This window comes from Natator depressus, chromosome 9 (assembly GCF_965152275.1).
Source record: "Natator depressus isolate rNatDep1 chromosome 9, rNatDep2.hap1, whole genome shotgun sequence".
In the NCBI taxonomy this organism is placed as follows: domain Eukaryota; kingdom Metazoa; phylum Chordata; order Testudines; family Cheloniidae; genus Natator; species Natator depressus.
The window spans coordinates 75,877,620-75,997,474 of record NC_134242.1 but is presented as its reverse complement, the minus strand read 5'-3'; the positions used below and the strand labels follow the sequence as shown (position 1 = coordinate 75,997,474).

General features: G+C 49.8%; 5 protein-coding genes across 8 annotated transcripts; 3 read left to right on the top strand and 2 right to left on the bottom strand.

The window, feature by feature from the left end:
* Positions 1 to 9,029: 9,029 nt before the first annotated feature.
* Positions 9,030 to 15,487, top strand: LOC141993584 (protein Wnt-11b-like). Its single transcript, XM_074963135.1, has 5 exons — positions 9,030 to 9,112; positions 10,376 to 10,611; positions 12,559 to 12,836; positions 13,782 to 14,074; positions 15,313 to 15,487. The coding sequence occupies exons 1-5, from the start codon at positions 9,030 to 9,032 to the stop codon at positions 15,485 to 15,487; spliced, it is 1,065 nt and encodes a 354-aa protein (XP_074819236.1).
* A 16,289-nt stretch (positions 15,488 to 31,776) lies between these two features.
* On the top strand, positions 31,777 to 45,064 carry IGBP1 (immunoglobulin binding protein 1). Of its 4 annotated transcripts, none has more exons than XM_074964488.1 (6): positions 31,777 to 31,992; positions 33,380 to 33,691; positions 36,861 to 37,056; positions 38,498 to 38,580; positions 41,929 to 42,037; positions 44,624 to 45,064. In XM_074964488.1, the coding sequence occupies exons 1-6, from the start codon at positions 31,802 to 31,804 to the stop codon at positions 44,786 to 44,788; spliced, it is 1,056 nt and encodes a 351-aa protein (XP_074820589.1). In that variant the 5' UTR covers positions 31,777 to 31,801; the 3' UTR covers positions 44,789 to 45,064. The 4 variants fall into 4 exon arrangements, with proteins under 4 accessions (XP_074820589.1, XP_074820587.1, XP_074820591.1 ...); XM_074964486.1 differs by having other exon boundaries at positions 44,621 to 45,064; XM_074964490.1 differs by having other exon boundaries at positions 41,929 to 42,041; positions 44,624 to 45,062.
* Positions 45,065 to 50,098: 5,034 nt separating this feature from the next.
* On the top strand, positions 50,099 to 61,909 carry LOC141993583 (diacylglycerol O-acyltransferase 2-like). Its single transcript, XM_074963134.1, has 8 exons — positions 50,099 to 50,215; positions 52,234 to 52,362; positions 54,823 to 54,930; positions 56,474 to 56,544; positions 57,789 to 57,993; positions 59,246 to 59,420; positions 59,941 to 60,143; positions 61,332 to 61,909. Exons 1-8 carry the CDS (start codon positions 50,176 to 50,178, stop codon positions 61,484 to 61,486), a joined length of 1,086 nt encoding a protein of 361 aa, XP_074819235.1. The 5' UTR covers positions 50,099 to 50,175; the 3' UTR covers positions 61,487 to 61,909.
* A 4,338-nt stretch (positions 61,910 to 66,247) lies between these two features.
* On the bottom strand, positions 66,248 to 82,369 carry P2RY4 (pyrimidinergic receptor P2Y4). The gene is made up of 2 exons (XM_074963133.1): positions 82,235 to 82,369; positions 66,248 to 69,216 (listed from the first exon to the last, which is right to left on the bottom strand). Exon 2 carries the CDS (start codon positions 69,198 to 69,200, stop codon positions 68,103 to 68,105), a length of 1,098 nt encoding a protein of 365 aa, XP_074819234.1. The 5' UTR covers positions 69,201 to 69,216; positions 82,235 to 82,369; the 3' UTR covers positions 66,248 to 68,102.
* Positions 82,370 to 86,491: 4,122 nt separating this feature from the next.
* Positions 86,492 to 110,916, bottom strand: LOC141993581 (phosphatidylinositol 3,4,5-trisphosphate 5-phosphatase 2-like). Its single transcript, XM_074963132.1, has 26 exons — positions 110,751 to 110,916; positions 106,279 to 106,342; positions 104,933 to 105,071; positions 104,473 to 104,626; positions 103,852 to 103,992; positions 102,485 to 102,572; positions 101,203 to 101,289; positions 99,558 to 99,665; positions 98,899 to 99,013; positions 98,337 to 98,443; positions 96,846 to 96,948; positions 96,106 to 96,302; positions 94,994 to 95,111; positions 94,531 to 94,627; positions 93,856 to 93,994; positions 93,481 to 93,580; positions 92,592 to 92,680; positions 91,907 to 91,988; positions 91,682 to 91,771; positions 91,114 to 91,230; positions 90,287 to 90,375; positions 89,684 to 89,771; positions 88,800 to 88,955; positions 88,396 to 88,471; positions 87,500 to 88,064; positions 86,492 to 86,612 (listed from the first exon to the last, which is right to left on the bottom strand). Exons 1-26 carry the CDS (start codon positions 110,885 to 110,887, stop codon positions 86,601 to 86,603), a joined length of 3,258 nt encoding a protein of 1,085 aa, XP_074819233.1. The 5' UTR covers positions 110,888 to 110,916; the 3' UTR covers positions 86,492 to 86,600.
* Positions 110,917 to 119,855: the final 8,939 nt, after the last annotated feature.

Below are 119,855 nucleotides of genomic sequence, written 5' to 3'. Positions count from 1 at the left end.
CCAAATATAACAGATCAATACAACAACAACCAGATGCTGGATTTTCCCAATTTAATGACTCACCTAAGATGTGCTTGCGAAGGGTACTGACCCAGTCTTATCCCGGACGAGCCCCCAAAAATGTAACCCTTCTGCCAGGCCAAGTTGATAGCAGCAAGGGCCGGGTTCAGTACACAGGGGTTCCCTCTCATCAAAGCAAATACAAAACTGGCTCGAGCCCCCACCCAGTGACCTGGGAAAATCTTACACATCCCCTGGGCGCCTCGAAGAGGCAATACTTCCCCTCTCGCAAGCACGGAGTCTCGGTGTAGTAGAGAATCTTTAATAACATGAGGTAAACGACATCAGCATTAAATTGGGAAAACACCACAACTAGTGTTCATTAACCAAACCATGAGCAAAGACCCACCCCAGAAAATTGGGCCACATCCTTTCCCTCGGGTTCTTGAGTCCCAGAACCCAAATGTCTCTTGAGTCCAGCAATCCTCAAATCACCCAAAATCCAAAAAGTCCAGCCCCAGAGTTCAAAAGTTCATCTGCAGAGTGTTACTCCCCAGTCTGGCTAAAATGTGCCTGTGTGTGGGGGAAAGAGGTAAGGGGTACCTTACGTGTCCTGAAGCTGACTGCCCCACAGGGCTCTGCTCTGCTACGCTGTCTCACGAACGGCTCCGCTCCACCACGACCGGCTCCACTCTGCACAGCTCGCCGTCTCACGAACAGCTCTGCTCAGCTTGCCGTCTCACGAACGGCTCCGCTCCACCACGACCGGCTCCGCTCGGCACAGCTCGCAGTCTCACGAACAGCTCGGCTCAGCTCGCCGTCTCACGAACACATCGCTGTCTCACGAACGGCTCCGCTCCACCACGACCGGCTCCCTCTGCACAGCTCGCCGTCTCACGAACAGCTCTGCTCAGCTCGCCGTCTCACGAACGGCTCCGCTCCACCACGACCGGCTCCGCTCGGCACAGCTCGCCATCTCACGAACAGCTCGGCTCAGCTCGCCGTCTCACGATCACACCGCTGTCTCACGAACGGCTCCACTCTGCACAGCTCGCTGTCCCACGAACAGCTCTGCTCAGCTCGCCATCTCGCGAACACACCGCTGTCCCACGAACAGCTCTGCTCAGCTAGCCATCTCGCAAACGGCTCCGCTCTGCACAGCTCGCCGTCTCACGAACAGCACCACTGCACTCTAGATCTTCCGGCTCCCCACTACTTGACACAGTGCTCAGTGATTTCAGCTCTCAGTGATTTCAGCTCATAGTAGTGGGGACCTTAGTGCTGGTGCACCATAAGGCCAAAGTGAATGCAGCACAGTACCTGTAGCAAGACTCTTAATAGACCCAAAATTAGCTCTGACATTCCACAGTGGAGAGAGACAGAGGTGCAATTGGTGCTTCAGGCCCTCACAAAGGGGCCCACACCACCAGGTACTAATACCTGTCTCAAGTCTCTCTCCCTTCACAGAGTTTTGGAACCCATGTCCCTTGCCTAGCGAGTGCTACTCAGTTGATGGTGAGTCCCTCCATCATAACAAAAGGCCAAGTACAGTTCCAAGCACAGTTCCCATAATCAGGGTAATAACAATTTACTCTTCCCGCCCCAATAACAAAGACACTGGGGATCCCACAACAGCCAAAGTGACCATTTGGGCAGTTATGGCCTCATTCTAGGCGGGGTGGGTGTGCCTATGCAAATTGAGATCAGCCCCTGAAGTTCTTTTCCACTACTTGCCACACCTCACCACCAGATGTCAGGGTGGAGCCCATCCTGACTCTGCTTACATGTGTACTACCCAATGTGTCATGGAATTAAGGGACCAGTTTCTCTCCCATAGCTCCCAGAAGAGGCTGAAGTTCATGGACCAGATTTGTGTTGGGCGTAAGCACATTGAATTCAAAGTAGTTATAGAAGCAACTGGTCCAAGGTGGAGAAAAAGATTTCACACACAATGACAACACTCAAGTCCGTAGATAACACAGGGCAATGCCCAACTGCAGCCCAAACATTAAGTGGAGAAAATGACAGCAGCACACATCGTTAAATAGAAGGGGTGCCCTGAGGAGACTTTGGATTGATAAGAAGTAACTGAGCTGGGTGGAGGATGCTGAGGCTATTACAAACTAATGTAAAGAGAATTGTTTCCTGAACCTACAGTGCATGTGTTGTTCTTTATGATGATTATACCACCAGCTCCCAGCCAGAAATTACGCCAAAGCTGCCTCAGGGCTCTGGATTTCTGTGGGAGTTGACTCCCTCTGGCTAATCTCCTGGGACTCCCCTGAGTTTCTCCTGCTGTGCAGCACCTAGCCAGCTCTTCTTTCCTCGGCAGTCTCCTTCTGCTGCCCCATGCTTTCCACGGTGAGAAGAAGCAGATCTCACCCAAGCACGCCTCCATGCATTTCATCTGAAACCAGCCAGTGAATTTCATCACAGATTAGATGATGCACATTTCATGGCTTGCAAGAGGCAAGAGGAGTTGCCACCCTTCTGAGAGAGACATACAAGATAATTAACAATGTAGAAGAGGCTGAAGTGCCTGGAATGTGTCCAGGGCAATAAGGAAACCCGGTGCTATGGTATTACCAGGCTCTCTGAACTCCACTTGGGTCTGTCTGGATTAGGAAATGCACAGGGATACCTTCCAGGGCCTTCCATCAGGGCTTCCTTCACAGGTGAACTTTTCTGCATTGCTGAAAAGGTTTCACTCCCTCTAACAAGGAAATGTGGCCAGCAGACCACACACAGCCATTGGCAACATAGCCAATGTCTTAATCTTTCATAAGAAAGAGCAATCAATGGATGGATGGATGGTCCCTTCCCATTATGCTGTATCTTGATCCAAACAGCTAGGAGATGGAGGAAGAAGAGAGGATGCACTGATGTATGTGCTGGAGCTCCATCTAGGTCAGTCGCAGGCAAGCAGAGACAATACCAGTCTGAGAATCAAAGCCATAATAGCTGATTTGTCTCTTTATCTTTCCCATTCTGTTTCTTCTCCCTTCTGGCCATCATCTGAAGCAAAGCAGGGCAGTGAAGAGGGCAAGAAACCTTTCCTGCTGTAGCTGATGTCACTTGATGTCACTGTTGTGTCTGAGGCTAGTTTTGTAGGGTTCCATGATGACCACACACTAGAAAGGAGTCAGGCAAGGCAAGAAGGGAAGGCAGGAGACGGTGGCCACTGCTACTTTGTTTGCTCAGATGCTTCGCTGAAAAACATATGGATTTAAAAAATAAATAGGCATCTTAGCCCCAGTTCTGGTAAGAGTCTGATCTTTAACGTGGAATTTAGAGCTCCAGGAATACGGGACAGGCCAAATCCTCCAGCCAGACTGCATGGCACTTCTTTCTCTCCGAAATATGCAGCACAAACCTACTTTCACCAGCAGGAAATCTTCCCCATTCAGAGATGCTCAGGGAGGATTTTCCAAGTCCCTTCTGCACAGGAAAAGAAAAGGCCGTTCTCCCCGATACAGAGCACTCAACCCTCTGTTTCAACCTCAGAACCCAAAGCAAGATACTGGCAATGTTCTGTCAGAGAACACATGGTAAATGAAAACTGGTTCTGTCTTGTGCCCTGATCTGAGGTGCAGAGATGGACCAGACTCCTCCTCCTCCTGGAACACAGTGAAGCAGAAATCCATATGCAGGAGGGTATCTACTGGCCTCCATGTGAAGGGGTCCTTGCAGAGGCATCCCAGCTGTGCCTTTGTTGGGCAGCTGTGTGAAGCAGTTTTCCTCCATTTGACTCTCCCACTCCCCTCCTGGGTCCCTTCTCCCTCCCCTCTGCTGAAAAGTCATTCCACAATTTACCAGGGTTTGCTGAAAGCCACGTGGTTCAAAACCTAATCATCGGGGAGAGCCCAGGAGCAGAAAAGCTAATGAGATGGAAATCAACTGATTCCAGCAATAATATAGTATCAGCTAGATATTCTCTTTTTCTCTTAATTTAAGCCTCTTTTATCTCCCTTTGGGATTTGGGAGTGACCTCATCCCCTCCCCAGTAGGTACCTTCCTCATGGACCATTACTCAGACACAAAGCACTAAATGCCTTTTCATCACAGGGAATTAACTGGGGAAGGTCAGCAATCCAAGCTCTATCATCATTTTGTTTCACATGATGGCAAGTCAAAAGGAGGTCAGGGGGAAGATATAAACTACCCATCTAATTATGGCCAGTAAAGAGAAGATCCCTTCCATTTAAAGCGGTGATCGCAAAACAAGGGAGAGAGTGGAAAAGCCCAAGGCAGAGGTCTTAATTGGGAATATTTCCAAAAGATATTAGCATTTGACTTCACAAGGCTGCTGGCTCCATCACAGCCCATCTGTTCCAGTGGGAATCCTTCCCCTCAGCCCTGCTTTGCACCAAGGCATCAAACGAATCTACGGTGGATAAGAGCCCAAGTTAACTCTGCAGTGAAGGCATTCCTTCCTTTATATTTTCCCCACCTCTTTTTGTCTTGCTAAATTCCCTGAGTTTTATATGCATGGTTTTACTCAGTTGTGTACATTTCTCAGCAGGGCCTCACTCACTGTAGCAGTGGAATTCAAGGTGCTGCTTCTGATCCAGGAAGCCTGCTGTGGTTTGGGACCTGCTCTGATCCCCTGCACCAGTGCTGTGGCTGAGATAGTTGAGGTGCTTTAGCTATAATTTTCCCAGCGTGCACTCTGGGGTACTACTAGAGGCAGGAGGGTATTTTATGTGGTGTGCCACATTCTGGAATTCAGTCCATCAGAGCTGGAGCTTCATTGTGCAGTCAATGGTCAAGCATTTGCCTGGCTGGATAATTGCTGGTTCTTTTTATGGATGGTATGGGCCAGTGCAGAAGGAAAGGGGTTTATTGTGCTGTGAGACTAACTGCAGCATCATGCTGAGTTAGGTCATGCTGTGGGCAGATGTTTTGGTGATAGGCATAGAGGAAGTTCAATCAATCAATCAGTTTTAGGGCTGTGTATTGTGTATAGTGTGTCTGTTCTCAGTGCTTGTGTATATATCTTGTGCCAGTGTTATGGATTCCAAAATGATGGTGGAAGCTGCTTTGCAGCCCCTTTCCTTCACACAGCTTCTGGAAAGGTGCTTTAACGGGATTACATTGGGAATGTTTTTGTTGGCAGCATGCTGAGAGCTCTCCCCAAGCCGGTCTGACGCATCCCTGGTAGGTGTCCCCAAGAGGCTCTCCTAATCACACTAAATTTCAGCAGATTGATCCTCATACAGTTATGAAACAATTAGCAGCTCCTAATATCCTAAGCAAGTCAAACAGGTAGAGCAAAGGATTTGTCTCTAGGAAAAGAAAGTGGAAGGAGGTAACACTGAGAAGTCAATGGCCAGTAGCAGGACTTTCCCACATTCAATCAGATTCCGAGGAATCCCTATGCTGAGTTTCAGGAGGGGACTCACTGGGGAGCCCAAACTCCTAGCCCCAGATCCAAAAGAGGGGATCTTTGGGCTTCTCTCATTTACCTTCTGCCCCCTTTAAGGTGGGGATTTAGCTTGCTTTTATTAGTAACACAGGCCAGAGCTGGTGCTTTTGGCTGTAATTTGGCCCCACATGTCTCTGCCTTTCCCAGGGGGCTGGATTCCCCCTGCTGGTGAGGCTCAGTGAGATGGTCTCTATGTTTTTGATTGACTCATATATTTGGATAGTCCTGCTGTTTAAACGGGGGTGGGAATTGCCACTGAGCTACACTGTAGGTAACCTGGAGACTGGGGTCACAGCAGAGGGAAAGGGGTGCCCAGGTCTCTAGTCCTCACTAGATCCAAGGGGGGGGGAATGTATAAATACAATGTATTTTTAAAACATCTTTCAAACACGGCAGAAGTTGGACTCCAAGATCTGCCCCCAGAAATAATGATCCATTCAAGGTATGGCACTGATAATTGCCAACCGGTTGTATCGTTGAGCTATTTCCTCCTATTTAATATGCAAAGAAATGTCCAGGAGTTTGATGTGTTGCCCACTGTCCCCGCCCTTGTATTTTTGTCCATGATAAAAAGATGGTGAAGGGGAAATTTTCCATCCTCTACATGTCCCATATACAGGCCAGAACATGGCCCCATTGACAGAGATACTCTGAGTTTCTATGCTGCAGCCAATGCATACATGCTGTAATCCTAAATTGCTTAACTCTGAAATCTCCTTTCAGGAAGAATGCAAAACATTTACCAGGCAATCTAATGGGACATCGACACCTGTTGCTTTTAGCTCCATTTAAAGTCTTTGTACCACAAGGTCATGAGCATATGAATCCATAGTAGTAATGCTCTAATGCATCATTGAGCTATCTTACAATACCTGGCCCACAATGGACACCTGTGACAAGGTGTGGGTCAGAGGAAGTGGGGGCAGGAGAGAAGGAGAGGGCAGAAGGGCTGAAAACACAAAGCAAGTATTTGTGTAGGGTTGCAGGATCATTTTATCTTACAGAGCAAAGGCCAAGAAGAGCAATCCTTGACTTCGTGTCCTATTGCCACTGGCTCTGATGTTCACACCAACCGTTAAACCATGACATAATGCTGTTTCCATCATTTCTAAACTTATTCCAGAGCCACAATGATGTCAGCCCTGGAATAAAACACTCAGAGGCAACAGTGGCCACTGGATTATTAAGAACAAACGCACTGGAACACAGGGCTGGGGGCTAGGAACTGCCAGAGTTCAGTTCCCGTTCACAGTGTGGCCGTGGCCAAATCCCTCAAGGAGACACCATCAACTTGAAATTCAATCAGTTAAAAAAAAATTTACAAGTAGTTTCAACCCTGCCTGAGCTAATTTGTAAAGCCATCTCCTGGTTCTCCTCCTTCAAATCCCTCAAGGCTTGACCTAGTGAAATGCACCCATTAATCATGGCTAGATTGAGGGACAGGTGGAGAGAGTAGATATTCTTTATTTATGAGCAAATACATATTTAATTTATTCAGAACCATCAAGATGTGCACATAGTAATCTCGAGTTCTTGTTATTGTCACCCTCACCTTTCCTTCTCTTCTACAGCTTGCATCTTGGTGAGACTGTAAACAGTAACTTCCGGATAAGGACTTCTCCTTGTGTGTGTGTCCCCCCTATCCATGCACAAACAATAAATATTAACAACTCAGCTCCTACATCGGCTGCTGAACCTCCCTGCCAATCTCAGAGGTTTTACTGCCACACTGTCCTATTTTTGTAACCCATTTGTCTTAGCAAAGTCCCACTCAAACTAGAGAAGGAAGGCCCAGATCCCAACTCCCATTGGTTTCAACTATTTAAATGGATTCAGATGATTTCAAGGACCCCTGAGGATCTGGCCCTAATTGACTGCACAGTGGAAGGTGGAAAACTGAAGATTCACAAAGTGCTGTCAAGTCAATTAACGCAAAAATTCGGCTTCCCCTCCCCCCCTCCCAAAAATCTCTCACCTCTAGGAGGTGTAATTTAGAACTACCCTAGGTAAAGCAAATCACCCAGAATGTGAATACAATGTAAATCGGCAGCAGCAATTTAACCTGGTTCCTCTCCCTCTTCCTATTTGCAACAGGATCGGATGATGTTTAAAAAAAAAGTGAATTGTACAGAGTTTAAACATAGAAGTAACGTACAGATTATCAAGGGGTGCGAAATTCAGTTTAGGATCAGATGGCATAAGGAACACATAATCTGCAATCTCCACGATTGGGGGTAAAAGGTTGACGGGTCAAAGTACAGACATTGAGATATGAGGGTATGTTGTTCATATAATGGCTATGTTCAGGTGTGGAGTATAATGAGTGGATAGGATGATGAGGATGGATCTACCTTCATTTGGTGAGATTTAACGTTCAGTGAGTTTATGGGTTACTAATACTTAATCGTCTCCCCTTCCAGGCAGCTCAGTAATCCTAAATATTTGTAAACTGTTTGCAAATGCAAGGCGCTATGGAAGTGCTAAGCAGAAGCTGGCAGTGGATTCGCTGGCTGGCTCTCCTACAAGAAGAGGCCGCCACGCTCCGGCTGTTCGCACCCCTTGGTCAATCCCATGGGTGGTTTGTAAGACAGGAGGGCTGGGAGTTTGAAGCAGCGGTGTAACGCTACTGGCCTTTGCTCTAATCTGCGGGAGGGGACCGGGCAGTGCAGTGGGGCTCCCCTTGGTTTTGGGGACGAACCCCTCGTGAGCTCCTAGCGGGACAGCGCCCCCAGTTGATTGCCTTGATTCACAGCAATTCACATGCAGATAAACCGGAGCCGCCCAGTTCTCATTTCAAAGCGCCTCTTCAAAGGGGTAGCCAGCCCCTCGCTACTCCCCGGGGAAGTGGAGATTGACACAGTCTCAACACCTCTGAGAACTGCCTGAAATATTTGTCTGACGCTATTTAAATGCGCGGGAGTGTTAATGTAACCAGGGCCTGGCCAGAGAGAGACCCCTCTGCGAGATCAGCCCCGTGCACTGCCGTGAGATCCCGGGCCAGCCGGCAGGAGAGCAGCCCCCAAGGGGCAGCGTTGGGGAAGGCTGGCCCTGGGCACAGCCAGGGGGCCCCATCCCCTGATCGGCCAGGAAAGGGCAGTGGCCGCGAGTCAGTCCCCAAGCTCTGCGCCCCAACCAGTCCCGCCCCCACAACCGGGCTCTGCGGCCTCCCCAACCCCACCCAGGCCGGGCCCTGTGCCCCTCCAACCCCGCACTCCCCGTCCGGGCTCTGCGCCCCCCCCCCAGTCCAACCCTGCCGGGCTTTGCACCCCCCGGTTCTCTCCTGGGCATTGCCGCTGCCCCCTCTTCTCCTTGACTCTGGGTAGCTACGGGCAGCCCCGGGACACCTGGCCGGGCCCTGGGGCGGGGGCTCGGCGGCCTTTCCGGGGGAGGGGCGGGTTGTGTGGCTTTGACACGAAGCTGCGAACGGCCCCGCGTGTCCGGCCGGGAGCGGAGCCGCCGTGTGAATGGCACCCGAAACTCCCATTGTCCGTCCCCCCGGGGGGTGCCGCGCCCGGGCGCTTTAAGAGCCGGGGGCTGCCGGCCGCCCCCTAGCCCTGCTCCTGGCCTCGCCTCGCTCCTCTCCTGAGCGCTGCCCGCTCCTGCGATGGGCTCGAGCTTCCCCGCCCCGCTGCGGCTCACCCTGGCGCTGCTCTGGCAGCTGGGACTCTCCGCGGCGATCCAGTGGCTGTGAGTAGCAACTCAGGGCAGAGGGGTGGGGGCGCGGGGCCGCAGCCCATGGCAACCACCCCTCCCGCGGCAGCTGAGAGATGCCCTGCCCAGGGCTCCCCAGCTCAGCTGGAAAATCCCTGTTCCCTAAACTGTTGCCTGGGCTAACCCACCTGGGGACAGGGCAGGCTTGGCCACCCTCCAGGGGAGCGGAGAAGCTGAGCCGGCGGGGAGCTGGCTCCCTTTCTCTGTCCTCTGCCATTTGGCAGTCCAACTCCTCTGCCTTTCCCCCTGGGACAGGGACACTTTCTGTGCGCCATTGTTCCCCTACTGGATTTTAAACTCAACACAGCCATCCCTTCGGAGCCCTTTCCCCTTCTGGCCAACTAGCCACTGCTTGCCTTGGGGCTAGCATGGAAGGATTTTCAGTCTTGCTTTTTAAGTGGCATCTCAAATCAGTCTGACATTTGCCTCTCAGGATACAAGTGTTAGCTGGTCTTTATACCTGCTTAGTTCCACTGAGTTCACACATAGCAATAATGGGCCACATGCAGCCCTGGGTGGGTGGGAGCCTCCATTTGCTCCAGTTTGGCCCTTTGTATGTATGAATAAATAGAAGATACACACGTATGTGGCGGTTATAGCCCAATTTGCAGAAGTTTTCGGCACCAACACTATTTTAAATCAATGGAAGCTGTGGCTGCTCATCCCTCCGAAAATCAGGCCCCATGTGTCAATGTAACAAACGTGTGAGCTAGAGACATACATTTTAAACCCCACACGCTGTTCACACTTATTCCCTACACAGTAGAAGAGAATGCCTCTAAGGGTGGAGTGCCACCAGGACAACTCACAGCACTGACAGCAGCAGGATGGACCAGCTTCCCAAGTGCACTGCCCTACAATGTACCTCAGTCTGGTGCCTCTAGGCCAAGAGGGGAGTTTAGCTGTCAGGTCTATTCAGTGTAGGTGCCTCTGCTGAGGATGCCAACAAAGGGATGCAATTAGTACCAGCTATGTTTGTTTTAACAATGTTGATTCCAGGCCTGAGACCCACCACCTCTTTTCATGCGGGGGACCACTGAACAGCTGTCACTGATTTGGACCGTAACCAGATTCCTGATCTAGAGGTGAAAGGCCCGGTATCTAGTTACCAATACTCAACACATGGCTCATCTCTCCTCCTCTCTGCCCCAGTAACATCCCTGGTCACAACAAGAGTGGGCTGGCCTCGATTCTCTACCCCTGTCTCACTCATTTATGGTAATTCCTCTTTCATGACAGAGGGCTGATGGTGAATGGCAGCAGGGTAGCCTGGAATGAGACCCAGCACTGTAAGATATTGGATGGGCTAGTCCCAGACCAATTGCAGCTGTGCCGAAGAAACCTGGAGCTCATGCACAGCATTGTACATGCAGCCAAAGAGACCAAGGGAGTCTGCCAGAAAATGTTCTCGGATATGAGGTGGAACTGCTCTTCCATTGAGTATGCACCCAGTTTCACCCCTGACCTCATGAAAGGTAAAGGAAGCTCTGCTATATCATCTGGCATTTCTATACTCTGCTTGCCTAGGCACTGTAGTTTTTCATTCTCCTGCAGTCCTTTCGCATGCAAAATTCCCATTGTAGTCAATGGGCCATATTCTGTTGTCAGATACTCTGGAGTAACCATATTGAAGTCACTAGAGATATACAGAATTTACAGCGGTGTAACTGAGATCAGAGTCTGGCCTGGAGCGTGCAGAGACTGCAGGATGCAGTCTCAAAGCTAGCTCTCAGTCTGTGTGACTAACATTAACTTCCACATCAAAAAAAGAGCAATTGCTGGAGACCCCCAAACTAGAAGGGGAGAGTTAATCCCAGGGGAAAGTGAAGAACAGAACAAAACAGGGTGAAAAAAGATGGCACTAAGAATAGAATCAGAATGAGATGCAGATGGGAGGGGGGCACAAAGGAAGTATATTTTCTTTTATACCTGGTTTTGTCCACTTGCTATTGACTCAGAGCAGGAATTTTGCATTCTTGCTCCTGTGAAAGGAATTACTGGCTAGAGCAGGGGTGGGCAAACTTTTTGGCCCGAGGGCCACATCGGGATTGCAAAACTATATGGAGGGCCGGGTAGGGAAGGCTGTGCCTCCCCAAACAGCCTGGCCCCTGCCCCCTATCCGCCCCTTCCCACTTCCTGCCCTCTGACTGTCCCCTGTCAAAACCCCTGACCCATCCAACCTCCCTCCCCTCCCTGCTCCTTGTCCCCTGACTGCCTGCTCCCAGAACCCCCCACCCCTAACCGCCCCCCCGGGACCCCACCCCCTATCCAACTGCCCCGACCCCTATCCACACCCCCACCCCTGACAGTCCCCCTGGGACTCCCACACCTATCCACACCCCCGCCCCTAACCCCCCCCCCCCGGGACCTCACCCCCTATCCAACCCCCACTGCTCCCTGTCCCGTGACTGCTCCCCAGGACCCCCTGCCCCTTATCCAACGCCCCTGCTCTCCGCCCTCTTACCGTGCCGCTCAGAGAGCAGGAGCTTGCAGCCCCATGGCCCAGCTGGAGCCAGCCACGCCGCCCAGAGTGCTGGTGGCATGGCAACCTCAGACTGCGGGGGAGGGGGGACAGCAAGGGAGGGGCTGGGTACTAGCCTCCCAGGCCAGGAGCTCAAGGGCTGGGCAGGATGGTCCTGCAGGCCGGAGGTGGCCCGCGAGCCATAGTTTGCCCACGTCTGGGTTGGGGGTGGGGGGAGTAAGCTGTTTGGAAGGAACTGATAGGGCCCTGTCTCCCTAATGCAATAGGGCTCTGGCCCTAATGGGGGAGGGTGCTGCTATAATAGAAATAATACATCTGTCAGAGGAGATGTACTTGAGCGGTTAAAGTTCGTCACTGAGTAAACCATCCTGGATTCTGTTTCTGGAGCTTCTGCTGTTTTGCTGTGTGACTTTACAAGTTGCTCTCACTCTCTATACTTCATTTTCCCTTTCAGTGAAATGGGGAGAATAATGTTGACCTACACCACAGTTTTGTGACGAGTTTGTGAGATTTCACTCGAGAGAGTGTGCGCTTGCATGCATGCTCTGAGATCCTTGGGTGAAAAGAGCTGTAGAAAACCAAGGTACTAATTGTAAACAGCACTGCTCTCTCGAAGGACCCATGTAATGAGGCTGAAGAGAGCGAGCCACTGCTCACTCTGGAGCCCAAATCAGCGTTGCCTGGAGCATCAGCCAAAAGGAAACGCTTCCCTCACGCTCCCTCTCCCCGGGTCCTGAATTCTGATTGCTGTTGTAGTGCCGCTATCACTGTGCTGAGACCCTTGTGAAACGTACAGTTAGCATCAAATGAATGAGAGGTGGGATGATTCTGAAGAGTATGTGGTGATTTTCTCCGTATGAAGAAAGCTCTGTGGCACTAGGAATCATGTTGGTGTTTCTGGGATTCAGGACTCTCTGGGATTCTTCCTTTTTCTTCACAGGGACCAGGGAATCTGCGTTTGTCTATGCATTGGCTGCTGCTGCTGTCAGTCATTCCATCGCCCAGGCCTGTGCCTCAGGGGAACTACCTATCTGTTCCTGTGGATCTGTCCCATCTGAGGTGCCTGGGCCTGGCTTCAGGTGGGGTGGCTGTGGGGACAACCTCCGCTATGGCCTCCAGATGGGTTCTGCCTTTGCTGATGGTCCCATGAAGTCCAGCAAGGCAGGAGGACAAGCCACCAGGCTTATGAATCTACATAACAATGCAGTGGGCCGACAGGTGGGTATGGTCACTGGCCACAAAAATTGGCAAGACAGCCACAACCAGGGCACCTCTTTTAAGAAATAACTGGTTATATTGGCTGAGTTGTGGAGGAGGGCTGCAGCCTCTTGCCAGATTGTTGGGAGACCACACATGAATAAATTGGAGAGGCAATCGATGGGTTAAAGTAACTTTATAATGACCCATTCACACAAACACCTGCCTTACAGAAACAGGGCCGAGTCCCTGTCTTGCTAACCTCCAGGGAGATACTTGCTGGCTATTTATATCTTCCCAGTGGTACATTGAGATCCATCCTGGCTTTGAACCTGCTTTACCCCAGGACCTAACCTGCTATAATAAGAACTGCATGTTCTTCTGTAGGTCTCTGCAGACCTCCACTCCTGGTAGCTAATGGACCTGTGGTGACCAAACATAACCCAACCAAGGGCCTTGCTGACAATTTGCCATGAGCCCACAGGTGGCAATTAATGTGCAAAAATGGAGCAAATAGCAGCTACCCCTCCTGCTTAATACTATGGAGGGATGGCATGCAGAGACTACAGGTCTCCATACATAGCCAGGCTACTTGGAGCAAGATGGGAAACTGCCCACAGCACACCCCTGAATTAATGAGGGGAAACTTCAGGCCCCATTGCAAACTTGTGGATGGCACTGGTCCCAAGACTACCCTCTTATTACAGGGACAGAAAAGCATAGTAATTGAACCCTTGTATTCCCTGTTAGTCTTGATGCAGGATTTCATGTTTGGCAATGCAGGAAAGCATCCCCCATAGGTACTAAGTGAGATAAGGCCTCCTGGGTGCCAATGACTGTCCATGCTTTCTCATATCCTGAAGCCTCCTGTACATGCTCTTCGGAGATCTTCTTGGGATGTATGGGCTGTGGCGGGGAAGGATGAATCCCAGCTTTGGGTTCCTTACTGATTTTATTTCTTTCCAGGTATTGATTGACTCCTTGGAGACCAAGTGTAAATGCCATGGTGTTTCTGGCTCCTGCTCAGTTAAGACCTGTTGGAAGGGGCTGCAAGGTTTGAGTGAAATAGCCGCTGACCTCAAATCCAAGTACCTGGCAGCCACCAAGGTGACCCACCGGCACATGGGGACCAGAAAGCAGCTGGTGCCCAAAGAACTGGACATCAGGCCAGTGAGAGAGGCTGAGCTGGTTTATCTAGTCAGTTCTCCAGACTACTGCACAAAGAATCCCAAACTGGGGTCTCTGGGGACTCAGGACAGGTAAGGACCAGCTACAGATGCTGTAGCTTCCCTGTGTTATAACTCTCCCTCTGATATAAGGGGCTCTCATTCTACCTCTGTAGTCCAACCTAGAAACACTCTCTCTAAATCCCTTCTTGTTTGAATGATGTAATCTCTGCTATAACACGCACAACATGTCCCATTGCCAGCTTGACTGTGAGTGCATAGGGAGGCTGTAATTGCAAGAGGCTCTGAAATCTCCCTGCATCAGTTTTAATAAACTCCCTAGCCCCTCTCTTGTCACGCACACCCTACCACAGGCAAACCTTGTAACCATGTAACTCGCTGCCGACTTGAAGACCGTTTGAGGGAGGGGAGAGGATGCAAAAAGTGGAGAGAAGCCCCTTCTCATATGGTATGGTCTTACAAGGGGCCTCCCGTGGTCTAGATTGGGCCCCATCCATCTTATTATTCTATCTGTTCCACTAGAGCTGATACTAAACCTTGAGTGTTTTGTCGGGAGGAAGAGTTTGCCAGTTAGTTAGATGACAGACCCAGCAAGTGTGGGGATTCCCATGAAACCCTAGTAGCTTGTTTATCTCCCCTGGGTACAGGATGGTAGGTGCCCCCATATTCAGGATTCAGCTGTAAAGGCAATGGAAAGTCCAGTAGATTCAACTAGTCCATTCCACAGCCCAGCCCTGTTGCCTGGCATATGAACCTGCTATTCCAGTGGTTCTCAAAACTTTTGTACTGGTGACCCCTTTCACATAGCAAACCTCTGAGTGTGACCCTCCCTTATAAATTAAAAACACTTTTTTGTATATTTAACACCATTATAATTCTGGAGGCAAAGTGGGGTTTAGGGTGGAGGCTGACAGCTTGCAACCCCCCATGTAATAACCTTGCAACCCTCCCCCCCCCCCCCCGAGGGGTCCCAACCCCCATTTTGAGAACCCCTGTGCAATTCAGTGGATGGAGTCAGAAGCATTTACCCACCCCACCCTGATGAGTCATGAGGAGAATGGTCCTCCAGTCTAAACTCTTCCATAGTCCTTCCTGCATCAAACTGCTCATCATTCCAGTGTCCCTCAGGGAGAAACAGCCGCTCCCAAACTATTCTCTGGTGCCCATGTATGTCTTTCCCTGGAGGCTGAGCAAGTTGTTTCCTAGATTGACCCATCTCAACTCCTATGCCATAACTAGCACCTCAACCCAGCTGTGCCATCACATCCCTAAATCCCCTCAACGCCCTCATCTTTCTTCCACTTTGGCAGGCAATGCAACAAGACCTCTGTGGGCAGTGACAGCTGTAACCTGATGTGCTGCGGGCGTGGCTACAATGCTTACACTGAGAGTGTGGTGGAGAGGTGCCAGTGCAAGTACTATTGGTGCTGCTATGTGATGTGCAAGAAGTGCCAGCGGACAGTGGAGAGATACGTGTGCAAGTAATGCAGGAGGCCCTGGAGCAGCCCATGCACTGAGAAAGCACTAAATAACCTATGCTCCGAGACACTCCAGAGCATGTCTGGATATTTAATTAATCACAGGGGAAGTTGTAAGCTTTGGCTAGAAAGGGGGTCATAGTGGAAATCCTCATATTGGCATTACCCAGGAAAACACACATTTTTGGGGAAAAGGCCAGGCTTGATGTCTTTAGCCTCACCCCTTCCAGAGCAAGACAAACAGCTGCCTCCTGGGGCTGATCTAGTTTGTTCCAATTCTCAACCTCCAGCTGGGGACAAATAATTTATTACCCTGAATGCATGGATCTCTTTCTCCTCTGAGTTGCCAGCAGCCGTGTCTCTTTGTGGGAAGCTTTTGAAGGGGGCCTGAAAGCCAGGAGAGATGGATGGAAATGGGTGTGGGGAGAGACCAGAGTGAATGCAGGGGAAGAAAGAAGTGCTGCTCCTGAATAAACATGCTGAGGAAATCGTGGGCATACACTTTTGGGGTGGCCACCAGATGCTCCAATTTCAAGGCACGTACATGTTCATTGTCTTCTGCAGCATCACACTTTCTCTCTAACATTAGGATCAGGCTTGGGTGTAGGCTCGTCTCTGACCAATTAATTGCTCCTGGAGAAAGATCTCTGCCACCCTCTCCACTATCAGTGAGATCCATTCCTCTGTCCTTTCATACCAATGAAAGAAAGAGAGAGAGAGACATTCTAATATCATGGTGATGGGCATGCTACAAAAACTGAGACAAAAGAAAGGTCCATAGGGGATGTAGGTGGAAATAGCGGGATGGAAAGCGCTATTGAACTTCAGCATGAACCAGTGGGGTCTTGGTAAGGACCAGGCCTGATGCTTCTGCCCCCGAGCTCACACCTGTGACGTGGAGAAGCCAGTAAATTGGGTGGCACGTTCTCATTCTCATATCCTTTTCTCCCCTCCTCCCTTGCTCCTCCACACCAAGGGTGGCAGCCTGTCTGCCTGCCCCTGTCTCTGACAGTGCTGACAGTGAGTACTGAGTACATTGGTTCCATGGCCCCTTTGTAGGGTTTGGAGATGAGACTGAATCTTTTGATTTCTGCTTATTTATTTGGTGCTCTAATAAATTTGTTAGTCTCTAAGGTGCTACAAGTACTCCTGTTCTTTTTGTGGATACAGATTAACACGGCTGCTACTCTGAAACCTTTTAAATAAATATGTTCGTGTCTCTGCCAATGATGGCCCTAAGCCTCGCGTTACCCAGGAAGGCTCCCCACTCTGCACGCTCCCCCCGCCCCAGAACTCAGCTGGCCACAGAAGGGATGAGGCGATGCTGTGTCCCCTCTTTGCCTGGTAAAGGGACTGCAAAGCAGACATTCTGCATCCTTTCAGGAGATGAAATGGCAGAGGTGGCTTCATAGTTTAAAGGGAAAGTATGTTTATTTCCATTTGAAGATGCTTTTTTCCCCTCCTTCTGTATCCCCTCTGGTACTGATTCCATACTGCATTGGGCTGTTGTAGCCAGACACAAGCAGCTATGGAGCATTTTTCTGGGTTGCTGCAGATCTAATCTCCCAGCAAAGCACCTACTTTTCTGGGATTTATTCCTAGTAGCAGAGAGCTTGAGTCTGGGGCAATGATCCCTGAGTTGTTTCTGATCTTTATAAATCATGGTTCAAACTGACCTCTGTGAGAGCTGGCAGCTGGAGGAGAGGTCAAAAGTGAGAGTGACTTTCGAATGGACTGACTTTCTCTCTCCTCCCCCTGTTGTCTGTGGGTCGCACTCCAGCTAGTGCTGGCCCCGACAGCCTCAGTTCTTTCAGAACACACATCAAAGCCAAGATGAAAGCAGAGAGACACCAGCTGCAGCTTTCACAGATTCCTCTTCCTCTGACTGTAAGGGGAAGGATTTTTCTTTTTTCTAAAAGGCAATATGCTCGGGACATCTGTAGGGTGGGGCATGCTTGTAAACTTGATCAAAATTCTAGGGCAAAGCTCTTGTGGCCCTGGGGATTCTGTGGCAGCTGCTGATACTTCTTTTTTTTTTTTTTTTGAAATTGTGGGTTTTTTAATTGAATTAAATATGGAAATGAATATTTCTATCGCTTTGCTTCACTCTCTCGTGTCATGGAATCTGTTCGAACACTTTATTGTACCCAGCCTCTAAAAGTTAATGTGCTGCAGGTTTTGTATTGATAATGAAAAGCTGCATCTCACCAGTTCTCAGCAGAGATCTGGAGGCAGTTTGAGATAAGCAGATGTGCTGGAAGTTAAAATGATCAGAGGTGAAATAGCTAACTGTTTACAATGAAATGCATATAATTAGATTTCAACTTAACAACTATTGTTTCAGACAATCTGTAGCCTCAGGCAGATATCTCTGCATCAGCTATGCATAGGCCCTATGTAGATAGTTTTCTTCACAGCTGCGAAGGTTAGAACGTTAACTTTCTATTTTTAAATAAAAGCTCAAATCTGGAGCTCATGCTTGTGGAGTGTTTGTTCTCACAAAAATTTATTCACAAAGAGAAGGGAGCTTCCAGCCCTGCTGGTTAGAGCGGGCTTCCCATTGTGACTGAGGTGCTGGGCTTTTTGAGCCTGAAACCGGCCAGTATAGCCAGACGTACCCTCCTTTATTCCAGTGAGTTAATGCTGGTGCTTAATTAGTAACTTAAATGCCTCCACCATAACAATTTCATTGCTGAATAACTACCCAATCCAACCAGCAGAAGACATTGCCATGCCAGGCATACCATGAGCTGGAAATGCCAGTGAATAGTGTTAATGAAATCTGTGGATACTAAACATTATGGAAGTGGGAGGAGCTATAAACCCCACTGAGCATGGCAAAATGATTTAGTGATGCCAGAAATGTGGGCAGGAAATCACAGAAGGAGAAAGCACACTAGATGTAAATCTCCAGTGGTCTGAGAAAAAACAGACTGTTTTGTGCTAAATATGGAAAGGCACCATTTCTGGAGCAGTTAGCGGATAGTCCCCCTCTGTCTGGCACTGGTGTGGTTGGCACCTGGGAGGCATTATTCAGGTGTGGGCCCCTCACCACCAGACACATTAGCAAACTGGGGAAAGCTCCAAGCAGTGCAACAATAATAATTGGGGGTTGCAGGGACTGATTAATAATTAGTGATTGAAAAGATTAAAACTCTCATGTGGGGGGAACATGATACATGTGTAATGGAAGGAAGGGTGCAAACACTAGGGACTTATTTAGGGTGGTACAAGGGGATATAAGTAGGTGTCATGGGCTGAAGTTGAGAGGGACAGTGTGAGAATGTGGGGGTGGGGGACAAACCCAGTGTCCAGTCCCCCAGCTCCAATGACTCTTTCATTATTTAGCCATAGTGGAACAGTTTCAGCAAGAGAGGTTGAGGGAGCCCTGCATCACAATATCCCATGGTTCCCCTGAGAGGCATGGGAGACCCCGGTTCAAAAATCTTTTCTCTGCTGCTGGCAGAGAGGTAGGCTTGTCTCTTACAGCTGAAGTGAGTGCTCTAACCACTGGCCTAAAAGTTATGAAGTGGGCACTGGCACTCCCACCACCTCCTTTGGCCAGATTTTGATTAGGACCTGATCTGGTAGACAGCCTCTGAGCACACCTGCTGGATTGGGTCTGATTTAGGCAAATGAATGCCTCTCTTCCCCCAGTTCATGAATCACTGGGGGTCAGGCAAGAAATAGATCTCCGGATGCCTAGAATGAGACGGCAGTGTGGATCCCAACAGGACAGAAACTTCGGTGCCTACAGGGTTAAAGCTGGAGTTTTGTAGACAGCTAAGTAGTACCTTTGTGGATTGGGGTCAGAGTGTTGAAAGAAAAAAAATCTCCATCTCTGTTCTCCTTTATCCCATCACTTTCAGGGTGGACAACAGCACCATGACACCATGCTAAGATATTGCAACAAGAGGGATTGTCCCTGGGGATCTTCAGCTGAACGATGGTGATGAGTCAACACAGATGAGTAAGATAGAGAAGGGGTGCTGGGTCTTAGCCTGGAAGAACCTCTCTTGTTCCAAAAGTAGGTGGAAGGGGCAGCTAGGGAAATGGCCTTGGGGAGGCTACCAGAAGACAAATACCCATCTTTGGGGCTAGGCATGAGTTGAGGAACGCCACCTTTAGCAAGGCAGGAATCCATTCCTGATCTGAGTCCCCCGTCATAATTACAGGACTAGCTAAACCTCTGTCCCCTTTGTGGCTGTGTCAGAGTGTACTCACTTCAGGGGTACAGAACACCCCCTTCAGGTGCTGGGCCTCATGGCTTTACCTTTCCAGGGGTGGAATTCTGCAATTTTCCCACTTTTTGACTGGGCTGTAGGCTATCCTGTGTATCCCCTGTGCTAACCCAACAGGTGTGGCTGGGTTCAGCACCTGCAGTTCTTCCCTTTAGGAGTCTGACCAGTGGTGAACAGAGTGACCAAACAGCCTTCTTAAACCAAAAGTGTTTTATTTTAGCAATAGGACAAAGTATTTAGAGAAAAATGTAACCACAGTCAAGCACATGGCAACAACTTGCTCCTGGCCACAGTAAGAGTGGGCTATTTAGTGCCCTGGATGGAGACCTGTCATGCAAGGAGCAAGGGCTTGGTGAATAATTATGCCATGAAAATGGCTTATGTTAGTAAGGAAACAACCAACAGCTGGGACCCCACCAGAAATAATATCCACTGAGATGTTGGCTCATCTGACTGCTCTAGTGGACAAGACAGCTGGAGACTGCAGCCATGCTATCTGCAATCCCAGATACATTTTAAAAATGTGAAGGATAAACAAACAAATCATTATTAATTGAAGCTGGTGCATTTCTAATCACTGTGGCCTTCCTTTCTCCCCTGTCCCTCTACACTGGACCACTTGTTTTTTTTTCTTTTTTGCTTTTGTGGCTGGTTTTCTAGGCACTGGGTCCAGTTTGGATTCATTCATGTTTAGTATGTGTAGCGTCCCAGAGACTATTTCTGAGGTGGGCTTTTTTAAATCAGCTTTTTGCTGTGGAAGAGATGGGAAGTGGTCTTATCTGTAGATCCTTAAATAATTGCTCATTTCTCATTTGCATTCCTCAGCAAAGTGTCTGCAAGACCAGTTCGAGGATGGGATAAAGAGGGAGGAGCCAGCAGAATACACCCCCACAATCTGTAGCCTCACGGGAAGTCACTTTCCAGAGCTTATTGAATGTTGGCTAGGTTTACAACTTTCACTTGCTGCTCAGTTCACTGGGAGTTGAGTCCTGTCTGCTGCACTAAACTAGATTACAGGGTCTTGGCTTGGGGAGGGTTGTAAGGGGCTGGAAGGAAAAGAAACCTCCTTTTCCAACCAAAGGCAGCTAGTCAGCTGCCACTGTAGCCTCAGGTCTGTGTGTCACCTCTCTTCCCCAGTAGGGGAACAGATAAAGGATCTGGGTAGTAGTGGGTCCCTGGCCCTCACCCCTCCACTGATGGTAGTTCCACAGCGATAGAGAAGGTAGGTTTGTGTGTGGTGGGGTGTGTTGAGGACTCGAACCCAAAACGAACCAGGTCAAAACTCCCGTGCTGTCTGGGGTTCAAGTCCTCAACAGGTGGAATTCTCTTTTTACCAGACATCTTTAAGCAGCCCCTAATTTGCATGAAATAGAGCAGATTGTAGCTTCTATTTGTTTATTCCTGCAGCTGGAGGCTTATCAGAGTGTGAGCAAGAGCTTGGTGAATGATTACATATATGTGCAGGAGAACCATTTTTGCTTCTGCATACTACGGTCATTATTTAATATGAAGGGGCAGCCTGCAAAGACATGTCCCACTAGGCAATGCTCAGTCACTATCTAAGCAGTTAGGCTGCATGCTCATACCTGTAGTCATAACTGGCTGTGCCTATGTTGAATATAAAGGCAGATACAGGCCATATCCAGCCTACAGCCCATACTTTGGCCACCCCTGCTGTAAGTGGCTCTGTAAATCTAATCAAGAGTCCTGAAAAAGAGCTCGATGTAGCTTGAAAGCTTGTATCTCTCACCAACACAAGTTGGTCCAATAAAAGATATTACCTCACCCACCTTGTCATTGAAAATCTAACTCATTTTAGACCTATGAGGGCAGCAGGTGAAAACAGGACCCATCACTCACAGTAGGGGAAGTGCCTGGGCTCCTGACAATTCAACAGCACAGGTAGGAGCCTGCCCATACTGCTGGGTGGACCTGCTTGCTCACTCTAGACAAGGCCTGGGGCATAGTCTCAGCTTCCCATTATTTCCTTTCATCTCTCTCTAGTATCCATTTGGCTAATGTTGATAATGCTCCTCTAGGCCTGCTTGACCCCACCCCAGATAATCTACACTGAAACTGCTCACACACAATGCAAAGGGGAGGGGTGCTGAGGTGGTGTTCTATGCCTGACCATCAGCAGGTTTGTAATTAGCTAGAGAGCACCACTTCAAAGAGGGAGTAGCAGATCTGGTGAGCAGTTCCTGAGCCTGATAAGAGAAAAGGCACTTCATGGGATTTCCTTTAGTTCTGGGCAAGGGATTTATTCTTGTAGGAGCTGGCAAGTTCCAGTTAGCAGACAAAGTAAGGCCATCAGATAGGAAAGATGGAAATGGCCTTTGTCTTCTCTTCCCTGTTTCTAAATGGAGCAGGGCCCCTTACCCTCCTCCCGAAGGGGTCAGCTCCGCAGTGTGGGGGGCCTCCAGCTTCCTTCAACCCCCCATATATTATTGTTGTCCTGGGGAATCATAAAAGATTAGGGTTGGAAGAGACCTCAGGAGGTCATCTAGTCCAACCCCCTGCTCAAAGCAGGACCAACCCCAATTAAATCATCCCAGCCAGGGCTTTGTCAAGCCAGGCCTTAAAAAATCTCTCCACCTCCCTAAGTAGCCCATTCCAGTGCTTCACCACCCTCCTAGTGAAATAGTTTTTCCTAATATCCAACTGTGAAATAACTCAGTTGTTACATACCAACAATTGCATCTTTAGGGCAGGTTCTGTCATGCTGCTTAGTTCAGACTCTGTACTAATTTTTAAACAAGACTTGCCCATGGTGACATCAACTACATAAACACCTTCTGGAGGGTCTGTGGATTCACTGACAAGGGGTCGGTTTGCTCATACCATGCAGACACACATACATTTGGGAGTGGGAAGAGTTGTTTCACAGGGCTGGAAATCCTGCTAAATTGAGAACAGCTGAAGCTTCCTCACTGGGGGAAGGGGGAAAAGAAGAGTTCTGCCCTTCCAGGTGGAAGAAATTAAGAGCTCGACTCTTGTTAATACCAAACATATGCCTCCCTGGTTTAGCTGATCCAGTACAATAAAATGACAGGGTCCTCATTACTGAGCTAACCTTAGTACTCAGAACTCTAACAGGCTGGAGGACCTGTTTAAGACAGGAAAACAGATGACCCTATGAGAAAGGAAAGAGCAGCTCCCTGTCTCCATCTCCCCATCCCAAGCCAAAGGGAGACAAACAAATGACTGGCTTATGCTCTACAAGAAGTTGACTCCTGCTTGCTTTCTCCTCTGGTAGTTATCCTGCTGAGGCTCCACTGCAGCTGGTTTGAAGTCTGAGTCTCTGTTTATGAACTGACTGGTGGGAGTTGTTTCACAATTCATAGCTTCTGTCTGTTGAGTTCACACCATGGGCTCATCTTATTCCATCCCATAAACTCCCTGTGGACCACTGTCCCATCCCTCTCTATTTCAAGAGTTCCCTGCAACTCCCTACCACCTTCTCCCTCATCCCTGGTGCTCTCTGTGCACCCCCATATTAGGGTCCTGTATTCTCTCGCTGCGTGCCACGGGATCTGAGGATTTATTTATTTTGGCCTCACTCAACCCTCCTGTTAGGCAGCCTTTGGATATGCAAGGATCACTGACCTGATTGCTGAAAAACAGCCATCTGTGGAGCATGGTATTTAACAGCATCAGTACACAGGTGTTTAGGACAGGACGTGAAGTAGAATCCTTTATCTGAGTGAAAATGCAGGAGGCATTTAGGGAGCTAGAATTCATGCCCATTGAAATTTGTCCAGGAGCCTGGGTTCAGCATGATGACTTCTCAGAAAATGCTATGAGTAATCAGGGGCTTGGTTTGATGTCCTCTGAAAACTGGCACCTTCAACAGCAGCATGATGCTCCCAGCTCCAGGATTGGGTTGTGGTAGAGAAATAAAACTGGCAAGAGATTGGGTCTGTGCTGATCAGGGCCTGGCTCATGTGTTATTGCCAGGAAACTGGATCATACTAGTCACGTTCTCTGTGAGGCTTGGGGCAAACTACCATGTGTAGATCTCTCTGATTCTGCTAACATATCGTGGGCACCTAGCAGTCTGGGAAGGAAGAGCCTGTGTCTACACTAGACTTTTTTCCTAACATTTCCCACTGGTGCTGCCAGCAGTTAGCTTCAGCAGTGGGAGGCCAGCTCCTGCTATTCTAATCACTATGCAGTCTAATCCAGCTCAGAGCAAGTCTAGATGACACAATGGTTAAACTGCTGGAGGAGCCAGTCTACCCCACAAGTCCTTCTGTTGCTGTCACCTGGAGATCTGCATGTCCTAGAAGAGGATTACATTGTTGAAATCCCAGTGACGGAGTGGTTCAATGGGAGGTACTCTCCCCTCTTAACTAATCAATGTGCTGTACAGCTAGAGGTACTGTCTTTCTGATGAGAGAAACTGGTTGTAATGTCACATTACATTGTCTTCTTAATCCCCCCCCCCCCCCGCTTCCGTTGGATAGAGGATTCTCCTCCTCTTCCTCTCCTAGTCTGCTGTGTGGTGTCCCACTCAAGAGATGGCTGCATTTATACAGCGGGTAAAATGATTAAATAGAGAGTGTATAATTGATTAGTAAAGAGGTTTGGGATCCATTTGGATGACAGGCAACAGAAATTTAAAACAAAATATTACTTTTAAGAAAATCTACACCTTTCTAGGGCTGAATCCAGTCTGACCTGGATTGTCTGTGTCTGATTTAGATCATGAGCTACTTATTATTTATTATTAATAATCCAGTACAGAAAAAAAACTTCTTTAAAAAAAACTCTGCAGCAGCACTAGCTCTAATACAGTAGCAGCATCAATGTAAATTGGCCTTAGCATTTTGCAATAGGTGCTTCTGGCTCCTTCAAGGGAGGGGAGAGGCCAAAACCTGAACCCACACCTCACCAAGAGTTACTTTAATCTCTGGGATGAGACACGGTATGTGGGGGAGTTGCACCTCACTGAGAGACCAATCTCAAGGGCTGCTGTGGTCTTGGTTGGCTTTTCCCACCAAAACAATGAGCAGCAGCAGCCGTTCTGTCAGGCATCTCCTGCTCTTTCAGTCTTGCAATGAATTAGCTCCCTCTAGCGAAGTGTAACAGGCAAAGCATGTCAATGGACCATGTGTCTGTGTCCAGCATGTGCATCTAGTATAGCCAATATGTGATATTTCAGTTTTATAAAGCTTTTCTTGGAAAAGATTCCCTGCTCTTCTCCCATCACACAATAGGACTATGGGTACAGCATCCAGATTTTCATTTGCACTGTAATTTCCTTAATGGGGAAAAGTGAGACTAATAATGGTCTAACAAATACACCTCCAGAGAGCTGTGGGAAGAGAATCAGAGCAAAAATCATGGGAAAAAGTAAGAAAATTAGCTTTGGAAAAGCTAGGTTTTCTCTACATTAAAAGTAACATTGGTTTAAAATGAGTGCCCTGCTACTTTGCCCATTTTGCTAACAAGGGAAGATGCATAGCAAAGCTTATAAATAAAATTGTCCATAATAGATCATTTTCATGTATCCACCAAAAGCTTGGGGTAGATACACAGCCCGCATATAAGGCACTAACATCAAACAAACAAGCTTCCTAACAGTTACATGCACAGAGCCCCCCTGGGGGACCATGAGAGCGGGAGTCATAACCAAGCTGGCAGGAACAGACTTCTCTCAGAGTTTTGCCCATGGAAACTTCCTGAAATTCACAGTTCATTTACCTGAACATATAGAGGATGAGACTGTGCCCTGTACACAGACAAATGGTATATTCCTGAGGAAAAAATGTTCTTTGATAATGGTCAAGGTTTAGAAATGCTGCTCCAGACATGTACAAAGGTACAATTTATTTTAAAAAATAACCACCAAAACGTTAAAACTATGGCAATAACCCATAAGGTGAAGTATACATTGAAACTATAGAAATCAGTATATTGGTGCTTAGATACAAGTGATAGGCAGCAACCAAAATCCTAATAGACACTTTCATCTTGCCTACACTTGGATTTTTGAGCCTGTAATCTCCAACGGGTACAGCTCCACTTGTGATAGCACTGCTGGAAGCTGCAGCATCACCCAGGCCTGGACACTTTTATCACTGAGTCATCTAACTCTGATGATTTGCTCCAAACAGAAGTGTGATCATATGAACATAGGAACTGCCAGACTGGATCAGACCTGTAGTCCATCTAATCAAGTATTCTGTCACTGGCCTATACCGGATTCTTCAGAGAATGGCATAAGAACCCTGCAGTGGGTATATGTGGAATGATCTGCACCCCACATAGGTTTCATCCTGATTTCTAATAGTTTGAGATTGATGTAAAACCAAAACCACAATGCTTAATAACCATTCAAAATTGTAATGAATAATTATTCTGGATATTCTTTATATCTATTGTGGTAAACCCAGGACAAACAGCTACAAAAGGGGGGTAGTAATTAGTCCCAGGGGTTTAAAAGGCCCTTCCCTATCCACTGAGGAGAGAGAACCACAGGGCAATAAGGTTCAGCTGGAAAAGGGGTTGCTAGGGAACCAATTAGGTTCAGCTGACTCCAACTACTAGGGACCTTTTTAAACCCTCCCCTGGGTGGTAGGAGAGAGAGAGTGAGAGGAGCAGGGAAGTTGCCAGTAGGCTGTTTGTAGCAAGACACTAGACCTTCCCAGTAGGGAGGCTGCACTCGCTCCCCAGAAAGGAAGGAAAATAAGCACAAGGGACTGACTGAGGAGAGGAGTAGCAGGACCTTGTGCCACCTATAAGGATTTGCCCCAAACCTAAAAAGGACTGAGCATACTGAGGTGAACAAGGTATTTTGCCACACTATATAAATTCCCAATCCCTTTTGGAATCTTGTCAAGATTTTAGCCTCCATCTCTTCCACTGGCAATGAGTGCTATGGCTTAAACAAATCATGCATGAACAAGAATTTCTTTTTAACAGTTTTGAATTTCCTACTTTTTAATTTCACTTACTGTCTTGTTCTTAGATTATAAAACAAGGAGAATTGAAGCTCTCAATCTACCTTCCCTATAACACTGATACTTCTATCATATACCCTCTTATTTGTCTCCTTTGTAAGGTAAATAATCCTAGTCTTTTCAATCACTCCTCTCATGAGTTTTTCCATATCTTTGATCATTCTCATTGCTCTTCTCTGACCCCTGCCTCTAGTTCTGCAATATCCTTTTTGAGATGGAGTGACTAGTACCATACACAGAATTGCAGGTGAGGCTGCACCATTGATTTATATATTCCACTTCAGTGAACCGTAAGGTATCACTGGGGATTTCCAGGACCTTGAATATTCGCTCTTGCAGAGAAAAGAAAAGAAAAAAGGGAAGGGAAGGGGTAGGTTCTTTCACCTCAAAAGGACTTCTAGGAAACTAAGGCCCTTCCTTCCTGAACGAGGCATGTCAACCAAAACCAACACTGAAAACAAAAAAAGAAAGGGAATAAACAGCCTCTCTCTGATCCTAAACAACCCTCGGGGGTTTTCCGTGTATTTACGCGGTTCACTGCTTTCTTGCACTTCAGAGTATAATTAGAAAAGTAACAAAACAAAATCTCTTTCTGAGATCCTTTACCCTTCCATGGCATAATCTAAAACTTTCCCCTCCAGTATGCAGTCAGTACCATACTAAAATCTTAAATAACCAAAGGAAAACCCCTGCAAACAACTTTTTTTGGAAGCTGGCCCCAAAGGTATTTCTAGTTAAAATAAGGTCCCTTTTTCTTTAGAGTAGATATTTTGACCAAAACCCTCATAGAAATGCAAAAGGAAAAAGAAGAGGGAACACTCAACCCACCCATTTCTCTGATGTTCCTCATCTTGGACTCTAGAAAGCAGTGGTGAGCTGGAGCCAGTTCGCACCGGTTCGTGAGAACCGGTTGTTAAATTTAGAAGCCCTTTTAGAACCGGTTGTTCCACGAGGGCTTCTAAATTTAACTGGCCAAAAGTGGTGCCTTAGGCACCGACTCCATGGGTGCTCCAGCCCTGGAGCACCAAAGGGGAAAATTTGGTGGGTGCACCCACCAGCAGCTCCCCAGCCCCAGCTCACCTCCGCTCGGCCTCTGCCTCCTCCCCTGAACGCGCCGTCCCGCTCTGCTTCTCTGCCCCCTAGGCTTCCCGCGAATCAGCTGTTTGCGTGGGAAGCTGGGGCAGGCTGAGAAAGAAGCAGCGGCTTCCTGCTCGGGCCGGGGGGGCGCGAGGATGGCCGCCCGCACCACAGCAGGTAACCCGGGGCGGGGGGCATGCAGTGAAACCGCTCCCCGCCCCAGCTCACCTCCTCCACCCTCAGCCTGAGCGGGAAGCTGCGGCCTGCTTCTCAGCCCTCCCCAGCTTCCCACCAAACAGCTGATTCGCGGGAAGCCGGGGGGGAGGGGAGGTGGAGAAGCAGAGCGGGGCGGTGCATTCAGGGGAGGAGGCGGAGCGGAGGTGAGCTGGGGCCGGGTGCGGGGTGGGGAGCTGCCGGTGGGTGCTCTGCACCCACCAATTTTCCCCGTGGGTGCTCCAGCCCCGGAGCACCCAGGGAGTCGGCGCCTAAGGCGCCACTTTTGATGTGATCAGTGGGGGGAGCGGCCACTCCACCTGCTCCCCCCCAGCTACGCTCCCCCGCCCCTAGGAGCCAGAGGGACCTGCCGGATGCTTCCTGGGAACTGCCCTAGGTAAGCACCGCCGGGACTCCCCATCTCACCCCCCGGCAGGTGCCTCTGGCTCTTAGGGGTGGGGTGGGCACCCACTACGGTGGCGCACGAGACCCTCCTGCCCAGTTCTGGGGGCAGTCAGGGGACAGGGGAGGGGGGTGGATGGCCCAGGGATCCTGGGGGGCGTCAAGGAACGCAGGGGGGTTGGATGGGGCAGGAGTCCCAGGGGGCGGGGGTGGGCAACGACCCCCTCGTGGGGTGAGGAGGGAACCCGTTGTTAAGATTTTGGCAGCTCATCACTGCTAGAAAGACAACGCACAAAGTGTTTGTCTGCATTCACTAAATTACCCTGACTTCATAGTCTTTTTTTCAAGAGCACAATAACCCTCTCTGAGACCATATAGCCTCCACTCAAGGAGACAATTGCAACCCCATGCAGTATCTTTGGGGACCACTGTATTAAATATATGAAGACAAAAAGTGGGGGCGAGGGCTTTTGGTACAAAAAGGCTGACTTAAACTGACACAGAATTTTCTTTCTGATCCAGCAAAATTTTTGTCTAAGGGAGCTCCATGCCTGCTGAAGGCTTGGAAAGGCTTTGGCACCATAAGTAGAGCCCTACATGGATACCAAATTTATATCTACAGGTGCAGATACCTAAGGAGCTGCAGGGCTCTACCAGGAACGGCAAAAGCAGCCACACGTCCAGCCACTGCTTGCAGGAGCCAGCGCCCCATGCGGGCAGCTCCTCTGGTGTGGCTGTACTGCCTATAGCCTTGCCCATGGAGTGGGCACGAGGCTCAGTGACTTGCATGTTCCCGGTCTAGCATGACTAGGGAGAGCTGCGACTGAGCCTGGTGCCTGCCCCAGTGGGTGAGGATGGTACAGCCATGCCAGAGGAGCTGCCCGCGTAAGGCGCTGGCTCGTGCGAGCAGTGGCCAGAGATGTGGCTGCTTTCACTGCTGCTGGTCCTGGTAGAGCCCTGCAACTCCTTGGATATCTGCTTTATATCTGCATCCACGGATATACATTTGGTATCCGCACAGGGCTCTACCCATAAGACTGATGGGTGAATCCTGGTATGTTTAGTGTGTGTTTAAACTTGTTTATTGTTTTTATACATTTTTTCTGTAATGCTTTTACCTTAAGAATAAAGGTACTGCTGAGAAAGCTGTGTGGTCACTTGTAACTGGTGGCAACATACTGGTCATTGTCCTTGAAGAAAAAAGCACAGCCCAGGTGCTGGCCATTAGGCAGACTGACTTGCAGGGAACATCACAGTGTAAGGCAGGGGGCTGTGTAACCTTAAAACCTCCCACTCAGAAGGGAGTGGAACAAGGGTCTCTACCCAGAGACAAGTGAGGGCAAGGGTCCTGAAACCTAAGTGGCTACTCCTGGAGTTTCCATATATACATTTGTAGTTTACCCTGGACTGACACTGACTAATGCACAGAAACCATTTAGCTTCTCAGCAGTGTCCTTACCTTCTTTAATAGTCCTCTTTAATAGTCCAGTGGTCCCACCAATTCTTTCTCAGGCCTTGTCTACACTACATAATTTTGTCGACAAAAGTCAGTCAAAACAGTGGAGGTGTACACACTGAAATGCTCCTCCTGCCTATGTAACTCCCTTGCTAACATAATAAATAACCAACATAATAAAACCACCTCGATGAGAGGCATAGTGCTTATGTTGATGTAATTAAGGTGACAGTGTCTGCGTAGACATTGCGTTTCTTATATTGGCTGTTGGCTGTCATTCTTGTAAATTTCATGGCTGGGAGTGGGAAGGCGAGAAGTCCTGCACCACTGCTCCCAGACAGGAACATGGAGATGAGAAGCCCCAGGGAGCAGCTGGGCTCCCGGTGGGGAGCTGTGCAGAGCTGAGAGTTCTGGGTCTGTTTCCCACACTGCCCCTCTTCAGTCGATGGAAGCACTCCTGGTGAGAATGTGTTCCATTGACAGAAAGAGGGGAGCGTGGACATCAGCCACCGCAGTAATTAATGCTGTGGCTATAAATCGACCTAACATAGGTCGATTTAAGATTGTAGTGTAGACATAGCCTCAGGCTTCCTGATTCTGATATAAGGTTTCAAAACAAATGAGATTCTTTAGCTATTTGCTCTTCAAACTCCATTTTTACCTTTCTAACTTCTCTACTGCTTATTGCCTGCAGTAATTTATGCTCCTGTTTCTTGGCCTCATGAGGGACTGACTTACAGATTCTGAAGGATTTTTGTTTGGCTCAAATAGCCTCTCAAACACTGGCCTTTTAGCTATACTGGTTTCCTCCATGCTTCCTAGTTCCTTTTTTATCCAGCAGTATACATAACTTCTGAGACTCCATTATTGTTTTTTCTTAATAGCATCCCAGCTACCTCTAAGGATTTTATCTCACTTTTAGCTTTAGGGTGTTTTTGACTAACCTCATTTTATTGAAAATTTCTTTTCTAAAGATAATCTGTGGATTGTGGAAAACGATCTCATGTGTCAATATGAGATGTGTTACAGGCATGGTAGTGCTCCAAAGTCTTTAGCATGTCAGATTTTTCTAGTGTGAAGATGGTCATGGAGTTTTAATAAAAGCTAAATTAAGGAAGGACAGTCTTTTTGCTGCTGTTCCTATAAGGAATTTATAGGTAAGGTAAGGTAAAGTACAGTTTTTCCTGGAGGCTTTGTAGGACCATAGAGTCAGGCAGCGTTTGCTCGACCACTATACAATTAACAATAATACATTCTAGTGGAGTTGATCACGGCTGACACACGTTTCCTATGAATTGACAGGGTTGTTTTAGATATTTGTTGCAGTCCATGGAGGGGTGTTAGTGACAGGTCTGGTAAGTCAGATGTCAGCGTGTGCTGACGCAGCTGGCTCAGAACCAATTTCACTTTTACAGACAATCCTGTACCTGTCTCTAGAGCACGCGGTGCCCAGGCCTCCAAGTGCACCAGCCATTAACGAGTTCACGCACATACAGATACCAAGACTGAGGCACAGCGTCGGCCAGGAGAATCGACATGTCTGTGGCACACCCCAGCCCGGGCACAGCTGGCCAGGGAACCCAGGCGTCCTGCCACGCTGGGTGTAAATCACGCTGTCTGCAGGGCTGGGCCCGAGGCACCCTCGCCGGCAACACCTGGAGCCCAGGCTCAGCGCGTGCCGTTCGGCCTCTGCACGGTGCCAGGCCGCTGCTGGTGCCAGAGGCAGGAACAGCCCAGGAACATCAACGGGGGGTGCCCCGAGCTCCCCGCCCAAGAGGAGACTCTCCCGGGTCTGCCCCAGGCCCCGCCGCCTCCGCGCAACACGCTTCTTTCGTCAACCAAGATGGCGTTGGCAACCAACGGGCGCTAAACTTGAGGGTTGCCTCTACTAATATGGCGGCCGGGCGCTGCTGTGCTACTCCCGGCCCCGGAAGTAGTTGCGCGTAGGCACCGCGTCCCTTCCCAAGATGGCGGCGGGGACAGCAGAGACGCCGCCGCGGCTCTCCGAACTGCTGGAGTCAGGCTGGCAGCTCCTGGACGAGGTGGAGGCCAGTACTGAGCCCTCCTCGGGGGCCCCGGCGCTCCAGGACAAGGTCCGGCGGGGGCTCGACCTCCTGCAGCAGGCAGCCCGCGGCGTAGCGCAGCTCGACCTGTTCAGGTGCGCGGCCGAGCTGCTCCTCCGGGGGGCGGAGGCTTCTGGCCGCGCCCCCTTTCCCCGGGCTCTGCTGCCCCCGCCCCCCTTTCCCCGGGCGCCCGGCCCCGGGCTCTGCGGGCCGGCCAACTAATCGGGCCACCTCGGTCCGCGCGCTCAGGGGACGAGCCTGCTGCACGTGGCTTGGGCTGGCCGGGCGGTCGGTCTCGGGGCCTGCTGTCGGTGCTGGGAGCGCAGGTGTAGACAGGCTGCGGGTATTTAAAGCCCCCCATCATCAAACCCTTCCCAGATCTTAAAATGTCCCCAGTAGGCAGCAGCTCCCTTACACCGGGGATCCGGCTGTGGTTAGGAACCTGAACTGGTTTCTTCAGCAGAGGGAAGGGTTAGTAAAATATCGCTAATATAGGCAAGAGTATGGAGAGTTAACAGCAGAGCTTTGGTTAGGATCTGGGATTCCCAATGTTTGGATCACTGAATCCTGCTTCTCCTGTAAATACAGTTTCCAAGCAGCGGGTATGAATGAAAATCCCAGAAATAGTGTTTGTGGTAGGTGAGAAAGATCCCCCCTGCCGCCACCTCTGTGGCACAGTTTGGTGGTTACGTTTTACAGAAGGTGAAGAAGCATTTCAAAGAGTGTCAGAACAGATAGGCTTTGTGCAGAATTGTAATATGTGTATATTTGCTCAACTTCAAGAAGTGCAATATTTTTAAAAAATGGACAACATTCTTGATAGAGAAGCAAAAAGCTACATACTAGTTTTATACTATTTTAGTTTTCAGAGTCCCTCCCAGTGGAGAAACTACCATGTAATGTAGCCACACCTTGCAGATGAGGGGCATTGGCTTTCATTGCCCATCAGTTCTGCACCTTGGTCTGTCAGAGGGATTGCTTTATAGTGGCATGAAGTGTTCCATCACCTAAGTTCTATTTCCTTGCTGGTTCTGTTAACAAGAGATCAAGTTAGAGAATTAAAACTGGTCCCTATTAATCAATGGGCCGGTCTACAGCTATTTTAGGAGTGCATAACAATCCATAGAATATGGTGATGCAGAAAGACCCAAACCAATTGCTAAAGAGCATTGTATGTTGTGAGTATTACAGCTCTATCTGGGGCCTTGTCTAGGCTAAGATAAAAGCTATGGTGATATAAAATATTAGCTAACACATTTTAAAAACCCATCTTTTTTCCTAGTTTAGAGTAGGCTTCAGAGCTTGCGCTTCAGAGCTTGCACTCCAGGAGCTGTCTTCCTCTGAGAAAATGTGTTCCATCCATCCCTTCCTTTTGGTCCTCCCCACCATTGCAGAAATGTGAAGATTACAGCTCTTCCTATACATGCCATAGGCGTCAACCCAATAGGGCAGAGGTACAGGAAGATCTTATTTCTCTTTCAGCCAAAATGAAGACCTGGAGGAGATTGCATCTGCTGACCTGAAGTATCTGCTGTTACCTGCTTTGTTGGGAGCCCTCACCCTGAAACAGGTCAATCTCAGCAAGCGGCTGGAGCATGTGCAGATTGCTCGTGCCCACTTCATGGACTTCTTGACGCTCTGCAAGAACTACCAGATTGGCAAGTTCCACCTTCCACCAACACCAGAGAGTCCTAATGAAAATGAGTCTACGGAGAGTCTTTCGGGGGCTGGCCCATCTGGCAGACAGGCCAGCCTGGTGGCCATGGCATCTAATAGACAAGCAAAAATTGAAAGGTAGGTCTGTCTTTTTTTTCTGATTAAAGCAGTAGCAGATACAAAATAAGGGGTGGAAAAGTAGAATATTTCACAGTACAATATGTACAGTATGATATTATAGAAATGAATATAAAATGACAAAGAGAATAGTTTGAATTGTAAATAAAGTGAAAAAACAGTTTTTCATCATCCATTTATTAAATACATGCATTCTAGTTTTCAAGGTATTCACCATAGGTATCATTTAATACTATTAATTTCTCCCTGGGCAGGAGAGCCCTTGATTTAGTACAACATTCATTAATAGGCATGTTGATTACAACTTCTATTCAGTAGTTGTAATCACTCGGGTAACTGAGACCCCATCTTGCACAGAGAGGGACTATTTGTGTAGTATTTACCAGATTGGAGCCTAAAGTTGTAAATGAGAGGAAGAAAAATATTACCAGAGCCACTATTTCAGGGGTGGCCAAACTTACTGACCCGCTGAGCTGCATATGACAATCTTCAGAAGTTCAAGAGCTGGGGCACCCCTGCTAGAGCTTGGGTTTTTGGTCCTGCTTCTGCTGAAGCCCTGAGCCCCGGCAGGTGCACCCCGTGGGGCTGAAGCCCCAAGACCTCCATCCCCGCTGGGCAGAAGCTCCTATCCCATGTCAAGGCAGAGATCCCAAGCTCTTCTCACCCCACCCCCTGGTCTGGTAGGTGGAGAATGGTTGTGGGGGGTTTGGAAAAGAGCCACATGTGGCTCACGAGCCATGGTTTGGCCACCCCTCCTCTATTTCAACCTAAGAATGTTAGGTGGTAGAATGTTATTGTATTGGAGTAGCGCCCAAAGGCCCCTGTTGGGTGCTGTTGGGCACTGTACAAATACAAACACATGGTCCCAGCCCCAAAGTGTTCATATTCTAAGAGAAATGGATTTGGGATGGTAAAATAGTATCATTTCACCGATCCAATGGTCTCCAAAGCCTTTTTATTGTGATAGGAAAAACACCATACACTTATCAAAGTCCTCAGTACTGCTACCTCTTCTTCAGCATAAGCTTTAGTACAACAATTTAAACAATACCTACTTTTCATGTTGTATAATAAGGTATAATGTACATATAAGGTCACCTCTTGCTATGAGATCAAGGTAGTTGGCAACAATATGTATATTGGGGAAAAATGGTGACACCTTCTCTGTAGATTCTGTTCGGGGCAAGCTGCAGTCTGTTCTCTGATCTGGGAAGTTGGGGGTTTCCATTGGCTTGATGTCAGCAGTGAGGAACACGTTTACTTGGATAAAGACAAGAATAGTTCACACAAACTGGGACAGATTTTCTTGTGTGGATTCACCAATACATGTCTGGCCTGCGTGTTCCTACCACCTCTTCCCCCTCGCCCTCCATCACCCCAAGTGCATGGAGGCCCTCAACAGTAACTGGTAGGAATGTGGTAGAATTCTAGTGTCTTGGGAGTAGTAATAAAACGTGTGGTGTCCTTGGAGTAACTTATTTGAAGAGGACTGCCCTACTTCAAAGTATTAAGGTCGGCTAGGATGGGGTCACTTCCCCTGTAATGATCCGGGAGGGAAGCTGGAGGTCTGGTCCTTCTGTTGCTTAGCATTATGCTTCTCCAGCCCCTCAGTATTGAATTTTGTAAGAGATTCTCCTGAATGATCTGCCCTTCCAACCCCCTTAGTTTCCCTCTCCTTCGTTCTTAATGTTTTATTCTGATGACCCCAGAAAGGATTCCCTAGCTGAGTTTGTTAATCACTGAAACTGGGCGTAAGGGACTAGCCTTAGAAGCATATCTGATTTAAATAATAATCCCATAAAGTAATAAAACAGCTCCCTGTTTTCTAGTTCAGGTGTCCTTTTGCACTTTGAACTCAAGGATTCAGACTTTGAAGCCCAGATCTCTGTCTAGCTAGGAATTACTGCATCCTATAGGATCCCCTCTGACATCTTTATTTCTTAAGAAGGGTCTGATTAGCTCTCATGTTGGTGGTCTCAGCAGGGGCATTAAAGATTTTAGGTCATGAAGTTCGAGTGCCCCTTTCCTTCAGGTGATCCCTCCATTAGGAGTATTGGTTGTGTTGTGTGAGGGAAACTCATTGCCTCTGCCAATGCACTATCTATTCTATGCGTAGGTCGCTTTAGCCCAGCTTCTACCATAATAAAATTTACTTGAGAAAAACCAAATGACCCTTACTGGAATATTTTATGCACTGTGGGTGGTTTTTTCTATTTGTTTTTTCCACCAGGTACCCATGGTGGCAATTGTCGCAGAAGCTCCTGGGTGTTATGTACTCCCTTACTTGCAGTTATTCACACATCCTGTCAGCATGACTTTTCTCTTTAAAGAGCTAATTTCCTGAAGATGGCACCAGAACCACTTTAAAATTGTATCTCTGGTTTTCGTTAATGGCCAGCAGGCTTCTTGGGATCTCAGCCAGCCTCTTGTTTGAAACATATCTTATTCAACAGCAAAGTGGAGATACCTGCAGCCAAGTCTGTTCTTACCCACACTGCAGTAATTAGCCATCAAAAATTCCCCTTTATTATATTTTTTTCAGTTCCCAAAATTGTATAAGGCACCTCACAAAGACAGGTGAAGATCCCATGCTTGCTCCAAAGAGCTTATAATCTAAGCTTGAGCGGATGCATCAAAGAAGGATCAAAACCCAGACAAAGTGAAGGGGAGGGGAAAGGGAGACTGTAGCAGATTTCCCTCTTGTATTGAGCTATATGCATGTGACTGTTTATATATTCTCAGTACCTTACAAGGGAAAGGGAAGGCCTTTAGTCAAGAAAATAAATCCACCTACTGGATGCTGATTAGCCTGAGAAGAATGTTCTTGTACTCCATGTCAGGGTTCTCCAACTGTAGTTTGTGGGGCTCTTTGCCAATGGTCTCCAGAGAATGGGCTGGTCGTAAGGTGCTGACTTGTATTGAAATATATTACTTTACTAATATACTTTTTCCTGTAAGCCGCTGCTGTAGTTCTGTTGGGATGTATTCTAATTCTGAACTTCAGGGGTACTTGTTCCAAAAGGTAATTTCTCTAATAAAATGTGATGCACCCTAAGACAACCTCCTGAACACTCTTTGCTCTACAATCAGCTGTGTCAGAGTACCATCTGATAAAAAGTTGTTTGAAAGAGGTTCTTTAAATGGTCCTATCTCTCCCTCCCTGAGGCAGATATAAGCAGAAGAAGGAGGTGGAGAATAGGTTGGCCTCAATGAAAGCTTTTGTGGAGAGTGGCCAGGTGGAGGAGGAACAGATACGGGAATTCTACCTGTTGCAAATCCAGAAGTGGATCACTACGAGCCTGGAGGAAATCGAGAGCATTGACCAGGAAATGGTGATTTTGAGAGGAAGGAATGCACTAAAACAGGTATGAGATTTGGGATATGTCGTGGGGTATGGGGCTTGTAGGTTTTGTGTACAACGGCGGTTGATGATGGACATTGAGACTGAAACAAAATAAAAGATTATCAGATTGTTTCAGTGGCAGAGTTTAGGGTACTTTCATAAGTGAAGTCATGGGTTAAAATTCTACATAGATCACAAGTGAAATGAATGGAGGGGTCTCTGTTTAATGCCTACTGAATATTTGTCTGTATTAACAAACTAGGACCAAACCTGGCATGACCTTTTCTAGTTGTGGGCAGTCAAGGCTTGAAATAGCAGTGTGTTGCACATCAGACTTGCAGTACACTAAGGACTGCTAGGGCAAACCTTCCCCAGCAATTTCCCTACACTATGCCAGATTGTCAGACCCTCACTCTTAAAATAATCTGCGACAGTTAAAATAATAATCCAGTGAGCTTTTAAGCATGCAGTCTTGGCTTTCAGAATGTCCAGGTGCCATCTGAAAGGAGTGACCCTGTTGAACAGTAAAAGCCCCTTCAGCAACATGTGACAGCTGTATCATACAGAACGATGCTGCTTTCAAGAGTTCAGGCTTTGTGCTGTTCACTTAGAATGTGTGCTGGTTAGAATTAGAAACACATTAAATGGGTACTGCATAAAATATTCCAGCTTTATTTGAGACATAGACTTGTTTTGTGCACTTCAATGACCCGTCCCTGTAGCACTGTCAGCTGGGGTGACAGCGTTCTGCTCATCTGCAGTGCTCTGAGGTGGTAGAATTATTGCTCATGACAGGATTTACTGAGTGGCAGATGTGCCATGTTTGGTCCCTGGGAGAAATAACGGTTCTTGTTTCTTCCTCCAGCTAGCTCAACTGCAGCTGCCTCATGTTTTATCAGCTTCTTGCTTTCATCCAGGACTGGAGTGCCTGAGGCACAGGGGAGTGCCGTCACATGCTGACGCTGACATAGGAAATTTATGGCGTAGCATGGGTTAAGGCTGGAATTTGTCAGACTCATGGTATGTCTACACTGCAGCTGGTGTGTGATCCCCAGCGCCAGTAGATAAGTCTGCCGAGCAGATAGGTCTCTTGGTCTGCTCGAGCAAGTATGCTAAAAACAGCAGTGTGGTCATTGCGGAATGGATGGTGGCTCAGGCTAGCCATCTGAACTTCGACCTGGGGGTCAGGCGGGCTTGGACTCGGGTAGAAAGCCCAAGCCGCTGCCTGTGCCACAACATCCACACTGCTGTTTTTAGCACACTAGCTCAAACAGAGCTAGCACAGGTCTGTGTCTCCGCGCTGAGAATCAGACCTCCCAGCTGCAGCGTAGACCTACCCTCCGTACGTTTCTCTGGCTGCAGAGGTGGCACTCTTCTCATGCTGTGCACTAGAGGACATGAAGGGGGATGCAGGGGAGGTTATTCTGAAGGTAAATCTGTTTGCTTTTGTTTCCCGTCTCAAGGCTTCAGCACCTCCTCAGACTTCTCAGCGTCCCAGGACTGCAATGAAACCTTTTGTTCTCACCCGGGACGCCATGCAGGCTAAGTATGTTGCACCATAATAATGTTAGATGCAATCTCTGTCATATGGCTCCGTTTTCCTGGAAGTAGTGAGCACAGTGCTGCTTGGAATGTGTTTACAAAAGGCTAAGCTGGGCTCAGGGCATTCTTTCATGTCCAAAGGAAATACTTTTTCAAGACCTGCACCACATCAGGATGGCTTTTATTGTATGTGGTGGGTCTGGAGCCTGTAAGATACCTCCTCCCTTTTCCTTTTCTTAATTCTCCTCTACCAGCATGCTCCAATATGCTGTCCTATGCCCCCTTCTCCTGGTGAGGAGGAAGAGAAGATCATCTTAGCAGCATCTCTCTGTGGAGTACACTGATCCAAGAGTACCACCATATCTGTGGTCTGTTTTCTTTATATTTGGTTAACTGGGGAGAGTTCCCAGCTGGCAAGGCTTCCTTTGCCCCTCTCTGAGCCCTCAATGTGTCATACCTGCATCAATGTTGCTACTCAAGCAGAGGGTCTCTTAGCACTTCCTTTCCCAATCTAGGGCTTGAAACAGAGCCAAGAAAGGAAAGAAGGAAGGCAGTCTGAGTTGGCCCACAGTGCTGCTCTTTGCTTCACCTTTGTTACAGTCCCTTCTCGTCCTGTATTTAAAGGAAATTTTACTCCTGCAAACCTTGAGATCTTGGATCTGTCCCTAGGAGTGAGGTGCATGTTTGTGCTCAAAGGATCTGGGTAATTCTGGTGTAGTTTGTCAGTGTCAGTCTCTAATGTGAAGTGTCAATGTGTTAGAAACAGTGAAAGCTGTGACTTCAGAAGCAGTCTCCCAGTAGACTGATGGACAAACTCAGGAAAAGACTGTCATATAGTCAAAATAAACAAACTTGGTAGTGAAGCATAAGATGTTATCTACTAGAGAGGTCTGCTGTGTTTTTTGAGAAACACACATAACTCCTTAATTCTAGCTGTTAACAGGAAGTGCACTGAATGGGTTCAGGGTTTTATATTTGTATACATACCAGTTAATTGTATTGGAAGGAGTATGGTTGCCAGGTCTTTTGTCACCATCCTGTGCCTAGGCTTTGTTGGGATCTTAGAATGTGTTTACTTAGCTAAGTAAAGGACTGTGGATTCTGAGCTTGGTTCCTAGTTGCTTCGTGTTCTACAGCAAGCATGTAGGGGTGTTGTCCATCCATACCCTTTGGGGTGAATTGATGCTGCTTCAAGGGTTCTAAGAGCTGAGCGGGTCTCTCTCTTTTAGACTTCTGGGATGATCTCCGTGGATGTCAAGTTACTGGAGAACAATTTGCTGTAGGCTTGAACTCTATATAAATATATTAGTTCCAGTACAAACCATGTTTATGTCCCGCACAGCATTACAAGATAAGTGTAAGGTGTTCCAAAGTAGGTATGTGTATCATAACACACATTAGAAGTTCCTAGCCATTAGTGACTTGAACTGCAACTGCTGAGAGCCCCAAGTCCCCAGAGGAGGTGTTGATTGCAACTACTTGTGCAGAATAACATCATTTATCCAGAGTTCACAGATGTGTGTATATGGATTAAGCCATAGTGGCAGACTCCAGGCTAGAAGTAGCTCTCTCCTAGAAGATGGCAAAGTGCAGTATGCGACCAGTTTGCTGTTTCCCTATCCTTTTTGATAAAGGACCCCACAAGGCCACACTACATGTTGTGGGACAGAGCGAGACCGGAAATGGAGGAAGAGACATTTCTAGCCTTATAGCAATAGTACTGTAATGTCCAATTTGAGGGGGGAAATTAAAAAAGGAGAAAAAACTTTCCAGAGGTTGGTGTTTGCCCCTTTGCTTTTCCTGGTGATCTTAAATTGTTTTGATGGGGCAGTGACACAATACAGCAGGCGATCTAGGAGACTGAAGGGTATGCGTGTAAAGTTACTAAATGGGAAGATTGTAGGAAGGGGAAATCAATGAAAGCACCCAAATCTGTGTTCTGCACTGACTGATAGAGTGAATAAAATGGATTGTTGCCAGATCTTCATTATGGCCATTAGATACAAAATGAATAAGCCAAATAAATGGAACTGAGCTAAAAGCAGCAGGAGACTGCATTGGTTACACCCTGACTTTGACTGATGAGCCTAATAAGGAGCAGAAGTCCTGGGATATTGTCAGACCAAGAGCCTGAAGAAAGTAAGAGCAGGCTGGAGGGGAACAGAGTGTATATTGTAGAAAGAGAAACATCTTCAGCGGACTGGATGAGAGTCTAAAATATTCTCTGGGGAGCAGTTTAAAGCAAGGCTGTGAGTTCACACTCTCAGAAGATGGTAGGGCAAGCAGCCATGGCCAGAAGCTATGGAATCAAAGCTAAATCAGAGTAATTTGTTAGTGGAACAGACTCATTGAGAAGGTGGCTGAGGCACTATACTTGCAGAATCAAGATCAGGGACGATGAGATGCTGGTGGGAAGGATTCATAAAGTTCTGAGTGATGACCGAAGTGGCCTTGTCTGGCCCTTCTGTCTCTTTCTGTGGGACTCCAGAACACAGTTCCTTACTGGGACTTACGTTCATTTACAAGAAAACTGAAAGGAGTTTGCTCTGAGGAGGGATAGAAGAATCTCTAATATTCACAAAGGATCCAGAATAAAGACCCTGAATGCAAGGATCAGACTATAAACTCTGGCTGTCAAGTCTGTGGAGAAATTGGAATGATTTGTACTGGTTTAACTAGACAATGCAGAGAGCTTTGACTAGAAAAGGAGTGTGTGCAGGGATGGAATTTTAAGGCATTCTGTTCTGAAGTCCTTAACGATCTTCTGAGGATGTCATTCTGGGGCCAGTCTTATTAGTTCAATATGTGCACGGACCTAAGCTCATCTTATCATTTTTATAATAATTGCATGTTTCAAGTGCTCCTCATACAAGAAGATCTCACACAGTGTTGCAGATTTATTAGCTACTGCCCCTGAAATGCAGTCACTTTGTGGGGAGAGCATCAGCCAGGCAGATGATTTTCTGTGCACTGCAGCATCATAAGGAAAGAGATTTTTGGTCAATGATACTAGGTCTTATTCTGTCTCTTACCAAATGGGCCAAAAGGAGGTTAATATCTGAACAGAACTTACAGGGTCACACTTTCCTTTTATTTTAAATTTTATACTTCACATAACAGAAAAAATTACATAGATGGTACAAATCAGGAGGGTTCATTTAAACAGGCAGACTAAGGACTTTCTTGAATGGGAGGTCAGAATGTGCTTGATAAGTTGGGGCTGCCCTGGGAAGACTGTCGTCTTGGTATGTTGTGGGTACCTGCGATATGAGGCTGCAACAGGAGTATTAACTTGACATAGAATATGCACTGTGTATGTAGCTTTATGTTAACTATCTATTTCTTCCTACAGGGTGTTAGGAGCCGGCTATCCTAGCCTGGCGACGATGACAGTAAATGATTGGTATGAACAGCGCTGTAAACAGGACGTCTTTCCCAATAAAGGCATACCACAGACAACAGTAGGTATGGAGCAGTAAGGAAAATGTAAATGCGGGTGCTAATGATCCTAGGAATCACAAACCAGTGTGCATTATTGCAGTGCCAGGAAAATTGGTTGAAACAATAATTCTACACTATTATAAAACAACCAGATAAACATAATCATAGAATATTAGGGTTGGAAGAGACCTCAGGAGGTCATCTAGTCCAATCCCCTGCTCAAAGCAGGACCAACACCAACTAAATCAGCCCAGCCAAGGCTTTGTGAAGCTGGGCCTTAAAAACCTCTAAGGATGGAGATTCCACCACCTCCCTGGGTAACCTAGTCCAGTGCTTCACCACCCTCCTAGTGAAATAGTGTTTCCTAATATCCAACCTAGACCTCCCCCACTGTAACTTGAGACCATTGCTTCTTGTTCTGTCATCTGCCACCACTGAGAACAGCTAGCTCCATTGTCTTTAGAACCCCCCTTCAGGTAGTTGAAGGCTGCTATCAAATCCCCCCTCACTCTTCTGTTATGCAGACTAAATAACCTCAGTTCCCTCAGCCTCTCCTCATAAGTCGTGTGCCCCAGCCCCCTAATCATTTTCGTTGCCCTCTGCTGGACTCTCTCCAATTTGTCCACATCCCTTTTGTAGAGGGGGGACCAAAACTGGACACAATACTCCAGATGTGGCCTCACCAGTGCCAAATAGAGTGGAATAATCACTTCCCTCAATCTGCTGGCAATGCTCCTGCTAATACAGCCAAATATGCCGTTGGCCTTCTTGGCAACGAGGGCACACTACTGACTCATATCCAGCTTCTCGTCCACTGTAATCCCCAGGTCCTTTTCTGCAGAACTGCTGCTTAGCCAGTCGGTCCCCAGCCTGTAGCAGTGTATGGGATTCTTCCTTCCTAAATGCAGGACTCTGCACTTGTCCTTGTTCAACCTCATCAGTTTTCTTTTGGCCCAATCCTCCAATTTGTCTAGGTCACCTTGGACCCTATCCCTACCCTCCAGCATATCTACCTCTCCCCCCAGCTTAGTGTCATCTGTGAACTTGCTACGGGTGCAATTAATCCCATCATCCAGATCATTGATAAAGATGTTGAACAAAACCGGCCCCAGGATCAATCGCTGGGGCACTCCGCTCGATACCAGCTCCCAACTAGACATCGAGCCATTGAGCCTGACAATCTAGCCAGCTTTCTATCCACCTTATTGTCCATACAATAATATATAATACGATGGAGACAAGCTGAAACATCTTTTGTAAAGAAAAAATCTGACTCTAATCTACTAGTGTTCTGTGAGCTTGTTAACAAAATAGGAACAGATATGCTTTTTGAAAATCCAAATATGCTGTAATCTGTTGTCTTTCAAAGTCTGTCACAAGAGGCTATTAAGAAAACTAAGTAGCAGTGACAGGCAAAGTATTGTCATGGCTCTGAAACTGGCTGAGACAGAAAACAAAAGGAAGAAAAAAACTAGCGAAGAATGCAAGGAACTTCAGAGGAACCTAACAAACCTAGCTGAATGAGCAACACGATGGCAGATGAGTGTTGGAAAATGTAAGCTAGTGTGCCACAGAAGGAATCATTTGAACTCATCATGCATAGAACTGGGTTCTTAATTAACTGTAACCACTCAAGAAAGGTATTTGAGTGTCACTGCAGACCTCTCAATGAAAACACCTGTTCAATATGCAGCAGCAGTCCAAAAAGCAAACAGTGATAGAATGTATAGAGTGGGATGGAGAATAATACTGAAAACATATTGCCGTAATATAAATCAAGGCACAGCTTCTCTTAGATCAAAACTGAACACTCTTATTCTATCTTTTTTGAGATGGGCTGTCCAGAAATCAAAGGGTCTGTATATGGGCAACGAAAGTGATGAAAGGTTTTGGAGAGACCTCTATTTGAAAAGGTACACAGTGCAGTTTAGAGAAGAGATAAAGGGGCTATGGTAGTTACTTAAAAACAAAACCCAAGATACAAAGAAAGTAAAGGGTAAATGGGAAGACCCATTCTCATAATACAAAAACAGGGAACACTTAATGAAAGTGAAAGATCGTCCCAGCGCCAAAGAAATTATCTGTAAGTTGGTGAAATGACTAGCATCATAAGGCCCTGGACTGTAGGCACTACTGCAAATAAATTTAAGTAATATACTAAACTGGCAAGGAAATACTTTTTTGTGTTTGTTTTTTAACATAATTAACCACTGGAACTCCCTGCCACATCGTCTCTTAAGTAAGAGCCTCACAGGATTAAAACAAGGATTAGACACGTAAATGAATGAGTATATCCACAGTTATATTTGAGTAGAAGAACAGAAAGGATATAAGCCTTTGTGCTTCAGGGCATAAGTCAGCCATTAACTGAGGGGGGTTAGAAAGAAACTTTCCCTATGGTATGTTGTTTCATAATTGGCCACTGCGGACTTTCTTGCACCTTTCTCTGAAACAGACAGGCTACAATCTAGATGAACCATTAGGATGATCCCATATGGCAAGTCCTTTGTTCTTAAAGATCATATTCCAGGAGACATCACTACAGAGAACTCATTTGTTTCCATCTCCCTGTGTGGTAACTTACTCTTTTTCTTGACCATCAGCAGATCTTGATGAAGAGGAGCTGCAGAAAGAGCAGCAGGAGAAGAAGGTGGAAGAGGATGATGAGGAAACTCTACGGAAAGCTCGAGGCTGGGAGGACTGGAAAGACACACACCCAAGGGGATATGGCAACCGAAAGAACATGGGCTGACTGTCAAAGGGATGAGTAGGGCAGGAGAGTCTCAATTGAATGCACTCCATGATATAGCCGGAATATATAGCTGTACATATGCAGGGAGGTCCTTGGTTTCTGCTGGGTGTCACCTATGGAAGGGGAGCGAACAGGACAGTTTGTCTTGATTTACATTAAATATCAGAATGTGCGCTTGTCATGGAGTGATGGTGATGTGGCAAAGCTTCATCAAGTGGGGGGCCTTTACTTGAGGGATCAGAACAAAACTTCCCTGATCCTCCTAATTAGAGGGAGTTGTTGTTAAGCAAAAAGTCTATTAATTTGAAAGTGGCTCTTTGTATTGGTGATGGCTGTATTTATTTTTCTCTATTTTTAAAAGAATAAATTTTCTTGTGCTGCTTAATCCTTCACGTAAAGTCTCTTGCTCTGGTCCCATCCTCTGCCCATGTTTCTTTATCATGCTGGTGTGCCCTTCCAGGGCCCTGGACAGTGGCGGACAGGTGGACAGTATAGGAAGTGAGAGTTTAGACAACAATTTGTAGGAGCAAGTGATCAGTTGAGGCTCTGAAGCGGGAGTTCACAAACATATGATTCATCTTTTGTGAAGGGCTATAGTTACAAAGAGGGCCTCCTGTGCAACCAGCAGGTGATGGCGCTGCTTCCAGTGTCCAACATCTTTATTCTTCCCCAGGTGGCTAACAGAAATGCTGTCTTTCTGTGTAATACAGGCAAGATGTCTCAAGGACACTGGCTTTAAATGATGGTAATAGACTCAATACAACTGCCACAGTAGGGATGTCAGCCTCCAGCACTGCCGCAGTCTCCATTTAAATTTAAAATGGAGACTTTGTGTGGCTATAACACTTCTCTAGAGAATACAAAAGAGCTGCTTGTGTCTTGTGACCCACTTCTGACCAATAACTGAAATAAAGGTAAATATCAAGGAGAGACCAGAACTACTTACGGGGCTACCAGAACTAAGAAATGAGGTGATATTAAAGGGAAATTCTAGGCTGTTCATCAAGACAAGCTGTGTGGTGGAGGCCTCCTTGTTTGGATTGTTTAAAGCTAGTTTAGATGGAATACTTAATGTGGGGGGGAGGGAAGCTGTAGGGAATAATAATCCTGTATTGGCTGGGAAGAGGGGATAGGCTAGGTAACAGAACTGCTGTGTCACATTTGGCATGGAGTTGCAACTGCAATAGTGGCTTTACTGGGTAGAGAATCTAAAAAGAGAAATTGCTTGCCAGCAGCTCTGCACTATACTGCCCCCTCCCCTTGCATGTTTGTCAGGGATCAGTAATGGTTTCTGAACCTGCTCTATAATTGTTCTGCTAATGAAAGCCTTGTTACAACTGTTTGACTTAACAATGTTGGCTAAATTTCTTGTTTGGGAACATGGTCAGTCTGGGGTACAGAGCAGGCCATTAGATATTTGCCACCTCTGATTTCCGAGGTTCATCTTGGAATTTCCACCGACAGACCAGTTAATCTCCTGTCTCTGTTTATCTTTTTGGGAATGAAGTCTGGTTTTTAGAAAGGCTTAGCGCTCATTCTTTATATCTAGTAGTTGGTACCAAAAGTAGCTAGAGTTCTGGCCCTGCTTGGCAGAGTCCTGGGTGGAGAGAGGCTCAGTACTGGGTTCTGAAATTCACTCTAATTTACAAAAGCAGATTTTTTAGGAGGGGAGATTCTGCATACCTGCAACTTCCTCCATGCTGCTGTTGTCAATGTGGTCAGTGCTGCAATACAGGAGGCTCTGTACTGTGTTGGCTGATCTAAAAACTCAGAATGGGCTCCTGAGAACTAATTTTAATGAGAAAGTAACCCTGTGCATGGACAAACCCAGTTTGCCAGAGTTGCACATCTGTGTCTTGGAGTCTCTGCTGCTTCAAGCATGTGGCCCATGCACACAATGAAATTCTTTTGGTCAGCAGTGTTTGCTGGGGCTGTGTCTGCACTCTAGGTGTCCTCCAGCACCAGGGCATAAAGGATGGAGGAAGCCAAATTGTTCCTTAATTCTTTCTTGCTGCAGGAAGATGGAAGCCTTGCAGTGTTTGCTTCTCTGTGGCTCTATTGTAGTTAGTGTTAGTTTAGTTGGGTTTAGAAAAAAGGGATTGTACCCATGTTATCAGTACTAATTAGGCCTTTGGTCACTGAAACTAAGGTACCACATACAGCAGTTGAGACACTGAAACTATCTACTTCCCCTACCCTAGGCAGAAGGGATGCTGGAGTGTCCCAGAGTACACCAGAAAGGGTAGCCTCACCATCTTCCCCATCAAGACACAGTAGAGTCTTATCTCCTGCTCATCTCCCATCCCCTCTATTGGGTCTTTCCCTGACTTTCCAGTGTGGAGCTGAGACTGCTCTTAAAAACAGGAGATGGCATGGATCTCACAGGGAGCAAGTTCCTGGCATCCTCCTCTCTGTCCATCAGTCCAATATCCATATGCTTGAGTCATGGCCCTGGGGTAGGCAGCCACATACCTGCAAGCCAACATCCTTTTACCCTCTTTTAGGGTTAAATCCTCTTATCCTAAGAGGCAGTGTAGATCTTCCCAACGAGGTCAGTTAGTGCAACCATAGCTCCTAGAGAGACAGGAGAAACAATTGATCCTAGTGGCAATTTTGATGAAGCAATCTCTCTCTGCCAGTGGTTTTCAACCTTTTTTTCATGTGCGGACCCCCACAAAAGTTTGAATGGAGGTGCGGACACCTTTGGAAATCTTAGACATAGTCTGTGAACCCCCCCAGGGGTCAACGGACCACTGGTTGAAAACCACTGCTCTATGCCTTGTCCAATGGATGACTTCAACGCATTCCAAGACCTGAAATGTATGGCCAAGACCCTTAACGTGCCACTGGAAGAGAAGTCACACAAGCTGCTAGATATTCTGCACCCTTCTATACCTGATAGATTCATCATGTCTATTAACAAGGGATTGTTAGAGCCTGCAAAGGACAAGAGTGGGCTCCATGTGGACAAATGCTTGAAGAGAGAACAGTTACTTTCCTTACAGCAATGGTGGTTCTTCAGTGTGGGTTGTCCACATGGATTCCACAACCATTTTTGCTGCTGCTAAGGAGTGCTACACTTCTTCTATCCTGTATTGGCAAAGGAGCTGAGGGGTGTTGGGCTAGCTTCACTCTTTATGCCCTCAGTGTGGGATAAGAGCATCCAAGGCCCAGGAGTTGCCCCAGTGGTTTCTGCTGGCCAAAAGAACCTGATCTCACATGTAAGGGGAGCATTTGCATCAAGAGAAGGAGCCATATAGGCAAAACCTCTCAAAGAACCACAGTTACTGTAAGGTAAGTAAGTGTTCTTTTTGACTGACTCTCAAACTAGAACACAAAACTCTGACCCAGTTGTTTAGGGTAGAGCAGCCTAGCATGTGCAATGAAAAAACAAGTTTAAATCTTCACAATGCATGGTGTTGACTTGGTGGAAGATGCTAATTTGTTAAATCTCATCTATAATTACCAGGATTAGATGTAATTTTGAGAAGAGAATCAAAATGTAATACCTTTTCCCAACTTCTCGAGAGCTGTACTAGGAGCCAGTCTTAGCTGGAGGTTCATCTGTATGTACAACCTAGTCCAAGGGAAGCACCAGGCTGCAATAGCTGTGAGGTTAACCTCTTGTATTTAGAGGTGGAGACCAATCAGTCTGTAGTGAATATACACTAGTGACCTATAAAAATCTAGAAGTCTTACAGACTCTCGAATCCAAACTAGTCTGTAGCAAACAGATGGTAAAAAGTAACCTAGTGCTAGCTTTCTTCAGAACTATAGATACAAATTCCAAGCAATCAGTAGCAAATGTACAGCATGCATACTTTCTCCTTGGTTTGTCAAGTTTCTCTCAACTACCTTTCACAGAACAGTCTAAAATTCCTCCTTAATTACTCTTTTTTCAGTTTTTTAAACCCAAATATAACTTCTGACGCAAGCTGTGGGTTTGGTGCTAGAGCTGCCTACAGCTGCCTCTTTTGGCAGTAGGTGTTCATGTGCAAAGGCTTGTATTTTTATCAGTGCTTGGGAATGACAGAAATATTTTCTGTTTCTATTGGTGAATGTAGCTTTTAGCAGCAGTAATGGTTAAAGTGGCATCCAGTCTTCTGAAGTTAGAATTTGCCAGTTTAGAAGATATTTTGCCCTTTTTTAACAACAAACATGAAACTTCTCTTCTTCAGGACTGGGTACTGAAATTCGCTCTAATTTACAAAAGCAGATTTTTTAGGAGGGAGGATTCTACATACCTGCAACTTCCTCCATGCTGCTGTTGTCAATGTGGTCAGTGCTGCACCTGTGAAAACTGTGGAAAAGTGTAAGGCAGAAGAGGAAAAATAAGTGTCCAGCTAGGTACTCAGATCACCTAAACAGTTTGAACCAGCAATAGGTGAATACCTAGCAGAGCACAGCGGAGAGCCAGAACATCCAGTGGCAACCTCATGCAGTGCCTGACCCAGAACATCCTGCCCCAACTCTGTAGCACTTAACATAGCATTGCCTGGAACCTCCTTCAATAACTATATACAATATCTAGGAATCCACTCCAGCACCCAGAAGACCGTAGAAAGATTCCTGTTGATTTCAATGGGAGTTGGATCAATCCTAGGATACCACAGCCCAAAATTCTGATTCTGGCTTCAGCCTGTGTCGTCTTTCTGATTCTGTGGTTCTGGTGTGGTCTCCAGTAAGCCTTGGCAGAGATGGGTGACAGGAAAAGCATTCAGAGTCTCACGGATGCCTCGGACAAGGAATCAGATCTTCTACATCAAGGTATAATCTCTGCTACAGTGAGCAGGAAGGATCCTTTTCACCTGTGAAGCCTTGGTCAATTTGCCAGGTGCATTGTAGGAGAAGGGAGTGAGGCAGTTATGCCTTCTTGAATATACTGGGTATTGGCTATTGGGTTTAACGGTCTGAGCCAGTGAGGCAAATGCTACATTTCTGTAACACATGGTGATTTGAGTTTGACTTTTTCTTATTTTCAACTTGCCTTTAATTAGAATCCCAGCACTAACGCCTGGGCAGTAGTTTGTGACATGCCTAGGAAAGTACCATTCCATGCAGGGGGGAAGACAGACTTAGGCAAGTGTCTTCTGATGAAAATATCCAGCATTGTGTACATTTGTGTAAGCGGGTGAAGGGTGCAGGATCCTTTATGGAAACAGCCTCCTGGGACCTTCTGCTAACTCCTTTTTTTTTTTTTTTTTCTTAATACCACAGGGTTTTCTTCTTGCTTTTTCAAATGAAGGGCAGGGTTTTTCCACCACCCCTCTGGGGCGGGCAGTTTACCTTGGGCCAGACAGTGGAGCTTCAAAGCAGTTGGACACACAGTCAGTTTCACAGGTTCAGATGTGCAAACCTGCCTTTTAACCTGCAGATCCAAAGTCCGGAAAAGAACTTGTCACCAACATGAAAACAATTATTGCAGCCTATTCCCAAAATCGTAGTGGTAAGAAAATCGCAAAGCGTATTTGAAGTTATTTATAATGCTCTAGACTTGCCAGTTTCTAGTCAATTGATTAGTATTTGTTGTTATACATTTGTTTCAGGCTGCTTTATAAAAGGGGAAAGCTTTTTTATAAACATTGTGTAACAGCAGCAGGGCTCAATCTCCCAAATTACTCTGCAGGAATGAATTCTCTGAAATTGACAATGCAAAGGAGCATCAGGTAGTTCACCAAAATTGGGGGCTGCAAAGGGTGGCAAATTCTCCCTGCCTGAGTGCTAATTCAGAGATGTAGTCGAAATCAAAGGAAAGCATCTAGCAACTCTTACTCAGGAAAGATTCCCGCAGATTTTAACAGGAGTGAGAGCTAAGTAAATCTGAGTAAAGTGTGTTGGATTTGGCCCTCTGTCAACTAAAGGGCAGAACTGGGGGGTATGAGATTTCTGGGAGCTGGTGTATCTGTCTGGCATGTATCAGGGATGAGTGATGGATTTGGTAGAACTTGGTAAACTGCTCTGGGGAAAAAAACAAATGCACTCAAACCCAATGAGAGCTCCTATATTCATTTAATTTCCACTGCCCTGTCCATGATCTGGATTTGCCTCTGGAAGGGATGAACCCCAAAGCTGGGTGAGTCAGACACACATCTGGATTTGGTGGCTTTTCTGTGACCTCCTGTTCCTGGCTTTCCTCTGATCCTGCACAGCAATGTATGCCGGGGGCTCTCTTTTCTAGCTATGTAGATACATGTCTTAGGGGGCTCTTAAAATTAGAGCACCTGCCAAAGTTATTTTCCCAGCCACGGAAAGGCCAGCTGTGGCTCTGTGCAACTCTTTTGAGTGCCCTGTGAGCCAGTTGCCTTGTAGTCAGGCCTTGGTGGGACAGGCCATTTGGCACATGGAGGCTCTCGCAGCTCAGCCCAAATTTCTCTCTCAAACACTGAGCCCTTCCGTGGCAAGGAGAGGATGGGTGTGCACATGGAATTTGGAGTCCGACTCCAGTTCAGAAGGGAGGAGGGATCGAAAGCCCCTCATTGTGTTTGCTGAAACATAAGTGGGAGTTAATAGTTCACCAAGGTTAGCTGGGGGGAGGAGAAGTGAAGCAAGGTAGTGTTGTTGAACTCCCTCTTTCAGGAATCAAGGCCGGGGGCAGGGGCGAGGCCCCTTTATCAGTCATTGCAGGACAGAACAGTGAGCCTTGCACATCCAGACTCGTTTGTCACTAGTTCAGACACTCCTTCCTGCTGGGACGCTTTAGCTGGGTGCATACTTGCCCCCCACTTCCCATAGTTCCTAGCTCAGGCTTCCCCAGCACACATCTATAGGAAGGATGGCTGCTGCCTTGGATGCAGCAGAGTGACCCCAACCTGGGGCAGAATCTGCCTTCCTTGGGAGTCTGGGCAGCTTTGAAACTTGAATGTTTTGTCAAACTCCTTCCCCATGAGGCTGAACAGGGCCAGGGAGCCACCTCCCCAGACTCTGGAGGAGATTCCATTCTCCTCAGGAGCTTGGAATGGCCTAGGGTGGGCTTCATTCACCTAGCAGTGTTAGTCCCTCATCCCCATCCCAGCACACGAGCCCCGCTGGGCCTTGCCCTCTCTCCCACCTGCTTGTCTCTTTGCTCTGAGCTTCACATTCATCTTCCTCACCTGTTGTCAGCCTGGATTACTGGAGACAGCCACTGAGGGATGGGCTCGGTGTGTGTGTGTGAGGACCTGCTGGTGCACATGTATGGAGAGTGGGGTGAAGATATGTGTTGGTGCATGGAGTGGTTTGTGCATCTGCCTGTCAGTGCATGTGATGGGGGGGGGGGACTGTGTGTGCGTGTGTGTGCATGCATGTGAAGGTGTAGGTGTGCATGGGATTGTGCATGCTTTTGGGTGCTGTGTGTTTTGGGGGGAGGGGGAGGGAAAGAAGAGGCTCAGCAGGTGAGTGCAGCATGACCAGTAGCAGGCTCAGGAAGTGATCGATCACACGTACAAACCAAATGTGTGTGTGTGTGTGTGTGTGCGCGCTTTGCAGGGAGCCGTGCCAACGTTCAGGCCGCCCTGCATACTTTGCTCACCGTGCCCTGGCCCTCGCAGCGGGAGTTCCGAACATGGATCCAGCTCCTCTCAGTTCTGCAGTGGATCCTCAGCTTCTTGCTGATGGGTGAGTGGACCCAGCTGGCAGGAGAGGGCGCTCCGTTCTCCATCTCTCTCACCAATCGGATTCTGCTGTGGGGTTGTTGAGATTCTGCGTTGGGGTCCATATGATTTGTTAGTCTCTCTCCCTAGCACCATGGTTGATAATTTCACAAAAATTCAAGACATCGGAAAATCTAGCACTAAGGCCCGAGGGAATGACTAGGCTCCCTGGAGCCAGAACAGTAGCTTTCCCCAGGGGAAGGAGGGGTGCAAGAGATCTTTGCTGGTCAGTGGGAGAAGGATTTTCAGATGAGACCTCAGAAAAATACCCCATGACACTTTTCGTAAGAGCAGAGGTCTATGATCCTGAGCCAACATCTCTTTCTCCTCATGGCTATGCAACGTGGTGTGTCCCCTTGGGCTGTCTGCTTCTCTCCTCGCCTTCTGGAGCTGTGTTTAGAGCTTGCTGAAGGACAATGTGCTTTGGGGTAAAGGCCCCTGTATAGGTGTGGGTTAGCTGCACTCAAATTAGGCCTGGCACCACTCCAACTTCTCAGGAGTTGAGGGACACAAAGGGCCTGCTTTTTTTTTTTTTTAAACTGCTGAGCACCCAAAATGCGAGTTAATGTGGAGTGCTGAGGCACCTCTGAAAACAAAGGCCCAGAATGTTTACCCTCTCCTGCTGTGCATCCGCCCCTCAGAAAAAGCTTAGATTGTGGATTGCAGGTGGGGGTGGGAGGGGGGCAGAGACTGTCTCCGGATATGTTTTGTACAGTGCTTAGCAGGACAAGGTCATGATCCTGACTGGGGCCTCCGAGCACAGCCACAGTTGAAATAGCTCAGAATCCCAAGCAGGAATTCAGATCCTCCAACTTGCCTCCCACTTACAAAGGGGATGGGAGGCGCCTTGGCTCGCTTACAGATACACCCCCGGCTGCACTCTGTGACAGGAGACTTCCCGTTAGCTTAATTATTTTATTCTGCGGAATTCTGTTTTGGGACTGTGACTTGCAAATCAGATCAAGTTAGTGCTTGTTACAGAATAATCGATTTAAAAGTGAATGGAGGGTTAGTGGTAAATGACTTCAGCTTTTCAGGAGACTGAATTTGTTGTTGAGACAAAAGAGACTTGTGACATTGTTATCTAAAGTCCTAGGCTGTAAACTGCTGGGGGCAGGGACCATCTTTTTGGTCTATTTGTACAGTGCCTTGCACATTGGGGCCCCGATGTGCTACTGCAATAGAAATTATTATAATATGCACCTGAATGAGCTCTACAAATATGGGATTAGCTTTCCACCATTAGACTCAGTGGTAGCTAGGCTGCATTTTGAGACCTCTGGCGGTTCTGCATGTGGCAGAGTAGAGCAAAGCGAGGCACAGTCCCAGCACGTGTGGTTACTGCAGTCAAAGCCTCTCATGATCTTTCCCCGGCTGCTCCATGTGCTGGAAGTGGGCTGTCGTTTGAGTACACTATATACGTGGGGGGGTCAGAGGGGCTCGGAGTCAGCAGGCTTTCTCATATCTGACAGGTTTCAGAGTAGCAGCCATGTTAGTCGTATCTGCAAAAAGAAAAGGAGTACTTATGGCACCTTAGAGACTAACAAATTTATTTGAGCATAAGCTTTCGTGAGCTACAGCTCACTTCATCGGATGCATTCAGTGGAAAATACAGTGGGGAGATTTATATACATAGAGAACATGAAACAATGGGTGTTACCATCCAGACTGTAACAAGAGTGATCAGGTAAGGTGAGCTACTCCTGCTGTATTTTCCCCTGCATGCATCCGATGAAGTGAGCTGTAGCTCACGAAAGCTTAGGCTCAAATAAATTTGTTAGTCTCTAAGGTGCTACAAGTACTCCTTTTCTTTTCTCATCTGAAGCTGTTTGGCCAGATGTAGCAGGCTGTATCTATATTAGGAAAATTGGAGCCTGTAGTTCTCCATCAGAGTGGCTTCAGCATAGACCAGGCTCTTGAGGTTTTACTACTGTGCTGCCTAGGCAGGCTGTATGGTTAAAGATGACCATGGTAAAAAGGCCTGAATCTTGTCTACAACACAGCCTCTTTCCAGGGAGCACCACAGCTAATGAATTAGGGCCCCAAATTTTGCTAGTGCAGCAAAGCCAGTCTGGCTGTTGTTCTGCCGTTACAGATTCAGCATGGAGGCTTAATGGATCTGGATTGGTTGGTCAGTGCTGAAACACAGCCAGTCAGAACACACAGCAAATAAGCAGGCATTTTGGCCTACGGCCAAATGCTGGGAATCAAATATTTTCTGGGGTGGGTAGGAAGGTCTGCCCAGTTTTGAATTGGCCCAAAGAGGATGGGATTCAGTGTGGGCACTCATCTCATCCCACCCCACATTAGAACTGGGGCATTATGGGGTGCTGCTGTGAAAACTCAATCCCTAGAGACCAGGAACCGATGGGCGTATTTCTACACAGGGACAGGTGAGCTAACCTCTTGCTTGTGATACCCTCAGGAATCGTCTTCCTGTTTCTCCTCATCTATTTGGTTTTCACCAGTTTCTGGCCAGTTTCTGCTCTATACCTTGCCTGGGTAATCTTTGACTGGGACGCACCGGAGCAAGGTATGGGAAGGTACAGCCTAATTTACTGCGTATATGTATGCATAGGAGGACAGAGCGGAGACAGACTTGCTGGAGGATTCAGATGTCTGTCCAACCCCTTGCATGTGTGTCCTTGTCTCTGAGAGTATGATCTGTATATGTAGGTCTCCAGGCCCAGGTATTTTCTAAATCACACTCACACTAAAGGCATTTCCCCATGAACAAGGGAAATAGGTCCAGAGACACACACAGGGAGTAAACCGTAAAGTTTACAGCGGATTGTGCAAAGATCTTTGTGTGCTCTTTGCCTTTTTTTCCTTCTCCTCTTCCAAGATTTGCCTGCTTATTTAATGATCTTTAGTGACTGGCCCTTCCACAACATCTGCTCAGTGTCATGGGTGGTTAAAATGTGACTCTGACAGCACCCGGGCCAGAACGTGTTTAATTTCATTCTGTTTCTCTGTATTGTAACACCTAGCAACTTTTACAGCAGCAGCAGGGATAGACCAGAAGCACAGACTCCTGCCATCTGAGATTAAGGAGACCCTCTTTTATCTGTTAGCAATACAGGACCTATGACATAGTTCTGGGCAGTTGTGATTCCTTCTAGTAGGGCACAAATATGCACAGAGAATCATTACACCAGCTGGGGCATAAGCAGCCCGAGAAGGTAAGATTCCCAGAAGAGCCAGCATCCCATTTTCCTCTTCATTTCTCCGGCCTAGTGACAAAGACAAACTACAGAGGTGCAGGGATTCTCCAAAAGAGTCAATCTTTCCAGCAATCCCCAGCATGGCTGTGATGGGTGGTCGCTGTGTGAGGTCTCCTTGGGGACTGCGTTCCAAAGTTGCAGCAGTTTGTGGTGGTCCCTTGTCATTGCAGCACAGCTATTTTTGCAAAATATCAGAGGGGAAAGACAGTTAGTAGTGGGAACTTCTGCAAAGGAACAAGCCTGCTGTAAGACACTAGAGGGCAGCAGTCCATAACATACCCAGGAGATACTGGCCCTGTGAGAGGATCGTCCTAGAGCTGGCTTTTCATGGGAACTTCCAAGGTTTCAAAAGCTGGTTTGTTCCACGCTGCAATAAAACGACCTTTTGGACAACTGGTCTAAAACTGAATTGTGCCAAAATGTCTTTTTTCACATCAGAACACACGTGTCCATCCTAGTGAGTAAGGCGCTGGCCTGCGGTGTGGGAGATCCAGGTTCTAATCCTTGCTCTGTGCCTGATTCAGAGCTCGGTTTTTCATCCCAGATCACTCTTAATCAGACAGAGCAGGGTCTTGAGCCTGGGTCTCCCACATCCCAGGGCAGTGCCCTGGCCATAAGGCTACCCAGTACAATTTCTCCTCCCTCCCCCCATCTTTCCAACTAAAACTGCACATCTCTGCAAACTGTTACAGCAAAAAAATCATGTAGTCACCAATGTTCTGACTAGCTCTGGTCTGCTGGGAGGCAAGGGCTAAGAGGAAGTGACCAAATTCCCAATGAGAGTGGAGTCTGTCCTCAGTGTCTGTGTGAGCTCCTTGCCCCCATGCCTACTTGCTCTTGTGTGGTTTGCAGGTGGGAGGAGGTCAGCGTGGGTGCGAAACTGGCCTGTCTGGAAGCATTTCCGAGATTACTTCCCTATTCAGGTAAGTCATGCTGGGCAGGCCCTTGCTATCCATACAGTATGTGCTGAGTGCTGTACTGTAGAATTTCAACTTCCTGCAAACCTCTGGACAAGCTCCTAAGTCCCTCAGGCATCTCTGTTGGGCCCCTTGCCTGAATAGATCTCTCATGTCTCTCTGTATAAATACGCCCATCCTGCACCTGGCTGCTGGCAGCTTCATGGGTGCCCAGTACGTCCACCTGCCCCTGAAATTGCACATGCATTTTTCTGTAGATGCCAGGCCAGACCCTGCATGGAGCTCCCAGTAAAGCCAATAGAAATTTGTTTTAAAAATTGATGGTTGAATTAATGTGACCTGCTGCTGCTCCCCTAGTGGACATTTGAGACAACAGCCACCTTACTCTTCACAGAATCCTTAGGATCACATCTGGTGCAGATGCTTCTGCCCAAATCGAATCCCGGGCCCCACAAAATTCAGCAATTCAATAGCTGTTCAGCACATGTATTTATTTTGGGTGAGGGAGTAAACTACTGAGCACAGCTCAGCTCAGGAATGAAAGGAAAGGCTGCCATGTGAGGAGAGATTAATAAGATGGACTTTTCAGCTTGGAAAAGAGACGACTAAGGGGGGATATGATAGAGGTCTATAAAACCATGGCTGGTGTAGAGAGAGTAAATAAGGAAGTGTTATTTACTCCTTCCCATAACACAAGAACTAGGGGTCACCAAATGAAATTAATAGGCAGCAGGTTTAAAACAAACAAAAGGAAGTATTTTTTCATACTATGCTCAGTCAACCTGTGGAACTCCTTGCCTGGGGATGTTGTGAAGGCCAAGATTATAACGGGGTTCAAAAAAGAGCTAGATAAATTCATGGAGGATAGGTCCATCAATAGCTATTAGCCAGGATGGGCAGGGATGGTGTCCCTAGCCTCTGTTTGCCAGAAGCTGGGAATGGGCAACAGGGGATGGATTGATTGATGATTACCTGTTCTGTTCATTCCCTCTGGGGTACCTGGCATTGGCCACTGTTGGAAGACAGGATACTGGGCTAGATGGACCTTTGGTCTGACCCAGTATGGCTGCTCTTATGCGCTGATTTGTCCATCTGTTTGTGGATGAGTGTGTGTACCAGGTGGGGATTGCCATGCGGGTATTTATCCAGCAGTGCCTACCTGCAGTCACGCATAGAGACCTGTGACCCAACTTCCCTCTTCCCCCACCAGTCCCTGCCCTCCCCATTGATTATGCATCTTCTCCCTCTAGTTGGTAAAGACTCACAGCCTCCTCCCCAGTCACAATTATATAATTGGCGCACACCCCCATGGGATCCTCTGCGTTGGGGCCTTCTGCAACTTCATCACTGAGTCCACTGGCTTCTCTGAGAAGTTCCCCGGCATCAGACCCTTCCTGGCCACGCTGGCTGGCAACTTCCGGCTACCTGTCTTCAGGGAGTACCTGATGAGTGGGGGTGAGCATGCTCAGGGAGTGTCCCTCACAAAGGTCCAAAAATCACACCAGAAGTGTTGCAGATGTGGCTAGTACAAGAGACGTAGGAGATCTGGAAAACAGCCAGCTCCTCTCTTTTTCTTTCCATCACTGATCGTCTAAGTCCCTTCCCTCTGCAGCGTCTGGCCAAAGCCCCTTTCAAACCCTCTGGATACTGAATCCACTGCTGGCAACACCATTCTATTCTCATGTGCTTCTGTTTTTTTTTCCCCGAGACTAAAGTAAATTTTAGTACTTGCCAAAATGTCAGCTTGACATTGCTACCTTGGCCAGGCTTAGTGCTGTCAGCGGCTCACTGAGATTCTCCCGCAATGCTCTGCTACTGCTCTTCCATCCTGCCCCACACCCAGCGCTACTCCAGCCTGCCCCCTCCTGCTCTGCCCCTGTTCCTCAGCCTGGGTTGAGTGATGGAATTCCATGCCGCAGCCAGGCCCTAGAGAAGGAAAGATGGGGGAACGCCTCAGAGCTCAAGTTTTTCGTAGGCTAGATAGGTTTTCCCTAGGGATTGTTCCTTGCACCATCCCCTGAGAAAGCTCAAAGACCTGAGCAGCTGTCATTTTTCATGGAGCCCAGACATGAAGTTTGCCCTGCTCTGTCCTCCCCTCCCTGAGTGCCAGTTCCCAGGCTCAGTCACTGAAAATGGCACCATAACGGCATCCCCTGGGAAACTGCATTCTGTCTGGCACAGCTGCTGCTTCCTGCTGCCTCCCCGGGCTGCTGGCTAACGTGGGCATTCAGAAGCCATGTGTAGCCCAGTGGGTGTCCCATTTTGGCCTCAGTTCTGCTGATCCCCTTAGCCTATTGCATCCTCCAGAGCAAGAGACCCCATGGCTCCTGTGTGGACACAAGGTGTCGCCCTTATTCCACATTTTGGGCTCCTGGGCAGGGACATAGATCTGCCTACAGCACATGGCTCTGGGCAGGGCTCAGTGCTCCTAACTCTGCTGGGAGGAAGGAAAGAGAATAGCTTCCCCATGCCTTTTGCATGCCAGAGTGATGGGCACCTGATCATCCACCTGCCCTCACTTGTTGGGATGTTCTCCTCAAATCCTAACTGTAGGCAGGTTTCCAAGCCCCCTGAACTCATTCAGAGACTGGGGCCAGGGATCTGTCCCCCGAGTCAGCTGGTGAGTCAAGGGGTTCTCAGTCAGGTGGGGCAAGAGCTGGTTTCCATTGCAGTTCTCCTCACGCCCCCTTGGTGCTCTGCTCTTTAGGCCTGTGCCCTGTGACACGCCAGGCAATAGGGTACCTGCTCTCTCAGAATGGCAGTGGGAACGCTGTGGCCGTCGTGATTGGAGGTGCAGCCGAGTCACTGTCTTGCCAGCCAGGAATCACAACATTAATCCTCAAAAACCGCAAAGGCTTTGTTCGGATGGCGCTGCAGCATGGGTGAGTATTGTCAACCAGACACTGTCCGGAGAGACCTCCAGCTCCTCTGGTAGCACCTCCAGGAAACTGGCCTGGGGCCAGCCACCCCCCAGGACCTGCCAAGCCAGCCACATGACCAGGAAACAGGGCCTGGCACCTCTTCCCTGCTTGGGATTGCCCCAGGCAACCCATCCCTGGCCTACCTTTCAGTAGGACCCAGGAGATAGGATAGTGAGTGTGTCTCAGCTGCTACTTACTGTGGCTCTCAAGGGAGGCTAGTTCAATATGAGCAAGTTTGTAGCCGGGCCCCATGGTGCTGAGGTGCAGTAGCGAGCATAGATGCTGGAACTACGGGTCCTGGGGTTGCGGCCGCACCCCCTGGGTTGAAGTGGGTTCCATTATATTCAGGGTTTACAATTTGGTTCAGTGGCGCTCAGCACCCCCACTAGACAAATTGTTCTTCACCCCTGGTAGTGAGTGCTACCCTGGGTGGGGGGTGCTGGCTGCAAGGGCACTCATGTTACAATGCTTTCTCCCCCAGGGCACACCTGGTTCCTGCCTTCTCCTTCGGTGAGAATGACCTCTTCCGGCAGGTGGTTTTTGAAGAGGGCAGCTGGATGAGGGGCATTCAGAAGAGGTTCCAGAAGCTGGTGGGCTTTGCTCCCTGTGTCTTCTACGGACGGGGTTTAACCTCTATCCATTCCCGAGGCTTCCTTCCCTACCCGAAGCCTATCACCACTGTCAGTAAGTATCCCCTTACTCTTCTCCTGTGGCTTTAGCTGCCCAAAAGCCCTGTCACTGGGGGTTGAGTCCTAGTTGTCTCAGCCAGCATTTCTCAAATGCGGCCACCAGCGGCTTTTCTAGTGGTCACAGCCTCCTGGGCTGTGATTTGGGGGAGAGAGGGCAGCAGTGGCCCCTCCCCCTCCCTGTTGCTCCTGGATGCACCACCTTGGTGTTGACTGCAAGCAGGGGTCAAGCCCTGCCCCCTCTGGAGACAGCTGGGACACAGCACAGGAGGAGGAGGCGGCAGCTAGTGAGTTCCCCACCTTTCCAGGGGTAGTGAGGCTCAGGCTTTGGGCTTCACCCCTAGGGTGATGGGGCGGCAGGCTCTGGCCATTGGTCTTTGGCCGCACAGCGGGAGCCCAGGGCTGGAGCCCGAAGACCCCAAGCTCTGGGCATGGCGCTTTGACTCTGGCTACGAGGCATCAGGCTCTGGCCCCCGACTGTCTCCCCTGGCATCCCCATCCTAATCACCCCTGGCTCCTGCTGGCTCCCCCAACTTACTTACTCAGCCCCGGCTTAATTTGTCCCCAGGTTTGTCGGGGCTGAGTAAGTATGCTGTGAAAAGTGATATTTGTATGTTTTTTAGTATCACTTTTAACAACAGACTTATTAGCTAGCAATAAATAAATTACAATGATTTGAACATGTATATTTCCATATTTATTTGTTTTTCCTAAAGCTAATTAAGTATTTTAGGAAAAAATTTGAGAGCCGCCACGAGCAAGATTTGGTGGCCACACTCTGAAACCACCAAAAATTTGTCCTGAGAACCCTTAGTCTAAGCTGACAAAGAGGGTTCCACTTGCCATTGAGTTTGTGGCAGGTGTGGAAGCCAAAAACTCATCATGATGAGAGGGGTGAAATCCAGCAATGGGCAGAGTGGGCCCAGGGGCTTCTGAACCTGCAGTGGGAGGGCGCTGTCCCAGGGCACAGTGTGTTCTCTTCCCTCCCTCTTTGCCTGTGGCCAGGCACTCTTGGTGTGTCTGTGGTACTACTGCCCATATGTAACAGTTCACTAGGAAGAAAGTTTGGCATTAGCATTCCAAGGCCCAGCTCATTACGAGGGGCAGGGAGTCCTCCCAGCTGCACCAGCTGGTTTATTCCAGGTGCTTAGGATTCACTCTCCCACCCTCTTTCTGGCTCTGGCAGTAGGAGAACCTGTGACGGTGCCCAGGATCAAGGAGCCGAGTCACGAGACGGTGGATCTGTACCATGCTATGTACATCCGCTCCCTGCTCAAACTCTTCAATGACCACAAAGCCAAGTATGGCCTGTCGGAGGCAGACGAGCTGAGGATCCTGTGACTGAGGCCAGAGAGAAGCCCGGGGACTTTGGGCAGCCAAGCCCTAACTCTCAAGGACTGCCTGCTCTTGGAGGTGGGAATGGCAGCTTACCTGGCAGGATGGGGACTCTCAGGGACATACTGTTCCGCTGCACCCCAACTACTGCTTGCCCTCTGCCCCGGTGCCTTACTCACTTGTCCCCTTGCTGCTGCCCCAGCCTCTGCTTCTGTTTGTTCCCTCCAGAAGATGAATGAAGGAAGGAAGGAGCTCCCTGCTTGTCGTATCCCAGCGTTTCCTGTGTGCTTTCTGCTCGCTCCCATGGGCAATGCAGTGAGTTGGCTTCCTCAGCTCCCAAAGCCCCCTCGGGGAAGGGGAAGGGAGGAGCACAGGAAGGACAGGTGCTGGGGCTTGGAGGGGATGGGGAGTGTGCACCTGAGCAGAGAGACATGGGGGAATGTGTGTGGGGACATTTCTCCTCTGCCCGGACCCCGCTCTCCCGGAGGGAGATGAATAGTAGCTTTGTGCTGCTGCTAATGGAACAGAGGAATGCAACCCTGCAGGCTAAACTCTGCCTAGGGCTCCAGCTCCGACTAAGGAGGAGGGAGGGTGAGATAGATAGATTGGGGGAAAAGAGGGGAGGGGGGAGAAAAATGGAGGGAAAGCCCTTGATTGAAACGAATGTGAAAAACAGGGTTACCAGGGGGGCCTGCAGTGCCATGTAGGGTGTGTTGTGAGGGGCAGGGCCCTGAGACTGAGGGTCTCTGAGGAGCTGGCTGCTGACTCAATTCCTTGCCTAAGGAAAGCCAGCTATAACTCCTTGTGGCCTTGTGTCTGTCCCTAGTGCCCATGTAGAATGGAGCCTCCTGGGAGGTTTTGTCCTTCCACCTCCATTTTGCTGGCTAAGCATGTAGCTTGAAAGCAGGCATGTCAGGCTGTTTATCCCAGGGGGACATGTCATCCCTGCACCAGGCTGGAGAGTTCTCCCTGTGGTGGTTAGCATGGGCAGCTTTGCCTCAGCCTTAGAATCAGGGCAGGGACCGGGCTACCCTTCCCACAGTGAGGAGGGATGGACAGTCAGGGGGTTCATGGGAAGCTTGGTGAGACTCTGGCCAGGACGTAGCCAGCATGCGCAAGATTTTCCCTTTGAATCTCCCCTTCCCAACACATCTTGTTCCCTGCCTCAGCTGTGGCCATCCCTTTGTTTTCCCCATGGCCCCCGTATGTGCCGCCCACCACTTTCTTAGATTGTGGGTCCCAGCCCCACAATTCCTTGTCCCTGTCTGTGTGAGTTGGCAACCGGAAAGGCCAGTGCACCTGGAGCTGTATGTGGAGAGACACCAGGTCCCAGAAGAGCAATAGCAGAGTCCCTGGGGAGACTACACCTGGGAGATTGCAGTGATTTTTGGGCACTGTGTGACCAGAAAGAGAGTGATCCTAGGAAGGGGATCAGAATAGAGCAAGAAAAACTACCAGGAGCTGGAGGGAAAGCCTGGAGTGACAAAGCAGGGTGGGCCAAGTCTGCAAACCTCTGACAAGTGTGTTCCCCTAGGGAGGGCAAGAGGTTAGTTATGAGTAAAGGCAGGTGTAACTAGGAGGTTTGGAGGCAATTGATGATGAGAAGATGCAGACTGTCTCTCAGGGATAACCTCCTGTCACTGAAATGTACTGAGCTTGAGTGTTGTCTCCTAAGGGAAGGGGTGGGAGCCCCAGGACATGGGGCATTTCAGGCTGGGTCTGACAAAACAGTAGGTCTGGACTGTGCTGTAGGGGCCAATCCTGCTTTGGCTCCAGGGCTGGATGGGGCAATCTAATGGGGCTTGTCCATCGCTCACCTCGATGATTCTGTGTTGAATACATTTGTATAAATATACTGACATGGACCACATTGTGTGAGAAGGAGGCAATTCTGCAGGTGGGGAAGTGCCATGCGGTAGTCCATACACATACATACATACATACATACATACATACATGCCAAGAACATAACCAAGCATGTGCCTGGACATCCCCCTCCATACCCAGACATGCGCACAAACACACACTGCTCCTTACACATGTGAAGGTATATGTACACAGATACATATACCCCTCCATGCACAAGCGCAGAGCACACACTCCTAAGGGCTTTCAAACACACCTCATTGTTCTTTGGAGAAGGGAGGCCTCTACATGTTGTTCCAAGGATTCAATAGGACAGCCCAAAGGGCTGCACTAGCCATTCCCTGCTGAAGACCGTGCTCTTGAGCAGTGAACGTGGCTCCCCCTGCAGGCCCTTCCTGTGCTGGTTGAGGGGACTGCTAGCCTGCTGCTCCCACTGTACAAATGACAAAGGGTCTGTCGCAAGCCCCTGTGCATGGAGTAGCTTAAGGGGAAAGAGGGGGAGGAAGTCCTTAGCCATTGTCAAGCCCATGGGATGGCACGGTTGCTCCTGTGGTCACAGTTTCTATTGTTGGGCTCCTTTTCAATTGCCTGGGACCCTGTAATTCTGCTCTGAGCTACCTCAGTGGCTCTCAGCTGTGCTCTGCTGCCATGCCTGGAGGCCCAGAATGGGGGGGCTGTGACACCTTATGGGAGCACTGAGTGGAGGGTCCTGGCCTAGCTCTAGGCTCTTTGTGGTGAGAAGATTCTAAGGATGCCAGGGGAATGTAGCTGGGTAGCTCCCTGGGCAGGAGCTTCTGCACCCAGCCCCTGGCGCTTAGCTCAGGTCCCAGGGGTTAGTGTGTTTTTTTTTCCAAGCCCAGTGAGTAATGTCAGGCAGCTGGTACCAGCATGGGGAAAGCCCAGCATTAAGGCTGGGATTAACCTCCCTGAGGAGCTCAACTCCATAGAACAAAAGCTGCTCGACTAATGCCATCACTTGTGAGCAAAGCCTCAGCCTGATGCCTGCTGGAGCAGCTGCTGAGGGCCCCCGAGTGGGGAATGTCTGAGGCCACCCGCATTGCAGTATCAGAGGCAAAGTAGTGCATGGATTAGCCCCGCTCGTGGGACATGCTGGTACTAAACCTGGAGGATGCAGATCAGGGGCACCGCACAGGGAGGTACTGCTTTCTATGGAGTCTGTGAAGAAACAGGGCTGAAACCATGGTAATAATTTCCTCCATTTCCAAAGCTCCCAAAGCAATTTGCATGCCCACAGCCCCACTGAAATTCAGCTGCCTCTGAGGTGGAGACATCAGCACCTGGTGCAGAGCACCCTGCTAGGAAATTTGTTTCTGGCCTCAGAGTGTATTCAGGGGTAGAGGGCAGCTTCTGCACCTGACCCCCCAGCCTCTGCAAGCAGAGAAGGTGATGGCACAAGACCCCTCTGTTAGCTTAAAGCTTTCGCTTCGCTGTAGGAAAAGCTGGTGATGGGGTAGTGCCCAGTGCTGGGCCCAGGCCGGGGCACCCTGGTGAGCTGTTTCCTGGGTGTAGATGACAGCAGCATTGAAAGCAAAGATCACCCATGAGGCCAGGCTGAGTCATGTGAACACAATCCCGTGGGGAGAACAAACAGGTTGCTTTGCAGCTCCCCCCTCAGATTTCCATAGGCAGAGATGGTCCTCCCCCTGTGCATGTCTCCCTTCCTGCCCCAGCTCTGCTCCCCACATAAGGCAGGCTGGGCTCATGAATTCTAGAATGTGGAATACCTAATTCATTACACCCTAATGCGTTAGTATCCTCCAGCATCATTGCTGGAGCACTTCACACACTCACCTGTATGCTCCCTTGCAGATACTACCCGTATGCCCACACAATTAAACAACAGAGCTATGCAAACATTTCAAAAGTAAACACCACTAAAGGAAACATTCTGAAGAGCTTGTTAACTTTCTGTTATAGTGCCTCTAAGTACTTTACACTCCCAATTTCCTGGCTTCCCTGCAGAAATGCTAATATTAAAAGCAAACCCACATGCCCTAGTCAGCAGAGGTGCCAGGTCAGGTCATACTAGGGACTTATTGGGTTGGGGGGGAAGCTTTTCACTGGCTTTAGAAATGTTTGTTGGAGTTTAACTAATATCTGGCAGAGAAAAATGGAACATAAAGTGGTGAATCTTTCCTGCCCCTTGACTCTCATCACGAAGTAGGGGAGAAACCAGAATCTAAGGGGCACCTTTCAGAGGCTGAAATGCCGGAACCTGTGTAAACAAGCCCATTCTCAGTTGTGGGAGAGGCACTGAGACATGGTGCGTGTGGGGGTGGATGGTGCTGGGGTGTGTGAAAGCCATTTCAGGTATGAGCTGGTGGGAAAAATTAGCAAAAAGGAGGGAAAATGCCCCCTTCCTACCACAGGCCTTTCTGCTTGAGGCTCAAACCTTTTTATTTGAATACTTGAGCCCACTAAGTGCAGACCTAAAGGCACTGGGGAAATTTCCCCAGCAGGAGAAATGTAGGTGCAAAACATGCTGAGCTTGGAGTCTCCATTCGGTACAATACCAACCTCACAAATCATCTAAGACCTTCTTTGGAGGCCCTGGGAAACCACCTGGGCCTTCCCCTCCGCTACCCTTCCCCTTTACAAGACCTATCAGGAGGTAGCAGGTGTGCCCTCAGTTGTTTCCCCACTCTGACTGCAGTGGAAAACTCACTCTGGCCATTTCCAGGAGTCCTGAGGGGTGAAACTGGCTCTGAACTCTCCTGAGGCCCTAAGGAAATGTGCCAAGCCACTGAGCCCAGGCAGACGTGTCACCTGGCATTTCTTCCTTTCTCAGCTTTCAGCAATGGACACTTCACAGCTTGGCTGAGCCAAATGGACCTTCAATGAGCCATTTAAAAGATTCTCATGCATGCCAGTTCTCTCCTGTTTATTGATTTCCTGGTGGCAATAGGGAGGGAAACAGTCCTGGGCCTTAGGAAAATTGCTCAGGAAAACATTTTATTCATGGATCAATTAGTTGCTTTCATGGGCTTCATTGCCCTGGGGGCTCTGCCCACCCTCCAGCCACCTGGAGCTAGGAGAGTGGGGAGCAAAGGTGCTGTGGTGCCTTCTCTGTTAGTTATATGGCGAGTCATGCCCTCCCGTACACAAAGGGACAGAGACGTGTAACAGCATCTACAATACACACACGGTTCCATGGCCACTACTCAGGCTTTAACTCTGTATGCATCACTACCCCGTCACCTGCATCCTGCCAGAGCCAGCCCCAGTCTCTCTTCTGCATTGCTAGAACCAGTGCCCTGAAAGTGCTCCCTTGCCAGCCCTGGCTGCCTCGTGGCATGGTGCCTGCACTGTCAACAGCAGCTCAGCTACTTTTGCTTTTGATCCAGACTCAGTTTCCCCCAGCTTAGAGCAGCAAAAGGGAAGTAAGGCAAATGAGGTGAAGTTAGTGATGGTCAGTAATCCAGGAGATACCCTTCTGCCAGCAGGGAGTTCGCAGCTGGCATGGCAGCCACTGCTCCGAACAAATACTGACTCAGGCCATGACATAGCGTCATCTGAGCATGGTCAGGAAAGATTCCTGACATGACAGACTCCCCCCTACTGCTGAAACTATGGCCAGCAAAAGGTCAGGCCACTGGGCCCAGGAATCCAGGTCAGTTGTTTCTTCTCCCCTTCTCTGTCTGACCGTCGTGTTGTCCTCAATAGCATATGCTGCACCTCGACTCCTAGCTGCGGGAGCTCCCCTCTATCTCCCCTCCCGCACGCTTTGACCCAGTGTTGACCCCATTAGGTCACTTAGTTACTGTTTATAATGTGCTAAATATTCTTCTTTATAAGCATTGTCCCTATTTATTTTTCAGCAGGGGTCTCTATTGTCTCTGGGTCACTTTGAAGGAAGCTCTATATGGGTTTTCTGTGCCTGGGAAGACAGGCTCCTTTCTTCTTCCCTGGACCCCCGTACATAGCATGTCATTAGACCCAGCATGCCCTATTCTAAGTCCTCAGCTCCCTAGCATTGTACCGCACACGCTAGGCTGTGATCTTCCCTTGTCAGCAGCCCAGGGTCCCAGGCTACTTGAAACAGCCTACTTGGGCTTCTCCCAAAAGAAGTCAGGAGGCCAGTTTTGTGGCCTGTGGTCAATTGCTGGCTCCTTTCCTATGGTAAAATCCTCCATCTCTTTGCTCTCAGCCTCAGGCACTGGGGCTTCTAGGTTCCTAGGCTTCTGACCAGCGAAGTGTCACCATGTCCCCTCCCTTCCCTCTGCTCTGCCCCCACTTGCATCTGAAGCAGGGAATTCGCTACCTGTGAGTCTCTCGTACTCTTCATAAGACAATCCCTCTGGCCTCCCCCATTTCCTTATGGCATGTAGGGGTCTCTTCTCTCTGAACTCCCACTGGCGTTACTCCGGGTGGTCCTCCCAAGCTATGACAAGACAGGGAATATCCCTGGCTCTGAGATAGATGTTCAGTCTGTGTGAGAGGGGTGGAGCATTCTCTGAGCATGGGAGTGTAAACCTAGTTCAAAAGCATTCAGAGGTTAAACCTGGTGCCAAAATGATTGTGTCAGAAGCAGACACAGCACAGTGGGGAAATAATTCACAGAGATTAGGAGGAGATGGAGGAGACCTCCATTCTGGAGTGAGACTAATCCAGCAACTCTATTGCCTTCCCTAATGCTGGTCCCACATGCTGGCCTCGATGCATACTGACTCCCCAGACTCTAGCCCTTTCAATACCCCTCGCTGCTTCCATTGTCGGTCAGTTTCACCCCCTTTTCTCAGGCATCATTTATGGAGTAGCTGGCACCTCGGGAGGTAGAGAAGCCATTCTTGAGTTGTGAGACGAGGGCTAGAGTAGATGTGTTCTCGGCATTGGGCATTTTGATTGCAGCCCGACGCAGCCTTCCCCTGTATTTATCCCCAGCCAGGAAGTACAGGATGGGGTCTATGCAGCTGTTGATGCTGGCCAGAGGCCGTGTGATCTTGTAGGTGAAGTTGATGATGTTGAGGGTCCTGCAGTTGGCTTGGAAGAGCCGGGCAGTATAGTACAATGTCCGTGTGATGTGGAAGGGTAGGAAGCAGATGGCGAAGACTGTGATTACAATGATGATAATCTTGATAGAGCGTTTCTTGTAGAAGGGGATGCTCTGGTTGGAGCTGGATAGGCTGGGTTTCCAAAGCCTCTTCGCCATCAGGCTGTAGCACACGATGATCACCAGAAAGGGGATGCCAAAGAGGAGGGTCATGATTGAGGAGCTGTAGTGCACATAGTGGTCAAACTCTTCGGGCTTGGTGGTGTCGTGGCAAAGGGTGTCATTGCCCCTGGAGCTGGTGGTGACAAAGATCAGGTTGGGTATGAGGCAGATGGTGACAATGAACCACACACCCACACAGATGAGGCGGGCATGCTTGGTCTTCACCCACCTGAGCGACTGAATGGGGTGGCAGATCCCCATGTAGCGGTGCACGCTGATGCAGGTGAGGAAGAGTATGCTACAGTACAGATTGGCATAGAAGAGGAAGCGCACAATCTTGCAGAGTCCCTCCCCAAAGGGCCAGTTGTTGCGGTCAGCATAGTAATAGACCAGGGTGGGGAGGGAAAGCACGTACAGGGTGTCTGAGAGGGCCAGATTGAACATGTAGGTGGTGGTGGCATTCCAGGGCCTCATCTTGCAGATGAACATCCACAAGGCCCAGGAATTGAGCAGCAGCCCCACCACAGAGACAAACCCATAGGACACAGGCAGCAGAATGAACTTAAACTCCTCATTGAAGACGCAATTCTCCTCTCCATCGCTGGTGGTATTTGCTGTCAGCTGGAAAGTGGGTATTGGAGTCAACAGAGCAACTGGGAATGTCCCCACCAAAGTGGCCATTGCCTGAAGCCAATCTCTGAAAAAGCAACAATAATAAAAACATCCATTAATCACTGATCTCAACCGGTGTCAGATATGAAGAATCTAGGGGGCCAGATCTTCCTCTCCCAGGCATTCCTGCTGCTTAGATGATCGTTTGTGGGGTTTTTCCAATGCCTCCCACCTTTGGGTCTTTACCCCTTTCTAAGCCCCCTGAGTGACACAAAGCACATATGAGACCCTACAAGTATACGTCAGAAGAAAAGCCTGTTTCTCCCGCCCCCCAAACTCTAGCAGCTACTCAGATAATCCCACTGTTTTCCTAACAATGAGATCTTTGTGAGCCTTAGCAGCCCCACACTCGATGTCAGCACAGCCTCTCAAAAACAGATTCAGACTAATTAGCATGTCCTCAACGATGCTGCAAATCCCAGAGGGGTGATTTACAAAGGAAAGAGTGCAGGGTCACTTGAGAGGAAAGAGTCTCGCCTGGAGACACATTCTGCTCTGGAGAAATCCCTGAAGAGCTGCTAAAGGGGCTTCTTGGAAGAACACTGTCCATCAGCATTGAGAGGGGCCTCAGGTCCCCCCGAATTGGAGGCAGTCCCAGTTTCAGAACACTGATCTCTGAGCCACACAGAGAAGAGTCATTTCAAAGTGGAGTCCCATCCCAGTGCAGCTGTGAGCTCAGAATCCAGGTGGGATATGTCCCAGGTTGCACATCAACAGGAGGGGCCCAGGAGTTGTGTGTGTCTGGCAAATGAATCCCCAGGGAAGGGAAAGAGCCATAAAATGGCTCCACTTGCATCTCAGAATATCTACAGCCCAGAGTCCTGATTCTCCCCTGCAGGAGATGAGTAACTTGCATCCAGTAGCTTCATCCCATGCGGGAGTCGGGCCTCAGAAGGTTCTGAGCACCTCAGCAGCCCCCAGAATCTCCCTAAAGATTTTGAAATTAGCTCATTTCCCTGCCTGGCATTTTCAGAAAGGCAGCAGCCCGTCACCCAGGGCACCAGCTGCAATGAGGGACCACAGGCAGAAATCAGGAGGAGGCAACTGACAAAACTCACCAAAAGCTCCCAGTGTCACAGAAGACAAAAGTGCAGCTGACTGAAGCAAAGCAGCTGCTCCAGGCAGGCACTGGATGACGTGGGCACACTTGCTTTATCACCATGCCCCAGTGCCCGTTCCACTAGGAAGCCAACACTTGTGTAGCACCATTAACAAAAGGCCAAAGTCACATCAAGGGCAAGGACAAAAGGCATAAACTAGTGAATGGTGTGCTCAGTGACAGGGCCCCCTCCAAGAATAAAGGGTATCTACAGTATTTGGCCTCTCAAACCCAGAGCAGGAGTTCAGGGTAAGCTGTGCCCAGCAGGTCCCAGTGCTCTCAGGATTGCCACTCAGTCTGCACCACATCCCATCACCAACCCTGAATCTACAGACACCAGCTGGTAATCCCCCTCACAGTGGATTGTCCTGCTAGCAGCAACCTGAAGAAACCGGCTCTGAAACTCTGTTGTGAGGGGCGAGCTTCCTGCTAGAACGTGGGGATGGAGACGGTATATACTTTGGCTGTAAAGGGCACTAACTTAGATCTGTCTGTTGCACCAGTGTCTGGTTGGCTGGTCATTCCCACCACCATTTCCAGCATCAAAGGATTAAATGGATTAAAAAATGGTTACATGATAATCTCACAAAGTAGCTGTAAACAGGGAAAAGTCATCCAACATGGGTGTTCCTAGCAGGGGCCCGCAGAGCTCTGTTCTTGGCCCTAATGCTATTAAACAGCTTAATCAATAATCCGGAAGAAGAGCTAAAACCACTACTGGTAAAATTTCAGACGACACAAAAATTGGTAAAAAAACGATGGGGACAGACCAGTTGTACAGGCTAGCCTGGATCGCTTGGTAAGGTGCGATCATTTGCATAATATGCATTTTAATACAGTCAGTTGCAAGTCATACTAGCATCAAAGAATGTAGGTCACATTAAATGATGGGACACAGTATTCTAGAATGCAGTGACACTGACAAGGACTGAAGGGTCATGATAGGTACCCCGTTTAACATGAGCTCCCAGTGCAATGCTGTAACAAAGAGGGCAAATATGACCATAGACATATACACAAGGGCATACAAGTAGGAGTAGGGAGCTGGTATTACCTCGGTACAGGGCAGTTGTGAGACCACTGCTGCAATAGTGTGTTCAGTTCTGCTGTCCACTTTTAAAAAGGAATGTTGAAAAATGGTAATGACTGGAGGTCTGGAAAACATGCCTTACAGTGAAAGCATTAAGAAGCTCAACCTATCAAGTTAACCAAAAGAAGGTTGAGAGGTGACTTGATCACAGCCTATTACAGGGGTGAGCAAACTTTTTGGCCTGAGGGCCACATCTGGGTATGGAAATTGTATGGCGGGCCATCAATGCTCATGAAATTGGGGGTTAGTGTGTGGGAGGGGGTGAGGGCTCCGGCGGGGGGGTGCAGGCTATGGGGTGGGGCCAGAAAATGAGGAGTTCAGGGTGTGGGAGGGGGCTCTGTGCTGGTGCAGGGGGGAGGGGGAGGGCTCTGGGGTGGGACGGGGGATGAGGGGTTTAGGGTGCAGGAGGGTGCTCTGGGATGGGTTCAGAGGGTGAGAGGGGGATCAGGGCTGGGGCAGGGGCTTGGGACATAGGAGGAGGTCAGGGGTGCAGGCTTGAGGCGGTGCTTGCCTCAAGCAGCTCCCAGAAGCAGCAGCATGTCCCCCCTCCAGCTCCTATGCTCTGCGCGCTGCCCCGTTTGCAGGTGCCACCACTGCAGCTCCCATTGGCTGTGGTTCCCACTCCCGGCTGCCCCTACACCTAGGAGCCGGAGCCGGAGGGGAGATGTGCCACTGCTTCCAGAAGCCTCACAGAAAGCCCCTGACCCTGCTTCCCAGCTGAAGCCCCAGAGTGGGGCAAGCCTACGGCCCTGCTCCTCAGTGGGACCTCGAGGGCCGGATTAAAAGGCCTGATGGGCCGGAAGCGGCCTGTGGGCCGTAGTTTGCCCACCCTGGTCTATTAGTATCTACATGGGGGAAAGATTTCCGATAGCAGCTCTTTAATCTAGCAGAAAAAGGCATAATGCAATCCAAAGGCTGGAAGGTGAAGCTAGACACAGTCAAATTAGAAATAAGGTGCGTATTTTTTACAGTGAGGTTAATTAACCACTGGAACACCATCCTTAGGGTTGTGGTCGATTCTCTATCACTTGAAGTCTTTAAATCAAGACTGGATCATTTTCTAACAGACATGCTATAGTTATGTGCTTGATACAGAGTTTATTGGGTGCTATTCTCTGGTCTGTGTTATACTGGGGGGGTCAGACTAGATGGTTTTAATAGTACTTTCTGGGCTTAAAATCCATGACTCAATGAAATTGCTACATTCTTCTCATCAAGGGCATGATGCCCAGAGAAGCTGCGTGTGGCTCACAACTGTACACATGTTCAGAAGAAGACAAGGTGATAGTGCATGGTAGTGAGGATGCTGGTTTACAATGGTGCAGGGCAGAAGCCGGCAGACCTCTGTTTATTGTGTTATATCAACCTCCCGTCCTGTTTGTCTCTTTCATCTACCTGTTGTATCCTATCTGACATGTAGATTGTGAGCTCTCTGTGGCAAGGACTATCTTCCTCATTACTTGGCTGTACAGTGCCTAGTACAACAGGACCCTGATCCTTGACTGTGATTCCTGGACCTACGGTAATAAGAATCCTGCAGGTGGACTGGGATGCAGGTGAGACTGAGGTGCAAAGGGAGCATACAAGGCTGCTGTGTAGGATTTCCACCTGCAGGACATCCAGCACTAGTGTCAATCATATCCCTTGATTGCAGTATTTACTTGTGTTCCAGATGGAACTGGATCTTCAAGCCCAAACTAAACACTCTCTGCAATTTCCCTCCAGCTACCAAAGGTGCAGATTGCTGCACAGGTTTATTACAGAGCTAAATTATATTAGTCAGTATCCTTGGAGAGCAAACGCCTTGAGTTCAGAGGGCAGGCAGGCCCTATCAAATATTAACAAATGGAGCTCAGCCAGTTCCACTGTAAACAGATGAGAAAAATGGGAAAGTAGGAAAGTCTAGCAACCTTCACCAAAGCTGCTGTTACCAGATGCAGGACACTTCTGCAAGCTGTGACGTGGCTTTCCTGTGAGGAATGCTGCAGGATTGTAGCATTGCCTTTGGTTATAATGACTTCCTTGAGAAACAACCACGGGAAATCCAGACACTACAGGAAATGTTGCTGGGGATTTAGGAGCTGGCCCTTGTCCCTCTGAGTCAGTGCTAAATCAACGCCCCACTATGATGCCAGGTGACTGTGCTGTGGGAGGCATGATATTCCAGAGGAGATGAAATGCTGAACCTCCTGACCACCTGTGATACTTTTCACAAGAATGTCAGGTTCTCAGCCCCCTAAGCTGACTAGTTGATGTAACCTTATGCCTCCCTAAAATTCCTCTGCAGTTTCTATTGGATCCAGGATTCTTTTTTCTCTGCTCTCCTAGAGCACCGTAGAATATTGACGTTAATCGGCAATCAATGTGATGAGCATGATATAAATGCCCAGTGATCGATCAGATATCTGCAGGTTCATAAATCAGTAGTGCTCTATTGAAGTCAATAGAAATAAGCCAGTTTACACCAGTTGAGAATCTGGCCATAGAAACAGCTGCCATGTCCCACTCCAGGGCTCTGTCCATCAATTCCTTTTTGAATATGCACAAGGTAGAGGCTTCCTGTGAGTGTTTACTGGCTAGAAGATCCCTCTGGGTCAGGTGAAGTTTGATTTATTTTGAAGTGGTGCCCACTTCAACCAGGCATTTGGTCTGGCCAGTGTGTCCCTGAGAAGCATTAAACACTTTCTCTCCTAACTGAAGGAGAGTGTAGATCTGACTTGCTGCCCAGACAGAAGCTGCTCTATTGAACAGTCCTATACAGAAAGAAAGGAAGAATAAAATGGGGTGAATGGAACAGTAGGGACAAGCCTGTGTCCACTCAGCTGCTAAGGAGTGGTTGGAGTTTTCTTTCTAGTAGTCCCCAAGGGGAAACCATGGGATTCTCCCAGGTAGTCTCTGAACTCATACATGCAGCCAGACATATGTTGAAGCCTTTCTTCGGTCTAGGATTGGATATTGGAGATGTCACCATCATACACTTCCTCATCTGATCACACCTCATCTAGGCAGAGATCAGAGCCATTCCACAATGGTAATGAACAACCAAAGTTGGTCCACTGCTGAAGACTACTGAACTCCCTAGGTTTTCAACTTGCCCTAGGAGAAAAGCCACGCTAACACAAGGCCAAAGCACCAACGAGTTAGTACAGTACAATCACATGTTGTCCACTACCATTGGCACCCAACCCATCCAGTCCCTCCACCCCCCACTGACCAAGAAGACACCAGGGTTGAGAGATGAACGACAGCAGTTGAGGTACACAGGCAGAAAGTTCAAACCCCAGAGATGCAAAAAACATTCTGAATCCCTCAGCCAGCAGCACAAACAGCACTTCCAGGACTAGGCCACTGCAGTAACAGAGTTAAAATGAGCCTTCTACTCATCAACAATAAATGCAGCAGAATCAGGGCCATCAGAGCTATTCTATACAGTGAACCAGCTAATCAACCCCGACTGCGTAGCCCAGACTCCAGAGCCAAGCATCGACCATAGTGAAGAGCTGTCAGCACACTTCACTGATAAGATCAGCCAAATACCTATGGAGCTAACTGAGACAGAAAATTCCTCCCCGATATGATTTGTATTACCTGCCCCATGGCCCATGACTGAGTCTGGCTCAATCACACAAGTCAAAGCTCAAAAAGCCCTGAAATGTATTAGAGCCACAACCTGTGAAACAGATCCGTGCCGCTTTTGCTGGTACAAGCCAAAGCATAACAAGTCTGCCTACTCCTAATGGAAATAGTCAGTGCCCCCTCAGAGATGCACACCTACCAAACTCCTTGGAAAATGCAGTAGTTCACCCAGTCATCAACTATAGCCAACACTTGACCCTGAAGATCTCTCCAGCTACCATCCTGTCTTCAACCTTCCATACCTGGGCAAAATAATGGAGAAAATAGTTCCAACATATGACATCAGCCAACCCATTGGATATCTCAGAATCAGGGTTCAGCTCAAGGCACAGCACAAGCTTAGTAACACTAGTAGTAACACTAAAAGACAATCGTCTCATGGCCATGGACATAGGTCAGATCTCCATACTCACTGTGCTGGACCTCTCTGAAGCCTTGGATACAGTGGACCACAAGGCGCTACTAACACACCTATGTGACATAACTGGAGTAGTCAGTTCAGCATTACAGTAACTCCAATCATTCCTCTCCGGCAGACCCAGAGTGGTGATGGGTAGTGGCTCCTCCTCTCTAAAGGCCTCACTTGGTGGGACCTGTTGGATCCACACTATCCCTGCTTCTCTTCACTACTTACATGAGACCACTGGGAGAGAGAGACAGACCTCATGGGTTCAGCTGCCAACGGTATGCCAAGGACACAACTGTTTATCTCATCCTCACTTGATGCAACCACTGCCACTACTAAAGTGCCAGAATGCCTACAAGAAATAAGCTCTTGGATGACGAGCAACTGATTCAAGCTAAACCTGAGCAAAACCAAAAGGATGCTAGTTGGAAACAGGAAACACTTTGAAGAGCTGGCCAGGATGTTGTCTCCACCTTTCATTGAAGGCATGCAGCCCCCGTTGGTCAGAGTGGTACAAAACCTCAGGGTCTTGTTAGATTCCTTGCTAAGCTTGGATAAACAGGCAGTATCAGTTTCCAAAAATGCCTTATTTCACCTTCAGATGGTTAGGAAACTTAGGCCAGTCCCCCCGGACGAGGACCTGTCCATATTAATCGATGCATTTGTCACCTCCAGACTGGGTTACAGTAGATCATTGTATCTGAAACTGAATGTCAAGATGATGCACAGGCTCCAACTGATACAGAATGTGGATGCCCACTTTCTCCATGGCATAGGCTGCCATGAGCACATCAGGCCTGTGCTCAAGTCCCTCCACCTGCTCCAAGACCAGTTTAAGGTCTTGGTCCTAATTTTCAAAGAAATTAATGGATTGGCTACATCGGGAACCGAATTTTGAACAGTGAATCATCATGAAAGCTGGTCGCCTCTGGGGCAATAAAAATCTCAAAGCCCTGGGCGAAGCTCATGAGGGCTGGGGACAATGCATGGAACAGTCTTCCAGAAGTGATCAAGCAAATCCAGAGCCTGATATCGTGAGGAACCACTGCAAGGTCTTCCTCTTTGAGAAAGCCTTTCCACTCTACGTGGCGCTCACAATATGAACACCCCCATCTATTCTCAAACCCTTACCCACTACTATCACCCCCCAAAAAACAACCCCACACTCTATCCTAAAGAGTTTTGATTCTGAAAAGGGAGGAATGTGAGAGACTTTTTGAAGTCCACTAAGGACTTTGCTATTGTTGTTCATAGAATCATAGAATATCAGGGTTGGAAGGGACCTTAGGAGGTCATCTAGTCCAACCCCCTGCTCAAAGCAGGACCACTCCCCAACTAAATCATCCCAGCCAGGGCTTTTTCAAGCCTGACCTTAAAAACCTCTAAGGAAGAATTTTATTGTTGATTGTATGTGGATGCCACTATAAAAATAGTGATAAATAGGAACTACTCACTATTCCTTTAGCCCTGGAGGCTGCAGAGAGCCTGAGATGGGAGAAGCCACTGTCAGATTCTGAACTGACACATCTTTCTGTGCCAGGGTCTCTCCTTAGTGGACATAACCTGGCAGTAAAGTGTCATGACAGCTGGGAGATAGGGAACATTCCACAGCTCCTTATCTCAGAAGATGGAATGATTAACCAATGGAAACCCTGTAAACTCTGCAATTCACCATGGGGACAGCAACATTATCTCACTGGTGACAGCGCTTTAAGGTGTTTAGGATTCCACAGAGTGAGGAAGTGGATGTGTCCTCTTTACAAAACTGCACAGGAAACTCCCCAACTCTGCACAATGAGCCCAGTTTCAGGACTGAAGGAATGAGTCACTGAGAATACCAGGCATGAAATTGCACTGGGTGGTTTGTGGAATCTCCCATATAGAGTAGAATAACACAAAGCTCCCCTGGGATGATAGAGCTCAGCAAACCTAAGTTCAGGGCAGAGTGTATTTGGTGATGGGACCTCAGCTGTGGAACACATCTTCCATGAGTGGCTTAGACTGAGCCTGTTCAGATCTCTGGGCAAAAACCATCTCTTCACTGAGGTCTCCCCTAGGAATGGCATCTCTCTAAGAGAAGAACATTTCCAGCAATGGGGAGAGGCAAAGAGCTGCATCATGCAAATGTTAGTTGTTTGACATTTGAATGCTGTGGTGACAGGCCTTATGAATACCGGAGATAGATGCCATCTGCTGAAGGGGATGGAGCAGGGCCAGAGCTGAGAGGAAGGTAGGGAAGACATATTTGGAATCCCTCTGCTCTGGAGCAAGTTCCTCCTTCCAAAAGTGTTACCAATAATGGCAGAACAAGGCTCCCAAAAGCTCATCTTCTCCTCATGGGGCAGAAGGGTGTGAGACAGTGACACCCAATAGGACACATGCCTGCTGCCAGCTCACAGAGATGGATCCCGGCTTCTCTCCGTGCCCTGCCCAGATCATCATCAAGGGACACTCCCCTGCCTCCCCACCCTCACCTCCCTGCTGATGTCCTTCCCTCAGCCCTGCCCCTCCCAGCAATCACTCCTATCAGGTTTGTGCTATCCTGGGGCCAGAGCTCTATATTTTCTCTCACTGTTGACACTGGCTGTGAAACTGACTGGGGAAGTGAGAAGATGCACCCTCCAGATGGGATGCAGGAAAACGTTCTCAGGCCAGAGGCAGCTTGGAGCAGCTCAGAACAAGAACAGGATTCTGCACCCAGCCGAGGGGACCCTCAGTAGCCATTGTCCAGGATCCCTCCCAGTCCCAACTGGTCAGTCTAAAGTGCTCCCAATTTCAGGTGTCCTTGATAGGGCACTGAGGATTCATAGGTTATAAAGCCAGAATGGACTATTATGATCATATAGTCTGCCTTCCTGCATAACACAGGCTATAGAACTGCCCTGAATTAATTCCTGTTTGAACTAGAACAAATCTTTTAGAAAAACATCCTATCTTGATTTATAAATGTCCACTGATGGAAAATCCACCACAACCCTGGGTAAATAGTTCCAATGCTCAATTACCTTCACTGTTAACAAACTGCATTCTATTTCTAGTCTGAATTTCTCTCGCTTCAACTTCCAGCCCTTGGATCTTGTTGCACCTTTGTCTGCTAGATTGAAGAGCCCTCTATTATCAAACTCCTGTCCCCATGTATGCAGAGATATTGGAGCCAAGTCAGTCCCAGGATATTAGAGAAACAAGGTCCGTGAGGTAATGTCTTTTACTGGACTAACTTCTGTTGGTGAGAGAGACAAGTTATTGAGCTTACATAGAACTCTTCTTGAGGGCTCCTGAAGAAGACCTCTGTGTCAGCTCAAAAACTTGTCTCTCTTACCAACAGAAGTTGGCCTAATAAAAGATATTATCTTTCCCTGTGTAGGTACTTATAGACTGCTCAAGTCACCCCTGAACCTTCTGTTTGTTGAGCTAAACAGCTTGAGCACTGGGAGTCTGTTATAATCATTCCCATGGCTGAACCTTCTCCAATTTATTAACATCCTTCTTGAACTGAGCACACCAGAACTGAACTCAGTATTCCAGCAGTGGTGCCACACACAGAGGTGATAATAACACCCCTACTTCTACTTGAGGTTTCTCTTTATGCATTCAGTGATCACATTAGCTCTATTGACCATGGTGTCACACTTGGAGCTTATGTTCAGTTGATTATCCACCAGGACCCCAAGTCCTTTTCAGAGTCACTGCTACCCAAGATAGCATCTCCCATCCTGTAAGTATGACCTGCATGCTTTTTTCCTAGATGTAGGACTTTACATGTATAAAACCATATTGTTTGCTTGCATCCTGTTTATCAAGTGATCCAAATGACCTGCCCTGTTCATTATGTTTTCAGTCAGTCCATTGACAAAAATAGTAAATAGCATAGGGCCAAGAACTGATCCTTGCAGGACCCACTAGAAACACACCCATGCACTCATGATTCCCCATTTACAATTACATTTTAAGACCTGTCAGTTAACCAGTTTTTAATGTGTTTAATGTGTGCCTTGTTGATTTTGTGCAATACCATCTCAAACGCCTTACTGAAGTGTGTCTGTTACCTCACCGCTATTACGTTTATCAATCAAACTTGTAACCTCATCCAAAAAAAAAATCAAGCACCAGGGGGGTGAGGGGGGAAGGGTTCAGGTCCCATACACTGCACAGAATGTGATCCCCAGAAACTTCGTCACTGTGGCTTACTGCATCTGAATGTGTCAGTGCTCCTGGCCCTGACACATGAGGAATGCCTACACTGGAGCTGGAGGTGTAATTTCCAGCTCAGGGAGACATACCCACGCTAGCTTTGATCAAGATAGCACCCTAAAAATAGCAATGTAGCTATGGCTACATAGTCAGCAGGATGATAGCCAATGGAAGGTGCAGCATTGCCAGGTTCTGGAAGGAGATGGGCCCCATCTGTCTAGGAGAAGGGCAGAGCCTATAGAGGGGGAGGGGATGTAAGGGGTAGAACAGTGATGACCACCCAAAAAGATGTATGATCAGTGTCAGACAATGCAGCATGGACTCCCTCTCATAAGCAGCCCCTTTGTTCCCACCTATGGTTCTAGCCCACATGCAATGTGGGCAGCACTGAGATGCTGTTAGTGAAGCACCAGCCCCTGCAACGGCCATGCATGCAAATCTACAGTGACCAAGAAACAGTGAGCGCCACAGCTGGTGGGGGCACTAGGGGATCTCCCACTGCCCACACCAAATGCTTCCTGCTGCCAAGTTTTAAATCAAGACTGAATGTTTTTCTTAAAGATCTGCTCTGGGAATTATTTTGGGGATGTTCTGTGACTTACGCAATACAGGAGGTCAGACTAGATGATCACAGTGGACTCTTTTGGCCTTGGAGTCTATGAAACTCCCTTCATTTGCTCTCACTGCTGGAAAAGGATACTGAACCATGTGACTTTATTCCAGGTGCCTCCTAGTTTGTATATTTACCCAGGCAGTTTAAAAGTGTCAATAAAATGAATGAGACTGTCAGTAAAGAGCCCAGATTTTTCTTTAGCAGCTCAAAGCTCCTGTCTCCTTCCTTTCAGGAGCAAATGATATAATACTCTGTTCTATCTGTGTGACGCACCCTTTCTTGGCAGGAAATTGCAAGGGTGTGTGTCCTAAGTCATCACTCAGGGGGTTGGTGTGCAGATTGCACTGCATACAGGGATGGGCATTTGGGGGCTGCTGACAGACAGACAAGCATCTCAGTGATTTAGCAGCTGAGGCACAAACCCAGTCAGGGGTCATCCTGTGACCTGGGTAAGGAGGGGCGCACCTTCATCCTCTTCCACACTCCTCTAGGAAATTGCAAAACACGAGAGGAAGTAATGTAAAACTTCCTGTGTAAGGCCCCTTGTCTATAATCACTATGCCACAGTTCTGTCACAAGGGGAGCATGACCCAATTTCTCTCTTTGAGCCTTCCCTTCACAGCAGCAGCAAGAACAGGCACAGTGGGGCCAGGTCCCCAAGGACCTTTCCCTGAAGCTAAAGACACAGCCCAACACCTCAACACTGCCACACACGTCACAAGCAGCCTGCTCCTCCCCACAGTGACCCAGTTTCTCAGCCAGGCCAGATGGGAGGTGAGGGCGCTTCCCTTTTCTCTGTCAGCAGAACGATGCCAAGAGCCAGTGTTCCCACCCAACAGACCCTCATGCAATGGGATGCATGGGGACTGTGCCCTTCACACTCCTTTTGGGGAGGCAGGAGGTAACCTGTGTAGTCTTTCAAAGCTAGTGGAGATCAGTGCAAGGAGCAAGTCAACCTTACCCCACATTGGCCATGTGGGGTGAGGAGGTGGCCATGTTGAGTTGAGGAGTGGGAGGCCATGTTAGAAGAGGCAAAGAAAGCAGCCATGTTGTGGTGAGGAGGAAGAGGTGGTGATGGAGGGAGTGAGGAGGGAGCCACCAGGGACATGAGCTGGGGCTCTGCCTGGTGACACCACACGTTGCTTTCGGTGAGTCAGTCAGCTATTTCTATTTAACACCCACAAAACCCAGACCCCATCCCTAGAGAAGCTTGGGGCCAGCTCCCCTTCAGGGGCAGTAATAGTATCAGTGTGGCTTGCCTGCTGAGGTTAGGCCAAACCCTGCATGCCTGGACGTGGGGCCAATAGGGCTGGGAGGGGATAGCTCAAGACCCCATGCTGGAGAGGGTTCGATTACCAGTGTTTGGACTGTGGTGGTGCCAGAGGCCCCCATCAGGGATCAGGGCCTCGCTGTGTTAGGTGCTGTGTACACAGATAACCTCAAAGAGCTTACAGTCTGTGTCTGAGCACTTGTTGTGTGGGCCTTGGAGTGAAATTTGTTCCCCCTCAAAGTAGTTGTCTCCCAGGTCCTGGCCCCTGCCCCTTTGATTTCCACAGGTGATTTTGTTTTGCTGGTTGCTAGTTCTGGAGTGAACCCCACTCTCCAGGGCAGGACCCTCCCGAACTTGGGTTTATTTGCCTTTCCGAGCCTCTGGCATTCATAGGGGTTAGTTTTGTGGCAGGGAGACAATTCATCCCACACCCCAAATGCCACAGATTGGCATAGGGCTCCAGTACAGTTAGAGGATCTGGGTTTTCTCTCTCCTCCTCCTTCGTGCAGGTTAGGGTGACCAGACAGCAAGTGTCAAAAATCGGGATGCGGGTGGGAGGTAATAGGAGCCTATATAAGAAAAGACCAAAATATCGGGACTGTCCCTATAAAATCGGGACCTCTGGTCACCCTAGTGTAGGTTCTTGCAGTACCTCTCTGTGGCCCTTTGGGTCAGCCTGGCCATGTTGCCACAGCTCCCTGCAGGAACTCCACAGTCTCCCCACATGCCCAGCCTCACCTGCTCTCTTTGGTTTCAGAGTCAGTTCCTCAGGTGATGTGTGTCCCTGCGTGGGCTGGGCTCCAGCTTGATCCCATCCCTGGCCAGCCGGTGCTGCCGTTTCTCCCGGTCACCTTACAGCTCTTGCTTTCCCTGGGCACTTGCAGAGTTTCAGGCTTGCTCTCTGAGCATCGTGCCAAGGAGAGGGAGGGCCTGGAGTGGGGAGAGGCGGGGTCAGAAGCCAGAGGCTGTCAGTGCCAACTCCCTCCTTCCATTCAGCTCACCAGCTCAATGTGCACTTCTGAGAACACCCCGTCTTCAAGCCTGCCCATCCGAGGGGCACAGTCCCAGCCAGAATCCCTGATCTGCAGCCTCATCGCTCCCTGCTTATTCATTCCCTTTGCCCTTCCTCTGCCCCATTTCAGACATTCTCTTCGCTGCCTCGTGGATTGCCCAAAAAACTTTCCAGTCCTTTATAGATTCACCACACTGACACTCCCACTGACTAGACTAGAGGGGGGATATAGGAGCTGGGAAGCTGCAGTGGGAATGGGTGCCCTGACTCAGCTGCCTGCCTGAAAAGAAATTGCACTGCAATGGAGGGCAGTGAGAAACTTGCCTGGGGGTGGGGGCGGCGTGGAAGTCACTGGCATTCTGATCGCCCACCACAGTTAGGTGACCACCACCACCACCCCTCCTGTCAGCTTCCCTGTCTCCCTTTGCCAGCACTGCCTTCTCCCAGCCCCAGAAGGGGACCCGCTGGATTCCTGCTGCGGTGAGACAGGGCCAAAGGCTCCTGGTTCAGGAGAAGACTCAGAACCCCTTGCTTTGCTGCTCTTCGTTGCAATGTCCTTTGAAGATTGGTTTTACTAATGATGCTCTGCATTGACCTGCTCTCTTGACACCTGCTGTCCAAAGGTACAGCCTGCATTTGTGCTGAGCCCTAGCATTCCCTTGTCTGGCATTTGGGCCCCAATCCTCCATGCCCTCTCTACAGCCTCCTGTCCCCTGCCCCTCCCTGCTGTCTTGCTTGTGGTATCTGGCCTGGCCATCCCATCACCAAAAACCTGGTCATCAAAAAACAAATAGTGCATCATTTTAGAAAACTGAACTGAATTATAAGAGATTCCCATTTGTGGGACTAAGGTGCCAGTTGCTTTTCAGCCTCTGCCCCATGCCACATTCCAACCCAGTGCTGTACCATACTCCTTGCCTGTGTCACACCCGTTACTCAGCACCACTGCCAGCCCTGTGCTGAGTCCTACCCTACACCACTCCATTTGGCCAGATACCTTGGAGCCATGGTGCCAGTAAGGACAGCCTGGAGTGTTGTTTGTCTCTAGCATTAGCTAGAGTTGCCCATCTGCAGAAGAACTGAGAGGCAGGTGAGAAACGGGCAGATGCAAGGTGTGGGTAACACCGCTGACTTGGAGCAGCAGGTGACACATGTTGGTGCCCCCTACAGGCTGCAGCCTTCCAGGGTACTGGGCACCTCACAATGCCACCAGCTTCTGTCCCTGAGCCAGTGAAGGTTGGACAGAAGTGGAGCTGACAGGCAGGCCATGTCAGTCTCCCTCCTGTGGCACATTCCGCACAGGAGATATTTCCCCAGCCTGTGAGCACCAGGGCTTGATACAGGGGGCAGTGGGGAATTTGATGCAGCGTGCATCACTGGAACCATGTCACTAGGTTCCACAAGGACCAGGAAAGTGCAGGAGCTGGGCAGGGCACAAAGGGCCAAGCCAGCATTTCCCCACCATTTTTTGTACTGGCTGTGTCAGTATATAGGAGCTGTAAAGCTGCCATAAGTGCCCTCTGAGCAACCCCTGCTGTACAGAGCACTCAGAGTCAGTAGAGCCGGTGCTAACTCAGCCCCAAGCACCCCCAGTAGTCCATGTGGCAGAGCAGCAGGGGTTGTGGCTGCTGCATTCCCACCCTCTGGTATTCACAGCTGGCAGAAAAGCCCACAAGCCATTGACAGCTAGGTACAAGTTAGGGCAGCCCCTCAGGAACTGTTCTAACCTGGGCTGGCGGCTGCCTCAGCTCCCTGCACCTTACAGGGTTTTATCCTTCTCCGTGGTCCCTGTGCTAAGCACAGCTCCAGTGCTGCTGAACTGGGCTCAGCAGCCCTGAGTGCCCTCCCACTTATCCCCACCCCACAGCAGAACTGGAGCCCAACCTCTCCCAGGGTTATTCCTGGGACAAAGGCTAGTGCTGCCACCTACGGGCCAGTCTGAGGAGAGTGCCTTCAAATGGATATCTGGGGCAGGTGTAGCCAGCAACACTGCCAGCCACCCTGCATGTTTCAGCCATGATGTCCCACGCTGGAGTCGGACAGGCTGATGCACAAACACGCCCACATCCGGCTGGCGTGGCATTGAGTAGGGGCTTGACTAGATGCTCAAAGGAAACCCAAATATTTGCTCAATGTCCACCCTGAACCTCAGTGTTAAACGATACATAGAAGTTTGTGTGTCCTAGGCCCATCGCTATGCATGGGCAGGGTGCAGCTGGATTGCTCAAATATTAAGAAACAGATTGCTCCATGCGGGGTACAGGAAAGAACCTGTTGAGACAAAAAGCACCAGCAGCAACACTGCAAATGGAACCAGTGTTTCCTCCCAGAAAGAAAATGCACCACAGCAGAGCGACTGTGAGTGAGTGTGTGTGCACGTACATCACATACGCACACAAGCTCCTCCAGGACAGCCTTCTACAGTGCGTGTGATTCAGACTTACAAGCGCCTCTTCCCACCATGTCTGTCACCAGCCAACACCTGGCTCTGCTTAGGAAAGGTTTGAGCGTTGTTGCTCAGGCTTGAGGGGCATAGGCAAAGCTCTGTGGGAAGACCAAGACTAGCAGGAGGGCTGCAGGTCAGGGCTGGGATGGATGTGTTGCTAGAGCTAGCTGGAGGGAAAAGCTTCGACCAATCTTGTTCACAATTTGCCTGGTTCTAGCCAGCACTATCACCCTCCTCCTGCCTCAAGCACCAACTTCCTCCTGTCACCACAGGGTCAGAGAAACCAGAAAGTGGACTTGATGTGGAGCTTCCTCACAGCTTTGTGGTTTTATTGTTAATTGAAACAGAAAGTGCATCTCATGAGAAACCAGCAATATGGAGCCTATAAAAACTCCGTGAGGCAACTGCAGCTAAACACAGTGTGATTGAAGGCACATGGCAGGAGGATGTGGGGTGCTCTGCAAACACCTACCTGCCATATAAGGGGCCGAGCAAGCAGCTTTGTTCTCCCACAGAGGGACCAGGTCTCTGCCCTCCAGGGTGGCTGGAAGAAGCTGTTGCCCATACATAATAAGTTCATTAGACTAGAGTGTTCTCCCCTATGATGCACTTGGAGGCCCCATGACGCTGCAGTGCTGGGGCTCTGTCCTCCATGTGATGTTTCAAAGTTCATTTCAGAGCCTAGAGAAATCAAGCCCTTGTGACCAAGCTACGATGCACATCTGGTGCTCCAGCACCTGTGTGGGCAGAGACTGGGAGAGGTGCCCAGCTAGCCCAGGTTGTAGAGTCACTACCCACATCAGCTGTATCAGACTCAACAAGAAAAGTCTCAGCTCCAGTGCTATGTGGCCACATGGACTGTTGCTCCCACCTCCCCTGGCTCAGAGTGTATCATGCCTCTATACAAGTGGAACAGGGCTCAGCATTAGGATCCGTGCCCACCAGAGGAGAAGCCAGGCCCTTTCTGTGGCTCAAATAGGGTGACCAGACAGCAAATGTGAAAAATCGGGATGGTAATAGGAGCCTATATGAGGAAAAGACCCAAATATCAGGACTGTCCCTATAAAAATCGGGACATCTGGTCACCCTAGGCTCAAACAGGGAAGGAAGAAAAGTTAGTGCTGGAGTCGCAGTAGCTGCTGGGGCTCCCCTGCTACGTTCTGGCTCCCCTGAATTCCCAGTCACCTCTCCATGGAACCCGGCTAGAGTTTGGGGTTGTGGCAAGTTTTACCACAAGGCTAAACGTCCTTTTGGGTCCAGGCCTTTGGCAAAGCCTCAGCCAGATGCACAGGGCATTTCTGCAGCCACCGCCAGGGGAGATTATGCACGATGATATCAGAGTGACAGTGAAGGTTGCAAAGGAAGGCAGCAAGGGGGATATTTCCAATCCAGAGGCTTAGCCCAGTGACACCGGATCTTGGCCCTGTCCCAGGGACAGAACACCTTCAGCAGCTTTCCACCCCCTGCACCAGGCAGCTGCCCAGAGGAGATTAGAAGGCATGGAGGAGTCTGGATGCCAGATTCACGATAGGTTTGGTTTCAGACTGGGTCCCTGCTGCAGGCTCCTGGGGCTGCTCTCGTGGAGCTTGGCTTGGATGAGCTTCCGATGAGTGGTGCTCAGCACGCCAGTGTCCAGCAGGTCCTGGTCAGTGATATTTCTAGACAAGGGAGAGAAGGAGAGAAACTGAGGGAGAAGCCAGCAATGCAGCACAAGGCACAGAGGAAGGGGACTCAACCACCTATGACTATTGGACATGAAAGGACTATGGGACTCCACAGGTCATCTCCCCCTAGCCTCTGCCCTGCGCTCTGCATCCAGGGCTCAGCCAGGAGACCCCAACTCTCCTCCTGCCCCACGCTGAACTCAGAGCTCTTGCCAGGATGTCTGGAGGCGCACAAGCTGGACGGTCATACTCCAGTAAGGCACAGTGGTACACATGAGCCAATGAGCCCTCACACACCACTATCCTTACGATACCTGAAGAATTACAGATCATCCCAGCTGTTTTCATACAGCCCTTCCTCATACTGTTCCAGGCACAAGCGGCTCAGCCACATGCCAACACTCCGGGGTGATCACCACTGCCACAGGGCCACTCAGAAAGAAGAACCAGGATATGGCCCAACAGCATCACGCCAGGGGACTACAAAGCAATGACTCTAGCCCCAGCTCTGCTGAGTCTCCTGAATCCAGTCCTGTGCTATCCCTGCTCATCCCCCCTCACAGCTCTGCTGAGGTGCCTCCCTTGTGACCTGCAGCATCCTACTGTTCCAGCCCCAGGCCTTTCCTGAGCCAGACTGACTGTGGTACCCAGTGTGGACAAGGGAACTAAGATGGGAGACCCCAAGCTCGCTGGTGCCCAATCAACACATTTACACGCAGGTCTCCAGAGATTTGTGCATTAACATCCTCCCTACACCTGAAGTTCCTTCAAGGCCCAGCACGAAGCCCTCGCCAGGCATGGGGTGTCTTGTCTTGATGCATCATGTCTACCTGGTGCATGAGCCAGTTGGTGCTTTCCAGTGCGGGTTGCCCGGGACATACCTCTCTAGCACGGTTGAGTCGGCGAGTGTCCCGCTGGGACCCTGCCCCCTCCCAGCAGCTCTGCGGTGGTGGCTCCAGTGCGCTGCGGGTGTGGCGCAGCAGGTTCTTCCGGCCCTCTGGCTGGCTGGGGTCCAGGCAGCTTCCTCTCTTGTGGGGCTCTGTGTCCACGTCACTGAGGCACCAGGCCATGTGCAGGGCTGTGAGGGAACAGTCACCCGACGTCTGCGGGTGTCTCGTCAGAATGGCTGACTTGGGCCTCTTGTGCCTCCCAATCTGGGAGGGGCTGAGCTGGTGCCCACAGGAGATGGCCTCGGGCACAGAGTAGTGGGGGCTTCTCTGTAGCTGTTCCTTGGAGGAGGAGCAGGCTTGTGCTCCTGTCAGGCTCTGGAGCCTGCGGCATGGAGAATGGTCCAGGTACCTGTCAGCCTGCCTGTCACTGGCCTGACTGTAAGGAGGTTCAGGCAGGCTGGGACACTGCGCCCAGGTGTTGGGGACCCCCTCAAATATGAAATAGGCTGGATTGGTGTAACTGCCGGCTGCATCCGGGAGGCTGAGGGGCCGGCTCCTGAAACAGACAGTCGAGTGGGTGTGTTTGCCCAGAAAGACAACTCCAACAGATAGATCATCCCAGCACCCTGGGACAAACCCAACCCCAGTTCCTGGCAGAGACAAACTGACCGACATCCCCAACACCGTGACAGAGAGACAACCATGGCACTCTAGGGCAGATGGACCGACAATCCTAGAAGACAGACGGACAAGCAGCTACTTCACCCGCTCAGAGTGTGCCCTCATTCGGAAACCGAACCGAACAACTCCCATCATGAGCCCTGGACTGGCAGCACCAAGTGTCCTAGCAGGTTAATGGCCAAGGCGTGGCATGCTAGCAGCATTACCTGACGGCACGCAGAGCTGGCTTGGAGAGGGTCGGGAAGTCGGACTCCATCTCATCTGTCTCAAAGCTGATCCACTCTGCACAGAACAAAGACTGTAACCGTTAATGGGAATGCAGCAAAGGAAAGTGTTTCTACTGAACTGCCAGCCTGGATGGCGGGAACTCCCAGCTGCTCCAGTCCCAGCCTCTCCCTGCTGGGAGCTCTAGAGGGAAGGGGGCAAGAGGAATGGCAGCAGGGGAGCTCCCACTTATTCCAGGCCTGGCCTCTCCTGGTGCCTCCTGGGGCAGGAGAGATGGCTGCAGAGGAGCTCCCCCCAGCTTCTCTGGGTTTTCCCTGGTCCCCAAGTGGGGAACTGAAGCCCATATCTCTGAAGCAGCAGCAGTTCAGTGGCATGGCTGTATTACCGTAGAGCCTCTCGCGTGTGCTCCGCCTGTCCTTGGGGACTCGGACCTTCATCCAGCCACGCATGGAGCCTGTTTCTTCACCCCGGTGGAAGAGGAAAGTCTCAAACTGCTGGGCCAGGCTGCCAATCATAGATCTCATGGCAATGCAGCACTCACCTGCCCAGAGAGCACAGCATCACCTCAGAGGGTGGGGCACCCCACAGTCACTCAGGCATCCACCAACAGCAGCTAACATCCTCCTCCTCCCACTCACACACATTCCCATGGAAAAGTACTAGGACCAGGGACTGGTGGATGCCACACCACAATGTGACATCCACCAGGAGCATGGAGCTGTTCATATACACAGAGCTAGTGTCCATTGGGGGTGGGGGTGGCTTGTCCTGCCAAAACTCCAGATGTGCCCCTAGTTTCCCTGTAGCTTGGAGAAACCATTTTCTCCTGGGGGAGATGGGAGTCAGTCTCCATGGTCACCACATTCAGGCTACAGCACATGTCTTCAGTGAGGCATCAGCCTCTCCTTCCTGGGCCTGCTCTGATGGTCAGGGCCCTGCACTATCTGCAGGCCCCCAGGTCCTCCCCCTGGGTCCCAGGGGCAGCAGGGGCTGAAGGACAGTGCCCTGCACTGCTGTGAGGAGACCTGGCTGCTGTCCCTCAGTCTAGTCTCTTGCTCCTTGCTTCAGGAGGGGGCAAGTTAAGCCACAGTGGAACCTGGACCCTTCACGAATGTTGGTGCTCACACTGATCCCCCTGGTCCCCTGCTCTGGGCTGCTCCGGAACACAGGGAGCCCAGTAGGAATCACCTTAGCCCTCTGTGGGGTTCATGTGCCATCCTGGCCACTCCCTAACACTCCCCCTTTTAAGAGGATGTGCTGGACACATACCATATGACTCGCAACTGTCCATGCCCTTGATGCTGAGGAGCAGGTGCTGGTCCAGCAGGTACTCCAGGTCCGACAGGATCGGGCTCAGCTGCACAGGGAGAAACAACAACTCTCAGAAGATCTGCAAACCGCCAATCCAGCCACAAAGCCTGAGCTCTGGGCCTGAGCGCTGGGCGTAGGTACAGGGACATCACAGTGACCCCACTGTCCTGTAGTGCAAGGGAGAAAGCCCCAGTGCTCACCACTGGGTTCACTCTGTGTGCAAAAGAACTTACTCAGGAGATCAGCCAGGGAAAGAGAGCACCAGGGAGTCAGGACAGAGGGAGAGGGATGGGGTGCCCCAGAGGCAGGGCCTGGGAGAGAGAGGAATGGGTATGCCAGGGGAACAGGGGGTGCATTTCAGAGCCAGTGGGGTGGGAAGTCAGGGCCAGGGAAGGGGTGGAGGAGCCAGGGAGTCTAACAAAGTCTACAGGCTGTCACTCCTTATAGTCTGCCTATGTCCTTCTCACCTGCCTCCCCTTTGTTGTGCCAGACACATGCACATGCCAGCACATGCACATATCTGCCAGCCCACCCCACCCCCACCCCCCTCACTGTGCTTACCACTGGCAGCTGTTTAGCTGACCAGCTGAGTTTGAGGAAGCCCGGGATGTCGCTGCTTTGGGAACTGTTCTCCCCACTCCGCTGAGACTCTGGCAAGAAATTAAGAGAGAATTACAAGAGCAAAGTGGTGTCCTGCTGCCAACCTACCCACCCCTCTCTCTACTTGCTACCAGCCTCACGCCTTTTCCCTGCCAGCTCCAACCTCTCCTAGGCACCAACCACATTGCCATGGGGAAGGGGAGTGGACTCAACCCAGGACAAATCCCAGTTGTTTGCCATTGAGATAGAGCTGCCAGCCCCATTGCCCCCAGAAAAAGAATCCCAACACAGGATCACCCACTGCTGAAATGCAGCCACCTCTGAGGTGAGATGTAGCAGCTGCTTATACCATGCACAGCAATGGTGTACAACAGGACAGGAAGTTTAGAAGAGGCCCAATCCTTGTGAAACGTAAGGTTGTCACAATCTAACCCAAGTGTGACACCAGCGTTACACTTCAATTCTCACACAAAATGTCCTGGGCTATGTAATGAGCGCAAAAGGCCAGAAGCTTGGCTGTCCGTCTCACTTGAAAAACAGCACCTCGTGCAGCACAGCAGCCTGGGCCCTGAGGTCAGTAACGATTCCGGGGCGGCACCCCCTTCTGAGGAGCCCTCTGCAACACAGCGCCCCTTAGCACTGCACTGGGGCACTGGGGTCAGCACTGACTCAGTGAGGAATGTCACCTGTGCTGCCCCCTGCAGCGCTAGGTTTTCCTTGCTGGTCTCCCTTCCAGGTGCTAGGCAGGTTTGGCATGTGGCCGGTAGAGATGCCCAGGCTGCTCTCACCTTCCAGGCAGTAGGAGTGGAACTCAATGTAGCACTTGCTGCGGCTGGCTGTTTTCACAATCACCTCGATGCTGTCCCACTCGATGCAGGCCAGGGACTCGGGGCTGGAGCCAGGAGCTGCCAGCACAGAACGGCCAATCAGTGTATGCTGACGGGGCCCCACCCTGGCCCCCAGATCTGTCCCCTCAGATGGGCTGTTCCCGTGCTGGCTGATATGACCCCTTGAGGACCTGGGCAGGGTGACAGATTGCTACTACCCCAAAAGTAACAGGGAGGGGTCAGTCATAGCTCAGGTCTGTCTGCGGGGTCAGCAAAATGAGTTCCTTGGATCCTACTCCCCAGGCAAAGATTGACCTATTCATCTCCCCACTAACAATGCTAACCAGCACTGCTGGCTGGTAGCCCTGTGGCGACATGTGTTGGCCCTGAGGACAGTGCAGTTTGAAAGTGATGGCAGAACCTACTCAGCGGATTCGGGGCTAGGACTGCAGCACTCCAGCCCTAGATCCACCAGGGGAGCAGGCCCTCCCCACCCTGTCCAGTGGCCAACGGGAGGCAGCCTCCTTACCCTTCCTAGGCACGAACTGAGACGTCACTCCCACCTCAAATGTGGCAAAGACAGGCGAGTGGTCACTGGTCACAATGTCATCAGTGCAGCCTGAAACACGGAAGAGGGAGCCACGTCACTGCCACAGAAACCCACTGTTCCATGTCCCTGTTCCAGACTGGGCCTTGAAGGTGCCAGGCTAATGGCCTTTGTGCTCCCAGGCAGCTCCCGGGGCTCCTCACTCACCATATGAGTTACAGAGCATGTGAGTCTCAGGGTGTGACTTCCACAGGATGCGATCGCACCACGAGGGAACGTTGATTCTCACCTGCAACCAAGAGCAAAGAAGCTTTAGGTGCATGGCTGAGCCTGGTTTGAGCTGCTTGGATTTCCCTGCAGCCTCAGACACTCCCAGCGCATCTCCCCTCCCAGCTGAACTAGGGAGGTTACTATCCTGTTCATTCCCTAGGGCAGGGTACCGTTCATCCCAGTGTCCCTGAAGGCATGGGTTCGCCGCTGCTCACTGTTCAGGGACAGCACAGATCATAGCGCGAGAGAGGCAGGGAGTGTAGGGTGAGGCAGCTTGGGCTGAGCACTGGGCTGGGAGCCAGGAGCTCTCGAGCCCTAACCCCAGCCCTGCCATTGCCTCACTCTGGACTTCCTTGGTCCAGCTATTCCCTCGTGGCCACAGACAGCCAGCACAAGCCAGAGGAGCTTCAGGGATCCAGCCTGAGAATAGGGATGGCTCAAAGCCACTGTGTCTTCATCCCTACCCTTAATGCAACTCAGCTGGAATACAGACTCGAGCCTGCGGGCCCAGTCCTATTCCCTCTCCCAGCCAGGTAGGACCATGGAGCACCTCACTTGGGACAGTCCCACATAGGAGGCCTGGCCAGATCCCAGCCCCTTCCCCTCGAGGCCAGACACTCACCCCTGTGGTTTTGAACTTCTGCCAGACATAGCTGTCCCGGGAGCCCCGTTCATATCGGTACGTGGGAGGGAAGGAGATGTCTCCCTCACCTGGAAATGGAGCAAACAGGAAGACCTGGAGGCGAGACTGCGCCAGACACCCACAGCCCAGGGCAGGCAGATACTGCCTACAGAGCCCATGGCAAGGCCAGAGAAACCCAGTCAGATTATTCTGTCAGACTAGAAAAACCACCTCCTCCCCCACTGACACACACAGATCTACTAGTGCCCCTCAGCCCTGAATTTCATCCCTGCTCTTACTCTGCCAAAGCACTTCCACCCTGGCCTGTAGCCCCTCTGCTATCCAGCCCTGGGCCTCTCCTCGGCGCAGTGAACTGTGCACAAACATCCGCTGGGGACTAAGCTGAGCCATCTACCTCTCTGAGCCTACCACCTGAAGCTGGGTTTCTTTTGTGCACCTCAAAGTTTCTTGCATATTTAGACACTATGTAGCTGGGAGGTGACACTAGACTGTTCATGGGTGGGGTAGGCGACAGAGTGATGGCTTGGATGGGTGAATCTGTGGAGTCTAGGTGTGGGGGGTGTAGTGAAGCTCATTGGCCCATAGCTGTTATCTGCATCATGTCAGGGGTTAAACCCCAAACCCCAGTTAAACCCCAAACCCCATCCTGGCTGTGCTGTATCTGCTGCTTTTGGGGACCTTGGGGCTCCAGTCTCTCCTGCACATTTTGGCAGCAGTTGTAGAGCTTGTCCTGCCTTCAAGCATTGTTGAATTGTGAGTGCAGGAGGTGGCCAGGGGGCATGGTATACGGGAGCCTTGCTGGGGGCGAGGCTGCAGACGGGCAGGCAGTGCTCTGGACATCAGCCCCATCTGTCCCCATCGCACTCACTAAATCGCAGGAACACCTTGTTCTTCTCACGCTCCAGGGTGAGCTGGTCCACGGCCAGCAGGGCCTCAAACTCCTTTTTGTTCACGTGAGCTAAGATGTCCTGAGAAGGAAGAAGGGAAGGTCCATAAGCGCTAAGGTTTGCAGGGCTTTTCTGTACCCTTCCCCCAGCACGGGCTCCCACCACAGGAGTCCCCAGAGAAGACAAGGAGCTCTGTGTTCACAGTCCACACCCATCCCCTGCATGCCTTTGGGGCTGGGCTGGGATGAGGGACTGAGCTGCCTGCCCCAAGAGTGTTCCCACAAGTAGCCCGTTCTCGAGAGCAGCTGTGTGGAGCTCAGCAGCAACCCAGGGCACAGATGGGACCAGTGTCCTACCTGGACCTCCATATCAAGGCGGTAATTGAGGTCTCCAAACCAGAAGAGGTGGGTGAAGCGCAGGGTGAGGTCGAAGCTGCTGAGTCTCTTGTCACCCAGGACCAGAGAGCGCAGAATGTCACTGTAGTTCTGGTTCCGCCTGCACCGGATGAGGGTGGCACAAGGCAGAGCAAATCAGGGAGATCCCCCAGGACTCCACTGCCCTGCAAATCCGCGGGACCCCACCTGCCTCCACAGATCCCCCTGAGACCCAGCTCGCCCTGATCCCTACCTGCCCCCACAAGGCCCCCTCTCCCTGACCTCACCAATTCCCAGCCCCTCCTTCCAATTTGACAGTGATCAAAGTGACATTAACCCCAGCCCCTTCAAGCCAACACCTTGGCTTCTCCCCTGCCCTGCAGTAGGCTGGACAGTGTCCCAGCCCTGCACACATCTACTCCAGCCAGCTGGAAGAGTGCAGCCTTTGGGTGAGCATGTCCAGCCCAGTACCCAGGCTGTCTGGCCATGGCTGGGAGGCTGAGATGAAGGCTGACTGTGGCTGAGGCAGAGGAAAGGCCAGGACGTGGTTAATCAATACAGGAGGTGATGCACTGGCTATGGGGCAGCTGTGCTGGCATTCCCAGCCCCCTAAGGGTCTCATATAGGCACAGGGTTCAGGAAGCAGCCCCCAATCACCTGTGTGTCTTCTCGCTCCCCGAGGCCAGGTGGCAGTTCACAAACCCAAACGACGTTCCGTTGAAAAGGAAGGAGACGCCCACAGCCCCTTTGTTACCTGAGGAAACACACCAGGCACAGTCAGCTCTCAGCCCTGCATGTTCCCCTTGCTGGGGGCTCCTCACAGGACCTGGCTGTCCCCATATGCTCTGATCCCCACTGGGACCTGAGACCTGCTCACCCCCTGGTATGGCCCCCGGAGCACTCCCCTCTGCCCCAGATACAACCCAAAGATTGCTCCCCAGCTCCCCTCCCCCTGCCCCAGATACAGACCCCAGACCACTCCCCTGCCCCTTCCCCAGATATGACCCTGGAACATGTCCCTCCTCCCACCCCAGCATGGCCCTTCGAGCACTCCCCTGCCCCACAGTGTTCTCCTCTCCTCCCACTCCAGCCCCCAGATGCCCTTCCCCTTTTGCTACACCTAGTGTGTTTGCAATTCCTGTTTTCACACTTGACGTGTTCACATGACTGATCCGGCGTTCGTGCTCTGGTTTTACCAGCACCACAATCTTGATGCTCCAGAGGCACTGTAAGGCAACCTGCAATGAGATTGGGGAGGGAGTGAGACCACCCCAAGAAAGAGTAGGGGAATGAGAGCACACTGTCCTCTTCTGGAAATCACGCTGCAATAGGCAACCCTCCTGCAGCTGGGCAAGGCATCCCTGAAGCCTTGTGTACAAACACCCCCTACCTGGGCCCAACATCAGGTTTGGATTTGCAACATTTGCTGGGTCTGGCCTGAGCCAGACTCCATTAGCTCACTCCTGGGCTCTGGGCAAGGCCTGTCTGAGCTCAGGCTGTGGGGAGATTTCTCAGGCCTTCGTCCCAGCTCTCTGGGCATGACCATCCGTGCCACAAGGCCTAGCTGCAGAGGCCACAGCCTGAAAAATGGCACCACGCAGATCAGAGAACATGTCCTGCCTAGGCAGGCACCAACGAGGATAGCTAAGGGAGAATTCAATTCAACTGAAGAAATTACTCTCCCAATGGGGAGAAAGGGAGAGAGAAGCCAGGGCCGTGAGATAGAGAGACGAGGACACAAGTGAGAGGACGAGCTCGGCTTCCCCATCTCCCGCTGGAAGCATCTGTGGGTCCCTGAACTGTTCTCCAATCCTTCAGCCAACAGGTGGCAAGGGGGATGGTGAAGGAAGCAGAAAGGTGGGGTCAAACAAGCTACCAAAGTGTCTGAGCACCAGGTCCCAACAACAGGCTCCATTGGGGGAGGGCATCTTTCCTGCTTGTCAAGGGCTCTGGTAGTGTGTTGGATCCCTCTGGCTTTATCTTAGGCAGTTGGTTATGGGTGTAGCAGCCCCAGGACAATTGGTTGCTGAGCGATCTACTTCCAATAATAGTTGGATGCAGGTAAGTCTTTCCAATAGGCTCTTAACTGAGTGAGTGCTGGCAGGCACCGCTCCTTACAAAGCCAGAGAGGGCAGGTAAGGTAAGGGGAGCCAAGAGGAACAAGGGATACTAGGGGACATGGGTGCTGTCCCTCCCTTAGCATTGGGTGAATGGGGTGGCCTGGGCCCATACCACTCGGAAATCTATGGACATCAAGGTCTTCAGAGAGGCTCGCAGGAACTCCACCCATTCGCGGTCCCCCAGCGAGTTCTCCTGGGTGCCAATAACATAGATGTCATGTGGGATGCCAGCTGTGGTCTCATCCTGAGTCTGTCCCAACCCCCTCGACGTCAGCCATGAAGCCATGGACCTGGGAGGTGGAGCGCTGCCTGAGGGGAAACGAGAGATGGGATCAGATTGCTACATTTAATTGCCTCCCCACCCCTGCACCAACCCAAGAACATTGGTGGAATATCAAGTCCATGAATTGGAACCACGCTGGGTGAAGTGGGATTTGGTTACCTCTCATTCTGCTCCAGGCCCTGGGGGGGTCTAATAGGTCCCCTGTCAAGGATGGAAAGTACCATGGCAGCTCTTGAGTCCAGCCAAGAGACCTCTTGTTTCTGAGGTTTGCTGCCGTGTCCCACCACCACTGACCATACATCAGCAGCTCTATTTACACAGCAAAAATACAAGGTGTGGCAGGTGCATCATGATATTGACCCACCATAGCGCAGACGAGCCCAGGTAAGGCCTGAAGGCGAGGGCTTCTCCAACCTTCTCACCGCACCAGGACTCAACAAGGATCTCAGAACTCCTTGGCATCGCTCCCTTTGGAAATCTGCAGAGATTTCAACTCCAGAACTATCCCTGGATTCACAACAAGAACCCGTTGTCACGCTGGAGGTCTCTGAGCTGTCCCTACTCCTTACCCATGTTCCATGTCCCAACGTACACAGAAATGAGGTCTGGCTCATCCAGGTTGGAATGCTGGATCTTCATGAGCTGCAGCAGTTGACAAAAGGCCTCTCGCTTCTGCAGGAGAAGAACACGACTGCCTGCTTGGGTCCTGACACAGAAGGCAGAGTTCAAGAGAACATGGTGCCCAAGCTGAGCCACAGGTCTGTCCCCACAGATCTGCAGACTGGTGGTGGCCAATGTTTAACTACCAGTCTTCAGTGCAGGGCTCATCTGTATCACCCTGGAGCATCCCTAGTGGTGGACACTCCTGCTTTTAGCTGTAACGCTGTGTCTAGTGATGATCAATGGATGTAACTGTCCTACGACCCACTTCTTAGGAGAAGAGCACAGGAGAAAGGGCCTCCAGGACCACAGTCAAGCTCACATGGGCATCATGGAAAGAGGCAATGAGAAACTTGACAACTTGACTTGACAATGGTTGGGCTGTCTGGTGTGGCAAGACCACTGTCAGTCGTGCTGACCAGCATTGTCTCATTGTGTCCTAGTTCTCCCCCGTCTGTCTGTCCGCATCCACCTGTCATCTCTCGTCTTCACTTAATGTGAACTGTTTGGCACAGGGACTGTCTTTTCATGTTGTGTGGTGCAGTGCCTAGTACACTGGGGTTCGGGCCCACTATAATAATAAACCCCCAGGGCCGCAAATCTCCAGGCTCCTACCAGCTAAGGAGTAGAGGGAGAGGAGGCCCCATGCTCCAGCAGAAAGCAATGGAGCACACTGCAGCCTCACAGGCCAAGCCTCCTTGCTGAACAGTTCAGAGTCTAGGGTTAGTCTGTGATTAGCTCTCTTCACTGCACCTCCCAGCATAGTATCTAGGTGATTCATATAAGTGCCATGGTCATCAGCTACCTGTAAACACACATGCGAGGCGCATAGGGAAAAGCACAGGGAAAAGAAAAGCAAACAGACTGGGAATCAGGATACTGGTTCCTCTCTACTGGATACCAATAAGCTAAGGGCCAGCTCTGCCGACTCACACCAGAGGTGGAAAGCAGTGCTGCCTGAGAGGGTCTCTCCCACACCAGCAGAGGGCAATGCTGCACAGCCACATGAGCACCTGGCTCTTAGGATGGGCTGAAGCCCCTTGTTCCCCTCTCTGGTTTCACGGTGATGTTCCATCTCCTGGGTGCTGAGGGGAAGCCCTCACCCACTTTTTCAGTGATCCCTTTGGGGGGAACAGAACACCCTACATCCAGGTGTCACTCAGAGAGCTTGCTCTCAGGCCCCTGCACGTTCCACGCCAACATCCCCTCATTGCCCACATACAGCAGAGCATAAGTGGGTTTCCTATCGGCCACTTCTCAGAGGCCGGGCAGAGAGAGCCTGGATGCCAGCCCACAAGCAGGGCTAGTCTGCACCAGGGGCAAATACTGCCCTGAGGCCTAGCCCTAGTCTTTTGCTGCAGTGAAGCTGGCGGGAGCCCAGCCTGGGGAGGATCTCTTACCCGTGCGTTCTGGAAGATGAAGTCCCTGGTCATGCTTCTGTGTTGGTCTCTGTCATACACCAGCCTCACTTTGCTCTGCATGCTCTGGTATTTAATCAGCTGCAAGACTGAAGACAGCCACACCAGCGACAGTGAGACACAGAACAGCACAACCCCCGAAAGCACAGCCAATACACGCCTAAGGAAGGGTCCTGCTGCTGCCTCTCAGCATGACACAGAGGGCTGTGAATACGGCTGCCCCTCACTCCCCCAGGATGTCACACTGCAGGAAGGCAGCCGGCACTAAGCTCACCAAGCGGGGCTCTTGTGTGCATCCAGCAGGCTCTGGCTTATTCCTCCCGTCCTTGGGATAACTGTTCAACAGATTACCCAGGATGAAGGAGCCCATCACCCTGGCTTCAGCCAGGCAGCCTAGTGATGGTCATGTTCCATTTGTGCACCACAGAGTATTCTTGACCTCTCACTGCTGCTTCTCCCATGGGTCTACTTCCACAGTGGGCCAATTACCCAACAACCTTCCAAGGCCTACGCCAAGTCAATGGAATGAAGGGGTTTCCCCTACTTTTGTCCTGAGAGATGGTCTCCTCTGGAGAGCTGCAGCCCCTCTTTGTGATGGCCATTGTCCCAGACTCCACGTCCACTGTCAGAGAAGCCCTCTGTGTTTTGCCCACTTTCACCTGCAGCACAAAGAATTAGGTTATTGAGGCAAGTGCAACTAGGCTGGGTGCAACTGAGGGCAGCAGCAGGGAATGTATGCCCCTTTATCTCTGTATCTCCCTGGAGTGTACAGATGAGCCAGGGGCTACCCCTCTGCTGGAGGGGCACTGCTCGCATGAGCTCACTAGGCAGGTGCTGTAGCTGCTTGAAGGCTGACTTCCTCCACCCCTATGTCTGAACTCCAATGTATTGTGGCAGGTATAAACCAGCTCTTCTCACGCTAGCTCCCGCTGTCCATTGGAGAACAGGAGAAGGGCAGCCCCACAGATTTTCTGCCGCTCCCTCCAGATTGGCTTTCTCAGCTGACTGAAGGGGAAATCACACCCCATGTTGCCTCTCCTACAATCCCACTGCCCAGATGGCCCACAAGCTGCAGGCCCCACATTATGTAGGGCCCAAGCTGATCATGCCCACCCTAGTCTCTGCCTGTGCTAGGAAAGGCCCTATCAAAGGCCCGAAAGGAGCAGTGCAGCGGAGCTTGCCACACCTAGGCGCCTCTCTCACCTCAAAGCTCTGCACAGCCATGGGCTTGGCAGCAGGTGGGTGCACCGCAGCCACACTGGGAAGAGCCAGTTTGTGCTTGATCACTGTCTCCTGCAGTGTCTTCAGCACCTACAGAGAAAGAGTCAGAGACAGGCAGGCAGGTGGTAAGCAACACAAACAGAGGAACCAGCTGCCCAAGGGAGAGGGTTCAAATCCAGCTGCCTTGCCAGCAGGTGAACTAGGGTTTAGTGGGAGCAGGAGATTCTAACATGTTGCTGGCTGCAGGGCATGGCTTGGCCTTCCTACTAAGCACAACAAGTCGCGGGGGAACTTTGGAATTGGGTCCTGATGAGGTACCACTTGCTGTTTGCTCTGTGTCTGCACAGATTAAAGTGACAGGTTTCAGAGTAACAGCCGTGTTAGTCTGTATTCGTAAAAAGAAAAAAGAAAAGGAGTACTTGTGGCACCTTAGAGACTAACCAGTTTATTTGAGCATGAGCTTTCGTGAGCTACAGCTCACTTCATCGGATGCATAGCATATTGTGGAAACTGAAGGCAACACCACCTATTAGTCAGAGAGGGAGACTGGAGCCCTGGGTTCTGTTCCTGGCCCTGCCAGTGACTTGCTTGCAACCAGTCACCTCCTCTTTTGGTGCCTGAATTTACCCATCAGCTATTGGCACTATCTGGCATGTATTGACTGGGCAGTGCTGGAGCCATCAGGGTGAAGAACCCAGGCAACAGTCAGCAGAATGTGCTCCCTCCCGTCCAGCGCTCCTCTCACCAAGGGTGGGGACAAGGTGAACAGCTCGTGTTTGGGAGAGCCGTACACAGACTCTGTGAGCTTCGCCATGGAGGCATCCAGAGTGATGGCTTGGCTACAAATCACAATGCCCTGCTCTAGGAAGGAGGCGATGACACAGATCTGTTCCTCATGGCTGTCCCGCAGGAGTGGCAATGTCACACTACTTGTGATAGACATCTCAGCGAAAGTGAGCAGGAATTGGGAACCAGGTGACCCAGTGGGGCAGTACAAAGAGCAGGGAGGCCCAGAGGCAGAGGTTGGTTTTTGAAAGTGTTAAATTGGTAATGCGAGTTGTGAGTAAGGGGGGGGGGGGGGGCTGATTGGCTAGAACTTGTTAGGGATGGGGCTAAGGAACTATAAAGCATTCTCCAGGTGGAAGAAATTTCCTTCCCTCTAATCTAATGAGAGGCCTGTGCTCTTCCTGAAGTTGTCTCTAATGTCTGGGCGCTTAACCTAGTAGAAACTTGCTCTATCTGGAAGTTTTAATTTATCCCAGGAGTTTGCTCAAGTTTAAGGATCTTATTCTAGTCTGGAGAGCTAGGGGATATAGTAAAGGTTTCAATTAGTAGCTCTTCTACCCTTCATGGGGGAATTTATAAAAGGATATTTCTTCAGAGGTTGTTGCTGTAATTCTTGTAATTTAAATTTACTTCCTCTGGGATCTTAAATTCTAAGTCTCCCTATATTTAATGGAATTCTAACTTCTGCTCTCTCTCTCTTCTTCTTGTAGCTTAATCCATGACAAATGCACTGCTCATATGCCATGGTTGCAGTGTGGCAAACTTGTTACCCTAGGCTTCTTTGCAGAGTAACAGTCCCAAGCCATAGCAATGTGTGGTGAGATTAGAAACTCATTAGTACCTTTTTCTCTAGAGAGGAGAGCAGGTGATTGACAGTGGCGATCTTGCTGAGGAGCAATTCAAGGTCTGGATCGCTGGCCAGGAGACCCTGAACAGAAAGAGAGACAAATTCTGATACCTGGTGCTTTTAAAGCAGCAATGACAGATTAAACTGTAGTGGACATGTCCAGAAACCTTGGCCAGTTTCCAGGGTCACTTCAGTACCTATGGAGAGTAGAGCCGCATGAAAAACTGGGTTTTTCTCCCCCAAGTTTGGTAGCCAAACTGGAAAATCTGAAAAAATTCATTTTGAGTCCAAACTGATTTTTTTTCCTTATTAAAACGCAAAAACATGTTGCTTGGGTCAAACAAAGCATTTTGGAGGTTGCCGTGAATTGAGATTTTTTTGAACCATTTTGACATTTCTGAACCTTAATTTTAGGTATTCTCAGCCTAAACTATTTGCTGAATTTCTGAATAGTTTTGGTGCCCCACAAATGCATTTTTCAGAAAATTTACTATTTGCCAAACTAAAAAAAAAAAAAGCTCTCTAATGTAGGGTGACCAGATAGCAAGTGTGAAAAATCGGGACGGAGGTATAGGGTAATAGGCATCTATATAGGAAAAAGCCGCAAATATTGGCACTGTCCCTATAAAATCGGGACATCTGGTCACCCTACTCTAATGGTTATTAACTACACTTTGGGTCACTAGCAAATAGTTGGGAAGGTCTGAAGACACTTCTCTACGGAACCAAAACATATACACCCAGTTTAGCACAATTAGCACCTCTCGGGGGAGGTCTGTGCAGGGAGCTGCGGCACAGGACTGAGGTGCACAGGCAGAGCAGTGAGGGCAGGTTAGGGCTGGAACAGCGTGGGGGGCTTTGGCTCAGGACACAGGTCTCCACTCCCAGGCAGTTGCTCTGGCCTGCGTCAGTCCAGCTGAGGTGTCCCAGACCAGATCCCTGACTTGCCCCACCCCACCACTTAAGTATTCTCCTTCTCCCAGGTCCCTGCATTGCAATTTCCAACCTTCACTGAAGCATCTAGCCTGCTGCATCTGAACTCCCTCTGGATTTGAGCTCTAGCACTTGGTTCATGAACACAGGCAGCTGGCTGGGCCTCGTTCCAGGAAAGGAGCATGGTGCCCTCTATGCGTGAAGATATGCAGGAAAGCCAAACCCAAACAATGAAATCCCCCATGACCAACTTCCCCCTCCAGCCTCGGAGGCAAAGACGTGCTGATGCCTCCAGTGAGGCTCTCTGCCCTGGGCCAGCACTTTGGGGAAGGGGAGGGCTCACCTGCTCTCTTACGGGGCTCCGAGGGGAAGCCGGAGGGTCAAACACTTTGGCCAGAGTCTCTAAACCAGCCAGCGTGAAGTCAATCTCACTGCAAAGAGAAGAGCACTGAGTGGGGAAGCTCTGTTTGGTCCAAGGAGCCAGTCTCCAGGACACCCCTGCTGGTCCTCTCCCAGTTCCTGATAAGCCACCAGTCACACCCATTCAGAGAAGCTGGGCTGGGGGCAGCAATCCCACATCAGGCCCCTCTGTCTTACTCGTGGGGACTGCCATCAGGTGGTGCCACCTGACATCACAGTGCCAGGAACAGGTCCTTCCCACCAGAGAGTGTAGCAAACCAGAGACACTTTCAGTGCCGGAGGAGTCTAAGCAGGGCTGGGCCTAAGACTCCACAAAGCTCAAGGGGGGGGCTGGGATCAGGCCCCTCCCAGAGTCCCAGCAGGGACAGCAACTGCCCAAGAAGCTCCATCACAGTGCCCTGCAGCTGACTCAAAATGAGGAGGCTGCTGAGGGCCGGATTACAGACGTGCCCTTTCCTGGTTTGCAGGGCTCAGGGAATCAGTGCAGGAGCCTAGTTCAGCTGCCTCAGGCTGGTACGGTCTGAGCTGGAACCCCTGCTGCCCCAAGCCTTCCAATCTCCAGAGGTGGCTGAGGCCTAGCTGCGGCATCTTGCCAGGGCCTCCAGATTTAAAGGCTTTTGTTGCAGGGGGACTTGGCTCTGCGATGTGGGCGCGCTTTGCAGTGACTTGCTAACACAGCTGCTGTTTAGGCACTTGAATTTGAAGGATGCAGCCACTGAGGGAGGGGGATAATTGGGAGGGAGGAGAAAGGGGCTGTAATTAGGGCTGAGACCAAGCAAAGGGAACAGCATGAGACCTTCCAGGTGGGGATTTCTCGGCTTGTGGATGAGCTCAGTGAACCACACTCTCCCAGAATCCACACAAGAAGAAATTCACACAGGGGTTTTGTGGAGGTCTGCAGCTTCCAGGTGCTCTGGATGCAGGAACTGGCCTGGCTTCCTCGCAAAGGCCTTGTGCAAGCTGCCTCCTCCCAGGGGGACTTTCTTCTGCAAAGCAGCAGGTGCCGTCTGTACCCAGCACATACGAGACTCCCGAGGGGAAGGTATTCAAAGCAGCAGATGCCAATTTTACCCAGCAGAGAACAGCTGGCCAGTGTGTAAAGTAGCAGACAGCATCTGTACCCAGCACAGATGAGATGCCCAGAGGAAGAACTGAGAGGGCCGGGTATGAGACATGTAAACCAGACATCCTGTCTCTAGAGAACAGACAGGAAAGAACAACCTAGCCCTAGGACCTCATGGAGCTTTTCTGCCTCTGACTAGGATGAGTCTATTGCCCTTCATTGCTCACCTGTGCAGCCCACGGCAGGCGGTCACTAAGGCTGTGCTCAGGTGTCTCAGCTGCAGGTTCCCATTCCTCAGGGCCTCCAGGTCAAGCTGTAAGTGAGTACTGAGGTACTCGGCGATGAATCCCATGAAATCGCTGGCCGGGCTGCAACAGGTGGGGATGTGTGAGCGTGCAAGAGAATTTCTTATTAACAGCCCCAGCTGCCTGCCCCCGTTGTGCCGATGCAGGTACTGCCCCTGGCACCATGATGGGGAAAGTCAGCGGCTATTGCAGACCTCCGGGAAAAGACAGGGCTGGTTGCCAGTCACCCTGAGCTCTCCAATCTCACTCTCACCATGTGGGGTTGGGCAAGAAGGGGTGTTCTAGTGCCACCTGTGGGCAAAGGCAGGTGCTAGAGGTACAGCCCCCACTCTGCCCTTTAATCAAGCTGTCCAATTCCCCCCCTCACTGCTGTGGCCTCGCCCTTCCCAATGGGACAGTTTCCACTCTCCATAGCAGGAAGGGAAGGGACACCCTAGCTCTCCTCGCACATGCACTGGTAGCTCACTCCAGCAGCCTCTGGACATCCCAGTATATAGTGCTTGCTACTTGCTCTGTGACAGGTGTGGAGGTGCCAGGCAGTACCTGCTGTGAACCTGCTCCTGCAGCCTCAGCTGCAGCTGCTGAGATATCTGGGCCTTGTTTGGCTGAGCAGTAACCCACCCACTGGTGCTGCCCGCGATGATCCCACTGTGAGGCACCAGGCTTGGAGGGTGGCTGGCTCTGCCATCTTCACCATCTGCAAACACAAAGGCACAGTATCTTAAGAGAGAAAAGTAACCAGTTTCCCCTCCCCCAAGCCCATCCCTGATCTCCCCATTGTGTCCAGCATCCTCGCTGGGTCAATCGGGTGTGGGATGAGTGGAATGTTACACCCCATTTAAGCCATGACCCCCAAGCACAATTAGGTGCAGGAGAAGACTATAATTCACTCTCTTGGGGAGCTGAATGGCCGATCTGCACCCTCCACATCCCCCCATTTCATTTCCTTCCCCAGTCCTTCGTCCAGCCCCCTAAATGCCCCCCTCACCACACACGCACTCACCAGAGTCCTCCTCCACTGGCTCTCTTGCTCTGTTCACAGGGTAGAGCAGTGGGATCACTAGGCCATTGTTGGGTTGTTGGTAGGCCCCTATTAGATCAGTCAGGGTGCGGAAGCATTTGGCCTGGATGCCCTGGATGGTCTAAGGGCAGAAGAAGAATGGCTGTTGCTCTGGCACGTCCCACCCCAGACTCTGGATACCCATGGCATCCTGCAGCCAGCCCAGGAAGGATTAGAAACGTTATATCTCTCTGTTAGGTGCAGCTAATGAGCCTGTCTCGGCTCAGGGTGCAATGGAAGACTGTTCTCGTCCCAAGGAACTTACACTCCACAAGACCCTGGGGAGGGCGCTCACTTAGAACATTAAATAGCCTTAGCTTTCTCTCCTCTGCCCTGACATCGTGCTGGGGAGGGAGGGAGTTTGCCTAATGTGGGTCATTGTTCATGGGCATCTGTCTTCAGGAGAGATTTGAGTGAGGAGAGGATGGGGGCTCTGGGACATGGAGATCATTCCACACACAAGGGGGCAACCTGGCAGCCGTCAGAAAGATGGGAATGGGAGGAAGACCCAAAGGGGCATGGAGGCTGGTGCCATTGGCACAAGTAAGGGGAGAAGTGGGGACATGCTAAGAGCCAAGATCTGATCTGAGTGGGTGGAGCAGTGCAGGGCTGTAAAAGGGAGCACCTCTGGGATGGGATGTGATCACTGTTTTCTGAGAGATGTCACCCAATCACATGCAGCAGTTTAGGACAGGAAGTGAACAAGAATCCTGTATCCAGCTGAAACTGAAGGTGGGTCAGAAAGGAAATGGGAAGGAGTAGATGTTTCTCTAGAGCCATCCCAGTTATGATTGTAACGTCTAATGAAGGCATGCAATATCAGCATGGAGCGGCCAGCAAGCTGTGTTCCCAGGTTGTCGCTGAGCACAAGGCCATACCAGAGATGAGTCTGAGGCTATGACGCACTACGTCTGTGCAAAGGAAACACATCCTGTGGGCTCTGAGCACTGCAGGTGTCTTACGCAGAAAGGAAACCACAGTGCTAGTTTGTGGCTCCCAGCAGGGAGGGAGGCACATACACCCCATCCCCAGATGCTGCCAGTGGTGTGTCCCTCCCGTTTGCATCTGCAGAGTAGAGGGTGGAGGCAAGATCCTTCCACATCTGCTTCCTGTGCAAACCCCAAATCACGCAGCCAACAGGGGATCTCCATGCCTAGAGGCCATGCAGAGAGGTGCCTTAAGCACACCCAAAGGAGAGAGATTCGAGGGACAGCAATACTAGTGATTGGGGCATCTCTGCTAGAGCTGCCTCCTTCCCACCTGCAGCCAGTGGACCCCACTCCACCCACCTGCACAGATAGCAGCCCCTCCTCATCGGGCAGGATCCTATAGGTGTGCACGTGTCTCTGGAACCTAGGAGGAAACAACAAAGTATCAACACCACATTTCCACCCTTGTGGGTCTAACAGTCAGGTGGGGCCAGTGACGGTGGGAAGAGCCTTTAGCCCATTAGGAAGGCAGGAAGGGATCACAGCGGCACCCATGAGCTCCACTATATCTGGATGAATCTGGAAACCAGTTGTTCTCAGGGAAATGAGGGACAATAATACTCCCATTCTCCCAGCTTCTGTCTTGTCTGGGGAGCTTGTGATCTCCCTGAAGCAGGGACCGTCTCTCACCATGTGTATGTGAGTGCAGTCCCTACCCCAACAGGGCCTCTGGGTGTTGCCACAACACAAATACATCATAAATTTCTGTCCCATTTGGGAGCAGCAGTCAACGATCCCCAGCACTGTGATAAAGGGCCCAATTGGCTCTCAGAGCATTACCCATAATTAGTACCTGGGACAAAGGGGGCAGAGGAATTAAGCTTCTAACCCTGGAAATAAAAATATCTAAGATGTAGTAGCTGCCCCCAACCCAGGCCACACGACAGGGAGCCCCATTGATGGACGTATGCCCTGCCCCCATTGAAGCCTGAAGCTAACTGGCTTGTCACATGGATAAACATCCTTGTTTGGCCAAAGAACCCCCCACAAGGCCATTGCAGCTGGATACTGGTTCTGACTTGAGCCATCACTTCTGGTGTGTGGCGGGAGGGTTTGAGTGACACATTTCCCTCCCGCCTTCTCAAGGGACAGACCAAGCACAAAAGGACTTTATGGGCAAAGTTTTCAGGAGAGGCCACTGATTACAGATGCTTCCAATTCTGGGTCTTAGCTGAAGTACGGTGGGCCTGACCCATGGTATTGTGCTGAAGAGCCAGACTTCCTGCAGCTCATGTGGCCACTCCTGTTCAAGTGTGAATTAAACTGCCCACAAAAGGACAGCCTAGGCCTGGGCTAGTGAGAGCGCATCCTTCTCTGGGAGCCCAAACACCCCACAGCTACTCAGAGCCAAAGTAAGAGCTTTGAAGAGAAAAAGTGCTTAGCAGTATCTAAGCCCCTGCAAGTTCTGGGGGCCTGGGCAGCTCACTGGTTAAATCCCCAGCATGCGCTGCGCCTCCGACACTCCTCAGGACCATGTGTTTGTAATTTATACCATACTCTGGGCCAGGAAAATATCGGAAATGGAACGGCATCCTTCCAAGACTCTTAAAGGAATAGCATCTTATTCCTGCAGCACCCTGACTACTAGCTGAGCTTTCAGTGAGTTATGCAGATGTGTCACTTGGTTGGGAGTTGGGATCAGTGCGGCAGCTCAGTCACTGACAGCACAAAGGGACACCTGCCCACTCAGATCACACCCAGCAGTCAAGCTCCAGCCAAAGGCTTTAAACCATGTTTAGGTAAATCTGATACAATGTCATCCTCATGAATACGAGCAATTGGACAGCACTGGCTAGCCAAATGCAGTGCAGAGCCCTGCTACTACGTTCTGATCCAGAGCTGCAGGACCCCTGGCTAGTCCAGCCCTGAGCTCCCACACAGATCTGCCAATGCACTCAGCCCTGACCTACATAATCTCTGCTCATCCAGTCCTTGCACAGCTTGCTCCGCCTGCTAGTGCAAATTTTAAATTGTGTTTACGATCAGAAATGTGACTGTATAAAAATGGCTCCTCCTTACTCACCAGATCTGAGCGCCATGCACATCAGAGTCCAGATCTGCTGACTGCAGTGACAAACTGGTTTTCACAGTCTTTTACTCCTATAAAGCCTACAGGAGCCAGTGCAGCTAGAGGAGAGGGAACTGGCTCAGTGGTACCTCCTGCATCACCCACACAATTCTTAACTAACTAGCTAATTGCAGAACTTTATTGCTGATAAGCCAGAAAGAGCCCAGCGCAATTATCCGATCCCAGGGGAGTTTGCAGCACTGGCTGCTAGAAAAAAAATGACAGCTTTTCACTTCCATTTGTATACAGGCATTTTTAGAGCAGAATGCCACTTTAGACTTAAGGGCACCAGTAGGGTCTGGGTACCAGGGACCACCTAGCGCAGAGTGAATTGTTAGAGGAATTACTAATACGTGGAGCATGGGGGGAATAGGCTGCCCCCATCAAAACTCCACTCTGAGTTCCCTGCACATACTGTCCTCATCAGGGACATGTCCTTTTTGTGCAGTGCCATGCACGGGTGAGGACTTAGCAAACACATTCCCATGCCAGGGATGGACATTTAAAGGATCTCTGTGCCCTGGAATCTAAAGAGTTAACTGTGTGCTTTGTGGGCTGGCTGCTGCTGAGTTTTGGGGTGACTTTGTTTTTACAGAGGGTGGATTGCACCCGCCTGTGTGATTCACTCACAGCACTAGCAGGATCCTGCAGTCTCACACAGTGTGTAATCACTCTACTGGACACCCACATCAGAGGCAGATGCTGCTAGGACAGATGGGGACACAGTTGGGGCAGGCTCTCTGGAGTCTAAGAATCTGATTCTGCTCCCCCTTACACTGATTAATTGAACATGGTGTAAATGGAGAATCAGACCCCAGAGTCACTGCCTCCGCAGCCACATTTCACAGATCCTGTTCCCAGAGCAGGGCTGCTGGCACCTACTACAGGACAGGCCCAACAAAGAAAGTAACAGAACGCCACTAGCCCCCAACTAAAACCTCTCCAGCGCATCATCAAGGATCTACAACCTATCCTGAAGGACGATCCCCCACTCTCAGAGACTTTGGGAGACAGGCCAGTCCTTGCTTACAGACAGCCCCCCCAACCTGAAGCTAATACTCACCAGCAATTACACACCACACAACAGAAACACTAACCCAGGAACCAATCCCTGCAACAAACCCCGTTGCCAACTCTGTCCGCATATCTATTCAAGGAACACCATCATAAGACCTAACCACATCGGTCACACCCTCAGGGGCTCGTTCATCTGCACATCTACCAATGTGATATATGCCATCATGTGCCAGCAATGCCCCTTTGCCATGTACATTGGCCAAACCGGACAGTCTCTATGCAAAGAATAAATGGACACAAATCAGACATCAAGAATTGTAACATTCAAAAACCAGTAGGCGAGCACTTCAATCTCCCTGGAACTCAATAACAGTCTTAAAAGAGGCAATTCTTCAACAAAAAAACTTCAAAAACAGACTCCAATGAGAAACTGCAGAACTGGAATTAATTTGCAAACTGGACACCATCAAATTAGGCCTGAATAAAGACTGGGAGTGAATGGGTCACTACAAAAAGTAACTCACACCTTCTTGTCAACTGTTTGAAATGGGCCACCCTGATTGCATTGGCCTTGTTAGCACTACAAAACTAATTTTCCCTCCCTTGGTATTCACTCCTTCTTGTCAACTGTTGAGATTAGGCCACTTCCACCTTAATTGAATTGGCTCGTTAGCACTGACCCCCAACTTGGTAAGGCAACTCCCGTCTTTTCATGTACTATGATATATATTCTGCTTACTGTATTTTTCACTCCATGCATCTGATAAAGTGGGTTTTAGCCATGCAAGCTTATGCCCAAATAAATTTGTTAGTCTCTAAGGTGCCACAAGGACTCCTCATTGTTTTTGTTTAAACCAGGCAAAGCCACTTGCACTCCAGGTCCCCTTAGAAACAGGATTTTCCCCTGCATGGGGAAGGGCCGTTGGTGATGGGATATCTCATTTGGCCACTTCTCAGAAAAGAGGGTTCCCAGGTTACATCACTCAAGGTGTAGCCAGGACTGTCTTACAGTCAGGCTGTGTGGTCACTTCTACTAGAAAGACTCATGCTCATTCCATTGATATAGCTGCACTGTAATCTAGGGGTTGGAGCATGGGTTAGGAACCAGGGACACCAGGGGTCTAAACCTAACTCAGCCACTGTCTCACTTTGTGCCCTTAGCCAAGTCACTTCACCTCGCTGTGCCTAGTTTCCCCATATGGGAATACAATCCTTACCCACTTGGTTAATGTCTGTGCAGGGCTTTGAAGGCTATCAGCGCTCAGCAATATTATTAGTCACTCCCACGATGAGCAGCCTGGAGACACCAGAGCCAGATTCTCACAGCAATGTGCGAGCGTGTGTGCATGTTTACACCATAGGATCAGGTGGCCCCCGTTAGCAAAGGGCATCTCTGTGTCATTATTCCCTATTGACCTCTCCAGGAATGCTCCAAGGAGTCAGCGCACCGTCAGAGACAAAAGGGATTAAAAAGGCTGGCACCAGCCTGAGGTGGAGAGAGAGATCTCCAGGAACCATTCACCTAAGTTCAGCCTGCTTCTCACCCTGGGTCTGGGCACTGGGGATTTGGGTCTCTGGGTCAGAGCCTTTTGGCAGAACAAGCAGGTTTATAAGTGACAAGAGTCAGAACCTGAAAAAGGAAAAGGGACAGAGAGAGACAAAGATGAGAAGTGAGTTGGGCACTTACAGCAGGCAAAGGGCGTACGCCCCAGACACGGACTCGCTGTCTCGCACCAGGAAGCACCCATCCTTCCCAGCTTTGGCCAACAAATCCTCAGCCACAACACGACTGATATCCCGGTGATACCAACTTGCTGCTGTCATTCTCTGAGCTAGTCAGGCATGGACTGAAAGTTGTCCCCAAAGGTAAGTCCACCCTAGGGATCCTGCTTCCACAGAAGCTCTGGGATCAGCAGCTGCTCAGTGATCAGGCCAGACTAATGGGGTCCAAGCCAGAGGGTTCAATACAGAGGCAGTGAAATTTGTTGAGGCGAGAAGGGCTTCCAGCCCTTGGATAAATTAGGGACTGAAGATCAGAACAGAGCTGTGCCAGCTTCAGATCTGCATGTCCTGCATGTGGTCTCTGATTCATCTGTTCCACCCATTAGGAGACACTGCCTTGGATCTGCACGACCATGTGAACCGAGCCAGGCGGAAATCCCCCGAACATTTAACTTGGTCCAAGCAGAGCCAAACGGGGCTGAAGTTTGCTGAGGAGGACTGGTCATCCAGAATGCTGGTACACTCTTCATCTCAAATCATTCCGATGGGCCTGCCGGATAGGAGAGGGAACGAGCTGGGGAAGGTAAAGACAAATGTAAAGACAAAAGAAGGTAAAGACAAAGACACTTCTCTTGCAGCAAGTTCCAGTAACCGTCTACCCCAGGGAGGTGCCAGGCCCCCTGCCTGGCCTTCAGTTAGGGGCCTATGGTTCCCATGAGAGCCTGAACAATCTCTGCAGCAGTGAAGGTGACCCTATCACAGGATGACAAAAGGACCCATTCTGTACAGGAGTCCAGTAAAAGCAATCTCCCTTTAATAGGGATGGTTAGAAGGGGGAGCTGAGTTCCAGCCTGGGATTCCCTGGGACTGTCCTGGGCAGCAGGATCTGTGCTACAGTCAGAAGAGGAGGGAGTTCCCTCAAACTGACTGTTCCCATGGCAAAGGGTCTGCATGCTAGGATTCCCTGCGGTCTGTCCAGGGAGCAGCCTAAGGGCAGGGCCCATTCACTTCATTAGCCAGAACACACCCAGGCAAATGCCATACAGGGATTTTATGACCTCTCCAAACATGTGCCCCATCCAGAGCTTGGGCCATTGCTCTGGAGCACACAAAGCACGTACCCTGTGCCCACGGGGCTCTCAGTCACTCCCTGGGGCAACTTAGTCCAGTGCCTCCCGGAAAGCCGACTGAGCTCCGCTAGCTGCTGGTAGCTGTGCTGAATGCTAAATGTCCACTTGATGATTTCAGTTCCCCCCCAGCCCCTGCTTCCTGACTGCACCAGGTATACACCCCAGCCTGTTGCGGCTCCCTGCAGACCCCTAGCTGCTGCACCAAAGCCGGACACATCCCAGACTAAACTTGGACGCTTAGCCCAGGCCCCCGCAGTCCTCCCCTCAGGAACACCCAGGCCCAGGAAAACTTTCTCCAGTGGTTCTTTACCAATGTCCTGTGGAGCAGGAACAACAGCATCACCCTGCCTGCCAGATGGTTCCTCCGTCCTTCACCTGGCTCCAGCTGGACCTGGCTCCTTTCGGCACAGTCTGGCTCTCTCACTTGTGCTCCTCTTCCTTCTTCTCACCACTTTCCTCTCCTCTGTGGCTGTCAGGACCAGCCTCCTCGCTCCCCCTCCCCCAGGGTCAGTCACTCTGCAGCAGGCGCAGCGGCAGCCGCTCTGCTAGAGGAAGCCAGTATTAGTCATGTGGGTGCAGCATTCACATTCTGCCTCCATTCTCACAGCTCCAGTGGTTCAGGATGCAGCCCTGTTTGCAAGGCAGCCCCAGCCCTGTGGGCAGGGGCAGCCAGAGGAGCCTCTCGTGGGGCCAGCTGCCGAGTCCTGGCAGTGTCTTAGCCTTTGCTTCACAGAATCCTAGGGGTTAGTAATGGGAACGGGCCATTGGAACATCCAGCTCCTCTCCCAGGAGCCAGGGCAGGGTTGTCTCCTGTTGGACATTGTCGAATGCTTTCTTCAGCATAGTTCAAAAGGTCTCAGGCACCGAGGCATCCAGCCCATGGCCTGGGGAAGTCACTCCACAGCCTGACACAGCTTGCTGGCTTGAAATGTGTTCCCACAACCAGTCTACACTTTTCTTTTCATTAGCCATGTCTGCACCACGGGGACTATGGCAGCTTAGCTCCGGCACTGTGGCTATGCAGCATAATCCATAGCGTAGACAGCCTACAGCAATGGAAGGAGTTTTTACATCGCCGTAGGAACTCCAGCTCCCCGAGCAGTGGTAGCTAGGTTGACAGAAGCATTTTCCCATCAATCTAGCTACGTCTACACTGCGGGTTAGATCAGCATAGCTACGGCACTCCCCAGCATAGCTACAGCACTCACCAGCATGGATTTTTCACACCCCTGAATGCTGGAGCTATATCGGCCTAAACTTTAAGTGTTGACCAGGCTTTTGTTTCATCCCATTTCTTCTTGTTTTACCCCCTGGTACCACCCTAAATAATTACATTCCTTCCTTGGTGTTGACACCCTTCATGTACTCACAGATTGTGAGCATCAGATTTCAGCCACTGTGGTAGCCAATGATCAGAGCCTCCTTTTCCATTGATGGAACAGGGGGCTATCTGGGAGCAGAGTGCACTGCCCTCGTATGGATTCATTATTCACATTTACTTGGTGAATGCTTGCCCTATATGGATTGATCGCAACATGCAATACTCAGTATTTGTGATTCCAGTGTCTTGGTTAGTTGTGATTGCTAGAGCATTCATGTGGTATTATTTCCGATCCCTGAATAGATAAGTGTAAGAGAACTTCTGATATGAATGCTCACACCTGTGACTTGGCCAGTTGCTTTCTATGAACATCCAGGCAAGTAAAACTTACTGGATCAAATGTTTTCAGGGAGCAAATACAGAGGGGGCATACAATGCTTAATTTGTACTGACAGAGGTGCTGGGGCTCAAGCAATTTTTTTTACATTCATAAATGAGGCAGCAAGCTCAGAGGTGCCGGGGCTATGAACTGCCAAGCCTACAGGTGCCAGGGCTCAGCCCAGGCAAACCCTGGCACAAATTAAGCACTGGGGCACATGAATTTAGCCTTAGTCAGTAAAAAACTCAAGCACATATTCCCAGAGACTATTTTAGAGTATTCCCCATCAACCCTTCTTGTTCACACTAGGAAAATTACCTATTGCTGTTGCCAGGTGTCAGCAAAACGTTCAGCTGAATGGGTGCTAGCGTGGCTTAACTGCAAATATAGACCAGAACAAAACCATGGTTAAAATCTGCTCTGGGCTCAGCTCCCGGCAAGAGAAGCCTGGTTTAGCCACCCCAGGAGTAAAAATGGGTTCCTGAAGGGATCAACTCCCAGCCAGAAGAGTGGGTCTGCCCATCATGGGGCTTTCAAGGGAGATGAGAAAATAAAGGAGAAAATAGGAAATGGCCCCCTCCCCTACAAACCAACCTCACTGAAAGGAATGGAGAACCCAGCAAGCTCTGCCTGGAGCAAACAGCAGAAACAAACCAGAAAGCAGAGATGGGCTCTGCTGACTGACCTCCAAGGCTCCCGTGGGGTAGGGCCTGGTCAGTGGGCCAAGCTTCCCACAAGGACTGCTCTGTGACTGTGCCCCTGGGACATGTGCCAAGGGAGGCCGTCCACTGGGAAGAGAAATCCTCAGTGCGTCTGGCTCCTGGTGCCTTGGCATCGGGGTGTGTGTGTGTGTGTGAGAGAGAGAGAGAGGGAATCAGTGTGTGTGTGTGTGTGTGTGTGAGAGAGAGAGAGAGAGAGAGAGAGAGAGATAAAGAGAGAGAGTGAGAGGAAGTCAGTGTGTGTGTGTGGTGCAGTGCTGGTGGGGGGAGTACAGTGCTCTGGCCACTGGTTCCTGAGGGAGAAGCTAATTAGGATTTTGTTGGGATGATTATCAGCACAGAGTTCAATTAATTACAGATGAGCAACAGCCACCATCTGTCACTGGGGAGGCTGTGGAAAGGTGAGACCGAAAGGGAAAAGAGAGAGGGTGATGGGTGAGAGCCAAGGGCCAGCAGGAGGAGGGGCCCAAATCTCAGGCCAGGGGAGGTGCCCCTCTGCCTTAGAACCAAGGCCTATGCCCCTCCAGCAACATGGGACGCAGCAAATCATAAAGCCAGCTCTGCCTCTAAGCCTCTTTAGACCTCTTACTCAGCCCTTTTTGCTGCAGAATTGCCATGTGCCTTCAGCACAGGATGACTGTACCTCCCGCGCTTCATTGTACTGGGACTGCAGGAACCACAGGGACTATGGCTTAGACAGCACTCATCCGCTCAGTCTTCTGTAGTGAGCAAGGCAGAGGTTCTTAGGGCTGAATGAGGAGTATGAGTAAATGTCCTCATCCCCCCAGGGCAGGCTGGGGTGGGGGGGGAGGGCGTGAAGAGGTCAGGGTGGGGAGCCCTGTGCTAGAGGACCTTGGAAAGCCCAGGAGTGAAGGAAGCTGGGGACTGAGGCCCTGAATCTCAGCTGCAGCTGGTGTAGTCCAGAATGTAGGATGAGCAAAGGTGGCTGTGCACCCCCTTCACAGCTCCTGGGTCTGCTGGGGACAGGTTTAGCCTCTGCTGTTAGCTTCACCAGACACAGCCTGCAATGGTTCCCGAGGAACTCTCTAGCAGCTCAAAGCAGCCATGCTCCATCCTTCCCCAAAACACCTCCTTGCTCTGGTCCTACCCCTGAATTGGAGCCCGTGGATGGCAATTCCACTGACCCTGCAATCTCCTTTACTCCAGGGCTATTCCCAGCAGGGAGAGCACAAAGGGAAATCAGGGTTCTACAACCATTTACATAAAACTGCAGGATCTGAAGTGGCCAAACCCTCTTTCCAAGGGTGGCAGCATCGTGCCGCTTCCTGTGCACTTCGGTTGCTGTCACATGTGCCCTTTAACATCAGTGGGAGGGTCGGTGGGCTGGCCTGCTGGGAGGTTTCGGAGAACCTTTGCTACCTGCTTTGTTTTCAGTTGGTGGCTCCCTGGGTTGTGAGCAGCTCTGCTGTGTTTGCAAAAAGAAAAGGAGGACTTGTGGCACCTTAGAGACTAACCAATTTATTTGAGCATAAGCTTTCATGAGCTACAGCTCACTTCATCGGATGCATACTGTGGAAAGTTTAGAAGATCTTATTATATACGCACAAAGCATGAAAAAATACCTCCTCCCACCCCACTCTCCTGCTGGTAATAGCTTATCTAAAGTGATCACTCTCCTTACATCCTTGCATACTCTCCTTGCATCCGATGAAGTGAGCTGTAGCTCACGAAAGCTTATGCTCAAATAAATTGGTTAGTCTCTAAGGTGCCACAAGTACTCCTTTTCTTTTTGCGAATACAGACTAACACGGCTGTTACTCTGAAATCTGCTGTGTTTGTGTCTCTGACCCCTTCAGGGCAATGGTGAGAGAGAGACGTGATACTAATTTCTCTGGTGGTATAATGTGTCTAAGCGGGACAGGCTGCTCACCAGTTATACAAGCTGCCAGGATCGGAAATAGCAATCAATGGACAGCCAGGAGACTAGCTGCTTAGGGACTCTTTCCATAGAGTTACAGTGGAAACTGCCTGCCTCCCAGGGACCCTCTCCAATACAGATTTGGCTAGTAGGGGGGTGCTTATCTCCCCTTTTAGACAAGCAGGGGTTATTTAACAGCATTGCACTAATTTGTCAGACCTAAGAGGATGCCCAGATCTGGGAGCAGAGCTTGGTGATTAATGCCACTCACACGCCTTAATCCAGACCAGAGAAGGAAAGACAGTTTGAAGCTTTGAGGGACTTTGGGAAATGACGAGAGTCTGAACCAGTCATACAATGGCTCCAGCACAGGATCTCTGTAGTGTTTATGTAACGATGTGTGATGCATGCATATACAGACACCATGGCTGTCAGCTGGGATCATACTTTGAGTCTTGAGCACCAGAAGTACAGGCCTTTACCACTTGAATTAAGGGAGAGCTCCATTAGCTGTGAGACAGTAGTAGGCTGTTCTGTCACTGGAACCAGCTACTATAGGGATATATGATCACACACACACACCAGTGTATTAAATGCAGGCTCTATTTGGAGCACAATGTGTTATGGACTGGGTGGGTGGCCACCTCAAAGTGAAAGTGTATTGAGGAGAATAACAACATGAGGGGCTCTACATTTAGAGCTGGGCTGGGCTGGGCTGGCCTGGTATGTGGTGGGAGGGCAGGCATGTTAACACCTTTCCCAAACTGCCATTTGTGCTCCAGAATCTCAGCTCTCATTTGTCAGTAAAGTAAATCTAAAGCTGCTGTGGTTGCATGTGAAAACGTGGGAATGGAGTGTAAAGGTTGTAGTGATCTCTGCCTCAGTCTGGAACAATGCCTCTGAGAGGTGTGAACTGGCCATGCATCTCAATGAGGGGTTAACTCTGATGCCCAGTGAAGATTATTTAAAAGCTAGCATTGTAACTATTCCATTGTTCATTAAAGTATGTGGGGAGAGGAAGGTGGGCTGTGGGGGAGGAAGGTCTCTAATCTCCACAATTGTCTGGGAGTGGCATCTCATTTTGGCACCATGGTGGATGGTATTTGGGAGATACCAACACTGGCTTTCTCTCCCTGTCAAGGAGCAAATCCTTGGGAGCCTAGCAGAGTTCTGGAAGGCATTCCAGCCCACCAACTGGGAGCCATGCTCAAGGAGCCCAGTGGAGCCAAGCAAACACCCATAGTCATATTCCAAACGTCTGCTCAATCTGCAGTGAGTGGTGCCTCATGTGTGAAGCTTATTTTGTGGGGTGGGGCTTGGAAGAGTACCATCACCTTTTTTTCTCCAACTTAACCCCTGAATTAATATCTTAAAATGTGAGTTTTCCAGGAAGTTTCCAGAGCCCCCTGTCACTGTGTTGCTCTCCATAGCCTTGCAAGGCACTGGTGTCTCCCAGTGAGACTAATCCATCCAGGGTGAGGATGGAGGATAGGACAAGGATGAAGGAGGGCAAGCCTCCATGTGAAGGCAGAGGAAAGCAGACGACTTCCAGAGGGAGTTATGGCAAGTTGGTTAAACTCCTTACTACTGGTGTTGGTTGCTGCTGTGATACAGAGCTGACTCTGCAGAACTTTGAAAGTCCCCTGCTTAGCTCTGCATTCCAGTGGGAGCTGCACTCCCTGAGACAAGCCTCAGTATACCTCAGAGTCTCAGAATATCTTCCTCCTGGCTCCTCTTTGGCGGTTCATTGCAATGCTATTGCTATAGGCTGCAGAATGGTTCCCTCTGCTCTGTGAGTCAGCATCATAAGTGCACTCTCTTTATATGTCCCTGCACTTTTCCTGTAGCCTCAGTTGGCTTTTATCATAGCCAAGGGGTCAGATGTGCCTCCTGAGTCCTTGTACCCACTGCTCCCATCCAACCTTGGTGGCACTTCATCCTCTTGTCTGCATCTCCTCTGGTGTAGACCTTACACACCCAGAGTTACAGCTCCTCCTAGTGGGAATTGTGCACAGGGAGAGCGAGCAGTGCATCCTCAGAGCCATGTCATCCATCCCCCACCCAGTGTAGCCACGTGCCCTGAGGTGATGTGCACAGTTTCGCAGGGACCCCTGCAGGACCAGCACACACACTCCAGAGTAAGAGGCTCCAAGAAGGGCAATACTGACAGCTTCTGTCTTGGTAATTCTGCATCCTCGTCAATGGGGGATTGAATCCCCCAGCCCACATATACTGCACATTCTCTTAATGACTTAGGGAGTGAATTCCACCCCCCCCCCATACTTCACACTCTGGTAATGGGGTTGAGGCATGGGTCCTGGCTTCCTGCCAACACACTTCAGAGTCTGTTAATGAAATTAGGGGAGGAATCTCCTAAAACGCAGTTCAGACACTATGGGGGTGGGGTATGGATCCCCCATACACATGTCAGACTCTGTTAATGGGGTTGGAGCATGGATCCTCCATACACATTTCACATGCTGTTAATAAGGATAGCAGAGTAAATGGGGCAAACTCCTGATACAGACCAAACCCTTAATCCTGACCTACCAGAGGGAGCTAGGGTACTTTTGGGGGGAAGGGACAGCACCAAAGGAATGGTGAAGAGTTTTCACTGGTTTTACAAAGGTACAGCCCAACCTTTGTCCTTCCAGCCCCACTAAGGATTAGTGCCTCCAAAAGATCACTGAGTGCACCCTGCCAGCCTGCACAGTACTGTCACTGCAGAGACCCTTGTCCCATGGAGACCCACAATGCTCCAGCTAGCTAGCTAGGGGCCTCTCAGCACCCAGAATCAATTTCTGCTCCTATGTTGCATCCCTTTTCCTCCACCCTTTGTCTATCTTGTCTTAATTATAAGCTCTTTGGGATAGGGGCTGTGTTTTACTATTTTTTGTACTACTTTTAGCACAATGGGGTCTTAATCCTCATTGGGAGGCACTAAGGCACTAGATAGATAGATAGATAGATAGATAGATAATACCAGAAAGATGTCGTCAGGTTGGATGGATTCCATGGGGTCTGGAAAGATTAGGACAAAGTCTGTCTATTCTGGCTATTGGATATGCTAAGGGTCTGGAAGAACCTGATGGATGCAAATCCCAAGAAGGGGGAGAGACTGTTTATTAATGGGGCCAAACTAGGAGGAATGGAATGGAAAATCCAAAAGAAAGTCTGAGAGGCAATCAGGAAGCATTGCCAGCATGTAAGATTGATCAAGCTGTGGAATCATCTCCAAAGAGAAGGGCTGGGAAATGCAGACCTAGAGACATTTAAAACTGGACTAGAAATGCCCCGGAAAATCCACTGTAGGAAACAATCTTGCAGTAGATGGGACCTAAGTGTCAATACCAATGGATTCAATTCTTTATTGATAAGACATCAGATAACTCAGCTCAGTCAGTTTATTGAGCATAGATAAATCAGCACGATACAGAAAGGGTTAAATACTCTACCCAATCAGGAGAACAGGCTTACAGCTTACATCTTCATTGTTCCAAATGGATTACAACTACCTGTTTTTATACTCCACTTGTTTACAACAGATAGAAAATTCTACAGATTCCACTTCATTAATTAAAGCACTTACACACCTGTTCTGATCTAGTTTCTAATTATTTTCAGGTCACAGAGACATCTGAA

Bases quoted from the DNA above. Each gene is read 5' to 3' on its own strand.
- IGBP1 (XM_074964486.1), top strand. From the start codon at position 31,802: ATGGCGGCGGGGACAGCAGAGACGCCGCCGCGGCTCTCCGAACTGCTG. The intron at 33,692-36,860 runs GTAGGTCTGTCT...TCCCTGAGGCAG, and splicing joins AGACAAGCAAAAATTGAAAG to ATATAAGCAGAAGAAGGAGG. The intron at 42,038-44,620 runs GTAGGTATGGAG...CTTGACCATCAG, and splicing joins AAGGCATACCACAGACAACA to CAGATCTTGATGAAGAGGAG.
- P2RY4 (XM_074963133.1), bottom strand. From the start codon at position 69,200: ATGGCCACTTTGGTGGGGACATTCCCAGTTGCTCTGTTGACTCCAATA.
- LOC141993583 (XM_074963134.1), top strand. From the start codon at position 50,176: ATGAAAACAATTATTGCAGCCTATTCCCAAAATCGTAGTG. The intron at 50,216-52,233 runs GTAAGAAAATCG...CGCGCTTTGCAG, and splicing joins CTATTCCCAAAATCGTAGTG to GGAGCCGTGCCAACGTTCAG. The intron at 52,363-54,822 runs GTGAGTGGACCC...TGATACCCTCAG, and splicing joins CCTCAGCTTCTTGCTGATGG to GAATCGTCTTCCTGTTTCTC.
- LOC141993584 (XM_074963135.1), top strand. From the start codon at position 9,030: ATGGGCTCGAGCTTCCCCGCCCCGCTGCGGCTCACCCTGGCGCTGCTC. The intron at 9,113-10,375 runs GTGAGTAGCAAC...CTTTCATGACAG, and splicing joins TCCGCGGCGATCCAGTGGCT to AGGGCTGATGGTGAATGGCA. The intron at 14,075-15,312 runs GTAAGGACCAGC...CCACTTTGGCAG, and splicing joins TCTCTGGGGACTCAGGACAG to GCAATGCAACAAGACCTCTG.
- LOC141993581 (XM_074963132.1), bottom strand. From the start codon at position 110,887: ATGACAGCAGCAAGTTGGTATCACCGGGATATCAGTCGTGTTGTGGCT. The intron at 96,949-98,336 runs GTAAGAGATCCT...CTTCTCCTGCAG, and splicing joins TCATCTTCCAGAACGCACGG to AAGCGAGAGGCCTTTTGTCA. The intron at 95,112-96,105 runs GTATGGGCCCAG...ATCTCATTGCAG, and splicing joins TGTCCATAGATTTCCGAGTG to GTTGCCTTACAGTGCCTCTG.